Source organism: Lonchura striata, chromosome 2 (genome assembly GCF_050655825.1).
Source record: "Lonchura striata isolate lonStrDom1 chromosome 2, ASM5065582v1, whole genome shotgun sequence".
NCBI lineage: Eukaryota > Metazoa > Chordata > Aves > Passeriformes > Estrildidae > Lonchura > Lonchura striata.
In genome coordinates, this window is record NC_140704.1 from 126,098,405 (window position 1) to 126,242,583 (window position 144,179).

Here is a 144,179-nt window from a genome sequence, read left to right on the forward strand (position 1 = left end):
TAAAAATATAACTAGGGATTTTGAATTAAAGCACAAAAAAATATCCATATACTAAAAGAGTTTATTCTTCCAATTGCTATGTGCATATACAGGTGTTCTGCCTCTGGGATTAGCACAACTCTTGTAATTAAGGCCCACAAGAGGGCTGCATATATGTATTTTGCTACACATTTTTACTCTATAATAAAATAAGATGAAACATGAATATAAATTAATTGGTTTAAGTTTACCTGTTTGAACAGTGGCAGTGAATTTAAAGCATAAGAATAGTTGACTTACCTTGGAAGAGCTTCTTTTGGCAGCCTATCCAGTGTGCTAATTCACTTTGGTCACTTTTGTCCCTTTACAAGTCAGGATAAGAGACTTTTTGAAGATAAGATTCCTCAAGAAGCTTCATCTAATACCTTCTTCAGTCATAGGGCTCAATTAAGTTTCAAGTTTCCTAATCCCCTTCCCTGTTTCATACAACACTATAGGATGAATGGTATTGGGAAGAGATGCTTCCAATACAGAGGAAGGTCTGAAGTTCACTTCACAGTACATATTTCCAGCCCTGAGGCTCAAACACTATAACAGAAGATGGTGCACACCAGTAGCTCAGATGCAACACAAGCCCTGGTTCCCATGCATATGGCTCGTATCAAGCACCTGAAAAATATATCTTGGATCTTCTTCCATGCATGCTTTATAGCACTTAGACCCTGTGGAGTATGTTCTTTCATCTTTAGGGAGTCTGAAGCCTCTTTCCTTTCCTATCTGTGCCTGGCCTTCTCTCCAGAAGTTCTATTTGTTACAATGTGAGGAACATCCCATTACGCTAGGTACATGAATAAGCAAACGGAACACAGTGAGCCTAGCAACTTGTCAAAATATCACAGTTAATCTACTGAGAGAGCAAAGAAAGCAGTACATTTAAAAAAATGTATAAATATGTATATAAATCATGCCTCAAAAACAAATCAGCTGTTCTGTGACAATGGTTGCAGAGACAATAGAGAAGCAGCTGTTTCCCAAGGAATTCTTTCCCAGAGAATCCAATGAATTCCACACTGGGGAAAAAAATTTCCTTTCAAAGTACTTTTCCCCAGCATGCTTCTTTTGGTTTACATCTTTTGTATTAAAAAGGAAGGCAAATAACTCTTAAAACAGCTATCTTGTAACAAGTTTGATGCATTTCATTTCTTCTAACCAGCACATCACCTGGACTTAAATGTTGTTTTTTTTCATTTTCTCAGGAAAAGGTGGATATGGTAAAATTTATCCATGTTAGCATGCTACCATACCACATACAAACTTTCTAGGAAAAAACAATCAGTACTTCACTAAAACATCCTACTGTCAAGGCCAGCAAAAACATGCATGAATCTTTCCCATTACGTGAAAGAATATGCCTGTGTACAAAACAGTATAAGAAAATTACTGAAAATTAACAGTATTATTTTATATAGTGCAATGAGGTGCAGTTATTTTTATGGTGACCCCAGTACATTTCATGAAGTTAATGACAAAACTTTACAAATTATTTAATAAATAAATATATCGTATCTTTGCAACCTTAAGTGATGCTTGATTTTACAATTTATTTATTAAGCTTTTAGTTTTATGCAAAATATTTAAATAAATGACAAATTTAAGTTTACCATCTAGAATTTAAGAATGCCCATACTGCAATGATGTTCAAGGTTAGACTGATGGGAGGTTGTTTCACAATTATTTCACATGGTTCTCTCTGAAAATGAAAATGCAACGTTTTTAGCTCTACCTATGTTAGACAGCAGTTTTAAAAATAACTACTGAAATTACAAAATGCCATTCTTCTCTATTTTTCCTACTTTAGAAATAAAAATGGGCTCATATTATTAACATAAATCTGAACACAGCAGAGTTTGATCATGTGTGGTGAATGTTGCTGAGCTCTATACAGAGTATGAGGAATATACATGAATCACTGCTCTGGGTTCTTCACAGATTTGGTAGTTCTGTGACTGCATGAAAGGCTGAGGTACATATAAAAGGGTCTGCCCCTTCTGGATTTGATAACTTCAGAACTTGAAGATAGACAGAGATTCTTCTCCTCAGGGATGACTAAAGTTATACAATAGTTCGTGTTGGAATTAACCTTAAAGATCATCGAGTTCTTATACCTTCAACATCTCCAGCACTGTAGTTAACCCAGAATATAGCCACTTACCTTCTGCTGCAAGCTGTCAGCCCTCCTTTTATCTGTGTTTTAAACATTATACCTCCCATTCAGATCTCCTATCATAACTTGCATGCATGCCCAGTACTGTTAGAATCATCTGACAGGAAACAAACTGATGCAATTTTGACACAGTTGGTAGCAGATGTGAGGAAGTGGCAGCTTTAAGCTGGGCAACCTAAGAAGTTTTTGGAGCAAAGGTGGGACTGGCCAAGTACTTCAACATTCACCTGACTCCAGGCCTTCAGCCTCAGGTCCTATGGACAAGATTCGGGCCGCCTTCTGCACTAAAGACATGACCATGTGTAACCATTGGGAAGGAGTTAGCCAGATTTTCCTAAAGCAGCGCTTTTCAGCTGAAGATGAATCACTGTGGTTTGCATGGATTGAGGAGAATGTGAGAGAATACTATAAAAAGTAAATAAAACCATGAGCATTGCCATGAGTCTGTGCCTCCACTTAAAAGGTGGTGATTTGCAAAGGGAAAAAGTTAAATTCTTTTGAAAAATAATTTAACACCCAAATGGGCTCCAAACCTATTCCACAGTTATTTAAGTTCAGTGCCAAGAACAATGCACTCTGGAATGCTATAAAACAATCTGGCAAACTTTAAGACCTGGGCAAAATTGAATTGTCTTGTCTTTTCTGCATCACTGCGAGCATAAAAATAGCCCAGACAGACCACTTAGTTTTAACTATCATTATTAACACAGAAATGGAATTTCTTAAAAGGTTCATTAGACTTCCAGGGTGCTTTTTAGCCATGAAGCCTGACAGAAAACAGAAGTTTGCATCAGTTGGTGTCATGGAGATTGCATTATTCCCAACTCCCAGCAGAAGATGGTTTCCATACACCACATCGACACTGTCAATATCAATATGTACACACAGTGTAAATTATACTCACTTATCAGTAAAAGATAATTTTTTTCCATGCCTACATTTTGAATTCAATCTCCTCTAACTGAATCAATGAGTTGGAACTATTTTTTGCACACATTATGTATCAGATGCATGCTCATCCTGTTAATCTCTCTTGCAGCCAGTTTCATTTTTGCTGTGTTCTCATATCAATACTGTTTAAATCTCTTTCAACAGCAATGTTCTCTGCTTACCTATCCTACAGTATCCAAGGTATTTTCCTGTATCATCAGGAAGGCAGTCTAACACAACCACTGCATACTCATAGATGGAGAAGCCTCCGCTTGAGTTAGGATCATTCCAGAGTAGCTCATATTGCACAGACCATGTAGACTAGCAGATACAGACCCATGCTAAAATTGCCATGCATATACATCCTTTTGATAAGAACTAGGTATATTCTAAACCACATGATAGGCATCAAATAATCACAGAACAACACACTTCACATGCATATACCAAGCAACAAATCCTTAGACAGCTGATCTGCTGTGACCAGTGCTTTTACATATGACATGTTGAAGTACTTATAATAAGCATTTTCCTTTCATCTTTTGTTCATGCATACATTTCTCGAATGTATTTTGGGAGGAAACTAATCCTCATTTGCATCGGGTATATTATGAATATGTTCTGGAGTCAGCAACAGGATCAAAACTATATCTCCAAATATGCAGCTACTGTCTTCAGCTGGGGAATAATTTCCATTATATGTGTTCTCATTACATCAGCGGAGCATTTGTGCTTCCGAGCCCTTACTCCTGCTTTAGCCTGGTAGGATTTTTAATCAGAAAAACAAACATGGTGGACATGATTCATACTCTCACACATTCACTATAGGTGTGTTAATGAGAATGTTCTAGACGATGATGTACTCCACACCCTTTATTAGCAGGACCAGAGGACGTGGTTTTTCTGGAGAACGAATTGCTAGAACCTCTGACATGAGTCAGGTGAAGCAAACGGGAAGGAGATCCTGGTTCTTACACTCTTACTTAGCCACCTATCTATTTGTGGAGCGAAAGGATCAAGATGCGGAGTGGGGTGGGGCTGGGGTTGAACTAAGCATTCAGGCAGCGTCAAACCTTTCGGCTGCCCATAGTTTCCTCCCCTCTGCGACCTGTGAGACGCTTTGCATGTGACACTTGGCACATGCTGGCAGGATTCTGCCCACTGTCGGACTTGCAGGCTGCCGGCTGGGAGCTCCTCCCTTGCTCCCGCTGCGGGCACCCTGCGGTTGTGCTGCGCCGCGGCCTCCCCGTGCCCGGTGGCGGAATGGGGCGGGCGGCGGCGGGCGGCAGGTGCCGGGCGGCGGGCAGCTCGGCCCGCACCGCTAGGTGGCACGGCTGGGTCTCGCACGGCTCCCCCGTACCTGCGGCGCTGCCCGGCCCGGCCCGGCCCGGCCCGGCACACCCCGCCGCCGCCGGAGCCCCCCCGCCCCGTTAGACAGAGCGGAGCAGCGGGAGCCCCCCGCGCCTCCCGCCTCCCTGCGCTGCTAATGAGAGGAACGGCCGAGGGAGGGAGGCGCAAATCATCTTAAAAGAGAGGCAGAAAATGACCGCGGGCAGCCGCCACGAGGCGGGTTTTGTTCGGCCGCTCTGGCAGTAAACTCGTGTAATCTGCAGTCATTAGCATAATCTTCAAAGATCTTTAGGGGGATAATCTTTAAAATGCCTGGGGTGCTCGCTTGTGAGGCTCCTAAATAGGATATCGTCGGAGGGCCGGGGATACCCTTTGAGGTGTCTTTCTTGGGATTCGAGGGGTTCCTCTCCGCCTTCTGCTGTGGCGGACAATAATGTGATCTCCGCCTGGATGGGGGTCAGGAGAGCACTGCGGCGCTGAACACTCAGACCTACTCTCTGGCGGGCTTTTAATTTACGAGGGGGAGAGGCATATATTTTCCCTCGAAGTTTACTTTTCGTCAAGGGTAATTATCTGACTTGCATTTGAACTCTTCGGGGGACTAGAATGAGTTTTCAAGCATTCGATTTCCCTGCCTGAAATCTATAGCTCTTTTGTGTGAACCTCCAGAGCTCTGGAAATGAACAACCCAACCCGCGGTTTGCAGAAATGTTCATTGCAGCGAAGGGCGTGTTCGGAGAACACAAACAGCACCCATAGATAGTTGCCAAGGGCACCTAATACATCTTTGCATTACACCTTGAACCAGTTTGCCCATATCTCCGACTTTTTATTGCACGGATCATAAACGATTGTAAAGTCTGCAAATCTTTCATGAAATCCTGACAATTAATAGTTTAGCCAGGGAACCTCTAAAGAAACCAGTCTAATGCATCCCTTGAAAACCGTTCACAGCCGCGTGGTGCCGGCGTAATCTGACGATTCAGAGTTTTAAGAGGTTTACGGCTTTTCTTTTTCTTTTGAACAATGCACTTTCACTCTGTTTTTCGAAGCAACAAAACGCAGAAACCTTAGTACAGAATGCCAGGTGCTCTCTGATCAGAAGGAGGGGGAAAGGGCTCTGCTCAGCTTGAACGCTCGATACCAGAACCTGTAAAATTAGACTGCGCTTCCCATTTATGGTTTCAGGTAACCACATAAAACTATCTGTTTCTTTAAACCGGTTTGGTCCTGATCGTTTCCTGTATTGCGCTTTTAAAGGCAGGAGCACCCCCTGACCCCAAGTGACTATAGTTCCCGGCAGCCGTTTAGATGGTTTTTGAAGACACGTTGGGGTCCTTTATCAATTATTCGTGATAACAAAGGAAAGGCACTTGCCTCAAGAAGGGAAAGTTTTTCAAGGGAAGCTCCTGCGAGGAGAGAAGTGCCTAGTTCCCCATAAATGATTTACGAAGGACGGATCAGTAACAGGGAAAAAAGCAGCCCAGGGGAGGGAGAGAGTGCACACAAACAGTTGCTTCACCCGCAGGTTAATGATACCGGAACGAAGCGAGAGGAGACCGGGCGGGTTGCCGCGATGGGCGGCCGCCCGTTTCCGACCCCAGCCCCTGTCCCGCCGCCCGCAGAGGCAGCTCCGCCAGCTCCTCTTGTTTTCTCCCCGAATAAACTGCCTGGCGAGGGCTTGACAAACGCTGCTGGAAGCAGGTCGGGAAGGGCAGACCCTCGCAGATGTTGCCCTGCGGGAGCGTGCCGGGCTGCTCGCCCGGGGCGGGGGTCGCTGGCCCCGCTGGAACGAGGGGGCTATGCCGGCGGCCGCAGCCCCGCGGGCAGCCGCCCAGCAGCTGTCTGCGGACACAGCCAGAGGCAGCAAAGTGATTAGAGGGGCTTCTTCAAAATGGCACAGAGATCATACTGTCTGGGACATTCCCCTTGAGGTCAACGCTTGGATATATTCGTTATCTCCGCTGTAAAAGGCTTCGTGGGTTTTCTCCCCTCGGCACCGTATCCCAGCCCTGCTCCCCGGGGTGTAGTTAGGAGAGCAAAAGGGGCTTCTCCTGCCTCCTATGGCCCAGCTGGTGCTTTCGGAGATGCGGGGCAGAGGGATCTGGCCGCTGCCCTAGTGTCTTGGTGCTCCATCCTCAATAGAGGGAGGGACGACTGGAGGTGGCGGAAGCCCCCCACCCTTGAGGGAAGCGGGAAGGGCTCGGCCATGGGCGCTGGGGCAGTTTACAGCTACCGTGGCTCTTAGAGCGGTCGCATGATTTCATCGTGGACGTGCACGTGAAAATGCTGCTTCAGAAGTAGCACCGGCTGCGAGGTGTCCATCAAGGGACTCTGTGCCGCACCCCACTCTTCCTCAAAAACGTTGGTAACTGTAAGAGACGACCACTTAATAAAAACCATTTAAGGAAACGCCGAAGTTGAAATGAAAGCCACTAGTTATATTAAGGTTAAATCAAACGTGGCCTTATGTGATGAGAAATAGGCGCGAATATTCCCCTCACAGGAAAGAAATTCCATTTACTCTTCTGCAAGCTATTTGGTTTTGGAACAAAGCAGTACCCTTCCCACACAAAGAATAATAATAACGTTTGTATACGCTGAAGGGACTGGAATCAAAACGTCTTGACCCCCTCCTCTATCTCCCCCACCTCCCATCAAATCAACCCGCATCTGGATGCAAGTATAACTGAATACACTTGCCTCAGATGACCACACAGCTTTAGCGTGTTAACTTTATTCTAATTAAGACAGCAAAGAAACTCCGACACTTCCTCTTCATTCATCTAAGAAAACTGGTTATTAGCTCACGGCATATGCCCGAGATTCTCTGAAGAGAGGTAAAAAACAACCCTCACGTAAGTCATAGTCACTTTTTAAACCGGCTATTTGTGCCTGCGGATTGCTCCGAGGCGCGCTGGAGCCAGCAGCAGTAACGTTTATTTCACTGTCAGTGCTGCCCCTGCCTGCAGTATTTTATCTGCGGCAGGAGATGGGCAAGAACCCCTCAGAAACAAGTCTTCCTCGGCCACTTTTATTGGTCCTTTAAAAACCGCCTTTAAAATAACACCGGAGGGCTTTGGGTGTATTTACACCTTTCTTGTGGCTATCTGGACAATTATTTCCAGTGATTATTAATGTTTTGTAATGGGGAGGGGGGGGCATTGTCAAGCAAAATTATCTTTGCTCCTTTCAAGGGACAATCGAAAGCCCCCAGAAACTGGATCCAGAGTTTTCACGGGAAATTCTGGAAATGAGGAATTGGCCATCTTAACGAGATCCAACAGCATAGCAATGTACCGCTGGTAAGAAAGTAGAGGAAACCCGCTGATCTGCTCGCCGGGGAAACCAATCAATCACCGGCCGCTTTCAGAGACTGAAGGAAGAGAACATTTTTCATATTTATTTTTTTTCCAACCTCCTTCCTGTGTAGAGCCCGTGCAGTCCCTCTCCTGTGAGAGCGTCGTTAAATCACTGGCACGGGCGTGCGGGTGCGGATGTCAGGCGTGTTCACGCATCCACGGCGAGGCAGCCCCTTCTTACGGGTACTTTAGTCAGTGTTACACGGGAACTTGTGCCAAATACCCACCCTTCACGCTGCCGAGGAGGCCCCCACAGATGATGTGTGGAGTGGCAAGGCACCATCCTTCTTGAATTATTTCCTTTCTTCCTAATGCCTCTGTGAGTGTGAGCGGGTAGTAATAAGCAAGGCGTTAATTATTGTTTCGAGTTTGTGAATGTTCAATGTCTGAAAACAACGGCAATTTTTATTTTATAAACACTTCCTCGTGTCACGACCTTCCCAGCTCAACGAGGCCGGCGAAGTGTCTTTAGCGCAGGGAACCCAGAGCCTGCAGTGGATCCCCGTGTTTGATCCCATTTCTTTACATAGCCAAGCACTGAGCTAAAAAGAGAGGGCTTCTTTCCTCCCGTGACAGGCTCAGTGAAGACACCGGGAGAGCGGCACCGGGATGGGAACATTAGAAGCCGGGGTGCCCGCAAACGCCTGGCCACCCGGTACGGCGGGGTGCGGAGGGCCGCGGGCGGGTGCTGCGGGACGACCCCGGGACACGGGTCGCCGATCGCTCGGTCTCTGCGGAGCGCTGGGCTCGCCTAGCGGGGCAGAGCCGGGCGGCCCGGGGGACGTTTACCCCGCTCACAGAGGCAAGGGCGACCGGCGGGGTAGAGCCGCGGCAGCGGGGCACTGGCCGCTTTCCAGTCCTGGCGGCCGGGGGCGCTGCCGCGGAGCCGGCCGAGGGCACCGGGGCCGGGAGCCAAGGCCCGTGGCAGCCCCGCACTCCCGCCAGCCGCTCCCGGGCCCTGAGGGGAGCGGCGGGCCCGCCCGCCGGCGGGGCGCGGGCTGCGCAGGCCAGGGGCTGGCAGCGGCGGCAGCAGCAGCTTTCAGTTTTCATTGAGGCCGCTGGTTACTGTTTAACGTCCCCACCCACGTTTCAGTTTGTTTAGTAAATCGATCTGATGCTGGGGCTGAGGCTGCTGCCCTGTCGCCATTGAGCAAAGTTAATTCACCCCTACACATACTCTCCTCCTTCTCCTCCTTTCCCGCTTCGGCATATGGTGAGGACGTTGTCACCGCACCTAACAAGTCGCGCAGCCCAGCGCCGAGACGCCCGCGGGGAGCCGGGGGGTGCGGGGGAGGCAGGAGGCCCGGGGGATGCCGCCGGCCTGAGCTGCGACCGCGCCGTCGGAGGCCGAGGGACGGGGCGGCCCCGCCGGTAAGTTCGCGGGACGGCGGCCGCCCAGTGACACAGCCCGCGCCGCCCGCCGCGCCGCCGGGGCCGACGTGCGCGGCGGCACAGCTGGTGGCCGAAGGACAGCAGCCGGTCTGGGGGGATTTTGCGTTATTCTTTTTAAATTTTGATTCTTTTTTTTCCCCTGAATCGCCTGGTCACGTGTCCCTGTTATCGGCTCCAGGGGCGTTGCGGGGAAAGGCGCCGCACCGGGCGCAGCTCCGGGGCGGGGTGTGTGTGTATGTGTCCCCCAGATGCGTGCCCGTGTGTGCGTGTCCCCGTCCCGGCCGCTCTGCCCCTGCGCCGCGTCCGGCCGCGCCGCTGCCTGGCGCCGTGATGGCATTTGTGGCTCCTCAACAGCCAAGTCACGGCTTTGCACCGGGTTAAGGAACATTTTCTAAAAGGCTTTTCTGGTTTTGCCTCCCTTATTGATTTCTCCGCCCCCGCCCTCATGGTCACCTGTGCAACAGATGAATTGTTATTGTAGAGATTTGCTAGTAGTAGAGCACTTGGCCAGTGCTGGACGCCTTGTTAAAGAATCCCAAAATACTTAGAGGGAAAAAAATTCAAAGAGAAAAATTCAAACATGAAACAAGCAGAAGAATCAAAGGGTAAGTTTTGCAGGTGGATCCAGCTTTTACAGTGCTGCAGGTGCACTGTTTACAGGGTATCTTTGATGAAAGCGAACTTTCAGATGTCACACTTGTGAGTTGAACATCTGTTCCTGTACCCTGAAATGGGCAATATAGTCAAGCATTTTGGAGACAGTAGATTACAATGGTATCAGTAGTATAAAGCAACTTTATACATTTTTAACAGTGAATCCTATTCAATAGTAAACTATGTTAAATTGGACCTTCCTTTGTGTCGGCCTTGTAAAGTGCTGCACATGCTTTGATTTACTGTGCTTTTTTATCCGTGTTACATAGAAAGTGGAGTCACTTAACATAGCATCTCTGTTAATTGATGCTGAGTTCATTAAAACTGAGCTAGTGAATCAGACTTAGGATGCTTTCACAACCCTGAGTCTCTTGTGTGCTAAAAAACTATAAAGTGCTATGTCATTTCCCATATTCCTTAAGAAGTTCTTTCATCTTATATAGGAGGCATATTAAACATTTATATATATGCAGGTGTTTTTGAAATATGATGAACAGCATTTTTGTCATTTCATTGTTTTACTCTTTCATAGTCATATGGTAAAGGGAAAAAGGACAAAATGCTTTGTGGTAGTTCCCACTTCTCATTATCCTTCGGCTTCTGAAGTATTCAGAGTATTCAAAAAAGAATTTCGGAAGTACTATTTTCATTGTGCAGTACTTGGGTCCTGTACCCCTCTCTCCTGCTGAAAGACACCAAGCTGCCTTAGTCTCACTTTATACATGTATTAAAAAAAACTTAAACAAATAGGTGTCAGACAGGATCAGGATGCTGTTACATTGTTCATGATGTTACCTTTGACTTTTGCAACTCACACATTTGGACTCTTTTCCTGGAATGCAAACTTTGTGTTTCCTTAATGCAAAGCAAAGCTTTCTCTGCAACTTGCGTCATATAACAAGAGGAATATATGTTCCAAAAATTTTAGTACTTAGTTGCAGAAGTTTAAAACTAAAGCAATGCAGAGGTCCAGTCTGCATTTCCAAGATGGCTATTGTAAATACTCCTAGGCAGCATATTGGGAAAAGCTTCAGGTGGCATGGAGCTATCTTTGCCATCCCTACTGCCTCCTACCATGGAGGTACAATGAGGAAAATGGGTTTCTTGTGGTCCAGCTACAATGGCCAGATCCTTGGATGGCCAAGTGGTGTTTACTTCTAATTTGTGCACAGAATTAAATTATCACTAAGCCAATTCTAACAGAAGTTACATAAGCATGTCTTTACTGCTCCCTTCCCTCAAGATAATGGTCCAGGATTGCTTGCCCAGGTTTGAATCTCTGAATCAAATCTGTTTGAGTCTGCTCAGTTTCCCAAAACCTACAGTAGTGCAAGAACAGAACTCAGTCCTTAAGCTGGACATGGCTTTGGTTTCAAACTTCATGGCAGACTTTATGTCAGGGGCATATGGACTCCATACTGTAAGAAGTTGCCTGTCTGTTAAGCCTGTGGTGGGAGAACGGGGTCTAGTGTTATCAGTGTTATCTGCAGACCTGCATTATGTACATCAATCACCACTGGCTATGAGAAAGAAAACATTACTTCAAACAATTCAATTCTTGGCAGGTCATTAATTAAAAGATACTTCCTTAAAAAAAATTAAATTCAAAACTAGCAATATGGCAACCCATATGATAGAAAAAAACATCAATTTTTTGTTGGTTTTTGGTTCATTTGGGAATTTAATAGATTACAACAAACAATAATTCATGACTGACTTAAAACTGCATTACTGGTGTTAGGGGTGTTCTGAGCTGAGCAGATTGTGCTTTTGAATCTGTCAAATAGCAGAGGCAAGGTACTCCGTGTCTTAATTGTTAAATGAACTATTTCAGTGCAGGGATCTCTATGCCTCACTTCGCAGTGGTTTCAAAGACCCATTTATTGCTTGTGAGCTTCAAATATTACCTGTTTTGTTTGTTTTTTTGTTTTTTTTTTTCATTTGATGAAGTTGTTTAGCTCTTCAGAAGGTCTCCACTCTCAAACACAAACTCTCTGTGTTTGAGAATTAGTATTAAGCCTGAAAATCAGTTTGATTTGTCTGTGTTGTGTCATGTGGACAGGAGGTATGTTTTATTGGGTAACTGCATTACTCTGATATGATAGATTTTTAACGTAGAGTGCTTTAGAATATAAAGAAAGGTTTTATTTGTCTGGTAAATAGTTATCTGTTGTACATGGTAGCATGTCCTGTAATACATTAAGTTTCTCAGTGAAAGTATTGCTGCAACATAAAAGAATGTAAGGTTAAGGGAAAGCATGGCTCTCAGTTTTTAATGTATCAATGAATGATGCATTATGTACATATCATTATGAGGAAATAAGAAACATGCATTTTTAACAGATTAAGATGTTTGAAGGTGTTACAACAGCTTTGATTGAATCAAATATTTTTCATTTCAAATTCTCAATTTTAAAACAGCACACCCTAAAAATCAGGTCAGAATGGTGTGTGTAATGTCAGAAGTGAGATCTATCAAACTGAAACAACATTTTCAAACCTTTCTCAATTGTCAATTTAAGTTAATTGAAAATGAAAGGTCTCGCTTTCAGGATTGGGCCATTTAAATAGAAGCCTGCTGCTTTCATTTTGTAGAAGGGCAATCTCCCTCCACATACGTGTTTTTAAAAGGTTCATTCATAATTCTCCCTTCACACTTCTATTGGAAATGACAGAATTCATTATTTTGAGTTCTTGAACTATTTTTCTGCAACTTGGGTGATGAATTGTATGAGATCTAGTTCATAACGTGGCATGGCAACCCACAAGATTTAAAATTCTCAAGGCTCGATTTGTCTCTTTCTGGCATTTGGCTGGCACAGCCGAGGGAAGCTTCCGTGTGCATCTTCTGCCTCTTATAGAGCAGGAGGTTGGGATTTTTTTATTTAATACTGATCAAGGAAAAAAACTCACACTCTTGCTTGGTAATTCACTAGAGGTATCCAGGCAACAGGGACATACATTACAGTCAGCAGTATACAAGGCGCTGTGAGAATTTTCCTTGCCTCCTCTTTATCTGGGAATCCAACTGCAATACACCTACACAAACAGCACTGTTTCCACTGTCTATTTCTAATGTGTAGTTTGTTTGTAGACTTCTGGGGGTTTTATTTATATTTAGCTGTCTGATGGAAGAGGATTTCTTGATATGTATCTGTTCTTGCCTAAATAAAAAATTTGGCTCAGGTGGGAGAGTGGGACAGAGACTCCATGAAATGACAAATGCAACTCAGCTTGCAATTGATGGTGCATCTGTGGGAGTGTTGCAATGAGAATCCTCTTTTTCAGGGTAATTTTGTCTGAGATTACTAGGCTACCCCAGCCTGGATTGGACTTGATGGAGACAGTAGCAGTGTCACCAGTTACCTGCTAACCAAAATAGGCCTCGCTGGCAGAGTTGTGGTGATTGAATTTCCCTTTTTTTTTTTTTTTTTTTTGTTAAATAAAGATATTTTCATTAACTGCTGATGTGTATCAACAGTCGGCACTGAGTGGGACCAGTTCATACTATCAGAGCTGGCCCAGATGCTTGAAGATTTCTGACTACAATGACCCAGTTGATCATATATCTTAAACCCATTTTGGACCTCTGCAGCTACAGTTTGTTTGCTTGTTTCTTTCTTTGTAAATTGAAGACTGTTATGAGAAAGATGATTCTTATTGATACCACCTGTTTCAGAATCATACCCCAAAGTGTCTTATGCCCTCCAGGATGATAATATTTATCTCTCTTGCAAGGAAATGCCAGACTGACATTAGCTGACAAAATTGCCTCAGTAAAGGTCTAGAGACTACTCAGACATACTAGACAGAAAAGAGATGGTGACATGGTGACCATGCTGTATTGTACATTAATACTCAATCCCTGTCCTCTCTTGGTCCCTAACAGGTTAGTTTATACCTGCTGTTGTAGTTAAAAGGATAAAATTTTTCGGGAAATAATTTAACAATTTGTACACCAAATTGTTAAATACTTCAGCTGCTTACTGCTGCCTACTCCCAGCTGCCAAACAACTTGAAAACAGTATTTTCTGCTGGACTGTTTGGTAGGCTTGCAATGGCCCTGTTCAGTGGGATAGAGATCCCATACATTGGGTGCATGGGGAGTTTTACATGCTTTCTGGGCAGTTACCCTTTGATTCATATTGCCTCTTTTGTCCTCACAAAAATGGAAGTAGGTTTTTTCTTAAAAAGGAGAAAACAATGCAGAGCTTTTAATACTAGTTCTGATTTTGGTGCTAGGCATTATCTACATAATAGGCATGTATTATCCGTATGTAATATTTCTTGCCTTTTGGAAGAACAGTGATATTTCTGACTTTCATCTCCAAATCCAAAGCATTTTCAAAAGATTTACATTTTTAAAGAGGTTATAATGTCTTCCAACCCTCTTGTCTCTGGTGATGTTTTAGAGTGTCTTACCTTATTGCTTTTAACTTTCTTCTTTTTTTTTTTTTTCTTTTTTTTTTTTTGGTATTTTTATCTGACTATCTGGGCTTCGGTAACTATATTAATATTGAACATGCAATTTTAACTAGGGTTTTAGGGAGACTTAGGGGCAATGCTTTTTAATTTACTTCAGTTTTGATCTGCCAGCACTTAAGCAGACATAAGTTTAAGGTAAAACTTTACATTTGATCATAGGAATATTAATAACTTTGGCTATGATAGTAAGAGGGAAAGAATGCAGAGAAAGGCAGTCAGGTTTATTATGAGATTTATCTTGTTATGCTTAATTTCAGGCTCTTCTAGATAAGTTACAGCAATACAAACTAGTCCCTTTAAGGGTTTGGTTCTGACACCCAATCTTGTATGGAAAAGTAGATCATTATATCGTCAACAAAACACTATCTTCAAAAATCAAAATAAAAAATAAAAATTAAATAAAAGGAAATTTTGCTTGGAATTTCCCCCAAAGAGCAAAAAGTAGCTTTAGGAGTAGCAGGAAGAAGTTTAAGAAAAAATGCAAAATTCATTAAGCTAGTTGCAGGTGTAATAGGTTAGGGCTGTGAATGGATTTTGTTTCTTTGTTTATTATGACTTTTTTAGTTTAAAAGAACATATCTCAAACAAAAGCTACTTTACAGGGTCTGTATCTTCTTAGCTATTGTCATTTAGCATTCAGAGTAAAACCGAAGTAGTATGAACCAAAGCCCCAGTGCCCTGGACTTTACCATCTGTACTGCATTTAAAAATGCGGGCACATTCTATACTTTGGGGCACACAAGGCTGGTTTGAGCCTTTGGGTTAATTTAAGGTCCATTTTAGCCAGATTTTTCAGGTTTCCTTCAGATGCCTTTGTTTGCACGTATGTAAGAGCTAAGAAGAAAGCATGCAAGTTCCTTGGCGCAGGCTGATGCAATTTTGCTTCCATTTTCTGGCTTTCCCGAAACAACCAAGGCAGTGTAAGGCATTAGCACCGCTGGCTTCTCCACTTAAGCTCTCACCTGGCCTAAAGGTGATTGTCCCTATAACAAAGCTGCCAGCATTACTACATACGTTTGGCCCCAGTGGAGATGGTTGCTTCAATGGCCAAATACAGGCGGACGCGTGTTGATCAAGTTCATGTTGAACTTGCACAGCTGAGGTCTGCGTGTATGCCCGCCTGTGCTGGCACCGCTGAAAAGAAGAGTCAGTCAACAAAATATGTAATTTCTTTTCTTGCTAAAACAAGTAGGCTGACTGGTAGATATATAATTGAAGGGGCATTTGTCTGCTCAAAAATTTATGGAGGACAACTCATTTCACATGTTTAACATGTTGTTGATGTTTTAGAGGTAAATAGAAGAACAAGCAACTCCGCTAATGTAATCTTTCTGATATCAAATCTATAGAGATCTTTTAAATAATGGAGCAAAACTTGGAAACTTTCAATTCATAGGCTTACATTTGAAGGGCAAGGAAATGTTAAGCAGTTTGCATGCTCTGGATGAGAAAGGGATTCAAATGTTAACATAAATTTTACCATGAGTTTTGTTAGTGCAGAATTTAATAGTGAAGTTTTTATCTTATTTTAATCTAGTAGGTCAAGTAATTTATTTCCCAAGATGAATTTGAAGCTGAAAGAGGGCAGAAAATGAAAGACATTCTCAATAATTCCCAAGATTCTGTGGTTTCAGAGTGCATAAAGGACTATCTTGAAATTAAGATAAATATATGCATTGCAAAAACCTTGGCAGGTAGAAAATGAACACAACTTTGAATGGCCTGAAGAAAATATCTATGAGACTGCAGCAAAATTTTTAACCCTTTATGGTCAGTGTTCATATGCATCTCGTAGCTTTGACTTTGTAGGTCAGAGCTCTTGCTTTCTCTGAAAGGATGAAAAGCATTGTGAGCAGTCCAAGCAAACAAACTGCTTTTTATACCTTGGCTGTATGGTGAAGGTCATGAAGAAAAAACTCTCTTGGTACATAAGTATTTTGTTAGCTGGACACAGTTTAATAGTTGTAGGGAGGCTACTGTATAGAATTTAACTGCTTATCAAACATAGAAAGGCAGCATGCAGTTGGAAGTTCCTATGAAAACAGCTTCTTTTTTCTGCCTTTTCTGGTAATTAAAGGAGGTCAAAGTAATAGAGTTGTATTTTCCAGTTTAAGAGCTCTGCTCTACCTCAGACAAGTACAACTAGAAGCGGAAACTTTGGGCAACATGGTGTAGAAATCTGGAAAATGGATTGTGTGGTGCATTCTCCACAAAAGGATACATCTGCTTGCTACAAGTGTAGCTTGTAATACTGGAAAATCAAAGATACCTAGTCTTAGCTAGGTAAAGAATTTAACATATCCTGTAATCCTTGATAAGTCAAAAGATTTTTTTTTTCAAATATGAAGAAAAATTTATGGTTTGCTAGTTGCTCCTATTTACAGGACTCCCTTTATTTCAGCTTCTGTGCTTTCCCATTTACAGTTTTGAATTGGTTTTCCAAAGACCACAAACATCCTCATGTTTCTTTCCTTCTCTGTGTCCTGATCTAAAATTACTGAATTCAGATTTCTGCATCGTTTTTGTTTGGACCCAGTGCTGGCTTTTTGTGGTGACCCTAACCCTAGAGTCTGTGTAGTTATACTAGAACTGTAAGAGGAGCTTGTGTACATACAAGGGTATCTTCATGCTGGGAATGCTGGAAGTTACTTATAGTGTGTCTTTACATTTTTAGATACAGCATTTGGAGATATACATATATTTTCTATATCTGTGAATCATACAAGTCTGAAAATTGCTTGCCTTCTTGCTCTGATACAAAACATGCAATTCTCTTATTAGTATGTGACATAGTTAGATTCCTGTTGAAAATCAATAACCTTCCCATAAAGCAAGTCTTACATCCTTTCTTAAATTCATTTAGAATCATTTTGTATGCCTCATTAGCCTTGTAATTTAAGAAAGAATAAAAGAAAAAGAAAACAAACCAGCCACCTAATATTAAACAGTGTATGTAATTTAATTTTTCCGACCAGGGGGGATGTTTATGACACTAAATATATCTGCTGGTCTATAAATATCTGTGTTTATAGTGGAACAGAACAGTGATTCTCAAACGGTGCTCTATCAGACTCTTAATGATAATACACAATGTGCTGTAGGTAGTATTATGTCACTGCTACCTCTCTTTTTTCTTTCCTCTGCTACATTGCTTTCATGGAAACTAAATGTACCAGATGAAATACATTATTAAATATTCTGTGCAATCACCCATTAGAAAGAAGATGGTCAATACAAGAATTGTTTTAAAGACAGACCCTATACTTAAGCGCCATCAACATTTAAAGCAAAAGGTGTTAAGTTTGTGAAAGGAAGATACTTTACAACACAAAAAAAATTCTATGGTTTCTATGTAAAACTCAGAGTGAGTGTATTTGAAATGCCTTGAGAAGATTATGGTGTGAGAAAGAGTCTGTAGCTTTTATACATATTCCTTGTAGTATTCCCATGGAAATTACACCAAATTAAAGAAATGAGATGGGGCTGATGATGGCTTACAGAAAAAAAAATCCCAAAGAAAGATAGGCATTATTTAAATCTCATATGTAATGAATGTGGGAAAAAATAAGAAATGCTTTGTTTATTCCAGTGACACCTACTTTATTGAGTGGTAAAATGTGCCGCAATGCCAAAGCAGATGCAGCTGTAGTAGATGTAGCTGTAAGAAAAAAAAATGCAAAGCATTTAACAGCTGCTTCATTAAACAATTCTTTGCTTTTATAAAGGAGATGCACTTTATATATTTATATTATTTACATTTATATTTATATTATTTATATTTATATTTATATTTATATTTATATTTATATTTATATTTATATTTATATTTATATTATTTTTTATATCTATATCTATATTTATATTTATTGTTATATTTATTTATGTTTATTTTCTACATGCAGTTAGTATTGAGAAATTTGGAATTAAGCAAACTCTTTGCATATTTAAATCCATCTGTTAAGAATAGTCTACAACAAAACAAAGGCAAAACCAATGAATATTTCTATAGTTTGGTTGTTTTTTTGCTGTGTATGTGTGTGTGTGTGTGTGTTTTGGCTTTTTAAACAGATCCTTAAATTATTATTTAAATTTAGAAGAAAATTTTTACTAATTTAAATTTTTGTGTAGTCTAGGTCTTGACCAATGCATTTTTCAGTTTGTAGGAACTTTACTTGTAACACTTTGGAATGATGCCGCACATGTGAGAACCTTACTGCAGACTGTTTCTTAAACAGAACATTAAGGTTTAGTAGCTACATTAAGAAACATTGTTGGTTGTAATGACGGAAAGAATCACATTCATTTTGAATTCCCTGAGGAATTTATTCATCCCCGTTGACTGAGGCTTGATACCTGTTCAGTCTATATTGTTACCTATGTCAAATTAATTAATTCCAGATTCCTATGTGTATCACAAATATGTACATTTTTATTTAAGCAAAATTGTTGATTTTTTAACCTCTGTGAAGTTAAATCTTGACTTTTCTCACTATATATATTTCTCCCATTTTTAGTATAGCTGTGCAGCTCCATCAGAATTGCCTTGCCCTCACAGAAAGAAAATAAGTGTTTGCAAGGTTATTTATAGGCATGAGTATTAACAAGTAAGAATAGTGGGCAGAGGTATTTTTTTCCATAGAAGGGCTGATTGTATATTCCTTGTGCATATATTTGGGAGCTGGTATGGCTTTTTTTTCTCTTTACTTTTCTTTGTATTTCAAGTAGCCCACCAGTTTTTGCTAAAGATGCAAGGAGAGCAGCTGCCAGGATATTAAATGTAGTTTGGTTGGACAGTCACAGCATAAAAAATGTGGCATACCATGTTCTTATTGCATTACTGTAGATTTCTACAAGCAAATTCTTTGGAGAGAGAGGGGGTTAATCTTGGAGGAAATTTATTCTTCTTGTTGTAACTTACTCTTGAGTGAGGAGCAGGAATACCATTCTATGTGTTAGGGCATACATTACAGTCTGTACATCTCTAGGACTGGAAAGTTTGGCTTTAGGGCAGAAAGAGACATAGCTGAACTAAAAACTGGTGAAAGTCAAGGTGAAGAATTTGGTAAAGATGTTTATAGCAGAGGTTGTAAAGCTCTGCTCTCCCTCCAAACTCAGGTTTTTAAGGGATGAAATGAAGTAACTGACCTCCAGTACCTGGAGTTGCTGTGGCCAGGAAGATCACAGCTCAGGCATTAGTCATAGGAGCTAATGGACATGGTTGGACTTCCAGGTGGAACTATCTTTAAAAAGGGACAAGGTCAGCAAAAATTTCCATTGCTGGGTCTCAGATTCTGAGTAATCTGTTGTCCACAAAGTCCTTGGAGAAAAAGAGCACACTCTGGCTTTGTGGCAAAGGAATTTTTATATACAGAGAATCAGCAAGCAGTTTGCAAGCAGAGGAGAAAAACTGGATTGATGCTGAAACTATGAAATATGGAATCAGTTGAGAAAGAGTACAGAGAAGGGGCAAAAAAAGAGGTGCTTGCTTTAGGCATATCTCAGGTTGCAGTGTTGTAAGCCAAGAGGAAACACGGAACTTGAAAAACAGGGGCAAAAAGAAGGAGGTATGTTCATAGGTGCTAAAGTATCTAAAAATAAGCATTGCTGGAGCTGGTGTGGTGGTTAGAATTATAGAACCTGACGACCTCAGGTTCAGGGATTAGGGCAGTATTAATGTGATGATCTGGGAGAGAAGACAGAGAGCTCAGAACAGCCTTGTAGTTCACAAGGGAAAGATTCTCTGCTTAGACAAAAAAAAAAAATTGAGACAAGAAAAATGAGCAAAAATAGTAGTAATAGATTTATATTACAAAGAAAGTGGGAGAGTTGAGGAATTAGAGAGTAATGTGTATGTATTACAAGGCATGTATACATATACCTGTTAGAAGCTCATTGTTAATATATTGCAGTTGGTCAAGTTCTTTAATGTCTCTTTCTTCTACACCAAATGCACTATGAAATCACTTTGGCATAAACATGATAAGAAAAAGGTAAGCCAAAGTTAAGAGCTGAAGTGAAAAATAGCTTGATTAATAACATTTCCAATTTGCAGCTGAATAAAGAATTCTAAGTACAAGTTTTTAACAAAATGAAACTATTTTAATAGTTTAACAGAGATGCCAGAACATCAGCATCAATATACTATTACTAGTACATCACTCCTGTCATGCGGCATGTGCGAATATTTGCATCAGTTCTGCACAGTCTGTTGTGGATCGTTCTGCTGACCAAACTAAAGTTAATTAAATTACATCAATTTAAGAATTACTGTAATAAAAGGTAAAATGAATTCTATCATTTTCATTTAACATGTTTTCATTGTGTGACAGTAATTTTTAAATTTAGTGCTAACTCCCTTTACATGTTACTTGATTGAAGCAATTTTATGGGCTTGCCTAGCTTGTACCTTAACAATGGAACAGTATGGATACAGACAATTGCTTGTTCTTGACTGCAGAAAGTACTTAAAGCCACCATTATATGAAGAAGTTTTCTACAGTAGAGAATCTTAATTGGTTCTTTGCTCAATCCTTTCAACTCACAGGTTCACATGCAGTTGCTTAATTCCAGCATGTATAAATACCTGCTACATAAATACTTAACTTTTGGTGTTTTCCCGATGTGGGTTTGAAAGAAAAGCTTTGTAATCCAGTCCTATGAGTTACAGGTATTACAGTTTACTTGGGGAAGCTAGTATACTGCATTCTTTGTAAAGCTGTTAAAGTCATATCAAGAGAAGAAAAATAATGCATAGACTTGGAAATTAAAAAGCTTTTATTAGATCATTAAAAAATGCAATAAATTTTGAAACAAAAAAAAATTTGTTCTTCTCTAAGAGTTGTTTCAGCTGTGAGATCCTCTGCAGTGCAGTCGTCTGTGCTAAGGTATATATAATATAAACATAAAGGTTTATCATACCTTCCTGGTCATTTGAACTGTGCTGAGAGAAAATTCAGATGAGCAAAAAGGATTTCTAGGTGTTGCTATTAAAGCAAGTAATTACTATTTATAGTAATTATAGTTTAGCAGCAGTAATTCCACTAAATGTGCAACAGTCTGTGTCCCCATTTATTTGAATGATAAAATTTCAGATGTTTGTATTTCATCTGGAAATCACTTAAAATCAAGAAGCGTATTTTAGCCAAATAAGCAATTGACACTCCGATGTGCCTGGAAGGAGGTCTTGGTTTTTATTAACGCTTTCTCATTTGGCAACAAAAGAAGTGATAGTGTCTTCTTGGGTTTACTTGATGAAGCAAAATAACTTCTCAGATCTTGTGAGAATAGGGTCCATAGGATTGGTTGTGGTCCACTTTCTCATTTGTGCTTTTTTTCTTTTTCATTTTGTTTGAGATTAAATTTGAGAGAGAGCTTTGTTCCGGACAGTAGTTTATGGCAGTGGGCTGAAGAGATGAGATTTCACTGAATCATAGAAAGAATACACAAAGAGAAAATATGTGAAAATTGAAATGACAAGGTAGAGTAGCTTGGTTGTTGAGGTAGATAAAAATAACTAGGTTCTCAGGGAAATGAGGTGGGGATTTTTTTTCCTGAACTAGATTTACTTTGAACAAGAGCAGTTGAGATGGAAAACCTAGACACCATAAAAACTTGATAGAAACAAAACAAAAAAAAGACCCAAAAAAACCCACCCTGCTTTTTCTTCTAACTTTGTGTTTTACTATCTGTGTGATCCCAAAGAAAGCAAACTAGAGTCCATCTTCTGTCAATGTAATGCATCTAAAGGACTAATAAATGGGTTTAATTAGAGTGGATTTCTTTTTCCTTTATTTACTATGCAACATTGCTGTTGGAGCACCCTCAGATTTTGAAATATACAGGAAAATCTGTGTGTTCTGTCAGTTGTTTTTCTGTTTTGTTTTAAAAGCTAGAATAATAGTATATTTATTTTACTTCCTTTAGAAACACTTGGGCAAGTTGTGACTGATTTAAGACATGGGAAATACACCTTTATGAATAGAATAATAAAGTCGGCTTGATGCCATCATACTGCAGTACTGACAAAGATGGGCTGGTTGGAATTCAAAAAGCCTGGGTTGTTAACAGGGCTCTACAATTTCCAAACAACTATCCCTTCCTCTCTCATGAGGCTATAAGAGAGAGAATTATTTTGCTTTTGATTAATAAGGAGTTAATTTTAGGAAAACTTCTTTAACTGTTTTAAAAAGTCTCCTAGAGAAAGCAGCCTTCACCAGTCTTGGTGGCATACACAGGAATTTGCTGCACCCTAGGAATGTGGAGCTTTGTAGTGAGAGGAACAAGCTGGAGCTAAGCCCTAAGCAGGACAGTGTTTCCAACTTTTTTATCTTTTGATTATAGTACCTGAAAAAAAAAATCCATTGCAGTCAAATCTCATTGACTATGAACATGCAGGGACTGTAGCATATTTGTCAGTTTTTGCCAGTTTACTAAGGTTTTCTGCAGAAATGTGGACTCTCATATTTGTTTGTTTGCTTTTCAATTTCTGTTACTTCCACTAGATTTCTATGGAGTATTGCTTGCAGCTACTCTGGATAATTATTTTTCACTCTACCAAAATTATCAGTCTGGCACAAAATAGCCACTTTCTCATCCAAACACTTTCAGCTACCAATTACTTCACCAGCGAGGAATGCTTGTGTAATGTGACTGCATAGAGCTCTTAACTTCTGCATAAGCAAATGGTGACAACTTACACTGTAGTTTCACTCTGCTGTTTTGCTGCTGGATAGTCTTATGCTGTTAGTTGCCTTAATTGAGGAGTATTTATAGAGCTATACAGAAATACATCATGGGACAGTTTAAAAGTCAGTAATTTAGTTTGCTGACTTCTAACTTTCCCTGTATCTGAGGTTCAGAGCAGACCCCAAACCGATCTGCACCACTGCTGTGTTTTTTCATGTATTACTGTGATGCTTGTTGGCCTCACAAGGCCGAATGCCATTTGCTACCACAGTTAAAAGGTAGCCTTTGCTCTAGGATTTTTAATACTTTCTAAAGTATGATCACAAAAGTTAGTATTTCTACCACAGACCTGACTTACACAGCCCTCAGTGTTCTTTATTTGCCAAAATAAATTGGCTTCATTGTCCACAAGTGGAATTTTCTATCAAAGTCATGTTAGATTTTGAAAAACAATTTATTCCATTCTCTTTTATTTTGTCCGGTTGACAATTTGTAAAGGAGGAAGAACTTTTAACTCTTTGAAAGTATTTTAATTTGCTGTTGTTTTTGTAACATTCCACACTTTTTTTTTTTTATTTTTTTGTGTATGTGTATATGTGCAAAAATAATTAGCTTTGAAACCTTTGAAAGTGCTAGTGCCTCTGTGTTGGGAAAGTTAACAGCTAGATGTTTGGAGGTGTTAAATAAATGTATAAAACAAGGGTAATTCATACACTTGACAAACAATGCACTGTAATTGAGACCTACTATATCTGATGTTTCTATAATAAACAGGCCAAACATTGAAATAATGTAAAATGAGATTTTTTATTTGATGATGACATTTTATCAGTCTTGTTCTCCTCACACTTTTTGCTGCCACCGGCTGAGGTGGGTTTTTGTTTGATGTTTATACGTGACCCAATGGAACTTTGCTGTAAGTGATTCCTTTGAGTCCTCTGGGGACATCTGGTTATTTGTTAAACAACTAACTGGGACTGCCAAGTTCCTTCCTTAAAAAACAATGGAGTTAATTAGTCACTAAAGTTAGAGCAAGACAGTGATGAGACATACTTGATATGAGTGAGCAGAAGGACTGTCCTACGAGATGGAGAAGTTGACTAGAACAATACTTTCATTAATTTCATATTCTCATTCTTATGCAATATAAACGCCATAATTACAAATAGCTCTAGTACTTTCTGTAAGTCTTCTTGCCTTCCTGGTCATTTGAACTGTTAAATGGATGAGAGAAAACTCAGATGAGCACAAAGGATTTCTAGATCTTGCTGTTAGAGCAAATAATTACTATTTACAGTCATCATAGTTTAGCAACAGTAATTTATTTGAATGATAAAATTTCAGCTGCTTGTATTTCATCTGGAAATCACTTAAAATCAAGAAGTTTATTTTAGTGAAATCAGCAATTAGCATTGATACTCAAATGTGCCTGGAAGGAGGTCTTGTTTTTATAACACTTTCTCATTTGGCAACAAAAGACGCAATAGGGTCTTTTCAGTTTTACTTGATGAAGCAAAGGAGAACACTGCTGCAGTTCAGGTTGCACTGAGGAAACTGAAAGTAACTGCCATGGTAGTTTCAAAGACAGCATGTAGGATCATTGGGAGGTACTGGTGAAGAATCATGACAGTGCTGGTAAGCCTACTTTTATTTAATCACAAATAGCAGGTAATAAATTAGACCAGAATGGTATTTTCAGTCATTGATCACCACCACAAATGCATATCAACTACTTTTTATGAAGTATCTTCTGTTGTGTGTCAGAGTTAAAGCTTTTGAAAGTAGAATGTTCCTCCTTGGTTCAGTGACAAGCCTGTCCAATATTTCAACTTAATTTTCTATGTATATGTATACATATGCATATATACATATATTTTATGGGTGAATATATGTATTATATTACATATTTCATAAGGATTGCCACATTTTAGGAGGATTGAATATGTAGTGGTCATTATTCAATAGTGAAGGAAGATGCAGCCCTTGCCCACAAAACACTTGATGAATGTCTTTGGCTAAATTGAGAAATTAAGTTGTTTTCTACAGTTAGCTGGTCTTTACTCTTATCAAAACTGTGGGGCTTTCCAATGTCAGGACACTTGGTGGGTGGATACTTCTCAGAAAAACAGAAGACTTATCAATGTTTGCTTAGGATCTATTGCATTCTCAGCCATAAAAGTAGCTATGCTGTCTATAGCACTCATAAATTTTCACCTAGTCAAGGCTACTGTCTCTTTCGTCATACAAGGTTGTGTTTTAAAAAATGAGCATAAATGTTTTTCATTTAAAATGAGTATCAAGTAATTACAATCTCAAAATACCTGACTTCTTCACTGCTGGTTTTGAAAAGTGACACCACAATTCAGTTTGCAAAATCATCTAATTGCTTATTAGCCCTGCCACTAAAATCTCTTTACCCTTACAAGGCAAGTATATTCTCAGAAACATTCTCACCAGAGGGCACTGTTACACACATTCTTACAGATCATTTTCTGCTGGTGAAAATAATGTCTGGTCCTGCAAAAAAATGGCATGTTGATGTTACATTTGGATGCACATTTTTCATAGGGGAGCTCTTGCTAATAAGGTAGTTTGAACTGGTTTAGTCTCTGTATCTAGTTAAACTACATTTTTCCTATTGAGAAGTGGCTGTTGCTTCCAAAGATAAAATTTTTGAAGAGGGCCCATCTTTATGTGTGTAAATTAACCACATTGTTTCAAACTCAATGAAGTTTATAAAAAACTGATTCTAAACAGTCCTGAATCTTTAGATTTACACAGAAACAGTAGCAGAAGGGCAAAGACATTTGTCTTGTTCCTATGGATCACAGCAAGAGTGCACACTGCATAAGAGTCACTGGGCTCAAGGATAGAGATGTGTTATTGCCTCAGTGAACGTCCTTGTGGTGTGTGCTCTGTGTGTCCTGTTCTCTGATTGCCTTGCCTTGGGAGAGCAGGCAAAGACCATAGCTCTTCTCCTTCCCACAGGGTTAATGAGAGGGAAGCAAAGCTGCTGGTGCCCTTCTGAACCTCATCCCAATGCAAGATGTAGTAAAGTTGGGGTATGTCAGGCTCAGGACCTTTCAGTACTTTCTGGTTGTGGTTTTAGACATTGTCACTATGTAGTTAATGTTCCAAGAAGCCTTTGGCAAATTTCCGCAAAAAAGCATGTAAGGAAACAAAGCTACCATGAGTTAAGATGGAAGATTTTTCCTGGATTAATGATTGTTTAATAGAAAACAAAGGGCAGGGCTAGGATTAGGCTTAAAGTTAGTTTTGTACTGAAAGGAAATTGCTAATGAAGTCACACATAGATTTGTCCAGACAGACAGATATTCCTAGGACTTCTGTTGTTCAATATATCCATGAGGACTTACAGAAAGGAATTGATTAATGAGGTTGCAAAGTCATTGTTGCAGACCCACTGCTTCAGAGTACATCTATCACGTTCCCACATCTTAGGTATTGATAAACCACTTAAAAAGTTAAAAGAGAGGTTGCAAAGTTATGCCACACTTTAGTGTCAGTCAAGATGGCAGCCATCACAGTGATACTGGATAAGAGAGGATACTCTTTCAATTCTTTGGACTTGAACAGATGCTTTAGCTCTTTTGTCCACAAACTGTGGTGAACTGCAAATCCTGGTAAAACAGATGTGTTAAAACAGCCAAACAACACTGCGTTTGTGGGTCTTCTAGGCATGTCTCTTTCTTTTCCATTAAGTGTTTTGTAATTTCTGCTGATTTTTCTGCAAGCCCCTTTGATTATACTTAGTGCAGCCTTGATGCAGCATGCTTGAATTGCTGTATCAGTGCGATTTGCTAAAATAAGTCACACATGAATTGTAGGCCATTATTTATCATTAACTCATCTAGAGTTTCATGGCAAAGTGCTATGTATAATGTGTTTTCTCAATTGTGACTGGCTATGTTGCTTTAGTATATCAGAATATAGCTGATAGTAGAGTCACATAGAGTTTAGATATATAGAAACCAGTTTTGAGGGAAGAATGCTTTTAATTAATATCTGGTAATATTTAGAATTATTTCAGTTTATTCAGTTAGCTTAGAGATATTTAAATTAGAATTTATAATGCATGTATTTCTTGCAAATACAGTCTTATCATCATACCAGTCTAGAGAGCACTTAGGTCTAGGGTCAGATTTTCATGCAGCAAAAGTTGCAACTGGATGTCTATTAAAATACATTCTGCCTATTTTATGGGGTGTGTGTAAACTGATCATCTTGTCCACCAGCAAAAAGGAAGAGTGACCAAAACCATCACAAACAGTTGTGGTTGCTAGTTCTCTTTCCTTTTGATAATGGTGGTACAATGAATATTGCTGCTCTGTGTGTGTGTGTGTGTGTATAGGAGGAAATTTTGGTTTGGAGAAGTTGCTGCATTAGATACAATATTATTACATATTTTTGTGGCATAAAATAATTGCAGAGTGTCCTTTTTATAGCCTAAAAACCCTGAAAATACAATTTTATTGGTCTGACTAAAATTTGATTATCTATTATCAGAGTTGCATTCCAGCTGTCATCTGAAGATTGTCCTTGGACTTACGTGAGCTCCTATTTTTAGACTTATGTTTATTTCTGGGTTCAAATTTGTCTTTTCTAATTCTGCTTTTTACTATGAGTACTAGATAGCTTTCTTCATAAGCTTGTTTGAAAAAATTGTCCTGAATGGTATGTATTATTTTAATGCATGTAAAGAGACTAAAGGAATTACGTCCTTTGTCCCTTAGTACAAAGGAAGATAGTACATGTTGCTATTGTTTGAGGTGTAGTGCTGCTTTGTAATAATTTACACATTTTGTGTGTGGATTTGGTTACTGAATGGTATACTTTATGACTACATTCAGTTGAATGCTGCAAGTTTATTGTGTGATCATATTTGTTTAGCTTGATTTTGGTATGTTGGAAAATCAAGAAAAGTGACTTAATTTTCTGACGTACTAAAATTTTTTATAGAATTAATACCATTTGCTTTTACATATTTCTGATGAACAATGGTTTCAGCAGTGAGCTTGTCAGAGTTAGAGGTAAAAGTCTGTGTTCATTAACTCAAAAAAATAAAAGCTTAGTAAGACTGCAAAGAGTAAGGAATAAGAGGATTGACGTGAAAGGGTAGCAGAATGAAAAATTTCAGGAACTTGAGTGACTTGTAAGGTGAGGCATGATAAATCTCATACAGAGATTGTAAAAAAGCTTTTTAATTATTCTGCTTTTCACTGACCACAAGTTCCCAAAAATAAAAAAAGGTTAATTTTGTTTTAGCTGGTTGCGCAGGTGGAAGGCACTGTACTCCAGCTCTGGACCTAAAATGCTATTGAGTAGAGAAGAGGCAATGAGTTGGAAGAAATGGACGTAAATGAGAACCTGGTTTTGGTATTGCATCCAACTATTGTTAGAAATAGAAAATTTCTAATTTGCTGAAGGTTTAAAGAACGTTTTTTAAGTTTAATTAACAATTTTTCATCATTCAATTCTAACATTTTCTTCATTTTGACAACTGGCTTGATCCATTGGTTTTAATTTTTCATTATCATAATTTTGTAGATACTTTTTCAGAAAATTTCAGAAAATTCAAAATTTTGACTTAGCCTAGTAGTTACCATTCTTGTCAAGTTTTTTTTGATGATGTTTCCGTAGTCACTAAATAATTAATATGGTGAATGTTCACAAAATTCTGGAAGTTTTCTTCTTAGAAATTCCACTTTTAAACGTGCTATAAAATGCATATGTTGCAACTTCTACCTTATCAGCATATTTCCTTAAAGATAATGGGATTGCATTGAAACAGGACCCTATCTAAATATGTGCATATTTAGATATGTGCATTTGCATAACCTTTTAACTCCCTATATACACAAAAGCATTCTCTCTCTCTCACTATAGATATATTTGTTAAAAATAAAACTTTAATGTAAATTTGTATACATTAATTTTTACTTATATTTTGGTAATTTACAGTACCCAGATAAATTGGTATTAATTTTCATTTTCGAAGCTAAAATTGTAAGTAATAACGTGACTATATTTGCCTGTCCAAGACCTCAGTGCCAAGTTTTGCTATTAAGATTAGGTAAAGTACATGTTGGCTACATTTTAACTATGAGTTTTTTAGAATAGTTTAAACATGTAGGCAAACAAGCCAGAGTATATATAGGGAGTGTAGGGTTTTTTTGAAAGGTCATCTTTGTAAGTTCAGCTACAAATAACTTTTTTGTTACCAGTTGTGTTGTTGCTATTATTTATGTTATGAAAATATATTAAAAATGTTTCCATATTTTTTTATGGCTGGATAATTCAGACCACATTATAGACACTGTTTTGTGATTTATTTTTAACTTCTTTATTCAGAAATGCCTTCTAAATTTAGGGAGGCATAAAGTTGACAAAAAGCTATGTATGTTTTTCCAACCCTCTTCCAACTGCCTGACTTTGTCAACAGTGTAAAATTATGTAGCAGAGAGTAAAATATGGATTAAGAAAGATTCAATCATCCTGAAAGAGGCACTGCTTTGTGTTGTGTTTTGGTTTACTCCCATTATTTTTTCTTTTTTTTTTTTTCTCCTCTATGTGTCCATGTTTTGTTTCCCCCTACTTTTAAGCAAAATTATGTGATTTATCATAGTACTTTTCTTTGGATCCTAGCTCACTGAAATAATTCAACACATAGCTCTTTTTTATTGTGCTTTTATTTCAGCAAGCTGAGTTTTTGCACAATGGGATAGTGTTTGAACACCTGGAAATTCAAATGAAAAGGAGAAATTTTACCTGAATAGTTTTTGACCAACTTTTCTAATAGAGCATGCTATTTGTAGAATTTTGGCAATCTGTATACATTTTATATATATTGGATGCCCTTGCTTGTGCAAACACATGTTGTATGCTATGCTTACAATATTAATGCAGCATATCACATGTTATATGAGTCACATCAACTATGTGTTCTGAGTAGTTACTATTATATGGACAGGCTTCCATGTTTGTGCGTCTCATTCCAGTTTGAAACATGACAGATACCCAGAGCTTATTGTAGAGAAACAAACTCCGGCTGAAATCTGCAGTAAAACCAATCTGTCTAATAAAAGGCTAACCAAAAGAGTGACTATCTCTAGAAAAGTCTAAAAATGGAGACACAAATAGAAGAACTAGCAATGCAAGAGATTTTAGATTGTCATAGAAAGAGTTGTAGAACTAACCACTAATCACTAATCACGGTATGCTATAAGTATTTTGGGGAGAGAGAAGTGATTTACCATCAGATTCACAAACATGTAGTATACCTTCCTTATGCATATGTCTACAGTCTAATAACAATAGCCACTAAATACCATTTGATGTTTTCAGCTAATTTGAACAGTATACTCAAAGACTAAGGTACATAATCACAGGTTTTAGCGCAACCTCAGTGCACCCATGCAAATTTTTCATTGTATCTAACTCATATGCAAGTAGATTTGGGATGAATTTGAAGAACTTTCATTTTTCTCGTAAAACTGATTTTTCTTTCTGTGAGTTTGTTTTTTTGGGGCTTTTTTTTGGTTTGTTTCTTTGGGGTTTTTTGGGTTTTTTTTTTTTTGTTTTTTGGTTTTTTTGCACAGTTCATGTGAACCAGGTTTTAAAACATTGGGCATAAGTCTGGGAGTAATAATAACCATGATTCTGAAGCAGAGGAGAATTTGTAGTGGCTCCAGGTATCAGTGGGTCCGAAGGTCTCTGTCATTAAGGACCACACTAAATAAACATGCTGGAATATGATTGCTTTATTGCTCTTTGCTCATTTTATGTCATTTTATTGCCCTACTAATGACTATAGAATTAGGTGTGTAAGGTAGGTCTGAAAATGTAGAACTAAAAGAGGTACATAGACAAGTGTGTGCTTCCTGTAAAGATTCCAAGTTCTCATCATGGATGATGGAGAATTTACCTTGCATAGATGAGTGACGGTAGGGAGAGAGGCAGAGAGGTACCTTAAGTATGGATCCGTTTCTAGGCTTCATCCTCACTTTAGCATCTCTGATGATTTCTACATGCTTTTTTAGTGATCCCAGTGGGAGAGGATGTGTAGGCTGTAATTTCAAGTGGTGTTTTTTTTTCCTCTCCTCTATTAGCCAAATCCAGGGGCTATATGTGAAAATAAACAGATAAATGTTTAACTGTTGAATAAAATAGTCTAATTTATGATAATTCCAGAATCAATCTGATATGCTGGTGTAACAGTATCACTTCTGCAGACAGAAAGTACTGATGGGCTAATAATTTTACTGCTTTCTATTTTGCATGCGCTGCAGTTTACAAAATCAATAAAGAATGTAATACTTCAGCTGAGTTATGATTTAGGCTGTAAGAATCTCTGTTCTTGACTAAAGTCCTGTTGTACCTAAATAAGGGGAGTTAGTTTTATCCCTAGTGTTTAGAGGTGATTTTCTGTTTTGTCACTTTCTTCCAAGTGAAAGTAGGATGTATTACCCATAAGGTTTCAAGTAATGTAAACGGCAAAAGAATGCTGCTAAAGCAGGCAGATATTTTTCAAATACAAAAAGCTAAAAATTACATGCTTTTATTTGGATTTTAAGAGCATGAAGTTGTATTTGGGGTGAAGAAAGCAAATTGTCTTTCAAAACCTTATGAGTGACCAGTGCATATTTTGTTTGGATTTAAGAGTTGCTCATAAATGCATAGACTACACATACATAAGAATGTATAGAATTAATAGGCAACATTGAAATAAATATATATAAAGCAATAAATGGGTACTACCTGCCTAGCTAAAGCTTAGCATTTAAAAATGCAGCTCACCCCACCCAAGAAAAGTCAGCAAGTCTGCAAGAGTTGTAAAGTAGTTCTCAAGGTTACTACAAAATGTCCCTTTGTTTCTTTCGTGCTTTCATCCTTTTTGAAATGCTGTGCACATAGTCAAATTAAAATTGTTTTTCTTTCAGGCTTTTCTACTACAAATCCTGTTTTACTATGTAGTTTACCCAGTTTACCTAAACATTAGTCATCCAAAGAGCAGGGGATCTTTTATTCATATGCTTCTGTATCAACAGAACCACAGTCTTAAAAACCATTTTGTCTTCTATTCCCTATATGTAATCCTTCCAGATAGTATTTCAAGACATTGTATAAATTCTATGCCTTTTTACTCTACAAATGGAAGAAAATCTGGCATCAATGTTGTCTGATGACTTAAACATTTTCTTTAATCTTCAGAAATGCCTTTATACCTTGAATGAAAGCACTGTATTCTCAACCTTTATAATCCAAATAAGAATTTTATTTAGGAGCATAGTTGGTTTGCATTGCAGATAATTTAGCATTTATTTTACTCTTACTGGCTGCAGGTATTACCTAGACATGAGGATGGAAACACAGACTAGGAAATCAGCCTTTCCTCCTCTGTGTATGAAGAACTGAAGTGTCTGTGCTTTGTTGTTTTCTTTCTTGAATGTAAGTAAAGTTTTGCTGCACGCTTCACTAACCTCCTTCCTTTCTAGAGACTGTATCAAGTTGGCTGACTTATTTCAACACTCCTCTCATTCAGAAGTTGATGGCCATTCAGAGATGAATCAATTGTAAAGATCATGTGCTTCTGAAAGCCATATAAATACCTATGAAATAGCAGAAGCTGGTGGCAGGTTGGAAGATATGCACACCCCAAAAACTTTTATTGAATGGTATCATTATTTTTGTCCACCCAAGGCTGTATGTGGTCCTTCCTCATCAGGCAATTGTTCCCTCATCATATCTTATTAGTTTCTGAAGTTGAGATTTTCCAGTATCCTTCAGGGAAAAGTTGGAAGACCTGTAAACCACTAGTTACTTCTTTCTTTTTCTTAATTGGTATGTTTTAGTCAGCTAATTAAGGACTTTACAACTCCAAAATATATTGACCATGAAGACCTCATACTTGAAGGCTGAAGATTTTTTCTACTGATTTCATTAGACTTTGAATGATCAGAAATTCTTCAGTTCTGAGCCTTAAATATACATCACTTGAAAAAAACATTCTTCCCCTTTTCCACTTGTTAAGTGAATTCGACCTCTGTCCCCCAGTGAGCTCCATGATTCTTGTTCCTTTCTACTCAGTAGCTGCTTGTGTTTTGAATTCAGTCCCACTTTGTTCATCATGATGATTTTTTACAAATTTTTAGTGTTTAATAACACTACTTTTGCTCAGTTTGTGCAAACATCTTTTGAAGTTGTTGCAATTTGATTTTCTATCGGGGATAGTTCCAAAGAAGAGAAAATTATGGGCAGAAGAAATGATGCTGGTGTAGATCTTATTTGCAATTCTAATAACAGCTTTGTGAATTTGAACACATTAGTAAAGAGCACTTCATTCAAGTGCATATTACCACAGAACTTGCTAAACATGCCTAAGAATAATGCTATTCCAATCTGGGCAAATTAGATGGATAACATAATTTATAGCAGTTGTTAATTATGCATCAGCTTAATCACAGCATAATTCTGTTAATTGCTTATCACAATGAGGTTAACTTTTTGTCATTTATATTTCTTTAATTTTTAATTAGAATAATATACTTGATATTTTTCACCAGCCACTTTATCAAAAATAGTCATGATGCAAATGTTCAGCACAATAAGACTAGATGAGATCTCCTGAGTCACCAATTTGGCTGACATCATCAACCCATGTAATACCTTTCATAAATTTTACTCCATGTCTTAAAGCCAGTTAGGTTCCTCGCCTCTGCTGCCAAAATGGAGAAGTTTTGTTGCAGTGCCATAACCCTGACATGTTTAGAAGCTTTCCACTTGCCAGACTCAAATTTATGCCTTTGTTCTTATGGCAGAATTGTTTTATTGTCTGAATAAGTTTTTCCCCTATTTAGCTTACAGTGCATTATTTATTTGGAGAATAAACTCCCTCTCACTTTTCACTTTCTTGAGATGGGCAAACGAACTCCTTTTAGTCTCCTTCAGTAAGATCTACATTCTCGTGCCCTGAGCATGGCTGGCAAGCCATTAGTGCTCCTTAATTCCAGCTGTAATGGCAGCTTTTAACTCTGCTGCTTGCATAGATGGAAGCAGAAATGCCATTCACTGTCAGATGAATGACAGATAGCAGGAGGCGTAGATGAGTTCTGCTGGCTGTGGGAAATGAGTCCAGAAGTGATTGGCTGGCTTCTTATTCTGGCTAAATTAACAGATATGACAGTGTCTTAGTTAGAGTTGTTTGAGACAGCTAAATCAATTTTTTCAAACCAAGTCCATCATGGTAATTTTATTTATGTAAACACCTGAAAAATAGGTAGTGCTATTAATGCTAGTAATTTAGCCTGGACAGGCTAGAAAGATGTTGTGATTCTTAGGGAATAAAAATTTCATTGAGAATTGTAATTCTGAAAAACAACTGGAGAACTATCCTTTACTAGGGAGACAGTTAGAGGGCTAGCTAGGAAAAAACTATGCTGTGAAGAACCAGAGTCTTGGTGGACACTAAGCAGAGAATGACCCAGCACTGAATCCTAGGAAAAGAGGGCCAACAGCATCCTGGGCTGTGTTAGCAGGGCTCAGACAAATTATTATTTACTTTTACTCAGCACTTGTCAGATGACATCTAAAATGGTGCATCATTCCCATTCGCCCCCTTCTTTCTGTGAGGAAATAAATGGATTAAGTGAAGAAGGTTCAGTGGAGGGCCACCAAGATGAAAAGGAGCTGACACACCTGACCAGCTGTGGAGAAGCTAATGGACCTGAGTTGTTTCAGCCTAGAGATAGTTTTGTGGGAGACACCCTCACAAGCAGCCTCTGGTACCTCAAGGCTGTTTGTGAAAAGATGGACTTTCACTTTTGTTCAGGTAAGAGGGCTATGATGGCTAAGAGGTATAGAAGTCTGTGGATGTAAGTTGAAATCAAAGTATTTTGGACTAAATGTAAGGGAAAAAATCCCATTGTGGGAACTAGGGGACACCAGGTCCAGTAAGAAAACAAGAGTGCCCAGAGAGGTTAGGCAGTTTCCATTCTTCAAAGTATTTTTGGATATGAGTATTTTAAGTCCTTAGCTACCTGATGTGTCTTGCATTGAGAAGAAAGTTGAACCTGATGATCTCCTGAGAACCTTGAAGTAAAGGATTAAGAATGTATTCAAGATTCCCTATGTCCATAGTAGTATTTGATACAGTTCCTCCTTTAGGACTCATAAAACTTGCTAATGGATTTTATATGAATACCCAATCATTTAGTTCTTACCTGTTTCTCTTCTTACTTGACTGGGTTTTATATTCATATCCCTTTCAGAAAATATCTCTCAAAGTAATATTTTCTTTTTAATTTTAATTTTAGTTTATATTTTTCTGTTTATTTCTCTTTTTCCTTTTATTTTTCTTAGTTCACTTCAAAACAATGTAATACAGTAATCTGCTACAATATTACTTTAGTCATTTTAATTCACTTCCAACTTGGAAATTAGCAAAGAGCCCAGTATCCCGGGTCATCTTTGATTATTTGTTTTTCTCTCCTAAATTATGAAAAGTATGACTTCACTTATGCAAAATCAAACTGTTTACAGAAAAGATTGTGTCTTCATGTTTTTTCGTATTTAGTATTTTAAGTATTGAATGATTCTGAACACTTTGGATTCCTAAAGTGACTGCTTCTGCCACACTTCCTAAGAATGGTTGGTTTTCAGTTATTTTTAACTGTTCCTTTCAAGATAACAGTAGACAAGAGTACTGTAGTTTTGTTTTTTTTCTTCCTCAAGAACACTACGTAGATCAAATGAGGCAAGTGAGTCTTCAACTGAAAAATATCATGATGTTTCTTCTCCCTAAGATTTATTACATTTTAAAAATAAAAGTGTAACAGAGAAGTTCTAGTGTTGTTCAGAGTTCTACTTACTCAAAACCCCAGGCAAGCCCAGGTTTTAGCAAGAGGCACCATCTTTCTTAGACCAAGCAGGGCTTTCACTTCAAACAGCTAACACTGCTATTTATTTTGGTTTGGCTGTTGTGTTGATAGATTTAGCAGCCAGTCACTACAACTGTTCCACTCTGACTCCACTCTGACTGTAGACCTTACATCAACTTAAAAAGAAAATCATGTTAGTCCTATTTTTCCACTCACCTGCAGATTCTGAAACTTTCAAATAGTTTTCTTTTTTTTTTTTTTGTTGTATGTGTAATCTACTTTAACATAAATAGGATACACCCGGTAGTGACATTTCTATCACCTTAGGGAAGTCATCTTTGTTTCCTTGCATACAACTGCTACTGACTCAGTTTTCCAAATTCCTAAACAAATAGTTATTTTTGATTAGGACAGTCTTTTCCACTGCTTCTTTTTTGAAGTTGAAGGACTACATTTTCACAGGAAGTTACTCCTGCTGTTCTCATAAATCAAGAGCATTTAAATACTAATGTGTTTTAAATGCTAATTTATTAACAGAACTCATTTAGCAAAAGTGGACTGTCACCTTATATATTTTCTCACATGTCTAGTTAAAGCAATGTTATCTAGGAGATTAATCAATTTTAGGTGTTGTCAGGGCATTTAATCAGTAGCAAGTACAGTTCACAACTGCTTTTTCTCCCTAATCAGACAAAAATGTGTGTATCTTTACTGCATTGTTTTAAAGAAAACTCCAAAACTTTGGAGTGCAGCAACTTTTATGTGTCTTCAGAGATAAATTTAACAAATCTGTTGTGATTTCTCATTTTTATCAAAACAGAGTGTAGCTTTGAGAAGGCAGCTTAACTTCAAGCTGTTCCTGTGACTGTTTATGTGCGTCACAGTCTTGACCACAGGAGATGCATCTGAACAGTGTCCCAGCAAGGTGGGGAAGTGACCCGTGTCTTCTGCATACCTTGTATTTCTGGTTGTCAGGCCAGAGGAGGTATCAGCCAGGAAAAGAACCTGTGTGCTTGGTGTGCCTTCTTAAGAAAATTACAGTCCTGTCCTTTGGTGACAGGGATTTTGGGTGCTCATTCACAAACCAGGGATGCAGGCAAGACCATGCAGGACAGCTGTCCCCCTTTTAGCTATAGTAACTTAATATTCAGTTCAACCTCCTGTTAAAGATAAGTTTGAGGAATTTGTTTAGATGTGCCTGTTTCTGATCATCATATATAAAGACAATTGAATGTTTGGTTTTTGTGCAGGCAACTCTATTGTAGACACGTGAGCTCAAGTGCCATAAACACTATCTTCAGTTGTCCTTTGGCTCATTTCTCTGTTTATTAAAAGGAGATTATAATTTGTTCCTCTCTCACAGATGGGGAAATAATGTTACTGATTGCAAGGTTCTCAGATAAAATAGTGGAGCCTTCCTACATGAATACATTAAAAACAATGAATACCGCCATATGAATGTTCTTCAGGTCCAAAAAACCCACAGAGACCTAACTGTTACCTATACTATTGGAGGTAAACTTGATCATGTAAACTACATTATTGCAGCTACCCATAATTTTTCATATTTTATCTTGATGATTTGCATGGTGTTTTTATGTATAACTGCACATATGACCATTTCTCAAAGTTTCCTTTTACCTCCTCTCAAGATAGAGACCAATTAAAACCTTGCTAGACTTGTCTCATATCTTCCATGCCAGTGAATTTTTTCATACTCAGCTCAATCAGTGTACTGTCTTAACTAGTTAAAAGACATGCAGCCCAATTTATTTTCTTATATTTATCATCAGCTCTTAAAACAGGCTTCTACTGATTTTGAACTTCTTAAAATCACAGTTTAAAATCTATTGGGAACAGATATATCTGTACTTTTGTGAAGTCACAGTATTTGTTTTGTTCCTACCTGGGACAATCTAAGCTGTTAAAATTAAAGAGATAACCACTGGCTGATGGAAGAGCATCTGTATGTATACAGCAAAGCAAAGACTAGAGCTCCTTCCCCAGAGGATTCTGTTTTGTGCTTACTGGGATGTGAATTTTTTCTGCTTAGGGTATAGATGCCTCTGCCAATAAAGGTATCAGGTGTCCTTGACCTCCCTGATTCTTAAGACAGCCTTGTTATGTGAATTTTCAAGGTGATACTGCTGTCAGTTCATGTCTGGTGAAAGCAAGAATTACTTTGTTCTCTTAAGAAATATAATGTAACAATTTTAGGGAGAAGGCTTCAGGAAACCCTTATAGAAGGCTTTCAGTACCTGAAGGTGGCCTACAAGAAGGCTGGAGAGAAATTTTTCTTAAGGGTATGTGGTGATAGGACAAGGAGAAAAGGATAGAAACCAAGAGACAGTGGGTTTAGATTGAATATTAGGAAGAAATTATGTGAGGATAGTGAGACACTGGGAGAGGTTGTCCAGAGAAACTGTGGATTCCCCATCCCTGGAAGAGTTCAAGGTCAGGCTGGAGGGAGCCCTGACAAACCTGTTTTAGTGGAAGGTGTCCCTGCCTATAGCAGAGGAGTTGGAAGTAGATGATCTTTAAGGTCTTTTTCAACCCAAATCATTATGTGGTTTTGTAAAAATCAGGGTATTGTACACACATGACTTCCTAGGCTGTGAGTTGTTCTAAAAACTTATTTGATGAATAAAAGGGAATTCTTTTGATACTTTAAAGAGCTGATCTGAAATATGGTTGAAACAGAGAATGTGCCTTTATGTGCTCTTACTGCTCTTTTGTTCAGTGAATATTTGAAGTTTTTGTTCATTTGTCATAGTTTCACTCTAAACTGATAGTCGTTATTATGCTCCAAACTTAGTAACTAATTTTTGTACCAATAGCAATTAGACAACTTGCATAACCATTCTAGTGCCGTGGAAGAGTTAAACTGAGAGTGTTGACACAACGTTCTTTCTGCAGGAACGTGATGAGTCAGCTTAGGGTCTAGTTAAAAATTTTAATTTTAGACAGAGTAACTGAAAATAATGGCACTTGTCTGACTATTCAGTTATTTAATTTGCCTTTTACATAGGACCAAGAGTTATATAGTTACTAGCATGGGAAGAAGTGTACTGAGTTTGTTTTGAAATGCTATGTAGAATACACCTCATTCAGCAGAGGATAGAATATAGGAATTATAAAACTTGCAATGATTAATTGATCACAAAGAAAAGAAAGATTCCAGCAAGCTAAAAAAAGAGAATACCAAACAAACCTTGCCTTGATAATGGTTAACCTCTTTTTGAACTCTTTTATTGTGCATGACCAAGGCAAGGGTGTTTCTCTGTGGAAAAAAAATCTCATTATATGGTATTTCTAAGATAACTGTGTGTAAATTGTAAGTTAATTTTATCTAACTGGCTATATAAAACATTGTTTACGAGCAAGTTTGCATAAAACCTGCCAAGAAGGCTTATTAAGAAATTACTAATCACCTGGGGATGACTGAACAGAAGTGCTTAGTCTTGCTTATCAGTAACATGATGGTTTGGTTTTATCTTATGCCTGAACTTTTTCCTCTTTTCTTCTCATTTCACTCTGCTCTTCAGGACAACTGTCTGATTAATTTTCTTGTGTGTAGCAGAAAATAATAAGTTACCTGATTTAAGCAAATAATTAACAAGTGTATCCAGACATTTAACTGTACCTCAACAAATCTCGCCACAAAATTCTATGCTACAAAAATCCTTTAAGCCCTCTAAATGGTCAATACTTCATGGCTATAGTGAGTTTTCAAGAGTAAAATGAACTACAGAATATTAAGTTAAAATAGAAATATTAAGTTAAAATAGAAATATTAACTAAAATCTACCTAGTACCAATTCACATACTTAACAGTAAACCTAATCTGTTGCAATGTAAAAAGCAAAACTATCCTGTTTTTTATCCCTCTTCCCCATAAATACGCACAATTTTCTAATAGTGCCTGCCAACCTCAGATAGGGTTAGCAAATCTACTGTTAATCTGAACACAAAGCAAGCACAGAAATGGACTGAACTGGAAAAATACAAATTTGCTATTAGTTCATGGAGAGAATTTGGACATGGACAATACACTGTGAAGAATTATTAAGAATCTGTATGTAGAAGGAGAGCTTCCCCCTGTCAGATTAATTTTTCTATACTCAGTGATAATTCAAGAGGCAAATTCAGCTGTCACAAAACACTGACAATAAACTCCTGTATGTACATACTTATATATAAACATATATGTACATAAAATAAGATTTTACATCTGCATAACATTTGATATCTACATGGCTTGCAGTCTACTGTCATTCCAGGACATCCTCCTGGAATGGCTAGATAAAAGCATAACTATTCTGTGTCCTCAGTCTTTACTGACTGTCACTTGTATCTGGCATACTGTGTTCTGATTGAATAGAAAATATTAGGATTCACTAGACTAGATGAGATTGGAATAGAATAGAATGTTTCAGTTGAGAGGGACTTGTAACAGCTAGCTAGTGCAATTGTCTGTCTAAATCATTGCTGATCAAATTAAAATCTTGATAAGCATTTTCTAAATGCCTCTTAGGCACTGGCAGGCTTGTGGCACCGATCACCTCTCTAGGAAATCTTCCATGTTTGACCACCCTCTGATAAAAAAATTCTTCTCAATGTCCATTCTAAACCTCTCCTGACCCATTCCCTGACCATTCCCATTCAGCCTATCTCTGGATATAAGGGAAAAGAGATCAGCATCTCCATCCCTCTCCACTCCCTGTCTTCAGAAAGCTGTAGAGAGCAATGAGGACATGCCTCAGCCTCCTTTTTGAACAATTGTTTTCAAGATTCCACTTCACCATTACTCATCCTTCTAAATCTTCCCATAGAAATGTGCTGCTTCAACTGGCACCATCACGGCCTTCACTCTTCCATCACCCTGACACAGAGCAGCTGTGCAGCTAGCTGTTGACATTTAGTGGTGACTCATAATGCAATGGTCCATGTTTGACCTCCTGGCTATGAGATGACTTTTCCTCAAATATTTCCTACTGGTGATGCTAGTTGCTGAAAGACTGGCACAGATACACTATGGGTTTCACTAAACTGTTGACAGGGAGTAGCATAGGACATCTGCAAAATGTAGAAGATACTGCCTTAATAATTTTGCTCTGTGAGGATTATGAGTGAATGTAATGTGAAAATCATCCTCAAAACACCTTTCTGTTAAAGAGAGAGCACAACTAAGGATTTATAAACTGCAATGTGTTATACTTTGTGGGATGCTACCCAGGTCACTCACCGATGTGTAAGTGATAAATAAAATCAGATAAACCAGATAGCTTTGTCTACCTTCACCTTAAGAATTGATGTAACATCTCTTTGCATATAAAACCATTATATTACTGTTGCTATCCTAGAATCATATTCCATCAGTGACACTGTGGTATAGCAAGTGAATAAATAAATCATCCTTTTAGAATAAGATGGAGCAAATTATATTTGGAATAGAGAGGGAGAATCTGAAAGTGAGCTATGTCCTCAGCAAGTGTAAATTTTCCTTAAAATTATCCTGCAGCAACTATCTTCAGGCTCAAAATATTTTAGAGCTTTCATATTCCTTTGATATTTCCTCTTAGCTACTGACAATACAAATACTCAAGTGGATGCAAGATTAAAATTGTAAATTACTTATCAAAGAATTTAGACTATTAGATCTCTTATGCAGCTTTGAAACTGATGCAAATTACTCATTGACATCTTAATAACTATTTTGGGATTATTTCAAACTCTAAAGAGTGCTGAAGGGTGGGTCCATAGTATTTGACAAGTCAGATACCAGGCATGTTCTTTGCTTTTTATATTTATTCACATTCATGACCATTGAAGTTGTAGCTGGTTGTTCTGAAAGACAAATGTTTTGAAAACATAAATATAATGACAATCAGATCTCACAATAATTGTCTGTTCTGTGTTACGCCAAAATGAAAAAAAAAACAAACAAAAAACACAACCCTCAACATAACTTATAAAAGAAAGCTATATATGCTGTTTGATAGAGTGGAGCGCAATATTATGAATTACCAATTTAACTAGAAAAAGAGGCAAATTCAATATGTGCAAGAATCTCCTTTCTATAGAATGCCTGGGGTGGTCTAAGTGTCTAAAAATGTGAGTAATGAAAACAGGCTTAACCTGGATTTCCCACAAAGATCTGTATTTAAGTTTCACCTGGCATGATTTGTTGCAGCTAATCTTACCACCTTGCCTAATAAGTGTGCCATGAAAATCTGTAATTTAGTTCTGGTACTGATTGTGCTTTTCTAGTGTTTTGTTTAACCATTTTTTATTTTTTTAGGACAAAGTGAAAAGTCTTAAGTGTCATAAATTTACTTGTTGAAGATGATAGTTGGTGGGTTTGAGCAGGGTTTGAGATGATGATGCCTTTGGTCACCTTAGTGAAAGCCTTCATGCTATACATTCTCATGATTCACAAATTGTTCTGAAAAGTCCTTTCACAATATCCAGCTCAAAGGCAACTTTGTCCTTGTTTGGCTCTGAAGTTTTTGGGTGCTGGGGGAGGGAGAGAGGGTCATGACAACATTATAAGCCTTGCTGCAATATCTTGGAGTTGTAGAGGACTGTAGCCATATTTCCATCATGTTACCTAGGTGTTAAGCAAAAAGACTATTTCTTTTTGAAGAAGCTTGGTAATACACATTTATACTTTGATACACACATTTTATCACTGATTTTTGGATCTGATCCAACTCTAATATTTTTATTTATTTAAAAAATAAAAAGCCAACAATATCTATCAAATAAAGTAATGCCACAGTGTTACAAAGCTTTCCATGTTGAACATGTCATAATTTTATATTTTAGAACACAAACATTTCCCAGTCATTACTCATGGACCATTTATGAAGCATCTGGGGGTGGGCGTCAGCAGAGCTGATGTGATGGTGACTAGCAGTGTTCTCCCTGGCACTGAGGGTGTGTTCCAGGAGAGGGAAGCTCAGTCTGTGCTATTACATGGGTGTGTACCTTTGTAAGGCAAAGATGAGATTGCCCATGGGTGTGTGGAAAATTTCACACTGCTTCCTGGGTAGCAAGTTTCTGGCAAATAAACTCTCTGGCTTGGAGGTTTTTGAGTTTACTGTAGTAAGGAGGCATTCTGGCTTAGCTCATATGGTTTCTTTAGGGTTTTTTAGTGCGACCTCTATTCATACCCTTTCCTATGCGTGCCAACCTTCAAGAGGCAAACTGATCAAAATGTGTGTTTTGCCAGCATTGTGGATAAATATGACAGATTGTTGACAAAACCAGGATGCCCTCCAAGTATGTCCACCATAACTCACTGTTCTTGCAAAGCAAGAAATAGCGTGAAGGTGTGTTCTTATCCAGAATACATGGGAAACAAGAAAAAAAACCCTTTGAATTAAACACTTTTTCTAGCAACCTACATTTCTTACTAAGCTGGAAAGGTAAAAGGACATATTGCTACTTATTAAAAGAGAAAACCAAAACTGTTTCAGTGGTGATAGTAGTTTGAGATTTGTTTTTATTTTCAGGAAGACTTTTATGGAAATAACCTTGATTTTATTAGGTTGTGCTGTATTTTATGCCACAGTCAGAAAGAATGATTACATTTAATATGGAGAGCTGAACAATTAACAGAGTTAATAGTCTTAAAGATAAGATAGGAATGCTTTCTGTATGTGATCCTGAGGTCATCAGATTTAAAGAAAAAAAGCAAGAAAACCACATTAACAAAACCATTATTGTAGCTTTCTCTTCACAATTACTGCAAAATTTACTTTGAGAAATTATTTCTTACTCAAATTTACAGTATCACTTATATCAAAGAAATGCTTAGCAGTTTGACTAACTACACAGTTTTAAAACTTTTTCTTACTTTAGGGTGATATTTCTTGGCTGTCAGTACTTGATGACGTGACTCAAACTGTTTTGTACTACAAACTGCAGTGTCATTCAGAATTTGAAAAACAGTGCAGGTGTCCAGCATGAAAAGAAATCTGCTGTGAGGGAGTCTGAATACTAGTGAACAGTATAAAGCTTGAACTTACATAAGACCAAAAGCTGTTCATCATTAGCTTCTTTCGTCAACTCCTCCAATTCCAGGACAGCATTCTAACCCACCTAAGGCTGAAAAAAAACATATTAATATTTTACCATATTGATTTAGTATACATTAATTGTTCATGATGTACTTCATGACGCCAAAAATCCCCCAGAAAGCACATTTTTATGAGTGCAAGATTTGACTGCAAGAAGTTTCCTTAGCAAAACATGAAAAAATAATATAAAGAATGTTATTCCTATAGCATACATTTTTCCATATTAAAAAATCAATTGAAATGAGTTTTTATATGACAGAAGTATGAAGGGTCAATTCATTCCCTCTCTTTAGCAGTCACTAAGGGGCCTGTTTTGGCAGCATTGAAGAAGTTCTGCTAATAGCAGAGGGAATAGCAGGATTTGATCATGTCATACATGATATCTTCCGTCTTACATTCATTCCTTCATTTCCTTATTTAAAATTTACTTATATGGAGGAATGTTGTCAGGACTGGCATTTTGAAATAAAAAATATGCAGTAGATATGTTTGTAAGCATGCTATTTTGTCATTAAAAAGCCAGATAATGTTTATAGAACATATTATCAAAAAGTGTACACTGAAGAACAATAGATAATTCTAGTTAACATGTAAGCCTTTTTATTTTACGCTAAGTAGCATATTAAGGCAATGAATCATTTTTTATGTAACTAGTAATTAGTTTTATAGCAAATACTATACAAATACAACAAATGGTTGTAGCAAATACAACAAATTCTGATGCAGAGGAAACTTTCCAAACTGAGCCATCAGGTAATATAAAATTATTCCATCTCATGATGAAATTACAGTTTCCTAAACAACATTGGCTGTCAACAAATAACTTTTCATCAGTCTTAATTTAATATACTTATTTAAGCAAAAGAAAGAAATACTAGCTGTGTTTAAAAACTGTGAAACCTTGTACACTTCCACTAGTGTGAAATGACACTTTCTGAGTAATTTTTTTCCATTACTGTAGGCAGTAAATATTCTAAAATTTTGGTCATATTCTTAAATATATTAAAAAATTGTCATATTTTGTATTATTTGTCTTCTGTCATGTATAGGAAGTATCTATAGTCATATCATCTGCTCTTTTTAAGAAGTAACTTTTGCAGTTTTTTGATATCACATTAAATATAATAATGGATGAATGGTTTAGAGAAAAATGAATAGCAGTAGGTTGAAAAGGACAGCCCTGTGGAGACCCTCCAAAATCTGAGGAGAATTTGTGCAAGTAGTAACACAACTGTAAATACAATTTGGTTTAGGGATAGATCTGTGAATTATACAAGAATCCTGTTGTCATAATTATTTTACTGGACTCTGCTGGAGTCAGGAGGAGAACTGGCCTGAGACTACATCTACATGTCCACAAGGAGACAGGATGATTCGTGTCTCTCAGGTAACCCTGGGGACATGGATATTAGGAGGATGAATTTTGAAAGGCTTTTTTTGTAGGTCTTTTAGTGTAAATTTTCCTCCTTCATTGATAGCTTGTCTGTCATAAACTGCTTTTAAAATATTTATTTAGTTACTTAATCGAGAGTTAATTTATGGTGCCCTTTTACAGCTACTTTTACTGAGTAGGAACTGAAGACTATTCAAATATGCATTTCAAGGCTTTATATACAGTTCCTAGCTCTTCTTAAATAAGCATAAACTGTGTAGTTTTCCTGTATATGTAATCTTTATGTAACTATTTTTTAAGAGTGCAAAGGGTAGTTTTCTGTATAGAATGTATTGAGATTAATAACATTTGAAATTCTGCTATCCAACATTTGAAAGCATCTGATTAGCAAGTGAAATTCTGCTGTTCAGCTATATAGTTGGCACAGATTCAAGTTGCTTTACAGGAGGGTTTTTAACTGGTTTGTACACACCATATCTACCAACTGGTGAGCTGTGGATCTACCCAGAGATTGTTCATTACAGAGACCATGATTAATATTTCTTTTCTTCCTGTACATCTGAATGGTGCTTGGAAATGCCATCCAGCCATCACATCTTGTAGGAAGAAGGGTTAGAGCAGGAAGCCACTGTCTGAGAAGTTGCAGGGTACAGTGCCTGGAGCCATTGCAGCAGCACACTGTGTGATGGAGAGACTTATGAACTGGCCTTGCTGCAGACTTGTGTGACTAGAAGCCTTGCTTAAGGATGCTTACAGAGCTAAGTCGTTACCAGTGGGAAAGAACATTACCAGCTGTAAAATGAGAAATTTTACAGCTGTCTTTTAAAATATGTAGGTGGGTGATTTGGGTATAGTTTGAGATAGTCCATAATCATATCACATTTCCTTATTGTTCTGAAGTGAGAGAATAAAATGGCATATGAACTTAGTTTCTACATAGAACAACCAGAGTAGTTTGTTTGGAACTGTTCGTACTATACATTGACAGCAAAATGTGCAGCAAAGCATGAGAGATAGGAAGCTTCCTGCATGTCCTTGGGTTCATGCAAGAACTGGAACCAGAACAATTCCCGATAAGATTATTTCAAAAAGCATTCCAAGATTATCAGAAGGGTTGCACTATATCATAAAAGAAAAAAAATACCCAGGTAAAATACAGCATGAAGAAGCAGTTTTCCAGCTCCTCCCATTTCTGCACTCAAGTGACACAGTTATAGTTAACTTTGGATTATCAATCACTGTGAAACAGAATGGGAAGGTTGTACATTTGAACAGCTTTTTCACTGCTTTTGCATTCAATGATGCGGCTCTCAGAACCAATACTGGACATGGAAATGGCAAACTACAGTGAGGTTTTAGATCCGACATACACAGCACTGGAGTTTGAAACCATGCAGATTCTGTATAATGGCAATGGTGAGTTCTTCTCTTTGAGGCAAATTCAAGCCAGTTAACAGAAAAAGTGTAGTAATGCTATAAGGTGTTAGTTAAATGTTTTATTAATGGAGCATTTGGGGGTTATTTTCAAACTACAAATCTGCTCTCTTACACTTCATCGCTGACTCTGAGTTAGTAACATTATAATTCTTTAAAGAAAATATAAGAGAAGTTACATATAATAAAGTAGTTGTACTGTCACCAGTCAGTTAATCAACGGGAAAAAAAGTGGTCTATTCAGCAGTTGCTTTATTTACTGTAAGACAAATGAATAACTAGTATTGACAGTTTGGACATGGAAGTATATTTTGTATATAACTTTCAGAAGGAAAGGAAAAAATTGGCTAGAGGTTTGTGAAAAAAAATTAGCTACTGTTTCTTGATGCTTAGTTTCTAATTGTTATACTAATATTTTTTTTAATTTAAGTATTCTAGCCTTTCTAGCTAAGTGTATATAGGAACAAGAGAGATTTTAAAATAATCACATCAGCTTTTTAGAGGATAATGTTTAGTTGAGAAAATGTATTTGCATTTGACTAATGTAACACTTTAGGCAGATTTTTTTTATATTCAATTTTTGAGAATTTTTCTCAATAACTTATGCTTGAAATAGAAAGCATAGCATTTCATTCTGCCATCATCTGTATTGATAAAAAATACTGTGAATAAAGTATCAAGCAAGTTAAACTATTCAAAAATTTCAAATCTTTTAATACACTAAAAATGTTGGCTTATTGTGTCAAAGTATAATTCATAGTTCTAGAGCACTATGTATTTTTAAAAGGCAGAACTGATATGTAGTGATTTGCAGGAAAAATATTTAGCAACTGCCATATAGAACCTAATTAACTTTTAATGTTGGGGTTTAAGTTTTATCTGAATTTCTGGTTTTAAATTACAGCAAGCTTAGTAAACAGAAGGTTAGATTTGGTTATCGATTTAGGAAGAAAAACCAGAACTTCATGCACTAACTAAATTTGTAGCTGTCAACAATGATTATATAACTTTAGATGATTTCTCTGCTTTTTTTCCTACTATGGGTATTTCATTGGTCATATGTTTTTTGCTGAATAGGACCCTTTTGATCTGTTAATGTTAAATAAAATGAGAAGGCAGATTAGGGAGGTTGTGCTTGGTTGCATTATGTGTTGGTGATAGAGCTGGTTAAATTATCACTGTAAGTGATTAGCTTGATAGTTATTAGTTATCAGGTGCAGCCTTTTTATGTTTAGAGTTTGTTTTGAGTTTAGCTAAAGTATTTTCTTACAGCATTTATAAAAACATAGTATTGTCACAATGCTAGTTTGGAACTGAAAGCTGCCCCTTATGAACCTTCCTGTGTATCTTTTTTAGCTGTTTAAATTAATTACGAACATTTAGAGAAGCTTAGCAAGCCACATTCAGGCAGATTACACAATTCTGTTGAAATCAAATAATTTTTTGACATTTTGGTTCAGAATAATACCAAAGAAAATAAGTACGCCCATATATATATATATATATATATATATATATATATATATATATATATGTATATGTGCAATATATATGTATGTATATGTGCACAACTTATCTTGCTGTAAAATATTTCATCATAACATTTAAATATTGTGTTTTCAATTATTCTGTTATATGATGCAAAGCTATAAAACTCCAAAAGAAAGGTCTTATATTTTTCCAAAGCAATTCTGTAACCTAGTTTAAAAATATTTTAAAATTTTCAAGTCATGACAATCCTAATTTTAAAAAAATTCTTTATAGAACTTATCTCTAAGATTTCTTTTTTTTTTTTTTTTAATTTTTAAAGTAATTCCTATCAATTACAGCTCAGTAAAACAAAACAAAACAGAAAGGCTGCTTGTCTCTGCATCTAGAGAACTTTTTAACTTTTAACTTTGGTGGGACACAATTAAAATTTTATGATGTATTTGTGTTATGTGTTTTGGTTGGATCTATACAATATGAGTAATATTAATCCATATTAACAGTTTTACTGTTCATCCTGTATGCTGTTCATGAACTCATGTATTTGACTTTTGAATTCATTTTTGCATATCTGATTAATGTAGCAGTCTTTACTCTCCTGGACAAAACAGCTACAAATGCTTAGGGTATATTTTCCTTCTGTTTAAACCAGAAACAAAACAGAAAAGCTGTTTTGCAGTTGTTTCTTTTAACACATCTGTTAACATTGTGACTCAAAGAATAAATATATCTGGTTTGATTTCAGGTGAATTTATTCAGTAGTGTTTACCATGTTCAGTGACTAATTGTTAATCACATAGCTAATATTCTGTGCAAGGAAAGACTGCACCAGTGCTCCTGTCAAAAATTTCTTCAAGGAAATAACAGACATGTTAATAGTATGTTAATACTCTTAGCATGTATTTTGTTGTTGTTTTTTTTTTTTTTTAATAAAGTTGTACAAAATCCTTCTTATTTTTGTTTCTTTTTTAAATGTCACAAATCTTTGTAAAAGAGTTGCCAGCTATTGCCAGTTTGTATGAGAATTCATAAATGAGATCTTTACCAATTAGAACTGCTTTGTGCCAAAGTTCCTCTTCATGTTAGTAGGAGTATTTATAACTTTAAATGCAGAAAAGCACTTTAATTTTTAACCCTTCAGCTGAAAAGAGTTTAGGACATGATTATTTGTTGTAATGAACTGCATAAATTCTTTTAACATCTCTATCACTTTGAAAGTGTTCATGTCAGTAAGAACCAGATGTAATCAGATGGGTCATGCTATATAAATTGTAAGTGGCAATTAAAAGAGAAAAGGCTAGGAAAAGCCTCTATTTAGGTACAACTTGCTCATGGGGTGGTTTTGGAAGTCTTATCCATAACTGTGTATGTTCTTGTCTCTTATCAGACAGTTCTGGAGAAGCTGCCAACATGAATGCTGCCGACAATGGGGTCAGCAGTCTCTGTGCAATATGTGGAGACCGAGCGACCGGAAAACATTATGGTGCTTCCAGCTGTGATGGATGCAAGGGATTTTTTAGACGTAGCATTAGGAAAAACCACGTCTATTCATGCAGGTATTTCAAAAGTTCTAGAGGCACTAAATTAATGAATTTAAGCAAAAATTATATTCATACCTTGTCATAATTTTTCAGTTATGTCAGGGGATTTTCAGCTTTTTCTTAAGGAGTGCTACTTGATATTACACATTCCAGAAATTATGTTCCAGGTGCTTGATGATCTTGTTGATATCATTACATCACTGAGAAGCTGTTTCACTCTTTTATTTATGATTTAAAAAGTCATCTCCTGAAAAAAAAAAAGGAAAAATGTTCATATTTTCACTTCAATGTAAAAACTCTAATACTTAACTGTTTTCTAAAATTCTTTCCTTATGAAGGTAGTTTCTGAATAGATTTATGGGTCTTGTTTTAAGGACTGTACAAACTCATCTGCACATATTGCCACTTGGTGTGACACACAGGTCTTTTGAGCAGCCATTTCCCCCTGTCTGTCTGAATGGCAATCTGTTAATTTCCAAATGGTGCCCAAAATATCACACTGCACCATGTTTGATGAAATTATCTGTGTAGGCTCAGGGCTATAGAATGTGCATTTTGAGTCATGAGCAGAATATATGGAAAACTCAATGAGTTTGAAAAAATCACTGGAGGGGTTTTTCATGCCGAGATTTTGGTAGTGATGTGGCTACAAAAGTGGGTTCTAGTGAGAAGCTGTCAGAAGTGTCCCCTGTATCTGGTGAAGCCAATGCCAGTCAGCTTCAAGATGGCCATAGCTGAGCCTATCAGAAATGGTGGTAGTATCTCTGGAGATAATGTATTTAAAAAGAAAAAAATAATTATTGTGCAGAACAAAATTGTGCAGAGAAGAGTAGTGACAATGTGAGAGAGGAACAGCTCTGCAGACAACAAGGTTAGTGGAGAAGGATGGGGAGGGATGTGCTTTAAAAGCTGGAGCAAAGATTCTCCTACAGCCCATGGCACAGACTATGATGAGGCAAGTGTCCCTTTGAAAACCATGGAAATCCACAGAGGAGCAGATATTATTCATCTGCAGCCCATGGAGGAGCTGCTGCTGGAGAAGGTGAATACCTGAAAGAAGGATGTGACCCTATGGGAAGACTGTGCAGCAGCAGCCTCCTGGCTGGGCCTGTGGCCCCATTGAAGGAGGATCTCACACTGGAGAAGGTTTTCTGGTAGGACTGTTGACCCTGCAGGGGACCCATTGCTGGGGCAGCCCAATCCTAAAGTACTGCATGCTGTGGAAAGCATCCATGCTGGAGCACTTCATGAAGAACTAAGCCCATGTGAAGAACTAACATTGGAGAAGTTTGTGGACAACTGTCTCTGTTGGGAGAGACCTGACAATGGAGCAGGTGAAGACTGAGAGGAGTTTTCCCTTGAGCAGGAAGCAGCAGCAGAGACAACGTGGTGAACTGACTATCGCCCCCAGTCTCTGTCCCCCTGTGCTGTTGCATGGGGTGACAATAAAACCTTTATAAGAATGCCTTGTTACTGGAGATGTTTTCCACACTCTTCTTTGCCTATGTAATATTCTTATAAGGAAACCTCTCCCTTACAAACATCGTCCAGTGAAATAGCATAGACATACCCCTAAAGTGGTGTGTTAAGAGCTGACATAAGTGATTTCAGGAAGAGTTCTGCTTTGACAGAGTCTGTTTATCTAACAAACACATGCAAAGAATAAAAGGCAGACTTAGACAGAGGGGCAAATGGCTCATATGCATTCCTTTTAGGCACACCTGTAGATGTGCATAATAGCCTCAGGAAGCTGCCTTGCAGTGTCATGCTCCATGTATTTCCTCAAGTCTTTATTTCATTGTGTTGGTTCCTCTCATTTCCTGTTTAGGTTGACACCTGTAGTGATAAAACATGCAGCTTGTTCATTGTTATCTCCCAGAAGGAGTAAACACTGCCAGACAAGGGTAATGGTTTTGCAGCTAAGGGGATCCTCCATGCCAGCAACATACGACTTTTTCTTTGATTTTCCTTTCCTTTTCTATTTGCAGCTTTTCTTAATTATTTTTTCTTCCACTTCCATTTGATGCAGCTAGGTACTGACATACCTCACAAATCAATTGAGGTGTAAATGATATACATCCCTACAAAATTTTCCATGCTTGCCTATTCCAATGCATACATGTGTTTATACACACACATATTCCTGGAAAATTATCAGGTTGGGACACCTCTCAAAAGTGATTAATAAAAGAAGAATAATCAATGCAACTGAAGAAGAGAGTCTGTGGTTATAGACATTTTTCTGACAGGACCGATTAGTTGGTTTTCTTCTTTGTAATCAGGGTGCTACTTTATTAATGCTGTAAAAATGTACCTTTTCTTGTCTCTGATAGATTCAACCGACAGTGTATTGTTGACAAGGACAAAAGGAATCAATGCAGATATTGTCGTTTAAAAAAGTGTTTTCGAGCAGGAATGAAAAAGGAAGGTAATGGAGTAATTTATTATTTGATATACAAATTTAAAAAAAATCTGAATTATCTTTGAAATATAATGAAAATTCTAAAAAACTCCACCAGACTAAACCAATGGAAAGTCTGCTACAATACCTTCATAATGCTAAAGTGCGTTTATAGTGAGGTGAAATATATGTCTTCTAACTTTCAAGTGGATAAGCAGTTCTAGAACTTGGAACATTCACAAGTTCATGGATTTAAAGTGAATTTGCAAATGTTTAATTAATTAATTCTTTCAAAAGAATTCATTGATTTCTACATATTGAGCCATAGGCTAGAATATTTCAAACCATGAAATTTTGCTTAAAATGTTTACCAAATCTGAGTAATAAAATCTCTATCTGACTTTTTGTTCCCCCTGCCCTAAGTAATGACAGGGCCAATTTACTGGTTCTTCCCTTAAAATTAAACACATGAAGCATTTAAGCCAAAGGACTGTGAAGTTGAGTGAGTAAGTAGTGGGAAGAGTAGTGGCAGCTGTCAGTGGAGACTCCACATTAATTATAAAAAAATCTAATTTCCCTAGGGCTTAATATAGGAAAATTGTTACTTAGCATCTCACTGACAGATATGAGAAGCATGTGTCACATTGATTCTTCAGTCAAAATGGAAGGACTAGATCACCACAGGAGCAGAGCAACAGGGAAGGAAGAGCAGTGCAAATATTAGAGGGTTTTTTGGGTTTTTTTGACCTGTTGTTTCAAAGGCAATAATGATGTAGAGGCAAAAGATGTCCTTATCTGTTTCAAATACACTCTCAAAAGTTGTTTGTCACAAACTTTGCTACCTTTCTTGTTTAGAGCATGGTGCATCTTCTTGCTGGCCAGTCTGAAATGTGAATGCTTAGTTCTCTTGTAATGTGGCTATCATTCTTTTTGTCTGTACAAATGAAGCTTTTTTTTTTTATGCTCTGAAGTATCTGTCTTGTAGCAGTACTTTCCTAGTGATCAAGTTATTGGTATGAGATAAAATGGATTTTTCTCCTTGAAAGCTGTATGGGGATATTCTAAACAGCATTGCACGGGGTCTGAAATAGGTTTGCCTACTATTGTGCATCTCCTTTAAGAGACTTTGGCCTTTTGGAATTTGAGCCATTAAGTCAGTAACACAATATATTGTATATATGTTATGAATCTGATGTGAAGAAAGAGAAAGATCTGTGAATATGCAGCAGCCCTAGAAGTTTTGCAAATAGAAGAACTTTACAGACTTTCAAATCCTGGAGTTAAATAATAGTTTATTTCAGAAGAGACATCTATAGTTCATCTAGTTCAGCTCCCACTTAAACCAAGGCTGATATCTAGGTTCTGTCAGGTTGCTTGGGACCCTGCCCAGACAGATTTACACTGTCTGTGAGAGAGGAGATTGAAAAACCTCTTGCTCTACAAGCTCTACCAGTACTTGACCACCCTCATTGGAAAGGCTTTTTTTCCTTATAACTAGTTAGAATATCTCTTACTGCAGTTAGAATAGTGCCCATTGGGTCTTGTCTTTTCATTATGCATGTGAGAATAATCTGGCTCCATTTTCTGTATGCTACAGAAATGAAGACCCTCACATCCATGTTGCTCCTCTTTTTTCCACATAAGCAAAGATGCCCGTCTCTACTTCACCATGTGCATCTTGTGGATTACATCTCCATAGCCCCCTGCTGGACACTACCTGGTTTTCCAGCATCTTTCATGTGCTGAGGAGGCCAAAATGCTTATTTCCCTTAAGATGCTAGTGCAGCCTAGCATGGCACAAAATTTTTAACCCACTTAACGCTACTCTGCCCTACTCTGATCCCACTGTGTCTAAGACTTTCAACATTGCTTTTGTTATAACCTATCTACATGGTCAGGGCATGTCTCTTAATATAAGTATAGCATAGAATCTATCACAGATTCTCACATTTTTAGCAAATCTCTTTCTTTTCTCCAGGACAAAGAAAAGAGAGGTTTTAGTTATTAAAAGCTTTATAAGTCCTCTTTGAGCAAATGTACCACCCTCCTCATGAAGTCTCTGTTTAAGGCAATTTTAGTCTGATTTGACAACAAAGCTTTAGCCACATAGTCTAGTCTAATAATCCAAAATTACGTGTATGTTGAAGAAAATTAAAAATTCCACTATAGTTTTAAGTGTGCTCCACCAGTGATTTTCACTAGTGGTGTACTGGTATACCTTACTGTTTTTACAAAACAAATCAGTGCTGAACTTATTTTAATTACCTATGTTTGTTTCAGCACTGAATGTTTATTTCAGCATTCTTTTACAAACGGTTATATTTTCTCTTTCCTGTCTACAACATACTGCGTGTTTATCACCACACAAGATTTCTTCCTGTGACCTTAATAAAAGGCCCATCAGTGACTGTCCCTGCAAAAAAGTTAGCACACCTTTGGAATAAACTGTGTGCATTGTTCCGATAAACCCTGAACCTACTCAATGCACAGAGGGGGTTTTTTTGGGGTTTTTTTTTTTTTTTCTAATTGAAACTTGTTGTACTAGTCCTAAATTCTGTAATGCAGATTGTTTCCCACAATATAGCAAACCTATCTTTGGTAATAAAGCTGCTGCTCTTAAAAGACAATGAAGTTGCTCATGCAATAGAAAGATTTCCATAGGCACAATTCCCCCCCCACCCCTCCTTTTTTTCCTTGGCCTAATCTTTCACTACAGATCTAGGTTTTAGAAGGATCTGACTGTTAGCTTTTATTTTTTTTCTTCTTCCTTTAGTTTAAATGTACACTTTCTTGCTTTATAAGTTTTGCATGTGCTGATTACAGATTCCTTATCCAAAGCTCTTTCAAATGCCTGTTTTTGGACCCCATGAGACAAAACTTAATGAATTTACTGTCCTAAAACTTTTCTCATGCACTGGTTTTTGGGTTGTTCTTTTGTCCCCCTGTAACTTAGTTAATGTTCCCTAAACTGGCTAGGAATGCAATGTCACTGAGGAGGAACATGAGATTTAATGTTCAGAATTTTCTTACTAGTGGAGTAAATTCATGATTCATTCGTGTTTCATTGTTTCCTACTGCAGAGTAGGAGTAGGGCTTTCATACTTCCTCTGAGAGATATTTTTTCAGTGGTGATGCTGTACCACTTAACCTGTTTGGTAGTCTGGAAATGTCCATTTCTGCTGTTATCATAAAGCCTGACTTATTAAATTGGTTGAAATTGACACCATGTGTTCAAGTTCAAAGGAATAAAGAGGTTTGACTGTAATTAAGCTAGTGACAGAAGTGCAGATGATTTAGTGTTTATCTACAATTAGTTATACATGCTTTTTACAGACAAGTAGTGTTCCAATTGAGACTATAAACATGTATATCATCCCTCCTCATCACTCAGAGATAAACACAGATCATCTTCTTTGAATGGCATACCTTTCAGTTCTTAGACTTATGTTCTGGAATCTAGTAAAGTTCTGAAATTATTCTTTGTATCAGTGTTTACAAGTCAATAAATGAGATGATTATTCTTTTCCAGCTGTACAAAATGAACGGGACAGGATAAGTACAAGAAGAAACACTTTTGATGGCTGCAACAGTCCCTCTATTAGCACACTGTCACAAGCTGAGACACTCTCCCGCCAGGTACTGAGATCTATCACAAAATTATTTACTGACGTTAAGATCACTTTTACTAAAATTAAATACTTCTTAATTTCTTACTGTATCAAAAATAATTATTGCGATTACTTTTTTCCTACTTCCAAAATGCACTCAGTTTCCTCTTCTCAATGGAAGAAGCCGTAATAGAATACATTCTGGAAGCATAGTCAGTAAAATATTCTACTTTATCCAGAACAATATGTCTTAGGCACCTTTCTTAATAAAGGTTTATGGTTCTTACTGCTTTTAAATCAATTGCTGTCTTAGGCAGCTGGTGGCATCTATCTATCTTTGAAACAGTCTTTCCCATGAAACATAGGAAAAAATTTGTCCAAAGCCATTACATTCAAAGGGGTGTGGACACTCATTTCCTTACATTCTTTTGAAAATCCCATTTTTAATATCTTTAGACATTATAAGTAAGGCAAAAAGAAGTGTTCCAACTGCAGAGTCTATTCACCTCTCACTTTTAAATTTTCTTTGTCTCATCTGAACTTCATTTTCTCTTTTTCTTTTTTTTTTCCTATTGAATCAATTGCTGAATGGAACAGTCTCCAGTCCTTTTCTGCACCTCAGATAAATCATGATCATTGATTCTGCATTCTTGCACCTCTTACTAACTTGCTTAGAATTTAACTGCCACCTTTATGATTTCATACTGACTGATTTATACATCCCCAAATGTTTTGTAATCTCATTCTTTATCAGCATCTCTCTTAGGCTGGAACTGCCTGTAAAGAATTGATGCAGGAATTACTGGGTTATAGTCTTTGGCACGTATTGCATGTCTGGGCAGACTAGATGAACATAATGTACCTTCCTACATTTTCTACCTATACACTATGAAAAATATAGCTATATTTATCTCCTTTGTAATTTTTTGACCCTGCTTATTGTGCTTTTTTTAATACTCCTTAATCATTTCCAACTGGTATATGCAATTCAGGAATAAGAACTGTCTTGAACAGAATCACATCCTCAGCTGTTTATAGCACAGTTTTTTTCAAATAGTAGGTTGTTGGCCTAAAACATCTCCTTGTGTATACACAAATTTATTGTACTTACTATTGGATATATTTTAGTAGAACAGAATTGCTTCCACTATGTCAAGTATATATGAAGATACAATCTTGGCTTCAAAGTCCAAGAGACTCCATTAGCATGATGGAAAAGCAAAGAAGTCTTGAAAGTACTTCTCCCTCAGTTGAATAGGTCTACAAGATGAGTTCAGTCCTGAGAAGAGACTTAGAGGAGGTGATAGTGTCCCAAATGATTATTCAAGTACTTCAGCTGTAAAATGAGGAAGAGGGTGGCATTCATTTCTTTTGAAATGTCCATATGAATAAGGAAAAAAAGGCATTTTCATACCTTTTGAAGTGTTCATAATAAATAGGGAAAATTAGTAATTTTTTTCGTTAAGATTCCGTACAGGGGGGAATTGTCTAAGTACAATTTTTCTCATACAGACCTGGGAGAGGCTTCCAGGATTATGTAAATATGAAAAGGTCATGCTGGACTTTCATATGAGTAAAGGCATCTGTCTCTGAAGGTTTTCAGATCAACTGGGATACAGTGTTATATTTTTATGTTCATCAACTCATTAAGGGTACAAGTTACACTGGGAAAGGTTTCACCTCAATATAAGAAAGAAATTTTTTACAATGAGAACAAGCAATTACTGGAGCAACCTTTCCAGGGATGTGGTGGACTCCTCATCATTGAAGATTTTCAAGATGCGATTGAACAGGGTGTTAGATAATCTCTAGGATTCCTTTCCCATAAAAGGTTGGGACCTTTGAAGGTCCCTCCTAACCTGTGCTAATCTCTGATTCTATCAAGTCACTGAGCCCTATGTTGTACCCCATAAATGAGAGGCAGGTTAAAGCAATAGAGAAATAGAAATTGAAAAGTTCATAGCTTCATATCCTTGTCAAGACATGTAATCCTAGGTGTTCATAATGACCTCCATGGGAGTCATCCCACGAACCCTCAGAAGAAGTTCACCAAGTAATTTCAGCATGGAGACTGTAGTTTGTAATGTAAGATGTAAATTATAAAAATGCACATCTTTGATTAAATATATTAAAGGAAGGACAATGTATTAACTGCATGGGCCAGTATGTCTAACAGTTAAACAATCTACCTCTTCTTTACCTTCTTGTATTATCTTCTAGTTGCTGCATGGTTAGTATCATTTTCAGGCAGATCAGAGTTTGACCTACTATCAGAAATCTCTACTTTGTACCTTTGAATCATGATCAAGACCCCTTTTATTCTTCTGGAAAAAAAAAAAAAAGAAATGTATTGAATTTCTTTACTGTCTTTCTGTACTGAAGGTTTTCTAGACTGAATCGCTCTGGTAGCTCTCACCTGAATGAATATCAGTATTTTCAACCTCCTTTTTGTAGAGGAGATGCCAGATATGGATTCATGATTATAGCATGGATTTCACACATTCTCTGTCTACAAAGAGGCAATACCTCTAACCTTTTTCCTACATGATAGCCTTTGAATTATGTGTCTGAGGAATTTTTCCCCTGCCTAGTTGCTGTATTTCCCTGAGAGCTAATGTTCAGCTGGATAACTGACATAAATATCTAAGCTGTTTTCACTGTTTTACACTACTGAATTATGTAGGAAACATAGAGCTTTAGTTCTGAAGAACAACTCCTTTTGACAAGTCAAGGATAAGGGATTTCACTACAGATCCCACTGTGGGGTTTAACATGGGTATATGAATGAAGGGAACTGGTAGGAGTCAAACTAAATACTTTCCACCATCCTGAAAAGTGTAGGAACATGCTAATGGAAGACAAAACAATTAATTTCTTTTCCTGAGGAAGATAATCACGCTACATAATTTCCCAAATATGCTTTCGGTAATAATACATAAAGGGAAAGTTAGTTTTATAGGCATTGTACGAGGATCTTTTTCTTTTTCTTTTTCTTTTTCTTTTTCTTTTTCTTTTTCTTTTTCTTTTTCTTTTTCTTTTTCTTTTTCTTTTTCTTTTTCTTTTTCTTTTTCTTTTTCTTTTTCTTTTTCTTTTTCTTTTTCTTTTTCTTTTTCTTTTTCTTTTTCTTTTTCTTTTTCTTTTTCTTTTTCTTTTTCTTTTTCTTTTTCTTTTTCTTTTTCTTTTTCTTTTTCTTTTTCTTTTTCTTTTTCTTTTTCTTTTTCTTTTTCTTTTTCTTTTTCTTTTTTTCTTTTTCTTTTCTTCTTCTCTCTTTTTCATTTTGTTTCCATTTTTCTGATTTTTTACCTTTTCTGTTTTCTGCTTCTTTTTGGTTCCCTAGTATGATAGCAACTATAAACTGGCCTTACCTTCTTGGGTTTGCCTTTATCTTAAGCTGGCTTTCCTGCCTGGCTCAAGAGAAAGCCTGGTTTTGTTCCTTTCCTTGAAAAGTTGTTACGAATTTCAGGAATTGGCTCAATAGAAGTGCCCCAGCTTTAGGCCCAGAAAAATATTGCTCTCTTGCCATTTCACAGAACACTGTTCCCTGCAAGTGGTCTAATGCACACTCATATCCTTTAAATTTCCTCTGAAACATCTCAGGCCTCTGCCTATACCACTGCTTCATCATTACAATACAAACCATTCTCCTCCAGGCACTAAAACCCCCCTGTTTTACCTTCTACAGTTAATGATACTTATCTTTCCACTAGAAGAGCATGTTACCCCTTTATAATTCTCTTTCTCTTATTATCTCTATCCCTTAATATTACTACATGCCACTAATAGTTCTTCTTTTTTTCTGAAATGAAGTAAATGTCAACCATTTTAAAGAAATAAAAACTCAAAACACCTCCCTTCTACAAATGAAAAGAGCTCTAGTATTTTTTAAAATAGTATTTTGGAATGAGAAGATATTGTATGATGACATGATTAATTAAAGTTTTAGCATATTGCGATGCATACTGGCAATACTGAGAGAGAAAAATTTATAATTTACGTGCAGGGTAATGGTCCATATGGTCAAGGAATTTCTTAAGAGTGTCTGTGATTACTGCTTTGATTTTTTCTTAAATATGCTACTAACCAGTGAAAATAAAATTATATTAAATTTAACATTATTCATTTTTTCTCTCATTATGGCTAGATCTCAATCTCCAGTCCCAGTGCTAGCACTGATATAAATGTTAAGAAAATTGCTGGTGTTAGTGATGTCTGTGAATCTATGAAGCAACAACTTTTGGTCCTGGTGGAATGGGCTAAATATATTCCAGGCTTCTGTGAACTACCACTCGATGACCAGGTATAAGAGGAGAACAAAGAGAAAACTCTAATTACTGCTCAGTTATTCCTCTGATATTTAAATGTCAGGATGAAGCACTCATTCTTTTTTGTCTGAACAAACAGAGCTGAATAAACCTATCCTCTTATTTAAGTTGTACAGTAACACCACCATAACAGAAAAGACATGAACAAAAAGAAACAGCAAGGAAGCATGGCTTTAAGTGTTTTGTTCTTTCTGTAGTGTTTTGGAAGCACAACTTTTTCTGACCTTAAAAAGTATTTTTTTCATATTCACCTTTCATTATAATACGGTATAAAACAGCAGGTTATTTAATTTGAAGCAAGTCTTCTCTACTTGCAAAAACCAAAAGCAATTAGAATCTCAAACAAATTCCAAGTGATATCAGTTCATAGCAAATAATCTTTTATGCAATACAATGTATTAAAATTATATTGTATATAATAAATGTAAGGAAAACACCAAATCTTGAAAATGCATAAGAGTTTTTTTGTGACAGAGGTCTGATCTAACATCACATCACTAAGCTGTGCTGGCAAACCCAGAACCAGAATCTCCACATTGTGGGAATCAGTTCTCCGACAAGCAGCCTCAGAAGGAGATTAATTCATTGCTTGGGATCTCTTGATTCCACACCAAAATCTGATTAATCTTGAAAATCACTCTGTGAACTAGAATAGTGGAAATACTTATTTTGCTTCTTGAGTCCCCCAGTTTTTTAACAAAATCCTGCAAGTGTTAGGTTATCCTTCATTTGGACTGAATCATTGCCCTTTTTATTGTTCCTCAGGAATATGGGTATGTTTCAGGCCACAGGAAACTCCCCAAAAAAGAAGTTAAATGAGTTAAATTATGTGTTTGCAGACCAACAGAGCACATTTCTCACAAGCTCAACATACTTGAATAAGTTTAAACTGTTCATGTGAAGAAGAATTTCAAATATCATTACTACAAAAGGGCAACAAAAGCAAGCAAAAAAAATTGCTTATTTTATTCTTAAGATAGTATGGAGGAAAAGAGAAGTTATAAAATATCCTTAAAATGTTCCTATCTGCATTTAAAAAATAAAATATCATCTTAGAATGACAGGCTGAAAACACCCCTGTTGTGCTTGAAGAGTACATGTTGGAAAATACTCTGAAACCTTTAGTACATTAGAAAAATAGGGACAAATATGTTGAGAAATAAAACAAATGCCACTTTTTAATTTGTGATAGCTAGTTTCTAAGGGGCATTGTGCATTCAGTTATGAAATAAGCCATCTGGTTTTCAAAAAAATTATTCCTGGTATGAGAGTAGCCTGATTTGCAAACCACAGAGGAGACCAAACCAGCTAAGGTAACTCTACTGAGAACCTGAAATCCTAACACTAAGTATTACACAGGTGTTGTGTACCTTTATATCTCTCCTAAAATGACTGGCTTGGATTAGAATTACTTGTCAAGAGATGAGTTCTTTCAGGAAATAAAGGCCATTGCTGACATTTCAAGCAGACATTAAAACTAGAGGAAATAGGTGACTAATACTAAACAAATAATCAGAAGTTCCTTCCTAGTACAAATTGGGATTCCTCTTTGTGGACAATAGTGGTGCTGTTAGCATATCTGGCTTTGTTTGGAAGAAGCTGTTTTAAGTGTTGCATAAATTTTTTGTTCAAGAGAAAAATTAAACACTGATAGAACCAAATTTACTGTAACAGTTCATTCCAGCCCACTGGAGTATTTAGTGTCAACTTAAAATGCCAGAGAAAACTTTGTCAAGGGAATACACACTAGAAAATAAATGCAGGTAGTATATTTATTAAGAAGTATTTTGCAGATCCTTATGTTTAAAATCTAGACAGAATGCTAGATATGACAGAGATTACAATTTAATTAGAAAGCTTTTTTTATGGTGTTCAGCTTTTTGCATCCACTTTACATTTTACATTGGAATCTTAACAGCCTTCAACATATATCTAACACATAGTAATATGTATCCTTTTTTCATTTGCTCTTATTGAAACTTACTGCTTCATCATCTAATAAGTCTGTTGGTTGTTTTGTGAGGTTGCCCTGCTAAGAGCACATGCTGGGGAGCACCTGTTGCTTGGAGCAGCAAAACGGTCCATGGCATATAAGGACATTTTACTTTTAGGTAAATATTGATTTTGTTTTACTTACTGATGGTGTTATAGTACATTAGCAGTGGTGTAGTCACTTAAGTGGGACAACTGTTCTGGCACAATCAAAGCAATGCATTCTGTAAATGCTAAATAGCTATTAATGACATAATGTCACATGCCTGTTCTAGCAAAAGGAGCTGGATGGTTTCATGTGGGTTAATGCAGGTAAAGGTATATTGAATAGCAGAAACCATAATTTAAGGGAGTTCCTGGCAATTGCCTCCTTACATTATTGTCCTTTCTCCACCCTTTCCCATTAAAAAATGGAATAAAATTACACCACAAAAACAGTGTAAAAACCCCTTTGCTTAGGAAAGGGGTATGCACGTGTACTACTATCAGTTTTCATGAAAACTATTTATCTGGAGCTTTCTCAGGAGTCCTTCAGACTCAGAGAAGACTTTATTGGCTGGAATATTAGATAGCATGTTACCTGCAACTCCCTTTCTCAAGACCTCTCTCACCTGTTCCTGTACAGTCCCCATACGGCTACCATGTAAACACCATTCCTGCTGTCCTGCTGCGTGGCAGATGGGTGCACCACGGCACAATGCCGAGGCACGCCTGCAGGAACGCATTCTTGGTCAGCTCAGATGTCTCCTGTGTTGGGCTGTATAAAGGGACCATGGCTGTCAGGGAAGAGGATGTTGTCACTGACGGAAGCATGTCTTCTAGTTCATGCAACTGAGAGGACCAGTTGCAAAAGAGTGGAGTGATATGATGGGGCATTTGTTAACCTTGTTTGACACAGTGCTCTTCATTCTGAAGTGCACTCTGCCGAAAAGGGCCTCATTAGACATGGTCAGCATTGGGGTTGTTTCCTGAGACAGGCTGTTGGTCGTCTGGGACAGGATTTTTGATGGGCTATATGGAATACGGACTCAGACTTGTCTCTTCACTGGTGGTGTGGTACAAGGACATTTCCTACTACTTGTTCTCCTTCCTCTTCGGGCCTGCCTTTTTATAGATCTGAATTAGCTTGAATTTATTTTTACACATATTAAAACATTAAAAGGACAAGAAGGGCTTGGTCTGAAGGTATTTCTCTCACCAGCAATCTTTTCAAAATAAAAGCTATACAATGTCTTTCTTAAGGTACTTATTTCCCTAAATATAGTTTTGCTAACAAAATTAACAGAAACTAAGAAAAAATAAATTTGCAATTTTATTTGGATTAGTAACAAGATAAAAGGAAAAAATGATAAAATAATAGTAAGAAAATTATATATCATGAGCATCAGCAGATATACCAAAAGTAGAAACAATTTGAGGTTTCAAGGCTTGGTTTTGATACTTGGAGGCAGATATCTGTTTTTTGAGTAATTTTGACATAGATCGCTTGTGATATAATTATCAGTTTTTCTTTCAAAAAACTGCATGGTGACTTCTGAAAGCTCCATGATATTCCTAGTATTCTACAGAAAGTGAATTAAGATACCATCATGGAGACCTCCAAAATTGATATTTTTTTAAAAAACCCAAAACCCAAAAAACTCTAGGTAAAATTATTTCTTAACTGAAAATTTTACTATGCTACTAAATTTTATTAGGAACAACAGAAACATCCTTTAGAAAAAAAAGTGTCTCCTCTTGCCTATTGTCAAATCCTTGCCATTCAGTTGGGATATATTATTTTAATCAGGGAAGAAGACATTTTAAGATCAATACTTTGGTATATTTATCTGTTATTTAAACATAAAGGTCTACTTGCTTCACACTAGTACCTTCAAATACCAACCTTGGTCCTGTGGACTAATCAGTAACTGCACGTTGGCATACTTATATGTGCAGAGTATTTACTGGGGGACAGCTATAATTTGCACATATATACTCTGCAAAGAAAAGTTGTGTGTGATGTTATTACTTAAAAAAATTAACTTGATCAAGCAATATGAAATATACTTTTGGAAACTGGCTTCATCTAGTACATTACATCAAAATGTTTCTATTAATTAATATGTTGATATTCTTTCTCTCTAAGGCAACAATTACATAATTCATCGCAACAGCACTGAAATGGAGATCTGCCGAGTGGCAAATCGGATTCTGGATGAATTAGTTCGTCCCTTCCAGGAAATTCAAATAGATGACAATGAATATGCTTGCTTGAAAGCAATTGTGTTTTTTGATCCAGGTATTTTTACAAAAGTATCTCTCAATTATTTTACATGTGATTTTATTGAAAGTTTTTTATTTAGCATCTGTTCATGTTATCTAGCTGCATGGAAAACAATAAAATGAAAAACAGTAAGATACTCCTCCCAAATCGTAATATGCCTTGACTTTAAGTTTTTGTCCTTTTTTAAGATGCAAAAGGTTTGAGTAATCCATTGAAGATTAAGAATATGCGATTCCAAGTCCAAATCAGTTTAGAGGATTATATTAATGACCGTCAGTATGACTCCAGAGGAAGATTTGGAGAACTTCTTCTTCTACTGCCTACACTCCAAAGCATCACTTGGCAAATGATTGAGCAGATACAATTGGTTAAATTATTTGGAATTGTTAAAATTGACAGTTTGCTTCAGGAAATGTTACTGGGAGGTAAGCTAACAATTTGTTAAATTTACCATCTTGTATTATGTTGAATTTAGCATGTTGGGATGTTGAGGGAATCCTGATCTAAGCTAGAACTCTTCACTGTCTGAGCTTTGTGTTTTGTATTTGTTAGGTACAGCCTTCTTGTCTTGGCCGTTCATGTTGTTAACTTAGTCTTATAACAACAGATTTTGTATGTACTTCTCAGTAACTACTAGGTTGTCCTACAATTTCATAGGCAGATGAAAGAATCCTTAGAAATGTTTCATGAAACACACTGTTATTGCAGTCAAAACAGTGAAAATAAACACAGTGTTTAATATGCTTGAAGTCTGCTTAAATTGTTTAATGAATACCCAGAGGCAATTATTCAAATTGCCAATCAAAATATTTACTCTGTGGAAATGTAATAACTGAAGTATAACTCACTGGCAACAACGTGCTCGTTTGCATTGATATATGCTCATGCTATTTTTGCAGGTACTTCTAATGATGCCAGTCATCTGCATCATCCAGTGCATCCTCACTTAGCCCAAGATCCATTAACTGGCCAAACTGTCCTCATAAGTTCAATGTCTGCTCCTGTACATGCGGAACAGATATGTAAGTAATTGCAAGTTAGCATTCTGTCATAACACTTCACTGTTTCATTTCATAATATTAATTAGCATGGTGGCCTGTCAGTGTTCATAGAGCTATTTCATCATCATACTTAAATTAAAATAATTGTTCATTAAAAATGTATGCATATAAATAGTGTTAAGTAATAAACTTTGACCTGAATTTAATTTAAAAATTCAGCTCCATTCTGATATATCATCGTTTTTACATGCACAGTCTTTAATAAACTAAAAATTTGATCATTAAAATATCCTGTTTCCCTAGCATGTCGAGACACTCTCTTTCCCAAGTATGCAACAGGACTCCCTTTCAGTGCAGTAGTGTATATATGTAGAGTAGACCAGACTATAAAAATATATAATTATTTCTATGGGGTTTTTTTCAGCAACTCCAGAAACTCCATTACCTTCCCCTCCACAAGGCTCTGGACAAGAATACAAAATGTCTGCAAATCAAGCTTCAGTCATTGCACAACAATCTATTTTGAAACAAAAACCATTGTGATATTTTTATCTCTGTCTCATCCTTTCTTCATTCCCTTCCTTCCCTTCCTTCTATTCCTTTTCATGCACTAGATAAATTGGTAGAAGACTTGCACATTTAAAATCTCAGGTTGATAAAGGAAATTATTTCCTCAGCAGCCACTACTAAGTGGATGCTCCTTAAAACACCTCATGATTTGGAAAGTAATGCTGTTCTGACTACTGCATACAACTGTAACTGTGGACGCTGCAGTCTGACAGATATGTATAGAAGTAGATATTATTTTTAGATCTTATAAATGCACAGATTCATATTTTTATTTCCTGTTTTAGTTGTCTTAATATTTTTGTTTTAGATGTGTATATAATTTTTTTCATTGTAATGAAACTGCTTAGTGCTTGTTTAGCTGTGAATTGTAGATATGAAAAAGTGGGTTATTCAGGCAAAAGCCAAGATTCCATTAATAGTAGAATATTAGGCTACCAAAAAAGCACATGAATTGAAAAAAAAGGAAAACATACTTAGTGGACAGAAAACCCCAAATCCTGATTTGAAAGGACCATCTCTTTCAAGTAAAATTTCAACAAAAGCATTGAATCCTCCCTGCTTAACAGTTTGTATGAAGCAGAAGGCCTGCCTGGGTGAATATGCTTGAGGACTTCTTAAAATCTATATATAGAACATGTGTAGATATTATGTCTATATATAGTCAATTGGCCAGTGCTGAAGCATTTATATTGATAAGTACTTAGAACAAGGACTGGTAGGCTTTTTGGTCTGGACTAACTAGTACTTTCCCAAAATATTTATGAGCACACTTTGGGAATTAGGCCAGTCTAGGGACACTTTTCACCAGGTTCTTTGAACACTTCCCTTCTCTTTAAGAGTACAGAGAGTATCACAGAACCCCAGAATAAACTGAGTTGGAAGGGACCCACAAAGATCATCAAGTCCAACTCCTGGCCTTGCATAGCACGATCCCCAAGGGTTGTCCAAATGCTTCAGGGTTTTCTGTGACCACTTCCCTGGAGAGCCTGTTCCAGTGTCCAACCATCCTCTGGGTGAAGAACCTTTTCCTACTATCCAACCGAAACCTCCCCACACAACTTCAGGCCATTCCCTTGAGTCCTGTCTCTGTCAGCACAGAGAAGAGATCAGTGCCTGCTCCTCCTCTTGCCCTCACAAGGAAGTTTTAGACTGCAATGAGGTGTAACTTGGGCCATGTTATTTGACCTCAGGGCAAGAGGACACTTTGTGATGTTTGGTTTACTAGTGTAAGAGTAGCCATTGTGTTTATTTGTCTGACTGGGTGGTAAATGCATGTTTCAGCAATCAGTAAAATTCACCCACTGAAAAGTTGTAATTAATGTAGTAGTTCTGTGTTTGGGGAGTTATGACTTACTAATTGCAGTGCCTGAGTTCAGCTCCAGGTGTTCCTGGTTTGAGCCATGGTATTTCAAGCCAGAAGGCAGCCAGAAGACAGCACACCCTCTCAATTCACATACTCATCCTCTCAATGTCTAAGTTTTCAGAAGCATGCAATGACTTGCTTTTCTGTGATAAGCCCCTTTCTCCACCTCTTCCTCCCCTTCCAGTCTGGGGATCAAACCTTGACTAGGCTTTGTGTCTGGAGTCCATAACAACCCATCTGGATTTGGACTCTCTGTGAATTTGCACAAAGTGAACCTTGTGACACATGCTCACTTGGGGCATTTATACTACTCAGTTACAATTTGTGAAAGTAATCTTTTATGATATATGAAGTGATATGTTGTTCATACGATACTAGCATCATAAGAAAATTGCCACTTCACATATTGTATTTATTCCAGACAGCAATGATTTAATACTTTAAAGCAGACTTTCTACCAGAAGATATGTAAGAGAGAAACATACAAAAAAGAGATAATAATATATTGCAGTTTGCAAAGAGAAAACATAGTGGAGTCAGAAATTCTTCAAGGTGAGATGTTGATCATTCTGAATCAGACACCTTCATTAATCACAGCATCCAGAGATGGTGCAGTGCCACCCTTGGCTTGTAAAAGTTGCTCAAACAATCCAGAATGATTCTTCAAATACATTTTTGTAGGCAGGAAATGCAACACAGTAAATGCTGAACTGACCTGAACATTCAAAAGGCTTTAATGAGAATGCACCTACCACCATGTAGACACTGTGTTTCTTTGTTATTTTAAAGTAGTTGCTTTTGTAAAGACTGTATACAGTAGCTATTAATGTTTGCCTTTCGCTTTTGAGATCTTTTTCCTTTTTGCTGTTTACTGTTTGGTTGTTTTTTTTTTAATGCATTGCTCTTTTTACAAGTTCCTTTTAATATGAGTTTTTATGATAGATTAAGGTACTGAGGTTTTGCCATTAACTTTAAGGGTATCCAGACTCTGCTTTTTTTACAAGTTGGCCACCAATGCTTTACAGTGATACACAAAGGTAGAACAAGTGTGAGAGATACTGAGCAGCCCAAAAGTTTACTGATTTGGTTCAGATTTGTGTACTTATCATATAAAGAGTGTTGGACTCTAGGTGGATCCGCATGAATTTACTGCGTCAGATAAATGAAGTCAACTATATGAACATGGCAGTATTGGTCTGACTAAAAACATATAATTGGAAATAAAGATCAGTCCCCAGGCTGGCCACCCTTGCCTTATATAAAAGATGTGCATAATACCTTACTTTATTTTTCACGGTGAACTTTAAATATCAAGTGTACAATAAAATGTTGTCACACACTGCCAAAATGTACTGGAGGAAAAATATACTTTAGTATTTTGTCTGACAAAAAGCTGTTGTCTATTTTGTACAATATATTACATTTTTGAATAAGAACACCACTGTAATTTATTGGGAAAAGCTGATTTATTTTATAAATGCAACATTATTTTTGTAAACTTAATTATGAAAAATCAGAAATGATTAGTGCTGTTAAATATTAAATTATAATGAGATGTAACTTTATATGTTTGAACTCTGATACCAAGTTTTTGTATTGAGCATTTGGAATTGAAATGGTTGCTGGAAATATTTCAAATGGACTGTTTTTCATCAAAGCTCAATAAAGAAATATGAATGATCCAAATGACATATTTGCCTTTTAGTATTTTTTTTTTTTTTACTATTTACATAAACAATGAGAGTGGTTTATATTCCTTACACAATGAATAAGTATATAACTAACATGCTTTCATCTCTACAGTGTTCACAGCATCACAGAATGGCTGAGGTTGGAAGGGACCTCTGGAGGTCATCTAATCCAACCCCCTCTGCTCAAGCAGGATATTGAAATCATATGAAAGAATCTGATGGTGACATTTTAGTTGATTCTTCTGTAACATGGCAAAGTATTACATAGCTATGGTCTTCAGTTTTTACTTCTGACTCAGAACAGAACTGAAGCACATGCTTAATTCCATCTGTGTTTAAAATTAACCATATGTTCAACAGTCTGGTTTTTTTGGACAGGGATAACTTAAGAAATCACTGCCTTTGCTCCAGTGCATTGTTATTTAGAAAAATTTAGGTGCAATTTGATAGAGATATTGTAAACTTTAGAATTACTCTTTACAATATTTTTTTTTTTTAGATAACCAGTATTTCCTCTGTCTTGGAAATTATGTTCAGTTGGATGTCTCTTTACTAGATTTTGAATGGAAATGGGGTTAGGTTGTTAGTTAGTTTGTTTATTTTGGGGGTTTTTTTGTTGTTTTGGTTTCTTTTTTTGTTAGTAGTAATAATACAATGATTTGGGCTGCTTACTTTTGCTGAAATGGGCTCTACTCTGGAGTGCAGAACTACAGGGAAAAGCTGCCATGGAGACTCCATTTTGAATGCTGGAGATCTTCTGGTGCTTCTGAGGAACTTTAATCAATGGCTGATTATTTTACATGCAGGAAACCTGTAGTTATGAATGATGATTGGGGTGTAGGAGGTTTATGATTTTAGGGAACTAAAAGAGTTTTTTTTTTTTCTCAGTCTACAATGAAAGAAATATGGAAACTCCCTTACAATTCTATGCTGTGAAGTGCTGACAGAGTATTTTTCAAGATTTTAATAAATCAGCTTTACAAGTAGCCCCAACAGGTGAATTAGGAGTATTTGTTTTACAGAAAGAGATAGATGAACTAGCTTTCAGTTCTAATCATTATCCAGAATTTCTCCCAACTAAGGAATTCTGAAAGTGAGCAAAGATATTTACTGTGCTCCAGTCATCTTCTGTGACAGGAACTTTAACGTTCACAGAATGTAAGAGAATTTGTTATAATTCTTTGTTTTATTCATATACTTGGAAGTTCTGCTTTTACCTCAAGGATGTCTGTCAGTCTGTGATGGCCTAACATTTTATTATGTCTTTCAACAGACTATTTCTAGTTGTGTACCACCATTTGTGATATTTATGCTAAAGTATATAATAAAAAAATACTTAGATCCACATTTTAATAAAATTAAATTAATTAATTGGTTTGCAATTAATTTTTACATTTTTATATTTGGCTTGATAAAGATGCATTAGCTTTCTTCTTTCCCTTTATTCTCCCTAGGAATAAACAAGAAATGGAAAAAAAATATTTATCACTAAAATTAGTGTTACAATGGGAGCAATGCAATTGCACTTCTCTTTCTTCTGTTGTTTTTCTAATATGAAGATAGAGGAGATGGTTGACATCAATCACTGCTTTCTTTTGATTCCTTATTTTCTTGTGGAAAATCCAAGTATTTTCATTAATTGAATAGTCTACGTGTAAATAAAAAGCCTTCTATGAAGCCAAAAGCTATATTTGATTGCAGAGGGGATTAAAGGTACTCAATTGCAGGAATATATTTTCAAAAATTTATTTCATAAAAATTAAAAGGTATGCCTGATTTCTAAATGAAAACATAAATATTTCTATTAAAGGGTAAGAAACTTGAAGACATAATCAAATGTAAAGATTCTTCTATAATGACAGTGAAAGAGAACTTACATTTTGTGTCACCAACTATAATAATTTCCTTTTGAATACCACCTAAACAGGATGGGCAAAATCTCATCAAGACATGCCTAGCCTAACATGTTTTTATGACAATGATCTCTATTCCTTAATATTGTGGTGGAGCTATGATTGCTACTGATATTATGCAGTTCACCTGAATCAGGTGTTAGTCAAAGATGTCATGTTGATCCTAGATTTACTGATGCTGCTGAGAGGGCAGCTACCTCCTCACAAACAAAGCCTGATGTGACAGCCTCTCCAAGTCACATTGTGGCAGGACACCCTTGCATCAGCACAATCACCCAATGATTTGGGGCCTGACACCACTTCTTCCTTTTGCAAGGGTGAATGTCACCAATGTCTGACATGATGAGGTGAACAGCAGCAAGTGCTGAAGATTTTTCATTTAGCCAGTCTGGTCAAGGGGTAGTTTCATCTAAAGCTTAGCACTCTCCTCTGAGACTAGAGCAGAAAGCCTAGAAATCCAGAGTTTTTAAATGTCTGTGGCTTTGATCTGAATAGCATTGGCTGGTCTTTTTGAGTCTTAGTATAGCCAGAGTTGAACCATTGAGTGTCCTGTGTCTGATTAGGCTCAGTGACATTTTGGGGTCTGGCCTCCTAGCTAACCTCCTTTGCCAGTTTTTTTGGTGGGTTGACCAAACAGACAGCAGTTGCTGTTTCAATTTTAGAATACTGAAGGTCTTCAAGGAAGCATAATCATAAAAAGAGATATGTCCCTGGGACTGAAATTACCTGAACAAGTTAAAGGGGTTAGTGATTGGTTAGAAAAAAATAAGAGTATATAATAAGGCGTTCTTCAGATTTTCAAGGGAATTCTGTGAAAGGAGGAAGGAAAGAAGACACACAGAAATTGGCTAACACTGTTGATTCCACAAGGAGATTAAGAAAACCTCTTTAGGGGAGGTATGAGATTGAGATTTGCTCAATATATTCAGTGTGGTTTGGTGTGTGGTTTAGTGTATCACCTGTAGATTGCGAACTTCATACTCAGAGCAGCTGATTTATTTACAGTTTTTATTTAGCAATTCATAAAATATATCCCATCAGCTTAACATGCCCTCAGGTGCCCACTGGTAGCTTGTTGGCTCTTCACAGGGCAGCTCTACGGGGGGGTCTGGACACATTCTGCATCACAGCTCTGGGACCCGTACTCTAAGTATTACTTAAACACATTCTTTACCAATGGGCTGTAATGCCATGGGAGTGAAACAATGCCCTTCTTGTAGCCCATGGCAGTTCTTGCTGTCACCAATCCCCTTTTATCATCAAGCCTTGTTTCATGTGACACAGCTGAACTTGCCAGTAGTATCACCTGCTGTGACATGCTCTGTTTCATGCTTCTCACAAAGCCAACTGAGACAAGATAAAACTTTGGTTGGGTTCTTAGTTGCATTCAGAGTCAACATTTCACTTTGATACAACTTTGGAGCAAAAACCAAAGTGTTGGATCTGGTGATGTTCTCATCTGTCGCTTTTATGTCAGCCACCCAATATGCAGAGTGTTTGTGTCACCTATTACAATGGCCCTTATTTCCTGTCTTGTTCAAATAAAACAAGTAAATAGGTTGGGTTACAACTGCTCTCTAGTTAAATTAGAATTAATTAACAGAACACAGTTTTGAGATCATATTAAACAGGTTTTTTTTAGTCTATGCATTTTGCAGCTTAAATGAAATGGTGCGGCTCACCATTACGTTTTGATCAGCAGTTTTTTTCTTCCCTGTTTTTTTGACCTCCTCACAATTGAATGAATTTTCATGAATATGACTGCCTAACAAAGCATCCAGTTTTTCAGATGTCTGCCTTTTGTAATTTAAATAATGTAAGCATATGAACATAGAGTTTGAATTAAGAGGCAAAGGCAATCTCACCAAAAGAGTTTATTCAATATATTTCCAACATCATCTATTTCAAGATATAATTAAGATTACCATGGCCCAAGTCTAATTTACTGTGGTTTCCAAAAAGTGGAGGAGATAGCAATTGTAATAGAGGACAAGAATTTTCCATATAAAATTTTTCATTGTCATATTAGATTTTTAATGAGAATTAGTCTTGATCAGAAATGTAATAAAATGGAACAATATTCTAAAATATGCGGACAGATGTACTATAAAATAACAAACTTTATATATTTAATTTATGTACTATGAAGTACACTTTTCTTTTGCAGCATGAACATTAATATCCATTTTTTATCTCAACACCAAAATCACAATTTAACTGTAGCACAATCTGTCCTCTATTGTAATGTGAGATTTTTTGCAGATTGATTAAAATAGCATTGTGTGATTAAACACATAGAGGCAGATATTCTGTCCTTGTGACACTGTGCCTCTTCAGAGATTGACAGCCTGAGGTGCTGCTCATTAACCAACAAATAATTTGAAAATGAAAAGAGGGATGGGGTCCTTCTGGAGGGCAGGAGAGGAATCCCCATCTCCCTGCTCACGAAGAAGGAAGTGTTGGAGCTTTCAGCTTTTGACTTTGGAAGGAGACATCTGCTTAAAGAGAAATTTGCACTTTGAAGATAGGGGTAATAGTGGGGAAAAAATCCCTTAAAAAATATAGTGCTTTAAGTCTCCAGGGAACCCAGTTAGAGAGGATAGATTCAAGGTGTATTGATGAGCACAGAAGGGCAGTTAGTCCAGGAAGTAACACAGTACTATTGCCCTTTGCAATGCCTCAGCTTTTGGAGGCATATCAATATGTAAAAGGAAATCTTTCTTTTTTCATGGTCAGAGCAAGCTTGAAGGCACCATGGTGAACAGAGAACCTCTTTAAACAATGAAGCTTACATGCAGAAAAAATATTATTTTGATTTGGAAATAATTAAGTTTATTAATTTTTTATACAAGTCGATCTTTCTGGTATTCTGGGTGCTCTTTTCAGACTTTAAATGCTTGGAATTGACTGTGATATGTTAGATGTCATCTTTGTGTTCTGCTTGCTAAGGGGGCGTGGGGCAGTGAATGAAGATATAAAAAGGTCAATAAGAAGCCAAAGCCATGGAAACTCTCAGATCCAAAGATTATCCCTTCTCCAGCACAATAAATAGTCTCATGGAACCTACTTCAACTAAAGCATGTAAATAGAATCATTTCCTCAAATTACTGTCTTCAAACCTAATATAATTTGCTGGTGATATAAGGTTCTTTAGTGTAATAACTATTAATTGCATTGCCCTGTCCTCTCTCTCACCTGAATCTTATCTTTCCCAGAGTAAGAGTCCTTATTTATTTACAGCTTAATTTATATTGAATCTTGTGCCTGAGAATCCTTGAACCCATCAAGCTTACAGCACTTGTGCTGTCACACTGCCAGCCCCATTTCATGAAAATTCAGGCTGAGTTTCCTGGAGCAACCCCCTCTGCCTACTAGAATATCTAGAAAATGCAAAAGAAAGCAGCAAATTTAGAAGGATGCAGAGCACGCTGTCATTTCTGTTACTCACTGCTGCTGAATTCACTACCTGCAGAGTATGACCTCTGAACATGTTAGCGACTGCATGGTTGTTTCTCATGTCACAGGAGACATATGGTGACACAAAGGTCTGTGTGCTGCCACTCATTTTATCTGCAGAAGCCACATTTGGATTGTTATGGGGAGTGTTTGGAAGGATGCAAACAGCACAGCTATTTTATCCCATTCTTTTGTTTATAATGCACAAAAGTATGAGTCATCCTTTGGCTCTTTGCACTTAATTTCATTCATAAATATTGAAGTTGGCATACTAGTAAAAATATAACATTTAAACCTTAGCTGATGCATCTTACTTTTTTCTAACACAGACTTTATTAAAATAGTTTTTTGTCTGTGTTTATCTTCTAATACCACTTGATTTTATTGCAAGATAGTTTAAGATTTTAGTCTAAGTTTATGATGTGACTGTGGGAGAATAAAGAAGTATACCAGTATTTCTCTAAATGAGGCATCATGGCAGTCAGAGTGTGTGCTACAATGCTTTAAAGTGGCTCATCTCTGAAGTTCTGTAATTTGGGTGCACTGTGTATTACAGGTTAATCCCCAGTACACACAAACCAATTCACCAATTTAAACCTCATTATTTCCTGTCAGTTTGTTTTAAACTGCCACCACTGCAAGGCCAAAGCTGTGCCTGTTGTCTACTGTCATTTGCTTTATATATGGAGACACTGAGAGTTATTTGTTGACCTTTGAAGTAAAATGTCGAGCTCCTTTAATATTCTTTCATTTCAGATGATGAGGAATACCACTGAGAGTGCTCAGTCAGTCCCACGTGACTCCTGTCCTCCCTGGTAATGAGGCTAAGTGGCACAAGTGACCCCGAATGTTAGGGAGCAGCAGAGTGCCTGCTCCAGGATGTCTATAGGACTACACCCCCTGTATCAGCAAGGGAGTTTCTGCTTCTTTTTCTCTGGAATAAAGGTAGCTCAGCCTCCACTAAAGCTGCTGCTACATTGGAATGATTATTATCCATGCATTGGTCATTTTGTTTCTTTATACATAAAACACTACAGTGCAATATTATGACACAATAATATTATGACACAATACAAAGCATAGTATGATTGCAAGGAAAATTTTACTAAAGACCAGCGTAAGTCTGCCTTACAGTTTGGTCACACTTGTTGTGTGAGTAAGCCAACCTGAGGAAAAAATAATAGGAGTCCTAGAAATTAAGAGTTATTTGGGTATCATTTACTCTTACAACCTAGTGTACAAACGTACCTGCCTTCTGAACATAAGGTAGAGCTCTTCAGGCTAAGACATTTGAGATAGCATCTAAAAAAACTACTTTGCACTCTGACCTGATCCAACAGAGCACTTGAATAGTGCTTAAATTCAGAGTCATGGCTGACTTCATTGGAGGTGCTGGTAGGAAAGTCGAGCACACTGGGACATGCTGTACCACGTAGGGATAGGCAGTGTGCACCGCGTGCCACCCTGTGGAAAACAAAACACTGCAGTGCTGCATCATAAAAATTATTGCTGCTTCACCCACAGTTGTAAAAACACCCCACCCACTTTCAGCAGAATGGATGTTTTCTCCCATCCACAGTAAATAACATAAGAAGACAACCTTAGTCTGAGCTAAGTGTCCTCTATGAATTACAAATGCTCCCTCAAATCCTCATCATTTTGAACATAAAATTAATCACAGATGGAAAGGTTGTGATTTTAATCCTTGGACTTTTTTTTTTTTGAAGGAAAGAGAAGCTCTTTCCATTAAGACTTAGAGTGCTGGTCACAAGTTAGATGAAAATGAACCAGCAGTGTGCCCAAGTGGCCAAGATGGCCAATAGCATCCTGGCCTGGATCAGAAATAGTGTGGCCACCAGGACTAGGGCAGCAATCATCCTCCTGTACTTGGAATTGGTGAGGCCACACCTCAAGTTCTGTGTTTAGTTTTGGGCCTCTCCCTTTAAAAGACATTGAAGTGCTGGAGTCCAGAGAAGGGCAATGAAGCTGGTGAAGGGTCTGGAACATAAGTTTTATGCGGAGTGGATGAAGGAGTTGGGATTGCTGGACAAGAGAAGGAAGTTGTGGTGAGGTAGGGGTTGGCCTCTTCACCAGGCAACTGGAGAAAGGACAAGGAGAATGGCCTCAAGGTGCTCAAGGTGAGGTTCACGTTGGACATTAGAAAAAACTTCTTCACTGAAAGAAAAATAAATAAATTCTGAAATGGTATTTATTAGATACTGTTAAATACTGAAACAGGCTCCCCAGGGAAGTTGTAGAGTCACCATTCCTGGAAGTGTTCAAAATAAGAGTAGAAATGCAACTTGGCTGTATGATTTAGTGGGCATGGTGTTTGGTCAAAGGCTGGACTTAATGATCTTGGAAGTCTTTTTATACCTTAATGAGTCTATGAAACCATTATCTATGTGAGAAGTACTGTTAGAACTGAATGTTTGGCCACCAGCTGGGTAGAAACTTTTGTCCGATCACAAACCTGTGCCCACAAAAAGTTGCACTCATATCCTTGCAGCCAGGTTGGAGACTGAATAGACTGTGAGACCCTGCAATGTGTTCTAACACTTTTTGACACAGCCCCTCTCAAAATGGATCTTGTGATAGGAACTTTGGGCTATAACTAACACATGAATCTAAACTTTGGCACTGATCTTCAAAGGTATTTTTCACCTACCTACTACAGAAATCAATGGAGCTGGCTACCTAAATAGTAATTTAGTGCGCATGTATCTCTGAGGATCTGTGCCTTTGATCTCAAAGTATGTCAGTCCAGCTCATTACAAGCTGTACATTTCCTTGAAAAAAGAATATATGAGTTATAAATTAAGGATAAGATTAATTAATAGTGGCATTATAACTGTAGCAAAGTAAAGAGACTGATTGCCCTGACAGAGAAACTAGAAAGGATAATGGATTTAATGGCATGTGTTCTAATGGAAAAAAATAACCTCTTACATGAGTCTGTCATATCTGAAAAAAATGTGGCTACCATTTACAGTTCATATAGGGACGAAAAGGTTTATATACTAGCAGTATATAAATCACTGAAAAGAGTAAGTAGAGATCTTTATAGTAGCAGTGATATATTTTCCCTTGTGGAAGCCTTAGCCCAAATTTGTATCTACAGAATCTCTCTGTATCACAAGGGACTGACATATCTCAAACACCCAGTGCTGGGGAAGGATGCATCCTGAATGGAGACAGACTCTTTGAGAAAACACCTATTGAGGAACAGGAATGAAACCCTCCTGTACTACTGGCTAACTCAGGGATCTCATAATTTAGCTTACTAGACTGCCATGGCTGTCGTTTGAAGTATGTCTTGAAGTATGGTAAGGACAGAGAACCTAAATCATGAATGAGAATTTGATGGGTGGCCAGTGAGCTAGGAAGTTTAACGTTCCTAGTGCAGATATTTCTCGTGGGAATTCATGTGTGTTAACCACTGAGGTGGCTGCTAAAATGAAGAAGAGGTGGTTTCCTTCTTCTTTTCCATTTTTTAATCTCCTTTAGGAAATTTGATTGAATCCAGAGCCATTGAGGCTAAGATTCTTCTGGCTGTGTATACAAGTAAAATTTTAGGAGCTTTTTCATGGGACCATGGTGTTAGACAGAAATTTGAGGATGGCAGCTAGCACCTCAGCTCCTCTTAGGTCACAGAATAACATCATGGCTTGGGCTGGAAGGGACCTTTGAAGGTCATCTGGTCCAGTATTGAGCAGGGACAACTTCAGCAGATCAGATTGCCCAGAGACCCATCCAACAAGACCGTGATTGTTTCCTGGTATGAGCCATCTACAGCCTCTCTGGGGAACCTGTTCCAGTGTCTCACCATCCTCATTGTAAAAATTGTTTTCCTTGTACGTAGTCTGATGTTGGAGAACAGACAAAACCAGCCTAGAAATCCTACCCCAAAACTTGATAATGATGAACAATCACTGCTCAGCAATTTCTACATGCTGCAGGATGACACTCTGGCCTCTGAACCACCTCTGGGTCTAACTATCCTGCCAGCTGTCATACTGCAGGCATCATACCTGTATCAGTACAACATAATCTCAAAGATATAATGCTCTGATATGGCTAAACTGCTTTTAGAAGCAGGTTTGCATTTTCAGGAATGTCTGTGCTAACTTGGTATTCTTCACTTATGTTGCACTGTGCAGCACAGGCGTGTACTTGTGTGCAGACATTCCTTTGCAAACCTAGTTTTCAGTGCTATCTTAAAGACGGGTTTTTGCCACTTCCCTGAATCTGATTTCTTAATTTTCCTTTCCATGTCTGCATGGATATGGTGGAGAAACTAAGTAAATTTGAAAAATAAATATAACTGAATATGATGTAACTGCTACATAAATCTAGAGTCAAGCTGATATAGAATGAAACGTGATGATAGCAATAATTTCGCCTAGAATTAGTGTGCTGAAATTAATGAGACTAAAGGATGCATGGGGTGTCATCATGCTTAGAAGCAGGAAGTTCATGCCTAAGTCTGATGGCTGTGAATGGTCTCAGCTTGCAGTTAACATCCCAACTGCACTTGTCCAAAGTTGCAATAAAAATAATAGAAAATAAAATAAGGGTTTGCAATTATAGCAAACCCTTGGTTTCATATTCCTAAGGCTTTTGATTTAAGGTGCTGGATAATGAAGAAGTGCCTATGGAACAAAGTGATGACCACACGATGATTAAGTGCATGGTCCAATTTGGGAATGCAGGGTGGGGATGCACAACAAAAAGAACTGTTACCTAAGCTCTCCCCTTGGTCTGGGCTGCTGAGTGGGGGCCAGCCCTCAGGCAAAGGTTACAGCAGCCCTGAGGCTGCTAAATAGACAGATCCCTCTGCAAGTGCAAGATTACTCCCCAAAGAATGTTATTGACTGTTCTGTTCAATTTGGTTTTAAATGATTCATGTACTAATTGAGCTTCTACTACTTACCAGCTGAAAATATCATTTGACCTGCCTGTTAGGGAACTTGGTCTTGTTCCAGTGTCCTGACAATTGTCACTGTGCAATTGACCACCACTACCAAAAAACAAACAAATGCCTGTAGAGCGAATTATGTTGACTGAATTTGCTAGGTGAGTGTGCTTGGATAAATATCACACTGCAGTTTATTTTTTCAAGAAACAAAACTATGAAATGCTTCAAAGCACCAAAGCAAATGGGCAGAAACCAGAACCTAGCGCATTGTTCAAATGTCCTGGTTCATGCTAATAACAGAAAAAAAAAAAAAGGAAGACAGCTGTATATGATCTTCATAACTATCTACTAAAACTATAATACTTGAAAGATGAGGCAACAAAGGAACAGGCTTGTGATTGAAAGGATCCCTGCCAGAATCAATCCAACACATATTCAGTTGACTGATGGGGCTGTATATTCGGTGAGTATATACTGACTGACAGGACACTTTTTTTCCCCTCCAAACAAGATGTTTGGCACAGATCAGTTTCTTTCCAATACTTATCTTTTCCCAGGATGTAGGTTTGTATTGGTCTCCAAACTAGCCTTCAAAACCTCAGAGTGCAGGGAAATGGTAGATGTCATCTAGTGATTGTCCTGAAGCACTATGGGGACAGTTGTTGCAAGAATTAGACAGAAGGGACTAAAAAAACATAATGTCCTGATCTTTCCCTATTATTTCTTCAGAAAGGAAGGCCAATTTTTATCTTTGAGAGGAAAGACTTATTGGATCTATAAAACCCTATTCAAAATCTGACTTGAAGATTCATGAGCACTGAGTAATTTTGGATTTAGCTTTGAATAGTATATGGTTTTGTTTGGGTTGTTTTTGGGGTTTTTTTTTTGTTGTTGCTTGTTTGTGTTTGGTTTTTGGAGGTTTTTTTGGGGTTTTTTTTTGGTTTTTTACGTTTCATTATTAGTGTAATTTCTTTATTTATTGTATAAAAAAGAGTCCTGTCACTGATATGATGTGTATGAGGCTAAAATTGTCTGTGTGAAAACGAAAGAAGCAAGTGCTCAGTGGAAAGAGAGCACTGCTGTGATTCTGTCACTTGTTGCAATTACAAATGCATCAGGAGAGTGTATTGTCTGGAGCCAGTGTGTCTCTAGGGCTGATACACTGGCAAACCAAGACTACCTCACTACCAACAACTTACTGTGTTCTCACAAGCCTTACATGTTTGTACATATTTTCTGTGGTGAGAAATATTTTTATTTCTAGCCAGACCTTCAAAGTACCATGAAATAGAGCTAGATGTGTGCAATACTGTATTTGGCCTCCTGCATTCTGCCATCTTCAGTGTGAACTTCAGCGTGAGCCGATGGGTTTCAATATGAGACTGAGTTCCAGAGGAAGTTTATCTGACCTTCCATGAGTTTATAGGACCTGGACATGCCTTGGGAAACAGCACAGGCCAGATTGTTTATCCCTCCTCTAGAGGATAGGGGTCAGGAAATAATCTGGCCACACATGCTAAATGTCTGAACAACACTAGTATTGTTCAGAGAAATGATGAAGGCAAAATAAAGATTATGTTATCTGCAAAAAAGACACATTGAGGTCAATCAGCTGAACACATTGACATTAGGATACTTCAACTATAACCATGAGAATCTGCTCTTCTTTCTATTAGGTCTTACACAACTGACAAAGAGACAATATATGTTTTTCTTCTGAATAAACTGTATAAAATTATATTGAGACTTACAGGTATATTAATCTTACCAAGCATAGGAAAGGAAAAATCTCCACAGAAATTAAATGAGCAATTTTGAACCAGTTCGATGATCCTTTCATTTTATTATAACTCACATCACTTTCATAAAAGAAAATCACATCTTGAAGAACTGCCTCAGTAGAACACCCACCTAATTGTGTGTTTCAAAAAGATTTAAACCTGGGATTGAGTGATCTGATGAATCAAAGCTTTATATATCAGAGCACTCCTGAGCATGCTAACAAAACACTGGAAAAGGAAAGGAGAAATATATTTGGTCATCCAAGAAAACTTCTTTAGTCTGTTAAGTAAGTAAAAAGTTATAAAGGTGAAGGTAATAAACAGGTTTGGTTTCTTTTTTTCTCTAAGTAAAAGGAAAAGAAAAAGATAAATGAGAATGAACAAGTGAATTTTACAACAGCTGAAAGGATGAGTAAGAAAACAGTTCTCATGTTTCTTGGTTATATGAAAATGGGATCAGAGGAGAGGAAGAAATCTGTATTTATTATCTTTGAAACCTATGGTAGTAAACCAAGTTTTCCTTGAGGAAAAAGAGGAATTACTCATGAGGGCAGAGTATTTTTTCTGTAATACATTTGTGTCCCATCTCACCTCCCTCTGTGTGATGGCCACTTTTTGTCTCTGGGACTCAGCATGCTCCTGGGGTGCCTGCCTGGCTGGCTGGCATTTTTGGGGGGTGGGTCCCACAGGCAGGGAGGGCTGTGGCAGAGCAGTGGCCATGGAGTGTGGGACCCTGCTGCAGCCCAGCACCCAGAAGAGCCCTTATGAAAGGCACAGTTGTTCTTACTCCAAACTTTGTGTAATATAGTCTTAATTTTTTTTTTTGAAACTGATGGAACTGTAACAATTAGGGAAGTCCAGGACCTGTGGATGCATACAGCCCCTGCCTACAGTTCTACAGTATTTTTCTCTAACTTTGCTCATTGTCTCAAAGCCACTTCTAGCAGTCTCCATTTTTCATAATAACTTTGTGAACAAAGATAATATGGAGATTTTAAAATTTGCTGCTTTGATTTTTGACTTATTAATGTTAAGAGGTCAGATGGATATTTTTTTTCTGTTGCAACCCAGAAATATCATAAAACTCTACAGGCCAGAAATGTGTAGAGAAGATGTATAAGAAATTGAGATACCTTATTTCTAACACATAATGTTCATACACATCAGTGCACAAAATAACCCACAGCTCCAATTCACTTTAGTGTCACAAAAACAAAAGAGAATTAAAAATTTGAGATTGCTAAGAAAAATTGACCTGCAATATAAATTGGCATTCAGATTCTTCAGAATTATATTTTTTGACAGGGAAAGTTCTGTTGCAAAATTTTTAGACATTTATTTATTTTAAATATTTATATTTGTAAGCTTATTTAAATAAAGCATAATGTTATGGTACATACAAATATGAGTTATACATGTATATATTTTTATATTACATTGATCAACTGCTGCATGCACATAACTGACACAGCTTCTTAGGGATTCCTAGCAGATTCAGATTTTTGATTCTCTGTCGATTATATAATAAACATTGAATTATTCCAACTGTTCCATTAGTTTTAGGAAGAAACTGCCTCTTGCAGTATCATTTTACATCTTATATATATACTTAGACACCCAAAGTAAGATAAATGCATCTTCTTTCTTCCACAGAATCTCCAGCTTAGTATGACACCTGAAGACATTATTTTTCCCCTTCAAAATCATAGAAGTTTAGCATGCTACAGACTATTACCTTAATTTACACACTGAACTTAACTCAAATTTGTATAATCTGGAAGGAACGTGGGAGATAATACAAAGAAACCTCCTTCTGGCCTAATAATTTTGCAGTATGAGATCTTTCAGTCCTATAGAACTGTTCTTTGCAGACACAGATATAAAACAATACTCTTGGTATTCAGGAGGGTATATTGAAATGCAAAAAATCCTCTCTTGGTTATTTGATCTTGCACACTACAAATACAGCAGTCGCTGTGTCTGTGAAGATCTAAGTGGCCACATTACACTTCACTTGTACAGCTGAATAAAATATAGATATAATTTTTTCTAAAATCTAAAGTCAAAAGGTTCACCAAGGATTTCTTTATTGTATCACTGAACTTCCTGGCCAGTTTCCACACTATAGACTTTGGGGTCAAATCTGAACATTTAAGGCACAAAGAGAAAGGGGCAGATTTGACACCTCACAGAAGAAAAAGCTGATACAGCAACAGTGCTCAAATATAGCAAGATTCAAAAATGACCTTCAGAAAAAGTGTCAAAAAACAAATTCATAGATTCTTAATTGTGAAATGCCAGACAAAACACCAGGTCCATTATATTTCTCTCAGAACTGAATTCCCATAGATATTCTTGGGGCTTTTTTTGTTTGCTTCCTTGTTTGTTTTTTTTTTTTTCCTTAATTTCTGAGGTACTGAGGAAATGGTATTTCCATTCCTACGCATCCCAGCAGGCAGCAGGTGCTCAGAAGGTCTGAAAAACAAAAGTCACCTGATTTCGAGAGAGAAATATACACATTGAAGCAAGTAGAATATGCCATGCCAGGAAACTTCTATTTTATCATAAAATAGTGATACAATTACATAACATCACATTAAAACATTGAAATAAATAATGCTTTAACAATGACTTTATAAAAATGTACGCTTTAAGAAAGCAATCTCAGTTCTATGCTAAACCACTATTTTTTATAGAAGATGTGGCACAGGTTTATATAGTCAGACAATTACTCCTGATATAAAAAAAACAATCCAATAGGCTTTACATTGTCTTTGCAGATATTGTAAACTACATGATTCCCAGAAACTTTTATATGCATTCAGTACTATTATATGAACCAAATATTATCCTCTTAAACTACCAGAATACAATATAAATGAAAAAAAGTTTTCATGTAGCGTTTTATCTTCTTGTGTTGGAAATTATTCAGTGAAATGTCTTCAACTAATTCTGTTGTATAAATTACTAGGAAAGCTATACTATTTTTCTGTGAAAGCAGGGCACGTGCACAAGTTCACAATCTCCTAGATATAAGCTGCAAAGGAACTCTTTATAGTCTGTTTCATCTTTTACTTCTCAAAACAAGCAGGTAACACTGCAAGGAGAGCATGTGAAGCAACCTTGCAGCTCACCAGTGCTACTTCTGGACTAGTAGGTGGAGGATATTTCAATGATGCTCCAAGAACTGGTGAGACAACAACCAAGGAACCTCATATCTATGCAGAGAATAGTCTCTTACAGTGAGCCAGTCTGTCTAGAAACATTTCTCTGTTTTTCTCTGCCCATTTTATAGTCTGTTACTTTCCCCAACCTCAACATTATGAGGGCAAAAATCTGTTTAGGAATTGACAAGGAATTGTTGAACTATGGACTCCATTTTTTGTTGTCAAATGTCATTACATCAGGTTTCTTCTTTTAGTTCATAAATATGTTCATATCTCTGTGCAGTTCTTCTTCCAAAAGTAGTATTCCTAGCCCCTAAAATAATCTTCTCAGCTCTTAAAACTCAGGACCTGCTTTTGGTAATCACACTGGAAAACTGCTGATAGACAACCAGCTTTAGTTAGAGTGCTTTGAGACAGGCTCAGTAAAGGATAAAAATGAAAAGTTTGTGTTAACTTTGTGTTTCTTGGGAAGACAGTCAGAATCACATGGAGCAGGTCATTGTGATGTCAAACTTTCAGACTCTTCTTTTTTACATTAAAAATACTTCCTGAAGATACTTGGTACTTTTAATGAAGATTGCTGGCTTTAATATATTTATTTATGTGTGTATGTATTTCTTTATTTATTATTTAAATAAAAGAAGCAGAAGCCAGTTTTCCTGCTGTCCTAGTTCTGGAGAACTGTTCTTGCAGTTTGTATAAATATATTCACATGCTAGTGTGGTTAGTATTAGTTTACGAATAAAGTATTTTACTTGTGGTCTTTTGTCTGTAAAATGTGATTAATTTTAAATTAAATCATGACCCAAACAACACTTGAGACTAAACTGAAAGGTGTTATAAAATATGTATATTGATTTTAGCCAAATGCAATCTTTTTTGATAAAAATACCCTTTGATCCATAGTGCACCAAAAACTAGCTTTCCTGACTTTGATAGCGCAAAGACATAGAGAAGATGTCAGACATGAAATAAATAAGTGAGAAGTGCGGAAAAATGAATGAGGTGACATAGTACTGTTTGAGCTTTGTTGTCCCTGCTGTACACTACAAGAACAAGCACTTCTTGCTAATATGATGGAACAGCTCAACAATTTTCAGGCACAAAGACTACTTGAGGGAAAATTCAATAAGTTAAGAATACCAAACTGTAATCAGACCTTGGGGAAGAAGCAGTATTGAAACACAACTTTTTTTTGACAGTTTTGAGTGTAGCTCTGGTGGTCTGTTTCAAAAACTGTCAAAATGATGATAAGTGGTCTTAGGAGTTTAGTTTTGATTCTTATACCAAATAATCTGGCAACCTTCTTGGTATTAGTGCTATTAGCAATTTAAGAAGTCTGATTTTTGAAGGAGAAAAGATGCTAAAATAGAAAAATTACTATGCTGAATGTAGAGTAATTACTTTTCATGACATCTTCATCGAAATCAATAGGATTGACTAATTAAGACATCTAAGCTGAAATCAATAGGATCTGACAGCTAACACCTCCCTGTAGCAATAAGCCAGCATCAACAATTTTGCATCTGTATTGATGTTAAAATCAGTCAATCTGATTTCCTTTGCTATTTAATACTTAATGTTTTCCTGAACAGCAAAGCCATTCCATACCTAATATGCTTCCCACATTCCAAAATGAAAGCTGATGAAACTGCTGCACCTATATGCATTCTGTAATGTGGTGCACATTTGCAGCTTGTTACCAAAGAGCTTTGATTGACTTGATGTTTAGGTTCTCAATCCTAAAACGCCAGTGGACTATGACAAGGCAATTAAAATATCTGCCAAGGCTAGGAGTGTCAAATACAGAAACACTAACCCAGAATAAGAAAAAAATTCCACAACCAACAACAGCTTTTTTTTTAATTCTTTCACCATCGAGTCTTTAATAGGAAAACCTTTGGGTGGATTCCTGCCAGTTCTCCCTCTGAGGGTTTACCCTGCTTTCCCTTAAGTTTCCAATTTTCCCTCAGTAGATTTCTGTTCATCTATGCAAAGTCTGTGCTATATTACCCCCAAACCTATCCTCAGTACACAGTAGAACAGGTTTACAGAAATCAGTGCGCCTAGAGGGTTTCTGGAGTTGGAAAAAGAGGATGCCATCCAGTAGACATGCAGCTGCAGGTTTTTTTTCCTGCTGGTTGGATTCTGAATCTCATTGAAATTTCTGTTCCTTCTGAATTTCTAGGCAGATGAGAACATCATCTAGTCAACGTTTTCCTTCTTTGATTTGCAGTTTGATGCTGTAGCTGCTCCTGAAATCATGCTGATGGGAATTATAGTCTTCATTAAAGCAAGAATAACCCATTGACATTATGCACCTTGAAGACAGTTCAGGAAATTCAAGGAGAGCAGAGCACATCAAGAATGTTTTTGAATTATCCTGTTTCATTTCCTGGTATTTTCCCTTCCAATCATTGTTGGGTTTTTGCACAGTTTATTTTCATCTTTAAATCAGGGCCAAATTATTATTATTGGTTTTAATATAGTTGTGCACAGAACCATGTGCAACCACTTCCAACCACTAATGGTCACAGTAAACAACTGTTTGAGGACATGTTAGAAGCTTGCTATGGACCAGATGTACATTTTCTCTTTCTCTCAACTTCAGGCACATTTATTTGTAGATGGATTACAAATTTAAGAATGCCTTTATGTGACCTATGTGCTTCAATTCATGAATTTTAAAGCTAAATCTCAGAAATTTTTAAGAACCCAAAGTAACAGAATATCCTGTTTCAACTGTAAAATAAAAAAAACAAATATCCAAAATATATTGTAAGTTGCAATCTTTCATATATCAAATTATCTCTTCATAATTTCTGAGCCAAAGTACTTCCATAATTTCTTGTTCTTGGAAGGACTTTGCAGATGTCTGGATACCAACAAAAAAGATGTTATATGATTCATGTTGGAAAAGAGCTGAAGTTCACGTTTCCTAAACAAGCAGTAAATCTTGATATTTGACGCATTAAAAATTTGCTTTACAAGAAATTTCTTAGTATCTGCATCTTGTATTTGATTTGAGAAGAATTGAGCAGTTTAAATTTGAGATGTGCTGAGTATTTTGTCCTCAACTGGGCTGGCATGAACATCCTTGACATGCAATTTGTGGCTGTTCATCCTGTGATGTCTGCCACAGCTTTGTTCAACTCAATAGTTTTTCTGTTGGATCAGGGCCCAAAGAATTTAATCATCTCTGTTGATCTCACTTAAAGAAACATGGCTTAGAAGCAGAAGATTGCACTCATGTTGAAAGTTCCACCCCTCTTAGGAAACCACACTAAACCGGATTCAATGGCCCCTGAAATGTTATTCTCTGCAAATGTTACTTCTCTGCAAGTGCCACCACAAAACCAAAAAACTTTACTATATTCTTCAAGCAAATGTCAGCTTTTTCTTCAAAACTGTGGCTACAAAGGAGACAAAAATACCTAAAAAATGTGAAAGATATTAAAATACCAAAATTTTGATGTGGCAGGAGCCAAATTGCATTGTGGCTAATAACAAGAACTATAATAGCATGCTCTTTATGGGAGCAAAACAATGTTCATACAAAGACTATGAACTTAGGAGCAATGGATTTAGTTTCTTCATTTTTTTAACATGTATCTTTTGGTAAATATCTTGGTCCTGATGGATCTTGTGTTCCTCAAAATAGGCTTGAGATGGTTCTTAGGTACTGTCCTCTATATTACTCTCCACAGCCATGTAGAAGGATACAGGAAGATGGATGCTTGCCCAGAAAAGACACTTTGCTTAGAATTGGGGTTAATGAAACACATACCTGAAACACAGATCTCTTTCAAATATTTTTTTTTTTTTTACTTTGTGTCAACCCAAGGCTGAGTAAGTGCTAATATTCCTTTCTTGGGTTGGGAAAAACTGTATTCAGATCCCTGTTCTGCCTTTGTCATGGCAGTAATCTAACACAAGTACATCTATATGATAGATGAATAGTGTTAGAAGAAAGAGATACTCCCTTTTTTCTTACTACATAATTTATAAAACACAGAGTAACACCAATAAGATAAATTTACACTTCAAGTGTTTTGCAATTAAGGTATTCACATGGGAACTGGCAGAGCTATGAGGAAAATTCTTGGTCTAGTTCCAGCAGCAGCAGAACTTGAATGCCCACTTACCTCTGTGTGAATGCTTTAAACTTCAATTTACTCTATGCTCTTTCTGTCATTTTCTTTGCAAAAGGACAAACCGAGTTCAGGTTCATGAGTCTCATGGTGAATTAATGACTGGGAATTTGAATATATGATGTCTTAAATTTTGCAATACCTAAAGTTGTTATTTTAAGAGGACAAACGTTTAAATTTCTTTTTTTTCCCTTGTTCATAAAGAATGGGATATTGGTGCTTCTCACATTCTATGAGTGTAATCATAAAATTGCAGGTAATGGGACATCTAAAATCTGTGCATGGATATCTAATAACACAGTAGCTCATGAAGGTAGTGAGCCAATGATTTAAAAGGCTGAAAGAGAAACTATTTGAAAAGAAACACCTCTGGGTTACTGACTCCACTGGGTACTTCTTTTCTAGAGGTTTTAAGTGTTCAGTGTAAGAAGAGCCATAGCAGAGGTACTACAGAAAAATAATTTCCGTGTGAGAAGTGGGAAAGGATTTCTATAACAATTAAGAGAGTGGGCTTTGTAATGAAAAGGCTATTGCTAACCTCTCCTACCATCTCTGTTATATCAACAAAGATGTTTCGTACTTTGAATTAGAATAAATACTATAAATAAGGTAAAAAAACTTACATCTTCATTCCATAAAGTATTTGCATCAATTCAGCCAAATAAGAGTCTATAAGCAAAGCATTATATAGATTAAATAACAAGGTTCAGATACCCTCGTTTCAGCCTGCAGAGCTCTGTGATACTTCTCAGGAGAATACCTTCCATTTTAAGTGCATTATATTCATTATTCCTTTCCTCCCCCTCCTTTCTTCTTACATTTTAATTCATTTTGCAGCTTTCTCTTCATCACATGGGCTTTTATTTTCAAAATAAGCCATTTGTGCAGTACCTTTTCCAATGCCTTTGGAAAATTTAAATATATAATGCAGCTACATTCCCTTTATCTGTCATGCTGGCAATATCTTCAAAAAGTCTAGTGTATTTGTAAAGCAAGTGCAGCTCTCCTAGCATTCTTACTGCATCTTGTTAACTAATCCCCTTGTCACCACCTTACTTTCACTTTCTTCTGTCACAAATTAATCCATCAGCAATCATGTAATTCCAATGATCTGGTTTCCTTCTTTTTCCGTGAAGTGACATTAACTCGCATTTGAGTTGTAAGAAGGGTACATAGTTTTCACAGAAGAAAATATAATCAAATCTTACTACTTTTAAATGCTACTTGAGGGCTTTGCTCACTACCATGCAATGCTGTCAAGGATATTTAAGAACCTAGACAGAGGTAAAATGCAGATGGGTTAAGATGTGGGATCCAGACCTTGATGGAGCCAGTGAAAATATCCCATTGACTTTGCTACCAAGGCAGCATAGTCCTCTGCTGGGTACAAGAGACTTCATTTTCCAGTATTCTGGGGAGGTGAAAGTAGAGCTCCCTGGCTATCATGTTACTCTGAGGAGGGAGAAACAAGACTTATTGTCCCATATAAAAACAAACAAACAACCAACATCAGAGAGAAAGCCCCCCAACACAACAGAACTGAGCATGTATTGCTTATGAAAATAAAACATGAAAGACTGAGGAGTGACCCATAGCTAGACTTTTGGGTTTTCTGGACTGCTACAAACTGTACCATGCTACTAGCAGGCAGAAACAGTCCAAGCAGAAACTAAAGCCGTGAGCAATTGCTGCTGCCTTGTTTCAAACAGGAAACAAAGGACTCTGAAAACAATAACTGTGTCTGGCTCTGAGTGGCCAAGGGACGGAGGCTCCCTGGCTGTCCCGCTTGGCCGCAGGGCAGACCCCGAGCGGCCGCCCCGAGGCTCTGCCCAGCCCGGGGCGGGTGTTGGTGATCGCTGCGGGTGGGGAGCGCAGCGGGGACAGAGCACGGGGAAACTGAGGCACAGCAATAAGGGAAGGACACTTGTCTGAGTCCCCAGGGATTTAATTCCCAAAGCAGGGCAGAGCAAGTGACAAACCTGAACCTGAAGGGACTACTTTTAAAGGGTAGAGGGAACACAGGGACCTGTGACCTCCCCCCCTGTGACCAACAGGAGGAATTAGGGGAGGGGTGCAGGGCAAGGGCTCCCCAATAGAAGCCAACACGGTGAGGGAGTAAACCCTACAATCCAATTCTGCTTCAAGGAAGGGATGAGAGACAGGGAACACTCCAGATCCAAAGGAGTGTGCTATCTGTGAAAGACAGGGGTAAGGCAAGGGAACAAGGGAGGTATACAGGTGGATTGACAAGTGGATTGACATGCATTCTGGGGGGAAAACTGTGGTAAATAACTCAGGACTGAACCATTAAGGAAGCCAAATGGAGTACATAGAATGAACCATTACAAACTTATGACAAGGAATATTAAAACATACTACAGAAGAATAAACTGTAAAATAATAGACTACTATAAAATAACAAAAAAAAAATAGTTTCAACAGGTAATCCCATTTCCTGGTTGACTAGAACCACTTGACTTTTGTCCTTGCTTTTTACAGTGTGTCCCAAATAAACAAAGGTCTCATGTAACACACGCCTTGCTGAGGGCTCTTGCAGATAGAGATAGGGGACTTATTTCCAGTTGTATTGAATTTCCTTTAGCGGTATACTCCAGTGCAAAATAATTGTAAATATTTTTGAACTCAACTTGATGGCACTTATATGCCTCTTGCTTTTTATCAAGAAGCAGATGTGACATATGATGTAAAAGACAACTGAGAATTAGCCCAAAATAGCAGTTCCATAACTTTATCCCATCTGACCTACCAAAAACCTCTGAACAACCTTTACAACCTTTCATTTCTTTAAAGTCTTTCATCTCATCAAGATTTTTGAAATTAGGAACTTTAAATAGCTTCATATAAAAATTACATCTTAGAACTCTGTGGAGGGCTTAACTGCACTATTTGGAAAGGAGGACATCCATAATAACGAAAAAATATCATATCTCACATAAGATTGGTGACCACATTCAATATGTAATCTTGTATTTTTTATAAAGTTACATGGGAGGCTTGTTAGTGTGAACATTTTTAGCATTATAGACTTTTTAAAATGCATGCATTTCCCTTCTGCACAGACATGACCAGTTGAAAAGCTGAAAATATTTTCACTTTTATTCTTTTAATCTCCAGTAAGAAGACTCATTTATGCATATCTTCTCACTTAGGGCAAAATTCTGCTGTTTTCAAGATATATTTATTTCTTGATCTCTTCAAAATTAAAATTTAAGGGGCCTTTTTTTATTTTTTTATGTTTCTTTCAGTTAACTCTTGGAAATATCTAGAAAACTTTTACAGCCTAAACAATTTTATTTTAGGAAGAATCAACACTCAGGCAACTTCAGACTGCTAAATAGATACGTCAGGAAGTTATAAAGGTCTGAATTTGATATGATGAACATGAAAAGGGTTGTTATTGATGCTGTATTGTAATGGAGTCTGTACCAAGAGTCTCCCATGCTGAGAAGGAAGACTCATGTTTTATACATCTGATTCATACCATGGCAAGAAAGACACACTCTTGAAGATGTTTTATAGTCATGTAGTTGAGCAAGAGGGATGCAAAGAAGTTTTTCTGAGAGAAAAGAACAGTGTCTGGAGCAAGGAGTTAAAAGATGAAGTGGAAGTAGTTCTTCTAGCTCGGTCTCTCAGGTAGAGACTATGTGTTGTGAAGGATTTTGTTAAAGGTCACAGCTAATGCTGGAGTTCAAAGTGGAAGCCAAACAGTGGGGTCACAGGGAAGGGTGAGGACATTCAGCTGTGGTCAAATGTTGTGTGCAACCTCACAGTTTGCAGGAGCAGCCCTCCACTCCCCAGAACCAAGAGGCATTGTGCCTCCTTGCCTGACAAGAACTGTTTTGAGCTATTTTCTGGTTTATGGCAGAAAACCCTTCTATAATCTTCTCATGCAGGGATAGTGACTGGGCTTTTCTCAGGAGAGAGGGTTTGAATATTATCCACTCTTGAGGAGGCTCAGGCAGTGGCCTTTTCTGAGTTCCCAGGGGACCATAAGCAAATTATGCTCTCTGTATGTCTCAGTTTCCCTATCTGCCAGCAGAGAACATTTAGTCCATGCGACTTCCAGAGCCCTTGAAGACATCTGAAAATAAGCAATTTTTGAGTGCAGACATTTACTAAATATTAGTGCTGTTAGATTATAAAAGCTGTGTGGACCAGCTCCAGAAATGGATTTGGGCAAAGGCAGGAATTTGCAGATGCTAAATGGCCACACACAGCAGTTGCACACAGTGGGGCTCAACTGTTCATTGTTATTTTCATTATATTTTTCTGGTTTTATAGCTTTGCTTTTTTTTTTATTTCAAGCACTAGCCATTGGATATAAACTCAATTATTGCCCGTGCATGAAAGTTATGCTTTCTCATTTGTACCTCTTTTATTATGGCAATTGAATTCTCATCACTGACCCATGTTTATCCTTATCCCTATAGGATATAGGCATTTTCACTTCTTCTCTCCATTGCTGTACTGTATTGATCAAGCAATTTGCAACCTTTTCCTTCCTTTAATGTCATTTCCAAATATCCATCTGCCTAGCTTCCTATCTCACCCAGGTAAATATTTGGTGGAATGCATCTTCTCCAGTATAGCATGGAATGATTTCTGTATTTAAATGACACCTTATATACATAAATATATACTTAAACACATAGCATGTAGAAATTAATGAAGAATTTCCCTGAAGGTGTCAAGCAAACCCTATTGATAAAAACAAGTGAGATAGAAGGGTAGCTTAAAAATAGGCAAATATAAAAAAAAATTATAAACAGAAATTTATTTATAGAGGACAGTCCTAATAATTGCATTCTTCAGCTGTCAGAATAGCAACAAAAAAGCCCAAGGAAAGAGAATAATCTTTCCTTTTGCTAGAGAACAAACATTGATTACTTTTCTCTTGAAAAAGCTTGAATGGTCACATTCAGTTCACTTTTGTATTGGCATAACACAAGCATTTTCAGAAGAATTATTTTCAGCCCATGGAAGTGATATAAAACCAGTGATATAAAGCAATGCAGTTGCTTTCACTTTCATTTTAACACCACTGTTCTTTTACTTCCTCCTATATAAACTGGATTAAAAGACCAAAATACTCTGATCTGCTTCTGATCTGATTTTTTTATTTCATAGATAGACAATTTTTACATTTTTTTGTGAAAAGCAAAGAGTTTAATTTGCAATATAGTATACCAACCTCACAAAGAAAAATGTGTCTTAAGTATTTTAAAAACAATATGAATTTTGAGAAGACTTTTCTAATGAAAGGAAATAAAGGAAGGCTTGTAAGAACTTTTCTAATTTTCAGTTTGGTTTTATATATATATTATGTATATATATATAATACACACACACACGCACACATGCACACACACACACACACACACACACACACACACACGCACACACACATATATATGTACCTATGTATATAATTATATTTATGTAAATATTTTATATCTTATTATTTTTTGGTAGACCTCCTGCTTTAGCTGTCAAATCAGTGTTTGAACTCTTCTTGCTGCCCTTTTCAACTTTCCATATGTCTCTGTGTTCCTAAAATTGGGATGGACCAAAAAGGGCTGCTCACAGAGGCTTAACTGCAAGATTGGGACCTTGATGTATGGTACATGTGAGCCTTCAAAACTCTAGTGTGTAAAAGATTCTGCATGAGGCACTGAAGTAAATTTTTTTTTTGTAGCGTTTTCACACAAATTTATACCTAGTACCTCGCTGTTTGCTTGGGAGCCAGAGTGCTGAAAGTGGGTGATGAGTAGTGATGTGCTCCCACCCGATATTGGTTCAGATCACTGGAAGAATGTTCGTACAAACAAAGAGCTGCAGGCCATGTCAGAACCCCTTTCCTCTGCTTAATCCACAGCTCACTTAAGAAATAACACATTTTTCTTCACTCAGGACACCTTTTATCTTTTTTCTGTCTCATGTGTCTGTGGGGTGTTTTCATTCTCCTCTTTGCTTTTGAACTGCTGCTGAATGTTGATGAGAGAATACTTAGGCCAATCCTAGAGTAGTTTTACATTATTGTAGGCTTTTTTTTCCTTCAGTCCTGGCAATACCAGATTCCTGCATTCAAGAACACCACAGTGGCTTAAACTGTGTAAATACTGGATGTTTTCCTATGATGACACCTTGCCTCAACTCTCTTGAGGAAAAAAGATGCTTTAGAAGACAAGGCAGAAATGTTTTTCAGTGAATTTTGCAAAAGAACAGAACTACTCTGTCTTCTCTGCCTCGTGAGCAAAATTCACGGAATGGAGTCATATTGGAGAGGAGAGAAAACAGAAGTTCAGCACTGGTGTTCTGGGTCAGTAGGTTCCAAATGTACACTTACTTTTACATCTGTTGCTCTGATTTATAGACAAGGTGGAGGTTAACTGTTTTCTGTTTTCCTTTTGCTACAACTTCCTCTGTGCTCAGAGCATATGCTTTCTTGATAGTATTTAAAAAGAACCCTTGGGTTAGTTTTTTCAGGCTGGAGGTATTGGCCTAGACATGGTAAAAAGCCCCATTTTAAAATTGTATCTTCTATGCCTGTTAAAAAGCCCAGCAACCATTTCCGCTCAGTTCTGTTTTCTAGGATCTAGCTGCAATTTTAACAGCAGTGGTTAAAAAACCATATGTGCCCCGAACTCTTGTTCCCACTGTAGCTGTGACTGCTGTGGGGGGGCTTGATAGTTGATGTTTTTCTGTGCTGGTTTGTGCTAGAGAGGTGAAAATATTAAAGCCAGCTCTGCAGAATGGGAGCAAATGAGGTATAGCCTGATAGAAAAATGCCAAGAGAAAATTTGCCAAGACCAAGGGAATTACAGGGAGTCTTGTACCAGGTAGGTTGAGAGTTAGCTAACACAGAGAAAGGTACAAACCCCTGTTTCTGTCTTGCATTGATGCACTTCTGCCACAGGTAGGATAGACATAGAAAAAATAGTTGCTTTTCTCTGTATCATCTGAAAATTCTGCCAGGCTTATACCACAGAGAAACCTTTTCAGAAAGCTGTTGAAAAAAATGGTATATAGGAGTGGGACTTCCTCAAAGCTGCAAGGAAATGTGCTGGTACCAGGCAGCAGGGGAAAATATTTGCCCAAGGGTTTTGTTGTAGGGCAGATTCCCTGATGTAGCTTAATCAGTAGAACAAAAAGTCTATTGTGTACTACTTATGTGCACCCTTAATAGGATGCATGCAAATCCATTGGCCTTAATGGCACTATTCATGTATGCAAAGGTGGACACCCTGCTTTAGGCCTCCCAGTCAAGCCATTTTGTTTTCAGCTCAAAAAAGCAAAGCATTTGCCCCAGGTCTTACCTTGGCTACAATTGTAAAAGTTCTAGTAGGAAAAATCTGAAATGAAAAAACAATATTGAAAAACACTTGCTGCAATTTGGGATTTGCATAGCCATTGGAAAGCAAGGATCATCAAAATCAGGGGACCACTTACAGATTGCAAAGATTTTCCATTGAGAACTTTGAGGTAATGCATTTCAAAAATCATGCCTTTTTTGAGCAATGGTGGCTTGAAGAATACAGCTCAGAGAGTATAATATCAGAATCTCCTTTATTGCAAAGTAGGCAGCAACAAACATTTCTCAGTAGAAGTGTGTAAAACAGTGATCTGTCTTGTAATGGATATCTGTCTATGAGGTAATTCTACCATCTTGCAATTACATGCCTGAAGACATTAATAGCATAAAGCATATTTTAAAAGTAATTGGTAAACCTATTAATTTCCACATCTCCATGTTTTTGTCATTTACCATGAAATACTTAACTGTCTTTTGCATTGTTTCAAAAGATGTGTCCATATTTAAATAGAAACCCCCTTTCATTGTCCATGCTGCATGTTTCATTTTATCTGTATGAGAAATATGAAACTAGGGAATTAATAATTATTTCACTTGGAAAGGTATGAAACAAATTCCATTGCCTTTGTCTGATTAGAATCTTCCCTGCTGGTTTAATTAAAAATGGCCATGTGACAAGCAAAGAAAGCATCTCTCCTTTGGGGTGGAGGGGGGAGGAGGGAATGGTATTGTATTTTCTGGTAAACAGTGAATCCTGAAGCTCCAGACTTGTAAAATTTAAATGCTTAATGCAAATGAAAAATGCAGACTCAGGTCAGCTATAGACAAATGTCACTAGACTGGATGGAAAATGCACTGCAGGCAGAAAAGATGACATTTATCAGTCATCCATACATCAGTAACTAAAACAATTTTAGGGTTGTCTAGACAGGCATCTATTATTCCTTAAATTTAAAAGCTTTAGTAGAAAGACAACAGCAAATGCTCGATTTATATTTAGGTGTTTTTCAGTTTGTTGTGGGTTTGTTTTTTTTGGTTTTTTTTTTTCCCACATGAAACAAGATAGGAAAAGGAAAAATCATAGTTTTCAAAAGAAAAAATTTTGCTTTTCTTTCTGTTTGACTTTTTTTTAAAATATTTTTTTGCTCTCTGGGAAAAGGAGATTTTCTTGGCATGTTCTGAAAGCAATTTAAGTGAATTATCAGAGTGTGCATGCAATGCTGGCTGTAATTATTACAGTACAGCCCTGTAATATTGAGCTTAATTATTGTGTACAGTGTTTGGGCTTTATGTTTTCTGCTTAATTTACCCTGAATAGTTAACGTGAATTTAGTGAAATCATTATGCAACTTTTGGGTTTCTTTTTTGGAAAAAAAAAAAATTATATTTTCAGGAGAAACAAACTAGAATAGATACAAATATTGAAGTAAATAATTCTGGTAGATGGATCCCTTCCCTCTGTTGCTTATGTAGAGGCACTGTGCTGCAATATATATTGATATACTGAATTAAGATCTTACTAATTAAGATCTGTGAACTGTGCCCTTAGCAGCCACAGGAAAACTTGCAAGCTTCAATTTCAACTAAATATTTTCACTACTGTTTTTTGTTTTAATTTTTACTTCATATGGTAACAAGCATTTTTGCAAGAATGTGCACAAAATTGCAATTATTCCCTCTACCATGCAGAGCGTATACTACAGTTTTTGGAATAAATTAAATTCTTTGTGTGATGAAATTTTTTATACTGCTCCTTTAAGATTAATCTTTGGATATGCTAGCTATAGTTAAGCAGAAACAGGATAGCCCAGCCCATCTGCAGACTGTTTTCCATTAATAACTCTTTTGTTTTCAGATCTTGCTTTTCTTTCACCTCCTCCAGTAGGAGGAAACATTGTCAGGTTGCCTGTCTGGCAGCAGGGCTGGAGTGTTTGCTAGCCAAACCCTGGGCCTGACTGCCAGTGGTTTAGAGCCCTTCAAATGTCAGGTGAGTTCTAGATGTCCCATGCAGAGCAGGGAAAATGAGTAGTGGAGCATCTTGGTAAAAATACGTAAGCAAAGGATGCTGCTTGCACAGCGGGTCTCAGAGCATGCTGACTTTTGGAAAAAATTTATGCTTTTAATGGGCCACAATGAAACACGGACTTCTTGTAAAGAAAATTATTAAAAGTGAATAATATAAAATAAAAAATCAAGGGATTCAGCTGTGAACACGCCATCAAATTCACTGTCTTTCAAGAAAGGTGTGACAACTCTACGCATTGAAAGGGTTGGGGGCTTGGTTTGGATTTGTTTTTTCCTGCCTACAGCTCTTCCAAAGTTCTTAGATTCTGTGTCTTCCAGGAAGAGGTGATGTATTTGCATGACACCATGATTCTCATATTTTGTCTACTTGGAAATTTCAGGCAAAGGTAAAGAAACTGAGGCACAGAGGGATTTTGGTAACCATGCCCTGGAATCACTCATGTCTAGCTGCATGAACAATAGCAACATGTGAGTATCTGGAAAGAACATAAAAGCACTAAAATGCATTACAGAAGCACAAATGAATATCAAACTAAAGTGTGGACACAGGAAGTTCCCATATCTTTAACCTGGCTGATGTCATAGGACCTCATACTGTCATCAATGTGCCTAAAGGGCAGGAGTAAAGAGGATGGATCCAGGCTCTTTGGTGGTGCTGAGCAATAGGACAAGAGGCGATGGGCTGAAACAGATGCAGGGGAAGTTCCACCTAGATAAGAGAAAAAACTTCTTTACTGTACAGGTGATGAAGCCTTGGAAGAGGCTGCCCAGGGAGGTTGTAGAGTGTCCTTCACTGGAGAAGAGTGACCTGGATACCAATCCTGTGCCATGTGCTCTAGCAGGGAGGCTGGACCAGAAGAACCACTGTGATGTCTTTCAATCTTACCTGTTATGTGATCCCGTGAAAACTCTGAATGAATATGAAAATTTAGACTCCTTTTGATCATAAACATATAAAATTTTGGCAGCTTAATCTCTTGCTTAGATGAAGGATCCTGCCAGTATCAGAGGGTGCTGTTCTCTGAGAGAGCTGCCTCACCTGATGAACAAACAGAAAGAGCCAGCCTCTCAGCTGTGATCCCGAGCGCAGAGCACGAGTTCCGGTGGCGGAGGGCCGCGGCAGGGCCGGTTCCCGCTGGGAGCAGCGGGAGCTGCGGCGGGGTCGGCGCTGCCGCGGCCGGGCCGCCCCGCTGCCCCCGGGCCGCGCTCCCCGGGGCCGCTGCGCCGCCCGCCGCCGCCCACTGGGTGGCGCTGCAGCAATAGGATTCCCGCGCGCGGGCTGAGGCGGCGCGGCCCCGAGCCGCGCTGGCAGGCGGCGTTCGGCTTAACAATTCAAATGTATTCCTGTTAATTTGTGTTTGATAAAGGTTCAGGAGTCTTTTGTTGTGTGTCTAGTTAGCCTGCGTGTTACGCTCAGAGCGTTTGCAAATTTTCTGTTTGATTGTGAGCCTTACTGTGAATTTTTATGTGGCTGGGTTCCTGTGCATATTTGTTTATCCATGTGCGTGTGTCTGTGTCTGCGTCTCTGTGTGTGTGTGTGTCTGCATTTGGTGGGTATATAAAAGGCAGGAAGAAAAATCCATGTCTTCACCGTTGCTATTTTCATGAACGAAGTGGCAAAGCGCAGAATGATGCCTAGTCTGTACACAATGCAAATACATTATTCAGAGCCAGGTAGGGATTAAGGATTTGACTGCCTTCTATGTACGGATCAGGGGGTTTAGTGTTCAGTACCCAAAATTTAGACAGGACAGTGTTTAGCATTCAGAAGCCCTCTTTTTTTTTTTTTTTTTTTTTTTTTTTTTTTTTTTTTTCCTCTCTATGTATTCCTCTTGACCAGTTTGTTAAAGTGGGAGCTCAATGCCCTCAGACCAGTCTTTAGCATCTATTTATCACATCCTCCTTTTAAAGGGTCCAGACCCACTATGGTAAACATCTCTAAACAATGAAAAGTTAAAAAAAAAAAAAAAAAAAAAAAAAAAGGAAAATTCATATGTGATGGATGTACAAGTGTGCTTATCCTTAGGGTTGACAGCAGATTCAGAGCTACTGTTATTGGAGCTGCCTGCAATTTGTTACTCAGGTTCATGACCATACACCTCCTTTTAGATCTTGGCCATCTATGGAGGGCAGGCATGTCCTTTCCCTTCCCTCCTAGGAAAAGGTTTGCAAAATTTGAATTCAGGTGCAAGATATTTTGACAATATCTAAACATTTGCTACGTCTGACTTCCTTGGCTGCAGTGAATACCTTTAGGGATCTCAGGGTTCAGCAAATAATATTCACAGAATCACAGAATGTGTAAGATTCAAAGGGACGGCAGTGGGTTATCTGGTCCAATCCCCCTGCTCCAGCAGGGTCATTGTGGTGCACATTGCATAGGATTGTGTCCAGACAGCTCTTGAATAACTCCAGTGAGGAAGACTCTGCAACCTCTCTGGGCAGCCTGTTCATTGCACAGTCACCCACACAGTAAAGAAGTTCTTTCTCATATTCAGGTACAACTTCCTGTGCATCAGTTTCTGCCCATTGCCTCTTGTTCTCCATGCCCTGGACACCCTTCCTTCAGATGCTTATATACATTGATGAGGTCCCGTCTCAGCTGTTTATTCTCGAGGCTGAACAGGCCCAATTCTCATCTTTGTAACCCTCTGTTGGGCTCACTCAGGAAGCTCCGTGTCTCTGGTCCAAGCCCAGACCTGGACACAGCACTCCAGATGTGGCCTCATCAGGTCTCAGCAGAGAGGCAGGATCACCTCACTCGGCCTACTGACAGTGCTGTTCCTAATGCACCTGAGCTTATCACTGGTTATTACTTTGCCACAAGGGCACATTGCTGGCTCGTGGACAAATTTGTTGAATTTCCGAATGTGAATGATCTGTGGAAGCAGTGTTGATATTCAATCTCCAGAATTTGCACTGCCTTCCTTTTTGTTGAGAGATGCATTTCTGACTAATAAAGTCCTCTGTAGTTAGACCTTGTGCAAAATTTGTTTATTCCTCTTTTGATGCTGGATCTACCATGAGACTGTTATCTGACATCCCCAGCATGAGCCTGGTTGGTTTTTGAGATGTCACTGGAGAAAGTATTTAAATTTTGTGACCTGTTTTAAGAATCCTGGCCAAGTATCGAAACTTCTTCTATACTTTATGTTATAGCATCAAGAACCAAGGGGTGATGAGAAAGTATCACCTTTTATATGAGTGCAATTTTAACGTACATGCATGGGGAGGGGAGTATGGGTGGGGTTCTCTAGTCTTCAGTCCAGCACGGTCTCAGTCTGAGGTAGTTTGATTTCCATTGCATAAGGTGTTTTGGTAAGTTTAGACCTTGCTATGTCTTACAAATGCAGAGATAGGGAGGGAAACTGGGAAAAGGTAATGCTTGGCTGATGAAGTGGCTGGCACCTCTTTAAACAGGTGGATTTTCTGATGAAATTAATATACTTTGTAATCAAATGTCTTCCTGCCTACATGTGATTGGTAAAACCAATGAGATTATTTACAAATACCTGCCTAAAATGTGTCCATCTGAGGGATGTGCCATCCCTCCAGCATTGTTCAGCATTGCTCAAGCATGTAAGGATTCTTTGTATATTCTCTGAGTGGCAAACATTGAACATTGACTTCTTAATTCATAGATCAGCATATAAACACACCTGAACAGCTTTAGCCTAGAAACACAGGGTTGTGTTTCTACTTGGGTGTTTCTGTTTTGAATTTTTACTGTAATTGTGTCTCTGTTTGCATGACAAAACAAGAGTCGGAATTTAACACCAATTTTTGTGCTCAAAGAATGCAGAGTGATCCTTTCCAACCTCCATGTTTCTTTCTAGCTTTTTTTTTCTTAACTTCAGGCAAAGTTGCTGAACTGCTGTAGTCAGACTAAAGTAAGAAGCACAGAAGGACTTCTGAAATGACATTCTATCAACAGGAGAGTGCCTGTCTCTCTTCTTTTCTTCTTTTACTTTAAACTATGCTGTAAGGTTAAGAAAAGGTAAGAGGGTTTTAGAGGCTTTTGCCTGCAATATAATGGATGAAAGAACTGCAGAAAATGGGAGAAAAATTTCGGGAAATTTTTCTGAGCCCCAACAAAAATGACCAGTCATGAAGAAATCTGTGAAACTAGACTCTCATGGTGTAACTGAGTAAATTGCTAAGAAGACTAAGGTAGGCTATCTGAGCAGTTAAGTTATGACTGTCCCTGGTACTGTGCACTTATTCACAATCCATGTTGATTTTGAATATTAATTTTAGATTAAGAAGTAGGAGTGTTTCTTTATGCAAACATAATAAAGGGTGAAAAATTATGCATGGGGTGTACCTCATGGTGAGACAATGGAATGAGAATGACAGGATGTTCCTAGTGTGTGCTGTAGTGAGGAACACTAGTAAGAGACTAGATGTAAGATAATATTTTCTTTCTTTCTTTCTTTTTCTTTCTTTCTTTCTTTCTTTCTTTCTTTCTTTCTTTCTTTCTTTCTTTCTTTCTTTCTTTCTTTCTTTCTTTCTTTCTTTCTTTCTTTCTTTCTTTCTTTCTTTCTTTCTTTCTTTCTTTCCCTTCCTTCCTTCCTTCCTTCCTTCCTTCCTTCCTTCCTTCCTTCCTTCCTTCCTTCCTTCCTTCCTTCCTTCCTTCCTTCCTTCCTTCCTTCCTTCCTTCCTTCCTTCCTTCCTTCCTTCCTTTTTCTTTCCTTCTTTCCTTCTTTTTCTTGTTTTCAGGCTGCTCTTTGAGCTACAAAACCCTAGGAATGGCATATGTCCAAATAATGGTTGTTACAAGGTTTGCATTACCTAATGTAATTAAAATGGAACAATCTTTTAGACCGCCTTTCTTGAGACATAAGCCAAAGTAGAAACCCCTTGTGATGTTGGGAAGATGCCATTCCACCAGGAACACGTGCTGCTCAGCAGCAGGAGGCTCCACACAGCAGTCAACCATCATTATAGCTGTGCATTACAGCCATGCTTCTGGAATGGATCGGGGAAATCTCCTGCCAGGAAAAAGGTGCATCTGGGAAAGAGTAAGCTACATATTATTTCACTTTAGGTCCTGTAAAAGCCAACCCGCTACTCTTTGAAGACTAGTACCTGCATTTATGTATAATACAGGGAGACCTGTAGGCAATTAGTCTACATTCATTGCATAATCAAAGCTGTTGAAGGCTTTCAAACTAGTAAAACATTTGTGAGGAGAGCAAGTATCTAAACATTTTAGAGCTATTGAATTGAATTTTGACTGGATCTGGTAACCTAAAGCAACAATTGGACACTGCTGCTGCAGCAGTTATGGTTATAAAGGCCAAAAACAGATAGGTCCTCTCTTTCATGCTGATCATCCAAGTTAAGTAATCAAACTAGAAATTTTAATTGGCATATCAGTTGGGAAAGTCATGTCAAGTCCCTTCTGACATTTCAGGTCACAGGCACTCATAGGCACATATTTCATATGTTTGGTCTCAGAGAATTCTCAACATGTAGGGTCTGGTGTGGGTGAAATAGAGCAGAGGATAATGCATTCTGATATCATGAAACCATCACAATCCACATTAGTTGAGATGCAGAACCCTTCCGTAATAATCTGTATCTATAGAAGGGTATTTTAATAAAAGAAATACAATTTGCAGGCAAATATACAGAATGAGGTGAACTTGAAACAGTGAAATTTTCACACATTGCTTTCCCAACTACAAGCAACCCTCTTGGTGCAAGATGTTATTCTGCCTACTGTGATTACCCACTGGTGAGTAAACATGCACCCTTTATTTTTGGTAATAGAAGAAATAGTAAACTTCCTAATGTATGTGGATGTGTGCAGCTATAGTATCTGTTGAAAAATTACAAAAATATTATCTGGAAGAGAAATATGTGAGTATTTAATTTCTCTTCTGCTTGACAAAATGTGAGGCTGTTGGGGTAAATTAAGTTCCACCCATGGTGTAAAACTGGAGCAGGGAAGGACAGGTTCAGGCCAAATACGCTGGCATAGCTTAACATAGTGTCAATCTAGAAAGGAGGCTGTTGATCCTCTGATCATTGCTAGAATATAGTGTAATGGTTCCTTTGACACCTTTGTCTTTTATTTCATCAGTATGTAGTACATGACATTTTGTACTCGTGAAAGGTGCTGAACTGACAGGCCTTGAGACTGAAGTCTTCTCTTTGTACACATATCAGACGATACATAGACAAACACAGCATCCCCTCTCTGCCTCTTTCTCTGTCTTTCCCACACTTCAACCACTTTCTCGCTGCAGCTTTCTCGTATGACCACCATTTGAAGTGCAAGGATCCTTCGATCTCTGCAGTTACTGTTTGCTGCTAATATTACCAGCAAGGTTGCTTGCCCCGAGTGAGTTTTGTGGTGGTTTTTTTTGCTGATACAGAAATTTATTTCCATGAATTTAGGTAATTCCAGCTCACTTATTGTGGGTCAGAGACTGTCCATTAGTCTGTAATATCTTTAGGCTACCAGTGACCTGCACTAGTCTTGATCTGGTGACCTATAGCACAGGTAAAATGCTCCATATCCTATTTTTACTCCTGTTCATACATGAATTGTTCAGTATAAGGTTAATCATGCATACAAGATAATTTTTTTCTCTGAAATGCACAGTAGATCTGTGGTTTTTGCCTTTCAATCTGTTTGGAGCAGACAGAGGAGATTGTGAATGGGCAAAGTAGAAATTACAGTTAAGAAATTTGTGTCTTCATTCACACAGCACAGAATTCCCATTGGGAATACTGGATCCACCATGCAGATCAGAGAGAACAATTTTGCCTGCAGAATAGACTTCCAATGGTTTTACCATTCTTGGACTTAGAGGGAAGAAGAGTGTAGGGGAAGGAGTTGTCTCCTCTCAGTTTTTAATAATGTGTCCTTATAGTGAAACAAAATATGAAACCATCTACATTCATAACCAACAGATTACAAAACTTAACTTCAAAGTGTATAGTTAGTTTCTGAAGTTGGCAAGCTGGCATTTTCCCAATATATTTTCCAAAGAGATATTTTAGATATTTTATGTCTATCATCTACTTAAAAATAAAATAGTGCAAGTTCGAAAAAAAAAAGTTTCAGTCCTCAAATGAAAACTCCACATATAATAAACCAATAACTTCATGCAGTTTGCATTGAGCAGCAGAATACCTTGGGGTAGGATGGTAGTGTTGCAGGCACAAAGTTCCAAATTCCTGGAAAGCATATTTCTAATGGAAATTTTGGACAAGGTCTCTTTTTTTTTTCACACATCATGTTAAAGCTTTTTGCTCTCTCAAATTGTTTCTTGGTATGAAGAAATGTATTCCCCGCTTTTCAAAAGGTTTGCTATGTAATTAAGGCTTTGTTTACTTTTCACCAGATGTTGCAAATTGCTTAGTTTTTTTTCAAAGAATATTTCAAGGAGATACACCTTGTATAACTTGTTAATAGTGTCATTAATTATTGAACAAAGCCAGCAATATAAAAGGAAAAATTATATATATTTGTGAGAAAGACTGAAAAAGAGCAGGGTTTTTTTAAAAATTTTTACCTCTAAAATAACATAGTATGAGTTTAATATTTTTGGTAGTAGCATCATATTCCTATTCCACAGACTCATACAAGGAATCATATGAGCATATACTTAAATTATTTTTGTCAGGACTGACACTGCATTAAGGATCTGTTTAGTGATTAAGGGTAAAAAACTGCCCCCTATCATTTTTCACACTTGCATTTACTCATACTTTCAGACTTGTCTCGGCTAGATCAACTAAATTTTCCCTGAAAGATTGAGAACATATACAGCCTCACTCAGTCACAGTCCAGAAGGAATTCAGTTATTTCAAGAAGTCTCATTACACCAGATCCTTCTATTGCCTCCTGTTATTTATCTTTCACTACTATCACCTTTTACTACCCTTTCTTCTTCCTTAATTCAAATTAATAAAGTCCTGCAGTGAATGATTCTTCAGTTCCTTTGAAATTTCTTTTGAAAGAGTGAGAAGTCCTCAAAAATCACAATACTCATAAAATGGTTGAGGGAGAAAAAATCCTTTATTCTTTCCTCTAGACTTCAGTGACACTATGAAGTTTCACATAATTTGCAGACTGCATCTCATAAAATACTGGCAAAATTTATTCAATTCAAATTAAATAGATGTAGCACAGAGTAATCTTTCTCTATTAAATATGTCACTTTTTGCAATTGTTTCTTAATATCCCGCACAGCTTCCATCTAAGATTAGCACTTTCTTTGCTGCCACAGTTTCACTAACCTACTGAATTATTCACTGAAGCATAACCTTCAGATATCAGGTTAGAAAGACCTTGATTATGGCAGGAAGTGAACTGTATAAACCATTTTTCTTTAAAAGAAAATTTCTCAGTATAGAAAAGTCTGAAATGAGATAAGTATTAAATGTGTGTAAAAATTAAGTTCATAACTGATAGGAATTTAGTCAGCTGTGACATTCCTGTATTTTGTTTATAATAATGTACAATAACATTCTAGATACCACTTAATAGTGTAAAGCCACGTGCATTTTCATGGTGCTTATTTAAAATACAAACCAGGGTATCCATGTTGATCTCAGCTGTAAAGTAGTGATGTCGAATCTCTCACACAGATTTAACACACTGGACAAAAGATATTTGCATCCAATTACTGATTTTGTCCCACTTCCTGAAAATTACTTTTAAGGATCTCTCAGCTCCAGAAACCAGAAAATGGTGACAGAGTGGAAAGCTTCACTACAGCAAACTACTGTTATTAACCAATAATTTGTGCCAATCCACTGTTGAAAGGTCATTTGAACACCTACCAAGGAGACAACAGCTTCGGGAATGCTTCCTTTACAAGGGTTGAAATACAGACTCACCACTCACTTGTCTACTTCTCATGACCTGTCCAATGGCACCCAGGAGCTGAAACTTAATTGTGAAGTTTAACAGGCTTTTAGAGGTACTATGATAGCAAAATGTCAGGGCAAACAACATTCTACAAATTATTCTGCTAGTCAAGCGTACAAATTTTCATAATGACTTGACCTAGAATAGGAACAAAATGTGTTTTCCTAACGTGGGTGATAACTGCATAATTATGCAACTGATTCTGCTAATATTATTAGCCTTATGTTGCTTTCCCAGATGTCAGAGAAATGACACAGAAGGAGAAAACAGGTGGCAAGTTTGTTGGGTGTTGCATATTAGTGCAGTTCATAACAGAATTTTCTATGCAGATTTGTTGACCGCAGTTTGAAGGACTGTAACAGAAACATGCTGCACAAGGATTTAACATTTTGGGTGCAGCAGGGGCTTCAACAAATTTTGTGCTGCGCCGTGAAACATTCAGTTCCTAAGATGAGTTTAAACCTCTTTTTTCCTGATCTCTGTGTCTCTTTGTCCTAGTGATATTTTTGGTTTGCAGGGCTTTTCGAATATGTGAAGCTGTTTCTTTTGGGCAGCTAAATTCGTGATTTTTGATAAATGATTATGTGAATTTGTAAGTCAGGTATCATTTTAAAAGAAATACAAATTATGCAAAGGATACTATTGATTTAACAAACTTATGAGAAAATATATATCTATTGCTCTTCAATAGCCCCTACACAATAGCCCTTAGAAGTATTTAAAAGCAGTGCGAGGAAGTCATAAAAATTGGGTTAATACTGTGGATGTAGAGATTATTTTATTCTTTATGTTTTAATATATATTATGCATGCATACATCATAAGAACATATACAGTGATGTATCCTTCTATATTTTTATTTAATAATTCAAATTTATATTTATTCTGTGTTTATTAAAGAATTATGCGTTTGATAAAAAGATCTCCAGCTGTGGCATTTGAATTGCAGACCAAACAACCATGCAAAAGAATTAAGTTTCCTATATGGGAAAGAGGCTAAAATGTGTATTTAGGGAAATTGATCATTTTAGACTTAGAAATATATGCTGGAAGTCACTGTGGGCATGACTTAGAGTATACTGTTCATTTCACTTAACTGCATCCACTGAAACTGCCTGGGAATTGCGTTGAGAGGGCTTGCAATTCTTAAGTTCCTGCATTTTTTCCTTTTAGTAAGGCTTGCTAGAAATCTTGTCAGGCTTAAAATAATTGGAAGCAAAGTACAAAATCAGCACTGAAAATGGAAGTTTTAAAAGACAGAAAAGATTGTGGTGGCGGTTCCTCCAATAAAATAGACAACATGAACATTTCATTATGTTCTTGGACATTGCGTGATAATCTGAAACCCTAATTAAAGGAAATGCTATTAAATTGATTTTTTATTTTTTAAAATTTAATTTTTCCAATCAATTGATATGCCATCAAGCCAGCAAAAAGGTTGCATAATCTGAGGCAAGCTACCTTTGTTTAAATTTTTACCTTCTCTTTTTCATGGGTATGTTTTGAAGAAGCAGCTGGCTGTTAACATGTAGAAAATTTGCCTTTAGTAGAGGGATAGAAGCCAAAATATGGCAAAAAATGTTTTCTCTGAAATGGCTTTATTAATTTCTGATTCTGCATATGCACATTTGCAGAATTCATTAGAGTTGGAAACCATAGAAATAAAATACCTGGTGAAAAATGGGAAAGTATTGCATTAAAACTTGCTTTTCATATTAGGACTTTGTCTAATTGATAGACATGTGTGGACTTCGAAGTGTACACTTTCTTCAGATTTGTAGGCATTTGGAAGGTTAATAGCAGACATAGGTTACAGTGGTTGTCAGTGGCAATCCCTGTGATTTTGGGTTGGGTTCAAACAGCCATTCAACCCCACTTGTCCCCACTTGGTAATTCTCAAAGCTATTCATGCAGGTTGTTTTGGGAGATGACATTTTACATGTGTGTCTAGTTATCTCTTCTGTATTTATTTATCTAAGGATTTATATTAATTCCATCACCACATTACACAAGTGTGAATGAATCTTGGCTGACAACTTAGCAATAAGGAATGGAGAGGGATATTGTCTTCCTCATTTAAAGAGTGAACTAAGATTTTAAAACTTACAGAACATTTCTAAGAAAATAGAGATCACTGCTGGATATTGCTGTTGAAATGTCTGAGGCTTTATCAGCTTTTACCTTTTTTCTTGTGTCCTTGAAGAAACATGCCTGAGTTTTCTGTCCAGCGACTCCTTTGGATTGCTACCAAGGATGATATATTGGTTCTTGGAAGCAGCTTTGGGTTTCCTAGCTTTTATTATAACAGGGGTTTTTTTGTATGATGGCATTCAGATTTTTAGGCATATGTGTGTCCCTGTATGCGCATATTTGTTATTCTTGGAGTCGTTAAATATTCACTGTCATCACATATTCATACACAGACATTTTTTGTGAAAAATTGCATACACTATTTGGTGATAGCCAAGCTACTTCAGGATCTAGTTGTAGTTACACTGTGGAAGTGGAAGCTGTTTCAAACAAGTGTATTCCTTTTCTCCTTAAGTAGCTCATAGATACATCCTCCAGTCACAATGTGATTGTAAAGGACTTGTGAAGCCATGCCCCAAGGCAGGCAAACTGCACCTAGGGAGATCTAAAATATTATCCAGATAACATGAAATGGAAATGCTTTTCAGACACTGCTAAGCAGCTAGGATAAAATAAAAAGAAACCTCTGAACCATACTTTGTGTCCACACTTAGTCCAGTCTGGGACCTAATATCTATAGTGACCAGTTTCCCTCCTGCCTACACTCCTCTCCAAAGCTTGACACTGTTGCCATGTTGTGTATTAGAGGGGAAGGAGCAAATGTGAGGCTGTGCACAAGCTTGTTGCTGGTGGTTTTCAAATCTTTGATCACATTCTTCAGGAGACAAGGCACAGTCATGGTTAGACTCTCTGAAATGGGTGCTGTTGAAGTATTTATCCAGCACAACTTCAATAATTTCCTTTTGATGGCTCATGCTTTCTGAGGCACATTCCTGAAAGTGCATGGTTAAGTCTGTTGGACAATCACATGCAAAAGTGATTTTTAGAAGTAATGAGGAATACAAGAAAATAGTTATAAATACAATTTACTGTTATGTGTCAAGACCTCCTCTCCTTAGTCCCCAGAAATCTGTTCAGTATAAGAATGATAAAATAGCTAAACAGAAGTAGAATCTAGCTGCGCTCTTCAGACTTCTGCTTCACCTGTTCTAGCTAAGGGGTTTCTGGTAAGCATCTCTAAACTGTGAAATTGTTCAGGACCAGTTAGTGATCATTACATGTATAGCGAGGGGTTTTTGCAAACACATGTGGATGTTTCTAATGTAAACTGATGTATTATTATTCTGAATGTATCTTGAGGGCCGCAGTAAGGACCACAAAAGGTTTCATAGCCCTATGTACACCTAAATGATACCCTTTAAGAGAGGCAGTCTCTCCCTTCTCCTAAAAAGGGGAAGGTGTGAAATGAACCCTCTGCTCTCTGGCATGAGCTGCTACCAGCAACCATCTCCTGCTTCCTCCCACCCTGCACTATTGTGACTAATATACCTGCACTACAGTTAAATTCTCCTGTTAACAAGCCAAGAAGACTCAACTTCAGATAAGGGAGCCACTGTAAATATATTTTATTGAGTTGTACTGAAAAAAAAACAAAACTGGATAAACTATCTTTCAGACACATGAAATGGAGATGATCATGAGAGAATGGTGAAAGAAAAAGGTCACAAGGAACATTGTGAAGAGCTTAAAAAAAAAAGAAAAGAAAAAATGTCAGAATAATAAAGGTGGGAATGTATTTAAAGATTGCAAGAAAAGGGAACTGATGGAGGTAGATTCAATATTTACAAATGTGAGTGAAAAATTAATTTGGAAGGAAATTACACCAAAGGGGCTATGGAAAGGAAACTAGTACGAAAGGAGGAAGGAGGGGGTGAGGAGGAGAAATGACTGAGGGAAGAACAAAAGAAAGAACAAAGAAGAGAACAAAACCTATCTTACTCTGCAGTTATTGTATTTTGGCGATAAATATTTGCAGGTGGTTACAGTAGTTATTTCCCCACTTCTCCTCCCCTTTTTCCTTTCAGAACCAGCTCACAAATCAGTAAAATATCCAAAACAGATGAAACTCTGAAAAAAAAGTGAATTCTGCATCTAAAAGCAAAGCAGTCACTCCACAACATCCACATCACTGTAATGATGTTTTCCTCTTTCTCAGTGCTGGGAGGCACATGGAACTGACCCGTCCTCATATTACACTAAACTTGAAGCAGCCTCTCTCTTTTACAAACAAACAAAGAATACAAGTTTTTCTTTGAGCTTATTCACAGATCCTGGGTTTGTTGCTGTTTGTGTGTTAATGTTTTCAGCTGCACTTGGCAGTTGTTAGCTTTTGTGCATTTACTATTATAGTGCATATTAATAGTAACATACAAACATAAAATGTTTCTGGGAATTTTCCCCATTTCAGTAATTCACACAATTCTGTGCCCACAGGGTGGTCCAGCTTTCCTCCTTCTCTGTCTGCTGGGGGCCTGGGGGCTGTGAATATCTTTCTTTTTTTTGCTGTGCACGTTTGGAAGGAAATCAGAAAATGTTTGCAAGTGCATCTATTGCATATTTCTATCATTTCTCTGATACTCTTTGCTCGTGGTTGTGCTGCATTTTGTGTATGGCGGTAGTAGTTTCACCTGCCCACTTTTATGTGTCATTAGTTGTCACCGTGCTACCGTGACTGTGTAGACAAGTCTTCACCAAGAGCAGCTTCGGCGTCATGTCTGGGCCTTGTAAATCCTGGCAGCAGTGCTGCGCACGCTGCAAAGGCTTTGTGACAAAACAGAAAAATGACAATTAATGGCTGAATTCGGGAGACGGAGCAGGAACACGCTTTGGCTGTGTGGAAAGATGCATTTAGGGGCTTTCAAGCACAAGACAACACTTTACATTTCAGGCTACAGTTTTAAAGCCTGATAGAGAAACCCTTCGTCCTGCAGAGCTCAAAGCCTGCATTAGTATCTGCCATTTGCAGAGCCTCCCTACTTTGTCAGGGGCTAATTTTCTTCTGGTGGGAACATCACTGGATGATTGAGGCATTATCACTTTGAAAAGAACCTTAATCGTGTGATCAGTCTATAAACTAGATTTTGCTCAGTATGAGCTGGGGTGCTGGGCCTGGCTCCCTTGGCTTCGGGGGAACCACTTACTTCAGTGAGGTTTTACATGGTCTGGACTTTGGATTTAAGAATAAGTGCTTTATTTTCTTCCAAATATACAATAAGAGTTAATCTTAGTAAATTATTCTGAGCTTTGCAAATGCTAAAAATACGTGTTCATTTAGTGTGCAGGAGTTTTGTTTACAATGGGCATTAAACAGAGGGAATGTCAGGGTAAGAAGAGGTGGACTTAATGGGTTAAAAACTGTGTAAATGTTACTCTAGTTAAATTACAGCTTGTTGTTCAGATGAATACTCTCCACTTCTCATATAGCTTTAAATTATGGACAAATGCTTGCAATTGTGAACTACCTACATTGTGGCTGCCTGTTCCCAGGCTTCATCAACCCTAGCTGTCCAATGGGATTACTGTAAGCTTTCACGGCAGTCTGCCAGCCACTGATCAGAAATTCATATCCCTGGATGTTAGATTGCTCTCTTTATTCCATCCTTGTGATGGCTGTGATTGCTGTCATGGTGTTAGGTTAGAAATTAGCATTTTGTGGCCCAAATTTTGCCATCCAGAACATAATCAGAAAAAAAGGGTGGGGGGGGGGGGGTGGAAATCAAAGAATAGTAATTTCATCTGTCAAAGAAGGGAAATGCAGTGTTACCATGATACAGATGTCTACGAAACTTAGGTCAGGAAATGTTGTGGTATTTATGGTCCTATTTGGCAAATGCTTAGGCAGGTGGTGTTTTTCTGTTACTGCAGACCTCTGTTCATAGATTAATGCTTTACCTCTGATAAAACAACAACAACAAAAAAAGAAGAAATAAATAAAAATCCATCAGTGAAACTATAGGCAGGCTACAGAAACTCTTAAATTAAAAAAACAAGGGTCTCTAGCAGATACTTTCAAGGACATGCTGAATTAATCACAAGAGGCTGGTTAGCAGGAGGTCAGAGAAAGACTTCTTAGCATCATTTTGGGTCATATGTCTAGAGGCGATGGCAGTACGTATGTGCTGTATTGTAATATCCCCTTCCTGGTTTCCTTGTCTCAGACAGAAAAGGCTGAACACATATTGCATAGGGCTCTTGAAAGCAAAGAGACACTGGCAAAAATCAGTACTGGGAGATTTTTTCCTGTTCTTTAAAACTGAGTCGTGTCTGACTGTCTGATTTAAATGTGCCATTGTTTTTTATCGGATTTGTACTATATTCATTCATATTGTGTCCCTTGCATTTTGTTTTCTAAATGTGTTATATCTAGTCATACAAAGGTGGTGATTAAACAGCACAGTGGTAGTCACTGATAGATTTAATGAACATTTATTATTGCTCTAAATAAAGATTTCTCTATTAATCTGTTTCAAAACAATTCATCAGGGCTTATTACAGAAAATTATGGAAAACAACCGTTTTAAAATTTAGTGTAGAGATATGGTTAGGTCCTTAAAGGTAGCTTGTTATCCTTTTTAGGCAACTCACAGACATGCTAATTTTTTCTGTCATTAGCACTGAACAAGCTGGAAGGATTCTGACATGCGAGGTGCACAGATTCTGTTAGGAGCCTTGATTTTTATCCACCCAAGCTTATCCGTCATCTTTAATCATGCAAAAAGCAGGATTACTTAATCATTTCATTTTATTGAAAAGAAAAAGAAAGATTTACATTAAAATGATGACATGGAAGAAAAAAATAAATTGAAAATGATTATGAAGAAAATGTAACATAGAGACTAAAGCTCCATTGGTTCTGTGATGCTCATTTAAAGCAATGATCTAGTAAAGCCAAAGTATAAAAGTAATGATAATGTTAGCAGTGGAAGTATAAGCATTTCTGCATTTTTGCATGCATTCTGACATGAGGTGTGTAGTTGATTAGAGCAGATAACTAAGGAAGATACTTTTTTTCACCTAAGCTCTATTTATTCCTTGCATTAAGTTGCATCTTTGTCTGAACTAAGTGCATTTTAACACACAAATGTTAAGAGGCAAAGCATACTAGCATTTTCATAAGCACTTCAGTATGCATGTGCCTGCCTGTTAATCTTTCTATATAGGATAGACAAAAAATTATACTGATTTTGAGACTATCTATAAAAATAATTGATTTAGTGCAAGTGTGAATTTTATCTGGGGGATAAAATTAACAAATTATTAATGAATGCCTTCTGTAGCTTAAGGATCTTAGACATTGCATTTTATTCTCTGCCTGTTTTAGGTTTCATACCCTTAATTTAATGTATTCCTTTTTTCATTTGTTCTCTTTACACATTTTGAATATTCTTTTAAGGTAAGTTTTTTTCTGATACAAAAATTATGTCTAGTCATTTCAGAATTTAGGTAGTACAAGAGTTGGAGAAAAATATACCTACAAACTCTTGATGCCTAAAAACATTTGTTTAGGAAACATATTATAGTTCCCAAAATAAAGTTTGTTAGAGGAGAAAACAAGGACATATTTTTATATGTGAATATATACAAGTGATGCATTTCATCCAAGAAAATTTATTAAAAGCACCACACTTTTAGGTTTTGGTCTGATATTTATATAAAATGTTGCATTAAACAAGTAATTACATTACAAATCAATGTTTAGCAATTAGGTCATTAATAATTCATTATACTGTACTAAGTTGAGTGAATTTAAGGTTGAATACTCTGATATAATTTTCTTTTAGGTACATAAACATTTAATGAAATCTGAAAAATATCCAAATTTTTCTTCTAATACATAACATTTCTAAGTCTTGAATATTCGTTTTATTTAGAAAAGTAAAAAAACAAAATCAAAGCTCAGGGGTTTTTTTCACCAGTACGAGAATTATATATTGTTATTAGAGTTGAAAGTGTAGAAACAAGAAAAAGAACAAGAAAGATAAAAATAGGTATGTAGAGATCTATTTGTCTTCTCCCTTTCTGACATTAGTTCTGGACAGCTTGACTGTGAGAGCTGACTGGAGAGGCAACCTTCTAGCAGGAGAGAAATGGTTAAAAATTTCATGGGGTAAAACCATAAGACTGAGGAAAAGATTAGGAATCCCTAACTTCAAGAAAAAGGCTTGTTTTATGTTGTTTCTGAGTTCTGAAAGGATGTAGTTATGATTACAGGGGAAAAAAAAATTGTCTGTAAAGAGTTTAACCTTCACATAGATTTCTTCTGTTTTTATAAATACTCTCTCTGCTACCATGGACATTTTAAATATTTGAGATTTAAAATACCTGCATATAGGTGAAAAAAACAACCAACCAAACCACAAAAACAGGCAGAGCACCCCTGCCTCAAAATAAACAAACTAACTAAGCAAAACTATAATGAAACTGCCTTTTATTTTTAAAAATATATTCTATTTTTGCTTTTCCTGAGTGCATCTGTTTTAAAATTTCACAAATCTTAAAAATTGAACTGGACTCTTAGTGATATATTTTAATGTAGGACAAATGTCAGCATTCTGCACAGTAACTCTGAACATTTTTTGGGCACAAGAACAATGATTTCTACATTTTCTTCTAATAATAGAAAAGAATATAAGGGATTTCATACAATATACAGCTAGTCCCCTGTAGTGAAGAATTAAAGTCAACTTATTTTATACATACAGACTGGGTAATACACTGAGGATAAAAAAAGAGCCTTTCAACAATAAATTTTCTTGCAAACTAAGTAATCTTTCTATATTGCTGTAAATTAACCTAGACATTACTTATATTATATAGTTTATATAATCGGTGTTATCTTCCTGATTGATTCATATGACTTTCCTTAGATGACCAAATATATTTTCCTCAATTTTTCTTTTAAAGAAGTGGAAATAATTTTCTTTCTCTCTCTTTCTTTTTTTTTTTTTCTAGCTGAAAAAGGTTATTCTTGTGGCATGATTCTTCTTTAGATGTAGAATTAGTGGTTTTTTGATTGTTGTACTGAAAACAAAATTATTCACTGAAAAGAATTAGGCCTGATCTTATACTGACTTATTTTCATACTCTACAGCTGTGTCCTTAAAAGACCTGCAGATGGATGTTTACAATTAGAGTATTTGCTTATCCACTTGTAAAATTTAGCAAGAATTTTGTTATTTTGGATTCTATCAGAAAATGTATATTTAACAAATAAATTGTATTTTGCAATATTGGCCATGCTATAACCTGAAGAATCTTCTTTCTGTTCCTTTCTGTGGATAGATTTCGTATCTGAAATTGATTTTCTTAGTATTTTTTGAAACTTAATTTTATAGATATTGGAAGTCTTTTAAGTGTTCATTGATTCTAGATAAACTATAGCTGTAGTACTGAAGGCAGATGCTTATAATTTTTTATATGAAAGTACATGAAAGTCTCATTCAGTTGTTAGAAATAATGAAAGCATAGTAGTCAAAACGAGCAATGATGAGTGATAAAAAAACTGGACCAGATTTTAGTCACTATGACCTTTAAGCAATAGGTGGCAGTGTTACCTAAATACTCTTTGCTTTGTATTGGAAAAGAATGGGAGTACTTAGGAAGGAACAGGACATTTGTTTTACTTGTACATAATTGCAGATTTGTGCAAACAAATTTCACATCATTAAGGATGTTTTCTAAAAGTTATCCTAAAAAAATTAAATTCAGTATCCACTATCACCTAAAAGACCCACATTTTTATGTTTTCTTATATACTAGTTATAACATGATATTGAAATCTAATGTATTCTTGTCTGAAAAACAAGAACATTTTTCCTACTACATGCTGTATTTGAAAATGTGATTCATCTTAACTTCATTATATATTTATAGTAATAAACACCAAGCACACTTTTAGAAAATATATTACAGAATATACTTTTCTGGTTTATAACAAATTTATAAATTTAGGACCTAGTTAATAAAGCTTATAACACATAGTGCTTCTTTAGAGATTACAGGATAAACTTTATGAATTCTTTTTGTATGTACAGCACAATATCACAGAATAGACCTGCACCAATATACAAATACTGTTTCCTTCTTTATGTACAAGCAGGCAATCCTTTCCACACCTGAAAAGCATGCAATAACCAAAACAAAACAAACAAAAAAAAAAAAAAAAAAAAGAAAAAAGAAAAAAAGAAAAGATGGCATTGCTTATCAAAATTGATGCCTTAATATAAATTTCTAAACCGAGTATGCCAATATACATATATTCACTTAAATATAAAATGTTTCACAAAATGCAACATTGAACATTACAATCAAAACCAATTCATTTAAGCCATTTTGGTCTTCTGAGTGTTACTTATGTATATCTCATCATATAATAATTAAAATACATACTGACCAATGCAGCAGCCATATTCCATACCATGTGTTCTACCTCTAGGATACAGCTTTCATACAGTAGCAGTTCCAAGGGATGTGTTCATCAGTGTGTGATAGAAACACTACGCAGTACTTTTTTGCAGTTTGAAGCGGGGTGAGGGGGAGAGGTCTTCTACAGTATGCACTCTTAGTTTGATAATTACTATTATCTATTTACTATGGTATATTTATCAATTTTTAGTTTAACAGTAGGATGTTGCTTGTGAGAAGGAGAATAAATGATAATCATGCTAGAGAAAGAAGATAGTGATGGATAGAAGCAGTGATGAAATGTGTCTGATAGGGTAGTTTTCTTCTGTACCACCATTTCGTTGCTGCTCTGGGATTACAGCAAAATGGTGGCTACTTATATTTTATGGAAAATGTAAATTTTATGGTAACCTTTCTATAGACTCCAAATTGCTTCTCCTCTCCATCCCTATTATACTGTTTTGTTAGAAAGAGTGCATGGTCTGCCTTCTGAATCTTATAGCACTACAGAAAAGGAAAAGCTGAGTTGTAAAACTCTGCATCAGCAATAAAGACTTCACTTATACGTGATTAAACCAAAGCCTAATCAAAGAGGAAGATCATGTTTTCTTACATCTACAAATAAGATACTAAATGGCCAGAGGTAAATAAGATTTGGAGTGTATTCTTGTTTTGCATAGCACAGAGTTGCTGTAGCTGAGGCAAACATTTTTGACTCCTTCTAGGTTTTTGGGGTGAAACTTAGTCTGTACTATCAAAAAATGCTACAAAGTAGCAGATCTTAAGAAGGAGAAAACAGATAAAGTCCTAAAGCTTTGCTTTTTATCCTCACTGTTTTTCTGTTCCAAATAGTTGACATGGCATGGAGTGACTAAACTGTCTTGTATAAGATCCCCTTATCTACCATCTTGGGCAGGGTAAGCTGCTGAAACTATACCTTACTGAAACAGCTTTTGGGTTTTGTCACTTTCCAGAAGGATGTTACTTGTGAGAACATGATTTTTCCCAAATGTCTAATTTGTAGAAATGAAAATAATTAGAAAGCATGGCTCTAAATAGGATTTTCTTGTTATCTACACATGTTAAAATACAAAGAATGCAGAAAAACGAAGCAAAGGGAAGTGAGCAGAACCAAATTAAGAAAACTAAGTGAAAATAAGAGTTATGAAGACTATTAAAATACTGGCTTTTCCTTACATTCTGAAGGAAAGATAACTTATAGAATACTTTCTGAAATGACTCTGTTATAGTTAAAGCGCTTAAAATATGGGGCATTTGTAAGGTAAAATTTTCTTTCTCTCCAGATAGATATTTAAAATTATATGTATATAGGATTATCTAAAATTTCCTTGATGAATTTTATGATGTTCTTGTTGTAAGCTAACTCAGTTCTGAAGTTGTGAGACTTTAAATGCCAGACAAAGAATCAAATATTTTAAAAAATTAGCTTCCAGAGACTTGTTGCACTTTTTACCAGGTGGATGTAAGTGAAGCGATAAAGTATTGAATTTAAAGTATGTCTTAAGAGAGTACATGCACTGATACTACTTATTTTTAAGGAAGCAGGTTTTTCTGCTTTTACAGCAACCTTTCTTCCTTTGAATTTTTTTACAAACTATTGAATTTGGCATTGTGATGGCTGTGTACACGTGTATCCATATGAAAATACACCCTATCTCTAGACATGCTGGTTACCTATAAGCAGAAGGGGTGAATGTTATTGAAGTTCATTTGGATGTGCACAAACCCTGTTAGCATCTCCTGCCAGCTGAAGACAGAAAAGGTGCTACGTTCCCAGCACACCTCCAGCTTCCACCTCACCCTCCACACGTTTCACACGCGTGAAATGCTCGGGGTAAATGGGGAGTCCCAGCAGGAGACCAGCACAATGTTGCTCTGGATCATTTCTGAGGAGTGCTTAAATTTAAACCTCAATATTTTTTTAAAAATTTTAAAATTATTTTGCCCTGATATGCTCAAATGAATTTGTATAGAGATTTTAAATGTAAAAATGGCAAGGATATAAATATTTTTATGGTACAGTCATAAGCTTTTTGTTGCAACACTAGTGTTTGTTACTGCACTTTCTTATAAATAACTTGAAAATTGGCAATATTGCTAAGGAGGATCAGGTTAGGAAATCATTCTGTTTTATACCTAGCAAAAAAAGCACTGATCTCAAATGACATGACCTTACTTAAAGTTGGATTGATTTTTTTTCCCTTTGGAATTTGTTTATTTTAGCTGTGTATTTACAGGCTAAGATTCGAGTACAATGAGGTTCTATACTAAATGAAATAGGAACACCCAGGAAGACCTAAAAATCCATTTCTTTATTTTACATGTTTAAACAGAACTGATGTGCACCATACTTTGATTTTAATAAAAAAAACTCATAAACCATACCCCTCTTATATAAATGTCTTAATCTTTCAAAATTATTAATTACACTCTAAAACATAATTTTGCATGCTAGATATTCTACTTGAAACTGCTAAATAATAACATCCATATTTCTGCAATGTACTATAAATATTTGTTGTTTGTAAAGGAGTTCTGCAGCCATTTGTTTTTAAAGTTCTCTGCCTTATATAGAAATACAACTTTTGGTTCTTAAAAATAAAGGACAAATATATGATGAGCACAAGTTTTAGTGCAGAAACATGTATTTTTATGATACATCTACAAAATCACAGTTGTGCAGATTAACGTTGGTTTGGTCCAAGTCTGTCAGTTGTGATGTGATTTCTGTTTTCACTGTAAATAAAACTGAAATCATCTGTGTCAGAAGATGTGATTAAAAAATAATTAGATGCAAGGGTTTATGGCATGTTACTATAAATTTGTAAGTAAATGTAGGACTTTAAATATAGAGAAAAAATATTTTAAAATCTCAATGAATTATAAACTGTTCATACATTGTAACAATATTTAAAAATTGTTCTAATGTTTTCACATGTAATGATGCTAAAACCAAATCTGTTGATTATTCTATCTTTGTGTCAAAATATATGATAGTCATAAATATACAGGAAGGATTCAGAGGATTTACATTTTCTAATTTCAATCACACATTCAATTAATATGTTTATAAATTTTATGACAGACATTGAATAACTCAAAAGTTTTATCCTATCCAAAAAAGTCCAACAGCAAGGGAACATTCTAATCCTTTCTATTGAACAGGTATTGCTGTATAATCGGTATGGGATAGCTCGTTTCATGCCTGCAAACTTGCTATTAGTCTTAACTGTTGGTTTATTTTTCAGTATGGTTAACAAATTTTAAAATAATATTAAACCCCACAAACACATTTATGTTGCCTCAATTACTTATCTTTAATAAACACAATGGTTTATTTAATGTCTTCCAAAAAAAAAAATTCAGAAGGATTTTAATTTTGATTCTGAATTTTCAGAAATTATAATATTTTGTTATAATTTTGAGGTATCTATGTAAGAGCATTTTTGCTCTTCTGCTTTGTTTTACTGTTACAAATTCTTTATTTAAATATTTGCAATTTAAGTTTTTGTTATGAAGCATTTTTTAGTACAATTTTTGTTGTCAGTCAAGGAGCAAATTTTTACTAGATAACTCAGTTAACTCAGACCAACAAAATTAATGTCAATTAAAAGGGGAAAAAAAACCCACAAAAGGCAAACAAAACATTTTTCCTTTTTTTTTTTATTTTAAGTTCTGATGCTGGCAAAGATAAAAGCTGTGCAATTACATCTCAGCAGCCAGAATGCTGAATTTCATTAGATTTGTCAATCAGAAACCTCAATTTTCTTGCTCACTTTCATAAAATTTAGAAGCAGGGAACAGAATGGTAACCTAGTTTTCTCTCTGTATGGTTTCAAAATTATTTCCAGCCTGTTTATTTATTTGGTAATGTTTTGGCCAGTTATTTTAAAATTGGCTTGCAGTGGGCACTCTTTGCTCTCCAGGGAGACTTTTCTATTGGTTAACTCACGGTAAGGTTTTTCTTTTTCCCCTACTGATATATTCCTTTTATTAATTTCCTCCCATTACTCCTAGTTATACCTCCTTTTACTATGCTAAATAATTCCTTTTATGCTAAATAATTCCTTTTTTCCATTTTTGAGTTATCACTCTGTAACATTGCTGTTCTCCTTTTTTTATGGAAACTGTCTCAAATTGGCAAGGTCTAAAATATGCTGAGTTCAATCTGCTATAAAGGACTTTATTGACAATTGCTATAACTTAAAGTCCTGCTTTAATAAGCTCAGCTAAAACTGAAGTTTGAATAATTTTTGTTAACTGAAGCAAGAAATCTATTAAAACGAGCCCTCTATTTTGAACTGTTTTGTAGTGATGTAATGGGGCCAAATGATTAAGCATAGCTTAGATAGCCAAAATCCTCTGGGTCAAATTACCTTGTCTGCTGAGAAACACAACAGGGTTGAAAGAAGCACAGATGCCGGACAAATGTTTCTGGTAAGAGGAAGAAAACTATTACAGCAAGCCTGTCCCCCTTTCCCAGGTTTGAAGCGAATTTTGGTCTGCTCTCCTTCCCTCTCTGCATTTTCCTTAAGGCTGGAGACTGCCTAGTGCTGAAACCTGTGGATACCCTCTCCCAAAACTCTGTCTTCTCCTCCTGTCTGAGGGAACTGGCACTCGGTGCTGCAGATTTGGCCTCACTCTGGTCCTAGCTGGAGAAGAGCCGGACAGGCTCAGTAACTGCATGTGCCTGCAAAGCAGAACATCCTCATGCCCAGGGTCCTGCAAATGACTGAGCCACTGAGGAGGAAACGTGCTTCACAGTGAGTAGCATCTGCAGACTTTTCTGACAGGCTTTTTTTTTCTGACATGCCTGGAACGGCCCAGCTAAGGACGGGGGCAGCAGTTTTGGGCTGGCAGCCACTGCAGAGGGAGATGATAAGGTAGGGTGAACTCAAAACACTCCTACATTTTCAAACAAGGTAGCAGGTTCCCCAGCAAACCTCATGGCATGTTGGGAAAACTTGGATAGTAATAGGTAAACATAGATAAAACACATCTAGCTTTCTAGACTATCTCCTATCTCTGCTTCCTTTCCCTGGAGAGACCCCTAAATTTAGTTAGAGACTTTTACACCAGCGGGCTGACAAGGATGGAGAACCACTGCAGCAATGCTGCACTGGTGCATGCCACCACCATGGTTACAGCAGGAAGGCTCCTGCTCTCTGACACTGTCCGTACGACACCCGTAACTCTCCATTTGCATCAGGGCTGCCTTTGCAAACAGCAACTGGATTCTACCCTGGCTGCTGCTAATAGAAGCTGAGGGCTCATTCCCTTTGACAAGCCAGACATGTTTTAAGACTACCTGTGTATACTTAAATGGGCATTTGGGTTTTTCTCCCTTCAGCTACTTATCTTTGTAAAACTTCGGGCTTTGCATCTGAAAGGACTGGGCCCTCAAATGCATGTTGCTTATTTATTTTATTCTATTTAATTCTCTAAACTGCCGTGAATTTTTACAAAGCTTTCAGTGCCATAGCAATGGCTGTATTTAATACATTATGTTTCCTGATCATTGTCTTAGTTCTGAAAAAAAAGTAAGTTTTCTAAGATTCATCTTATTTTGCAGTTTAAATCTGCTTTTGGAATATTTTATTTTGTATTGCAATATGATCTCTTGCTGACAACACCTGAAAATTGACAGAATTTAATGTAGGCAAAAATCCTACAAGTACTGGAAAACTGTTGCGAAACAAATTTCATTTCCTTTATATCTAGATATAATTTGTTTTAAACTACTCTGCAATCCCTTGAAGCATGTAAAAGTGCTCCACGTAAACAGGTCCCTCTGCTCTTGTTCTTTAGACTGTAGTGAGGCTGCTGAAAGATTTGAGTGATGGTGCAATGCTTTAAATTAAATATAGATTTGGGGTTCTGAGCCTGCTGAGTTGAGTGCTGTAAACACTGGAGGACCAATCAAAACAAACATAAGTGACACAAGTGATCTTCATTGAATCATTTGGCATTTCTTTTGACTTGTTTAGAGACAAATGCTTTTGTTTCCTTTGGTGCAATATTGTTTCTAGATCTACTCTGAATTTTCATTTACAGAGAGAGTACATCACAAGATAAATAGCATGCTTTTACCTTGAGCAGCTAGTTTAAAAGTTAAAGCATGAAGCAAGGGAGCTGTGGCATTTGGAGGCTCTGTATTCCATCTGTGATCAACTGTGCTTTCTGTTTTGCAGTATCCTCGCTCCATCATGTGCTGTTTATGAGTAAAATTTCCAACTTGAAATTGCTGTGGCTGAGAAGAAAGAAGCATAATGTGCACATGTGTGTGTGAATGTGTGTGTGTATTCATTTACATTTGGGGTAGCAGGTGTTGAGAGCTCTTTTTCCTTGGTATGAATACATTTTGCATCAGTGGAAAGCACTGAGACATCTTATGCTGCATTCTTTTGTGAGCAGCAGCTTAAGATTCTTTTTATTTCTTCACTAGAAGAGGACCAAGCCAAGGCCCTTCTCCAGTACTAATAGCTCCAGAATATTGCTCAGCTAAGTGGTAAAGAGAGCTTATATGCTGAAAGTATTTCAGGAAAAGAGTTACCAGAGAAAAAAAGAAACAAACAAAACCCCCAAATTTGAAAACATTTTAATTGCTTCTGAAACAGGGATAAGAGGGTCAAAATGTCATCTTACAACTTTAATTTTTGAGCATAGAACACTCATTGGAAAGGTTGGACCTGAATTGGAAAAATAAATTATTGTTTAAAGATATGCTTTTTTCACTTCTATAATTAAAGAGCTGGGAGGCATAGCAGAGAAGCCCATGGAAGTGTATTTATTTATTGTTTTTTCTTTCTTGCTCTGTGCAAGAAAAAAAAATCTGTGCAAGTGATTGGCCTTTCCATTGGTGTTGATCTGATCCTTTCAGAGGCCTTTTGCATGTGCAGTGATCATGGTCGCTATTAAAAATGTGAGTAACTATGGAGAATTTCCTTTTTTAGCTGCAACAGAAATATATGTTCCTTTGTCATAGAGGGAGACTATGGAGTAAAATAAAGATTACGCTGTTTCAACACCAACCACTTATTTATGTATATAGAATATCAGCACAGAGAAATAGGAAAATAGTGACCAATCTGTGCAGAGGTGACTTTAGGAGAGAGTAGACTGAGATGTTAAAAAATAAACAAACAAAGACACTGATGAGAGCTACACTTAATACAAAATGCACCTTTCCCCTTTGAAGGGCAACATCACACACCTGGAATGTCTCATACAGGCTGAGAAAAGAAAGACTAGTTAGTGGCCAAGAACACCCTGATGTTCTGTGCTACAAATTGAAAGTGAAGGTTACTTTATTGTAGACTTTATCTTAAAGCAGTAAAACGGGTAGCTGCAGCTACAACTGAAAGTATTGATTTTGTAATTTCAGCAAATTAAGAACAAGACAGGAAACCTATTAAACCTTTCCACTGATTGCCAGGGAACTTTTTGGTGATGCTGGTGCTGACATTAAAATTACATGCGCCTGTCTCTTTAAAGCCAAATATATACATTTTACAGAAGATAGTGCCAGCTAACATGCTGAAAAGGGATCTTTATAAATCTGTGTAATTTCACATTTCAGATGTGAAACTTTTGAAGCCTGATGACATGAATGTCAAGCAGCACATCTAAAATTTTCATAAATTATGGTTCATGTTAGATGTGCTTTCATTACATTTTAATAAATTAAAATTTTTACAAAGCCAGATTTTTTATAATAATAGCAAAGATTGTAATGCTAGTAATAGCATTATCTGTCAGAACATTATGAGTAATGATTATGTAAAAATCTATGTAACAAAGGCTAACAGAAGAAATGATCAAATTATATTCTTCTCTATCTTGTATAAAACAAGTTATTTTATTATGGTAGCAAAAAACCAGCTTCTCTTAAAGCTATATTTAAATTACTTTTAAAAATCAATGTAATTAAATTCATGTGAATTACAATAGTTAAGATCACTTGTTTCATAAAGGATTGTTTTAAAGTTTTGCTTTAATATTACTAAGTATAAATTAAAGAGACGTATCTTTTAAAAATACAGTATTTCTAATAGTCCTTAGGAAGAATGGGGCAGAGCAAGGGAAATTATACCTGAATCCACTCTGAACACCTTATAAAGATGTAAGTTTCCAGTTTATCCAATTCATAAATATTTTGTTTCATCTGAGCTAGCATTTGGCATCATTCCAGTGTGTAAACAAGCATCAGTTTTACACACACAAATCTAATTTACAGGCAAGCCATCATCTGCATTTACCATAGTAGCCATCAGTTTGCGATATGCCCGTAACAGAAACGTACAGTGATAGAGGAGGAGGTGAGAATGTAAACTTCAAAAGAGATTGGATTTATAACAACAAAGGCACTCTTAAAAAGTGTGGAGGAACACTGCTGAGAGACTGTGAGCCAAAAGTCTTCAGCAGAATGGACTTGAGGAACTTGTAGCAGATATTTACACCTAAACGTGAATGAGAATTCAGAAGCTTATGTTACTAGGGAGCCTCAAAATAGTGTATGAAAATGAGTATCGGGTGTAAAAATATGTATCTAAATATAAAGGTGAGAATAGGTGAAGTGAATTTAGTAGTCAGAGAGATCTGAAATAAGTAGGAGGGAAAACCTAAGAGTGCAGTGCTTCACGATAATGAACAAAATAGTTTTTCTCTATTGAAGAAGAAATGCACATGGGGAATGCTGGAGTGCTCTAACCACCCCTCCAAGCCCAGCAGAAGCTGGGATAGTGACAGTGACTCTTTCCTGCATGTCTCTTCGATTTCCCAGTAATGCGCATGCATGCCTGATCGTACAGACCAATATATTTTCTCTTTGTTTCACAGCAGATATGCCAAGATATTGATGCCTGCCAAAATGGATACTGCACTTTGCAAGCATATTCAAATAATACCTAGAACTCCACAAAAGCATTAGTGCTTTATTCTATTGTAGAGGCAGAAAATTATAGAGACATCCACCTCCCACCCTCTTCATAATCTGGGACTTCACTGAACCTGGAGCAAAGGCTGTGAAGAGGAGAAAGACGCAGGAGCAGTAGCTACAAGTGCACACTTAGATTATTCACTGTGGCCTATATATTTACAGGTGGCCACTAGAATAACCACTCCCAGAGGGTGATGATTTGTAGGGATAGAGGAAAAAGATAGGTTTTTAAGGAGGAGTCTAAAGGGATAAAAAACAGTAACTGCTTGAGAGATTATACTTTTTTGGTACAAGGTGGCTTCAATAATCCGAGCAGAAGCTTTAACCTACCTTGCTGGAATTCCTTCTGGCCATTTGACAATGCTGAGATTTTATTAAACCTTCTGTGAGTTTGATCCTTCTGATTTTTTTCTTGAACAGCCTTTCTTCCTACAAAAGGTTGTTTTCTCACTTGTCTACAGTAGATATTCACTACCTGCCACTCTCCTGTAGAGCTATAATTTTTCCAGATCTGTGATTAGTGATGCTTCCACTTAAATTAAATACAGGGTTTCCAATTTTTTTTAGATTTTTCAGAACTCTTAAATATTTAGTTTTTAATGGAACGTTCTGGTTTTGAACTGGAACATATGTGTGTATATGTTTTACTTATTCATATGTTACTTATGGATTTAAATACAAATATGAACCAAAATCTCTCACTTATTGGTTTCAGGAAGGTGGAAGAACAAAAAATGACTGTGTGACAGAAGGTGCAACCTGAAGTGCAAGTCCTTCCTTTACTTGATTTAAAGTAAAGATTAGAACATCAGTCTTCAACATCCAGAGAGAAGACCTAAAATTTAGACTGAAATAATGCCTAATCATTTTTTTTTCCTGCAATATAAGAGATGGATGGAGACATAAACAAGAAGAACTAGTAGCCAAGTAATGTGGAACAGTTGCTGGAATGTTGCACAAAAACCATAATGTAGAGTGGTATGTAAGTCTGCCACAGTCCTGGGAAGTGCCCTCATTAAAAGCTTTTTTATATTATGCTGCAGAATTTGCTTTTCATATGAAACACTTGGAGAATCTGCCTTATGACCCAAGATAAAATGAGAAAAAAATATTAAATATTTCAAAATGTTGTCGTGTAGGAGAATCAGATCCTGCACGCCTTTACAGTAGGAGAATTGAAGGATTTTTGACACATGTGAATGTATGCTCAAGAATACATGTGCACACTGGAAACACTAATCTTTTTTAAAATTTGATATTTGCCTTGAAGCCTGTCCAGAAGGACAGAAACAGAACTATCCAAAGGTGACTTGAAATTGTATCAACAAGCAACAAAGTCTTTGGCAATAAAATGTTTATTTTATGGAAGGAAATTGCAGACACCAGTGTCTCCATTTCTTAGTGTGTTGTACATGAAAAGAACAAAATTAATTTGCATAGTTAAGTTTATGTACCACTGCTGGAAATGTGAATTAGTTGGAAATATGTCTACTGATGTTCTGATATTAAATTGAAGCTTTCAAGGGCTGATTTTCAATACACTTAGAGTGAAAATAAACTTATATTTGAGGGTTAAGGAAGTCAATAAAGTTTAAGTTAATAAGACTTGTTGATAACATGACTATGCCAAGTGAAATTGCAGGAAACATTGGAATACTTTTAATAAATCGTATCATTTTAGACTTAGACCTCAATGAAATGTATCTGAATTTCACAGAAATTGTGTAAAAATAGAAGAATCAAAATAAGTTCTTAGAAGTGTAAAATGAAGAGAGAAATAAAGAATTTAACCACCTGAAATAGATTACTGAACTGATTAAATCACCATTCTTGGATGATGTCACCAAATTAGATGAACACGGATCTATGTTAAACTTAATACCCATAATAGATTTTGAACTAGAAATAGTAATACTATTTTATGTAGAAATTGAAATAGAATGTAATTAGAAATTGTGATGAGGAAAATAGGAAAAGAAAAAAATTTCTCACCATTTATTTTCTTCTGAATACAATGTACACCATTCACATATAATAAATCCAGTAAGTACATGCCTGTTGTAGTCTGCACAGTATTTTTTATTGTATAAATTCTGATTTTCCTTGATTTCCTTTCACCTAGGTAAGCAAACTGATAGGAAACAAGTGTTCCTTTACAAAGAATTGACTTTTTCATTGAGAAATCATTGAGTGCTAAATACTCTTTGATGACCTGAAAAATATTTCTGAGGATAAGAGAAGGGAGAAAACTTTTGAAGATTAAAGACAATATCTTTTTTTTTTATTTCACTGCATGGGGGGATAGAGATGATTGAGAAGACAGAAAATATGTTTCCAGTTTATGGAATTGGGTGGTGTGTGAAATTCATAAAGGAATTTTGTTTTTATTTTCTTTGTTCCCTCCAAGTTTTCCTTATTGTTTAATCAATGTTTCTACTGGGGCAAATACATCAAAGGAATGATTTTGTCTCATGGTTGTGACTCATAAAGACGTGGTTAAAGACAGAAATGGTAAATTGTCTTGAATCAAACTTAGAAACAGTCTAGAAAATATCAAATATTTTCTGGAAATAATTAAGTGAGGATTGATACCTATGTTTGTCAGTTCCTTGCTACTGTTTAATTTTTTTCTTTTCTACAAGAAGAAGGGAATTGGGATTGAATTTTGGTTTTGTTAAATCTCAGAATATTTGAATATTTTTCGGAACTTACTGAATTTATTCCCTTTCTAGCTTCTCAGGCATTTACCATTGTATCTTGTTCATCTTTGAAATGCTTTATATTTTTGTCTTTCTGTTTTGTCTTTTTTAACTGGGAAGGTACTTTCTCCATCTACTTTCCTTTATTATTAGCACAGATCAATTAACAGTCATATAGGAAAAATGACAGAAGTGGTGTCTTCCAATACTGTTGCCTGCTGCTTTTCAATACAGCACCTTTTGCATCTTTTTTCTTCCCAACTACACTTTCATATGCCATAAGCACGGTTATGTTCACTGATCTTGGGGCTCTTTTGCTGCCCACACCCCTCTTTTCTGCCTCTCATCTTGTCTCTCTTGCTTCCCAGATTGGGAAATATTGATTTTATTGATCACAAGGCAACTGGGTGTGTATGCTCAGCAGGCATAAACAGTTTTCCATCCTCTGTTAATTAAGAGGTTTTCCCTCATAAACTACCACTCTCCAATCTGACTGCCTGCTCTCTTCCCTTTTGGATCCTCCACTGGTCCTCCACTCCAGTTCTGTTTTCTCCAGTACGTGCCTCTCAAAAGAGGACTGTCTCTCCCCAGAGCCCCTACTTTTTCCATACTGAGTGTGAAAGCTGAATGTGGCTTCACTTGTTTCTGCTACCTTCTTGTGTTTCCCACTGAACTGAGAATCATCACATAATTCCCATAAACTGGGAGGAAAGGTATTAGAACATTCTGTGTGTTAGATCTGACACTCTCCTTACTTTTCACGTGTCAGCTTTTGTGGTGGTGAACACCTAAATGTGGCACTATGAGGTAAACTGTATAAATGGAAATGTTATATTGCGATAAGGAGAATGGAGTTAATTTTTGAATTCTTTCCTACTTTGGGATGGATTTTTTCTAAAAGCTCAAAACTTAAAATGTGTTATATGGAAAAAAAAAAATGTTTGGTAGCATTCCACTGGCATGTGATGGAGAAATTATATCCCTTCTATCTCTACAGAGAATTCACAGCTAAAATACATGTTTTCAGTTTTTCCCCTGTTTTGTTTAATTTAATTGAGTTTTCTTGGCTGCCTTGTTTTAGGAGTCATCTAAATGTGTTAGATAATTCAATGGAAAAGTGTGTCTTAGACATATTATTTTTAAAGCTCAACATCACATCTGGAAGAGACTAAGACATGTTTGTAGTGTGCTTCCTTTGATTTATTGACAGGATGGCCAGAAACTTGTTCAGAGTTGCAGCCTCATCATGCCTGAAGAAAAGCTCATACTTACATCTATGAATATGAAGTATTAACTGCTTTTTCACATGCTAAATGGATGGTGATGATGAAACTAAGACAAGGCCATATTTTAAGAGCATGAAAGCAATCTTTTATAGTAAAGTATAGTTTCTCAAGGGAAGAATTAGAAGCCTGCAGCCTAGGACATCTAAAACTGGTATGTTCACTGTCCAAAAAAGCTTAGTCTTGCTATCTACTCAGTCTAGCTTAACTGCAGACTAGGTGATAAAGTAAGTTTTGTATGCTTCCTTGAAACTTCATGGGTTTCTTTCAAAATCAGGAACAGAATCTCTACCTATCTACTCAGGAAGACTGTAGAATGAGAGAAGATGACCAGTGTGTAGTCAGGTTAACTGGAGAGTGGTCCCAGCTGCCTGTTGAGGTGTTTTACTCTGGGAAAGTATCTCTGCAAGTGGGAAGATTTGCTTCTTATTGGAAATGTGGATGCAATGGGCTTCACCATTTAGCCAGATGAACTTCAGCTCAAACATGAACAAATTCAAATATATATACAGCCTAAGGTGGTATGTTATATTTTGTGACAAGAAAAAAGAATTTCAGATGAGGCCTTAATGTACAGGTAGAATTGTTGATTTATGAGGTTTTTTTCAGTTTTGATTTCACTTCTGAAGAGCAGGCAACTTTTAAGTTTAACTTTTTAAGGCATGGTTCTGAGAGAATGACAAACCTCCATGGTCTCTTCAGTCAACACTCCAAACAACACAAGCGAGTGTTGTCAGACATCTAAAACAATAAGAGGAGACTAAAGCTGGGGACAATCTTAACAGCATTGTGTTGAATGGAAGATGGACATGCTCTGACTGAGAGGCTGGAGAAAGATAAGCCCCAGACTGATTTTCTTGCAGAGGGACTTCTTACAAGGACATCTTATAAAATAGGACAAGGGGTAATGGCTTTAAGCTGAAAGTGGGTAGGTTAAGATTAGATTTTAGGAAGAAATTTTTCGCTGTGTGAGTGATGAGGTACTGGAACGGGCTGCCCAGAGAAGCTGTGGATGCCTCATTCCTGGCATTATTCAAGGCCAGATTGGATAGGGCTTGGAGCAATGTGGTTTAGTGGAAGGCATCCCTGACCACAGCAGGAGGGTTGGAGCAAGATAATCTCTAAGGTCCCTTCCAAACCAAGCCATTCTGTGATTCTTGCAGAGATGTCTGCAAACCCCTCATTTTACTGCAGGCTAGCAGGGAGAGCTGCAGCCTTGCACAGGACATGTACCCACTACCTTCCAGCTGCCACTGTACTGCTACTGCCTGACCCCCATGCACACATTCTGACCTTGCTCCTCTCCACAGATCTCTTGAGCCCAGTCCAGCACGTAGGCCAAACAGTTTTGCACAGTGCCAGTGGACAAAAACAATCAAGTTATCCTGGTGGCCTCCAGTAGTGAATTTCTCTCTCACAAACAGGGAGCAAGATACAATGTAGGTGAGATTTTTCCTAGCCTGAGTCTTCACTGCAGACATGAAAGGTGCCTCCTCTTCCTTAGTGAAAATTATTCCCACAGTCGTTGAAAGACATGGGTGCAAGCTGTGACTGAATCTGCTTACAAAAACTTTTCACAGGTATCCTCAAATTTTGTGTCAATTGCTTTCAATATAGAGGAATGTTACTTTCAACCAAACTTTAATTGGAGTGAACCTGCTGTCGAGGCTTAGCAGTAGGAGGGCTTCACTCACCTCCTTGGGAATAGTTTAACAAAGATAGTGTCTTGGGAAAAGAGGGAAAGAGCGGCTGAAGAACCATCAGACGGTCAGGCTGGAGTACAGAGCTGCCCAACGCATGCATCTCTGTTGACCTGGTGGTGCCTCATATTGCAGCTACCCAAAAAAGATGATAATCCAGGAGTGACTATCCACAACCTAAAATATGTCTGCTGGGATGGAAATTGTTATCTACCCATTTCATATTTGTTATAGATCAGATGTTGAATTTTTACTGGTTCAGAAAATGCAACTCTTTAATGAACCACTTAAGGAGCACAAGGATGAGTTGTTTCCCTTTGGCTTAGCAAACCATCCTCTCCTGAAGGGCTGTGAAAGGCAAGGTAATTGGGAGAGAAAATGGGGTAGTACTTTGTACCTGAGCACGTTGTCTCCTGTGGAATATAGGTCACATTTGCAATATCTTTCCTGAAAACAAAGATGCAAATTTAATGCATTGGATTCACATTTTTGTTCTCTGCACAAACAAAGGTGATACTGCTGGAATTCTGATTAGGTCTAATGAGGGAAAGTGTAATGTATTCATTCCTTCCAATGTGGCTTCTTGAACAGATTAGCTACAAAATTTGCCCTTCTTCATGCTAACAAAACATAAACATAGGAAAAAGGAAATCATAATACTACTTGATATAAACCCAGTGCTTAATATTTTAATCTTTAAAGAATAAAAGGTAATACATCAATAGCAAATTAAGAAGGTGACATCTTGGTCTATTTACATTAATGCTTAATAATCAGCAGATTAACACTGATACATACCAAGAACAGGTTTATGCATGGACAGTAGGAGGTGATAACATCCTATTCAACCAAAATGGCTTTGAGTCTACCTCAGAATTATGTCACCAAGCCAAATGATCATTAAAGGAACGAGCAGACAGCAATACTAGTTTAGATAAAGTTTTGTGCAGAAATGTAATAAAAAATAGAGTAAAAGAATCATGGGAACATTTTAAGACATTATTGTGATTTATAATTATTTCTGTGTGTATACATGGTATGTTTTTCAAAGTTCATGAATACGTACATACCTTGCATATACTACACCTATAGTTGCATAAACAATCAGAGAGGTTAGAGATAGCCATTATCACTTTTTAGGATAACTTAATTAAACTTGCTTATTAAAACCCTTTAATTCTTTAGTGATAAAATCTTGATTAGTACATTTTCCTGCTAGGTGACCTTCTAATTTAATAGAAAACGAATTTTTAAATGGAGAAAAATGCCTGTGGCAGAGATTTTGTGCAAGTGAATAGAGTTTGTAATACACATAGGGATATAATCGAGCCTAATTAGTGAGGGTGCAAATGAATTTTTATTTCATACACCAGAAGTGTCATTGATGAACCATGGTTCAGAGTTTGAAATGCATTCAGGCTGGCAGTATGGGACTGAAGTCTGTGGGAAAATCACAAGCTAATTCATTGATTGCCCCTTGGAAATTACTGCTGTTAATTGTTAGGTAATTAACATGGAGCTACAATTATACTGGCCTTAGGGGGTGATTAATGTTTCAACATGTCACATTAGCAGCGGCTGGATTTTAAAAGCTTTTCTTTTCACATGGTTTAGAGACAGATGGTATATTGTCTATGGAAAATTGTTTTCTTTTACTAAAGTTTATACCAAGACCAAGTGAATGTTCTTCTTGTGCTGCAGTGTATTTTTATGTAGTTGAATTGTATGTATCGTGCCTGATGCACCTTCAGAAATAATATTTGTTTTAAAAAAAAATCCCCATTATACCTGCTATGAATGCATAAAATATGCATATTGAAAGGAAATTATGTCTGCTTTTATTTTTTTTAGGTAGAAAATAAAAAATAGGTAATGTAAAATTAGACTATTTAATGGCAGCTCTTACATTATTTAGTACTGATACAGAGAAAAGAATTGCACAATATCATATTTATTACAATCAATATAATTTAAGCATTAACCAAATAAAACATGTTGAACAAATGCATTTAGTAACAGTTATAAACAGCATATTAATATTTCCACACTTCAGTATTGTGCTTTGTTCTATGTTAAGATTTTTTTCTCTTCTTCCAGTTCCAGTAGTCAGAATAAGACTAACACGGATTTTTTAGAAGCCTACTGTGTTCTGCTTCATCTGTTGCAGAATTAAATCCTTAAAATCTTCCATTAAAGACAGTAGTGCCTGTGTTAGGAAGACTGGTTATGTATCCTGGAATTATTACTAATATTTTCTCTCTTTTTTTTCTTCTATATGCTGCTGCACTAGATAGACATATTGCAAACTTGTGGGCTATTGGTATTCACTGTGTAAATATTTTCTTGGTAATATTCCTAAAACATGGCAAATGTACATTCCTGTTTGCAGCAGTTTTGAAAGCACTTCAATTTATTCTCGTAATTGATAGTGGCACTAAGTCTTGTGAAGGGATATATTTAAATGCCACACTTGGATTATTTTCTGTAAATTCTTTAGGTTTCTAAGATTACTTCTTTGTCTTCTATAGACAATGAAGTCACATAGTCCAAAAGATGCAATGGACCTCTGGTAGGTGAAAGGATCAGTTTCTATGACCGCATGTATATTTCTGTTTTTCTTGTTTCACTTTTTGTCTTCCTGTGATATTTCAAGTTGGAGTCTTTCTTAGTAGTCTTATACAGTGGTCTTTCTTATGAATCCAGTCACTTGCATTTGTATTGATTGGTCAACTGCAGCATATCACAGAAATGCTTATTTTTTTCAGCCATATCTGCTAATAATTTTTAATTTCTGCTAAAGCAGAAGAACATCTGCTTTAGGACATCTGGGACATCTGGAGGACAAGTTTCTACTTTAGAAACAACCTTTTTGCAATAATAAAAAATCCCCACAGAAATATAGCAGAAGAGATACACAGATTTTGCAAATATTCAATTGTCTTTATGATTTTAATTTCTACAGAATAGTATGAACTATGAATTAGTGTCCACTTAAGTTTCATTCAGCTGAGTTTTCTTGCCTTCTCAGAGGACCCCAGGTGTTATCTATACACACATAGTGTCAGTGACTGACCAGGAAGAAGTGGATTTATGAAGAACTTAATGGAATGGAAGGAATAAAATTATTATACCACAGGAGATCACCTGCATTTGGTTAGTCATACAGGCTTTCCTGGGCTTTCTGTTTGAATGATCAGGAGCCAGAAAATCTCAGTACATGGGTAAGTTTAACCAGAGATTCTGACCACTGCTTTTAAAGAGTAATAGTAGTAAGCTGATACAATGCTTGGTCAGCAGAACACTTAAGCATATGGTTAACTTTAAGCACATGAGTAGCTCTGTTGACATTACAATTAAGTGTCTACCTACATGTTTTGTTATATTAAGGTCATTGCCCTGGGAAGACTCCATAGGGGAAAATTGCTCCAACTGGCAGTCTCATGAAGTTACTTCTGGCCCTGTGTCTATGGAATAGTAGATTAATTTGTAAAAAAAACCTCAAATACAAGTATCTGTGCTCATATAACCTAGAACAGATCCTAATTTACTAGGGCCATTTTTGGACTTCCTTAATATGTAAGAGATGTGCAACTATTATTTGTTCTTGCTTTAAGAACTGCCTCCATTGCCAGTGCATTAATAAGGGTGAGCACCAGATTCTGCATGATTATTTGATCATGTAAAATTTGAGGCCATGGCATTCCTCAAACGTATGTTATACATATTTATGTTAGCTCACTGGATTGTTTTCTTCTGAATTTCCATTTGATGTCTGTTTATGGGCTTTTTTTGTTGTTGTTTTTGGGAGGGGGAGGAGGGCTGTTGTGTACTAGTTTCTATATTTTATGAAAGCAGTGTCTGTGCTACTAGTCTAATTTAAATTTAGGCTTTTATTCTAGTTGGCAGTAATGTAAGTGCTAAGAGTGTGGTGAAAAAAAATAACAGGAAACTGCATAGATTGACTTATTTTCTTCCTTTTCTGAAGTGACTGTAACCACCCTACTAATAATATTTATTGGGAGATTATCTCAAGTCTCATGGTTTCCAGGCTTGACTTGTAAAATCTGAAGCTCTCTAGACCAATATGCTTCAGAGGACATAATACTAAATAGAAGTTTTTGGTCACTTGCTAAGAAAAGATCTTTGAAACAGGTGTTGTTGTGCCATGGTTTGCAGAAGGAACTGGCTGAAAAACTTGGATGCTGTATTGAAGCTTGTGTCATGGTTTGGGAATGGAATTCCCCAATTTAGTGTTCTCACTGAAACACTCCAAATCACTTGCTCTTCTCTCAGTGACCCCCTCCTCCTCACCCCTTCTTCCTCTGGAGGGACAGAAATGGGAATTGGAGACACAAAAGGTAAAGTTCACAGGTTTAGTTAAGAGCAATTTACTAGAAAGAACACTGAGATAAGAAAATTATCAGTAATATCAACAATACTAATGACAGAGGGTGCATGAAGTGAAGAATTTGCACAAGAGTGTTCACCCCTTACAATATCTGACTGCTCTCTCCATCAGTCTGCTCAAGACTGAAGGGATCCTTTCACCCCCTTGCCTTCCTGTCAATGACATGAGATGTTATAAAACAGTCTCCAGGTCCTAGCCGTGCCCCTCCTGGACACTGCAATAATTAACCTTGTCCTCCTGGCTAGAACCAGGACAGGATGCTTGAGGAGAAGACAACCAGGAAAATATCTAAGGAATGGACTTGTGTGAAGGACAAGTGAGGAGGTGAAATAGAGGAACTTCCCCTTTCTCTGTGAAAATTTAAGGCACATTATATGCTTTTTAGCAAGGTGACTATTTCCTCCCCTTCCCCTATGTTCTTTGTTCTAGCAGTTTTCTTACACTGAATTTGAAGACAGAATTGAAGGTGTATTTGTATGGGTAAAAAGTGCCATGAAAACCACTGCACCCCTTGTCACATATATGTAAATATGCATCTGGCACAGGATATGATGTTCTGGAAGAACAGAGCTCCTGACAGGAGCCTTCTGCATAGTCTCTGTTCCTTTGAGTAAAGTCTGTGGGTGATTTTTGGCTCTTCTGCCATTGACTCTGCCAAGAGTGCTTACTCAAGGGTGCATACACCACTGTTCCTTCATTCCCTTCCTCCTCACTAAATCACTCAGTGAGTTTGGTTTTGTACCAGCTGCAAGGGCATATTCAACTCTCTCCTGGTGACATCAAAGACAATTTGTGGGTAATATGTCTTCATTTGCATTTAAAATATTGTTAATGATTGGAAAATTACTCTAAATTTCTAATAAAAACAGAATAAAACTCCACATTTTACTTCTTTTCAAGATTGTTTGTATAGGAGATGCCTGTCTTAAAGAAAGCTATACCTGACAGATATGACTAGAAGGTAAAGACCTCAACCTGAACACACATTCAAAAATGTGTTGTTTATTTAAAGAAAAACAGAAAGTTGAGCAAATACAGAAAAAGTATATATATGGAAAGTTAAAGACACAAAAGCTGTTCACTTTCTGAAATTTCACACTAATTAACTGTTAATTTTGTAGAGAAAATATGGGAATGTATGTTTATTTTAAACCCATCTGAGAACAAAATCCACTGGTGGAACCACTACCAAGAACCTCCATATCTGTATGTGCCTGTGCTTATGTGCATAAGAATCAAATTTCAATCCAATTACTTCTGTGGGGAAAAATGTGAAGGGTTACCAGACTATAAAAAGACTTGAAAATGAAAGTATCGCCAAGGTTGGTCAATTTTTAGAAAAAGCGACTTTTTTGAAGGTTCTTTAAAATCTCTTTTTGACCTCTTTGCATGTATTCCCACTGATTTGCTTGCAGTCTTCTTTCCTAAATATGCCTCTGCTTTTCTGGAAGACCATTCAGAAATTAAATACTCCTTCTTGCTTTCAGTTTTCCACTACTGCTTCTAAGCCTTCATTTCCTGGTCTTTCAGTTGGCAGTATATCTGTACTCCTTACTTTTGTGTTTTGTTGTCTCTTCTGGAACCCTCCTTTTTGAAATAAATCCTCTGACCTTCTCTTTCTGCTGTCTAATGACCACAACAGTCTCCTCACCACCTTTGCTCGTAATCTTATCTTTTCTGTCATTGACTCTATAAATCTCTTTATGTCACAGACAAACTGGCTTCAGTCCTGCTCTTTGAAAGCATCTTTAAAGCTTGCTGGCTTGGCATCATCCTGTGGAGTTCCAGTGTAAAATTGTTCACTTTCTGCATTCTCTTGACCACAGTTCAAGCTTCATCTTTTCTTGGTCTTATGAGAAAACAAAATAATTTTTCTCTCTGCTTTTGCAAATCTACCAATTTTAGATTAATTTGGGTTTTGGTTGGTTTGCTGGAGTTTTTTCATCTTTTCCTGATGATTGCTAATAATACTTCATGGAGGAGGTGGCTATGTATGTATCTTGACCAGATTATTTGAAAGCTTAAAGGTGAGCTGACCTGCTGATTCCTGCCTGAATCCAGAATCCAAAGAGGCTAATTTTCTCGGGGATACTCCTGAACTGTAGGTCTTGCATTCACTCTTGCCATGTAGCTCTGCTTTCTACATATGCATCTGTCCTCCTGCACACCCTTTGAATTCTCTTAAATATTGTCATTATTGCTGTGAGTAACTTGAGTGTACTGAGTGTAACTTCAGTGTTTAAAGTCACTTTTAAAGATAGATGGCCCCTAAAGAAATCTATATAGAGACTGAGTGTCTTGGGTCAGCTGGTCTACAGCTTTCTGTCTGGTGAAAAGTGTTTCCTCATACAATTCATGTGATGACTATTGAAGCAAAGTTGTGCTAGCCAGATTAGACAAGACAACTCTATTTTGTGGCAAGTTTTGTATGCAGCACATACACAATTAACTTATTTAAAGTAGTGGATATTCAGTGCCTTTCTAGGGTGACATACAATTACTCTGTCCTAGTATCTGCTGCACACTGACTGCTCTTCATCAAGCCTTGACACAATTTGATTCTCTTCTTACCAGTAGTAAGTTTATATATTCAAATTTGTTTGAGACCCAGGACCTCTCACTTTGTTAGATTTTCTGATATACATTACTGCCAATTGAACTGTGTCACTGAAAAACCTTGCCAGGTCCTCCTCATAATAGAAAAATCCCTGAGTAATTTCCACAAAGTCTGAGAACTTTATGATAGCAGATTGGTGAGAAAATATTGCCAAATTTCTGTACATGCTGAGACAAGAGGATTATATATGTATATAGTATGTGTAGTGCAGCACAGTAAGAAAGTAATCTTTACTCTCTCTGTATTAATCTTCTACAGCCTTCAAAGATTTTAATTTCAGTCCTTCCAACTAATGGCATTAAGCCACACTTCATTTCTAAATGTGCCTTTCTGCACTAAGTGTAACATCTGGCATTCTCAAAATCTTTTTTACAATTTCATGTACATTTAAAATGTTATTCTCTAATCATTTTGTTTTTAAAAAGGATTTTAATACAGTCTAGTTCTAAAAAAAATTAAGAATAAATCAAAATATGTAGTAGGGATTAATAGAAATGTGTATTAGAAGAGCAAAGAAATCACTGAGACAAGACTAATCATCATTTAGATTATCAGTAGAAGATGATTAAAAAACAAAGGATTGTATGACAAGTTATGTTGATGCCATGTTTGTGTAGCCAAATGTTTCAGCTTTATAAATGAAAAAGCCTAAGCAGCTTACAGTGAGACAAAGTAATCATTCAAATTACAAACTTAAGAATTTCAAATTACATACTTCATGGAGTTGAGTCTTTTGTAACTTAAAATACATAGGGAATGATTCACTCTAGTTGAAAAACAGCATGTAATATTTCAGCCATTATGAAATTGCTGCTCGGCTTTACAAAAGTGTTAATGCCATTAAACCATCTCTTTTTAGGATGAATGCTCCAAACTCATACTGTTTATAATCCAACACCTAGGAATAACATTTTCTTATATTTAAATGGAGATTTATTTGGAGTATTTTTTTGGTTTATTTAAATGAAAATCGTGTTGATCTCTCTGACTGTGTGCTTTTGCTCTAATAATTAGATATTTTTGATCAAGAGCTCAATCTTCCAAATACTTAAGAGAAAGTAAAGTATTTGTTGTTCTTATTGCTCTTCTTGTCAGTAGGGGATTTTTATACTGTAAAGACTAAGCTTAATAGTAATATTTGGCAAGCTGTATGCCTAACATTTCAACTAAATTTTCTAGAATTTTTTTGCAGGAAATAGACTGGTATAGATTCCACCTCTTTTATAATTATCTAATCAAAGAACAGATAATCACAATTCCTTTTCCATTCTTTATGTTTGGGAACTTTCATTGAAGTAATTTCAGTTGAATATGATAATGAATTAATTACTTCAAACATCTGGCTTGTATTCATCTTTTTTATTAGTGGTATTAATAAGAGTACTAATTTGTTCTTAATTTTGGTGGATATTTCTCCTTCTGTCCCTTGACTGTTTCTTTTAATTGCTTTACTCATTGCTCTACATCTCATCCAAAAATATTATAAAGGTAGTAAATTTAAGATTTTTTCCAGAATGTCAGTAAAACACAACAATTATATTTTAACAGGGCCTTTTCTTACTTCTCTGATTTAATTATTCTGAGAGGACATTGTGTGTGGTGCATGAATATCTGAAGTGCTTTTATCTGTAACCTGTTTCTCTGCTTTGTCTAGTGATAAATCATAGTACTGACATTTCTGCGATACTGTGAATTTCTTAACAGTTTTGTTCTATCCTAGTTTAAATATAAGAGCATAAACTTTGTTCATTTCAATATTAATTTATATTAATGATATTGAATAATATATTCCCCCTGCGGTCTGCTGGGAATGAGTAAACACTGAGGAGAATTTAGGGGAATTTTGTTTCCTCCTTCTTTTTTTTTTGTTACCAGACAGAAATGTTTAAGTAGAAATTGATTCTATTAATGAGTTTCCCCAAAATTCTACTAAACTAAAATCTGTATGCAATTTCTGATAAATTAAAAAATAAATTTAAAAACTGAAACAAATATACACCCTTGTAGCTTCTTCTATGCCCTAGGAATAACCAAACTAGAAATGCAATCCAAAGTCTGACTCACTTAGAAAATCTTAGTGACACATTTCTATTCTGGATGTCTCAGATGAACAGCGGAGGCAAAGTTTACAGATGTGAATTTTCAACTCAGAACTAATCTGGGGTAAAAAATATTAGAATCACATTCTGATGAAGGTGCAGATTTGAGCTTAAATAAGAGGAACAAAATATTGTTCCATATTTTTGAAGTAAAATTGTCATGAAATATGGGGTTTGCTTGGCGTCTTGTACAGATTTCTGTTATATAACTTCTATCAGAGATAGGCTGATATGTTTCTTATCTGTCTGCTGGAGTTTGTTTGCCCCTTGAGATCTCCTTCAACTGCATCTGTGCAACTTGGATAAAATGAGGCTACTCAGGACCAACTTTTATGCTTGCTTGTTACCTTTCATTCCTACTAGTATGCCAGATGCTGGGGCAGTCGGAGACTTAAAAGCCTGGAAAAATAACCATAAACAATGTTACCAGCCTGGCTCTGAGTCTTATCCTATCTTACAGGCAGATGTGTTAGCAGACTATGACTTATATTTTTGATAAAAATTTGCTTTGTAAATGAAAAGACCATTTGTGAACTAGATCCTGGAAGAAGTTTGTGTTGGAAAGACTGATATCAAGTAACCAAATAGTGTTCTTGTTATGGGACTTATCTTCCTGCAAGATCTAGAAGAACATCACAGTTGATAGTATGTTCCAGGGATAAGTTTGGTGTCGCATAGTTCAGCCAAGAGCAGTGTGACACATCTCTGGAGTGCTGCATACATAGAACCACTGCTATTAAGTGACTTTTCAAGGGCACTGTATCAGTCAGCTCTCTTGGCTTCCCAGTAGAGCAGCACCTCTTTCAGTCCTACCTCCCACCTCTTTCCTTTCTTATGTATATACATGCAAACCCTGTATCACTTATAATACAGATGTAGTTTTCTGCCAGAAATTTTATGATCTCCTCTTTTTTTTTCTATCACTGAAGAGGTGACTGCATCTATACTGGAAAATATATAATAGTTAAAGATTAAAAAAACCCAAGTTGATCTGATAATACCTTGGTCATAAAATTGAAGAAAAGCAATGTCACATTAACAATAGAAGCCCCATTTATTATTAAAGAATTATTTTACTTTAATTAATCAGATTGAATTAATTTTATTTTAAGATGCAATTTTGTGTAATGAAAATGTATGCGGTAACCTGATATATGATCATTAGATTGATAAACAAAGACTGTATTCTGTTTAACTATTACGTCTTTTCTTTTTTAATTTTCTTTTCTTTCTTTTTTCCCAAATCCAAGTAAAAGATGACATTTTTTACAGCTATTTTACCATTAATTATTTATATATTTTTAAAAATTTAACAGGAATGTTTAGCCAGAAGACTTATTTTTGATAGAAATTTATTATGTTATACATTAATTTGTTTTTAGTATGAGTTATTTTATTAGTGATCTCTTTGAAGCTGCAACAATTAAGGAATAAAATGTTTTAAAGAATAACTTTACATAATGCCTAAGACCTCCTCTGTTTTTCAATCTATTTTCTTTCTGCCATATGGATTATGTATTAAACTGTTTGTATAAATGCATCAGATTTGCTGTTGACCTAATATTCTCTTTTCTTTCTCTAATATCTTCCCTACTGGTATACCTATAGATTTATATTTGACTGTCACAATACATTTGTTTGACTGAAAACTCAAGATTTTTCAGCCTGATAGTAATCCTAGTTATTGTTCTCTGCTGCCATTCACGTTCTGGGAATTTGCTTTCTTTGAGCATATTTGACTGAGGACTGACAGGGTACCCATATTAGGACAGGAGAGTCTGAGGAGAAAGTTGCATCAACGGTACCAGGCCTTGAACATTTAAAACAAATTAAATGCTACCTAAGGCATTACCCTATGGATTGTGTATGTGTGTATCTATTCTGATCTGTCATTAACTAATGAAATGTAATGTTTTCTTTCACTTATATTCAGCAGATATCTCCTTGAAATTCAGCAAGCATTTCAGCATGGCTTCTTTGGTACCAGACAAATCCAGCTGGAATCCTCATGTCCATCCCATTCTTCCTCACAGCTCTCCTGTTTGCTTTTGATGAGGCTATTCTGCCTTTAATTGTTAGTATGCCTCCAGTTTTGCATATAAATTTTAGCAAAATATGACCAAATATCTTTCCTAACACAGAATCCTGGAAAAAATAAAACCCACTTAATAATGTCCAAACTATCATTTAAAACTGTTATACCTGGTTTAAAGACTTTCTTACTGACAGAAGAATTCTTCTAAAACCTATCTTCTGTGGTTTAACTTGCAGTTTCTTGTTCTTCACCATATTGCTGAAGTCCACAAGGACATTGACCTGCTGGAGGAAGTCCAGAGGAGGCCACAGAAATGACCAGAGGGGTGGTGCACCTCTCCTGTGACAACAGGCTGAGAGAGATGGGATTGCTCAGTCTGGGGAAGAGAAGGTTTCAGGGTGACCCACTTGTAGCCTTCCAGTACCTAACATCTAAAAAAAGGCATGGAAAGCTGGAGATGAACTTTGACAAAGGGCATGAATAGATAGACCAAAGGGCAAGATTTTTAAACTGAAAGAGGATAGGTTTGGATGAGATATATCATGGTTTGACACAGGAAAAGAATTTTCTGAGAAGGAAGAGGTCAATCCAGTCAGGGGTCATGTTTGGATACTGACACTTGGGGTGACCAATTGAGGGTGGACACACCTCTGAGAACACAGAGGGGTTAAAAGCAGAATTCCCAGGAGAACTCTCTCTCTGGTTCCGGTCATCGGAGGGTGCAGACCTCCCCTGCCCAGCCACGAGCTGGGTGGGGGAGGGAAGCCATGTGGCCTGGGGAGGCAGGCCAGGGGGTGAAGGGTCTGGAACTGAGCTGGGCCAGCTCCTGCGGATGGAAGGGTGGAGAACGTCTGAGATGTCTTTGTTCCCCCCTCAACCTAGAGGGAAAGAGATAGAGAGCCTGCAGACACCTGGAAGTTTGCCGGCAGAGGAGAAGGAGGAGGGGGTGGGGAAGATGCCCAGCATGGGAGATGGAGTCCTGGGCCAAGAGATTTCAGCCGTCTGGGGAGTCTGGGACTTTTACCCTTTCCTGGGAAATGAAGGCTTTGTGAAATATTACTCCTCCTCAATCTGAAGGAAAGAGAGACAGCCGTGGACCTCAGTTGTTAGGGGAAAAAGGTTGGGGGGAGATGATGGAGTG

The 144,179-nt window shown here is 36.9% G+C and overlaps 1 protein-coding gene and 1 long non-coding RNA gene across 7 annotated transcripts; one reads left to right on the forward strand and one right to left on the reverse strand.

Moving 5' to 3' along the window:
* Positions 1–7,614: 7,614 nt before the first annotated feature.
* Positions 7,615–69,111, forward strand: HNF4G (hepatocyte nuclear factor 4 gamma). 6 transcript variants are annotated; one of them, XM_085572266.1, is made up of 11 exons: positions 7,615–9,216; positions 32,424–32,529; positions 49,744–49,912; positions 52,231–52,325; positions 55,828–55,934; positions 60,048–60,203; positions 62,252–62,339; positions 64,349–64,501; positions 64,675–64,911; positions 65,386–65,508; positions 65,912–69,111. In XM_085572266.1, the coding sequence occupies exons 3-11, from the start codon at positions 49,767–49,769 to the stop codon at positions 66,028–66,030; spliced, it is 1,224 nt and encodes a 407-aa protein (XP_085428392.1). In that variant the 5' UTR covers positions 7,615–9,216; positions 32,424–32,529; positions 49,744–49,766; the 3' UTR covers positions 66,031–69,111. The 6 variants fall into 6 exon arrangements, with proteins under 6 accessions (XP_085428392.1, XP_085428393.1, XP_021406212.1 ...); XM_085572267.1 differs by lacking the exon at positions 32,424–32,529 and having other exon boundaries at positions 7,615–9,058; XM_021550537.2 differs by lacking the exon at positions 32,424–32,529 and having other exon boundaries at positions 7,618–9,216.
* LOC146768410 (uncharacterized) lies at positions 43,433–120,219 on the reverse strand. The gene is made up of 3 exons (XR_014952935.1): positions 117,228–120,219; positions 49,973–50,144; positions 43,433–44,069 (listed from the first exon to the last, which is right to left on the reverse strand). It is a non-coding gene; the product is annotated as an uncharacterized LOC146768410 (long non-coding RNA).
* Between the last annotated feature and the right edge of the window lie 23,960 nt (positions 120,220–144,179).

Coding starts and splice junctions, on each gene's coding strand:
- HNF4G (XM_077786600.2), top strand. CDS start 46,733: ATGATGCGGCTCTCAGAACCAATACTGGACATGGAAATGGCAAACTAC. Junction 46,851..49,743: donor GATTCTGTATAATGGCAATG/GTGAGTTCTTCT, acceptor GTCTCTTATCAG/ACAGTTCTGGAGAAGCTGCC. Junction 64,502..64,674: donor AATTGTGTTTTTTGATCCAG/GTATTTTTACAA, acceptor TCCTTTTTTAAG/ATGCAAAAGGTTTGAGTAAT.